Source organism: Xenopus tropicalis, chromosome 10 (assembly GCF_000004195.4).
Source record: "Xenopus tropicalis strain Nigerian chromosome 10, UCB_Xtro_10.0, whole genome shotgun sequence".
NCBI lineage: Eukaryota > Metazoa > Chordata > Amphibia > Anura > Pipidae > Xenopus > Xenopus tropicalis.
Window position 1 is genome coordinate 14,889,642 of NC_030686.2, and position 111,136 is coordinate 15,000,777.

A 111,136-nucleotide genomic window follows, 5' to 3' on the forward strand; every position below is an offset into this window, starting at 1 on the left:
TACCCCAAGCTAGTTCTTTTTAGTAAGAAGACAAGCGCTGGGCCGGGGGTTGGCGTTAAGCAACTATAGTCTCTCTGTTCGCACTTCCAAGTGATTTCAGGTTTCCTTGCCCTTTAATGAGCCCTGGGATGACTGAATTAATGGCTTTCTCCTTTCCCTTTCACTTGTCGCTGTTGTTTTATGCCTCAGGGGTGTTTTAGCACAATGTGGATTTCACCTTAAAGGAACAGTAACACCAAAAAATGAAAGAGCTTTCAAGTAATACAAATATAATGCACTGTTGCCCTGCACTGGTAAAACTGGTGTGTTTGCTACAGTAACACTACTATAATTTATATAATAAGCTGCTGTGTAGCCATGGGGGCAGCCATTCAAGCTGGAAAAAAGGAGAAAAGGCACAGGTTACATAGCAGATAACAGATAAGTTCTATAGAATACAATAGTGTTTTATCTGTTATCTGCTATGTGCCTGTGCCTTTTCTCCTTTGAATGGCTGCCACCATGGCTACATAGCAGCTTATTTATATAAATTATAGTAGACTTTCTGAAGTAAACACACAACTTTTACCAGTGCAGGGCAGCAGCACATTATATTTTAGTTACTTTTATACACTTTCATTTTTTGGTGTTACTGTTCCTTTAATCTACCCTGTACAATATGTCTAATGGATAGATAATTCAGGATAATCTGTGTGTCTCCTTGGAGTGCCTCCCCTTTGCTTTCTGCTCTTTCTTTTGTTCTTTTATACTCACAAACCCACCATTTATATTGGCAGAATATAAAAAAATATGTATGACATTTATTTTTAATGGATAAATAAAAAAGCTTGGCCAACTAATAACCACGTAATTTAAACATGTATATTTCTATCTTAATAAGCTATTTTTCTTGTGTTTTTGTATGTGGGAGTGTGCTGATAAGAGTGGTGTCCCCTTTTCCTTCTATTTCTTGTTGTATTTTTTCTTTTAATCTTCTCTCTCTTTTAGCTTGCCTCACCCACCCCCTGCTATCCCTCTCCCCCTTCCTCTCCTCTCTTTTTCCTGTAACTCTAGCTGTCTCGCAGGCTGAGGTAAGAATGAGGGCGCTTTCTGCAGAGAGGCCCCTGTGACTTCAGAAGGTAATTGAAACCATAGGGCTGGGTGGCTTATGCAGGAGGGGGTGGGATAGGAGAGGTGCCTCGGCTTCAAAAATCAAAGATTGAAACTGATGGTCTTGAACCTTGGAATTGTGAGCTCTACGGTAAGGTAAAGGACAGGGAGTAAAGGTGGTTTCACCTGTCTCAGATCTCTTGGGAGAAAGTGCGTGTACAATCCACCTGTGGTCAACATACCAATGCTGCTGAAAGGAAAGCTAGATTCCTTAAGAAGAAAAGCAAAACAAAACAGAGGATGTTTCTGATGAAGTAGAAGTCAGGATTGCCGGAGGCTGCATTGTGAAACTTGTGGGTAGTTACATAGTTACATACGGTTGAAAAAAGACCAGAGTCCATCAAGTTCAACCCTTCCAAGTAAACCCAGCAAACATTACCTATACTGACCTATCTATACACTCACAGACATAAACTATATATACAGTCACTAATACTAACTGTAGATATTAGTATCACAATAGCCTTGGATATTCTGATTGTTCAAGAACTCATCCAGGCCCCATCTCTAGGAAGGGCCCAACCTCACTGCCCTCACCGTGAGGAACCCCCTACGCTGCTTCAACTGTTCCGTTCCTCTAATCTAAAGGGGGGGCCTCTGGTGCGTTGATCGTTTTTATGGGAAAAAAGAACACCCCCATCTGCCTATAATCCCCTCTAATGTACTTGTACAGAGTAATCATGTCCCCTCGCAAGTGCCTCTTTTCCAGAGAAAACAACCCCAACCCTGACAGTCTAACCTCATAGTTTAACCCTTCCATCCCCTTTACCAGTTTAGTTGCAGTCTCTGCACTCTCTCCAGCTCATTAATATCCTTCTTAAGGACTGGAGCCCAAAACTGCCCCCCATACTCAGGGTGAGGCCTTACCAGGGACCTATAAAGGGGCAAAATTATGTTCTCATCCCTTGAGTCAATGCCCTTTTTTATATAAGACAGCACTTTATTTGCTTTAGTAGCCACAGAATGACACTGCCTGGAATTAGACAACTTGTTCCTACAAAACCCCCCAGATCCTTCTCCATTAAGGATACCCCCAACAAACTACCATTCAGTAGATAGCTTGTGTTTATATTATTTCTACCAAAGTGCATAACTTTGCACTTGTCCACATTGAACCTCATTTTCCAGTTTTCTGCCCAGTTTTCCAATTTTGTCAAATCGCTTTGTAAAGTGGCAGCATCCTGCATGGAACTTATAGTTTTGCACAATTTAGTGCAATAAATGCTACTATAGGCACCATCTCTCCCTACTATACCTGCTATCCCACAGCCCCAGTCCCTTCCCAGAGGCTATTATCCCCCCACTGCTACTATAGGCACCATCTCTCCCTCCTATACCTGCTATCCCACAGCCCCAGTCCCTTCCCAGAGGCTATTATCCCCCCACTGCTACTATAGGCACCATCTCTCCCTACTATACCTGCTATCCCACAGCCACAGTCCCTTCCCAGAGGCTATTATCCCCCCACTGCTACTATAGGCACCATCTCTCCCTACTATACCTGCTATCCCACAGCCCCAGTCCCTTCCCAGAGGCTATTATCCCACTGCTACTATAGGCACCATCTCTCCCTACTATACCTGCTATCCAACAGCCCCAGTCCCTTCCCAGAGGCTATTATCCCACTGCTACTATAGGCACCATCTCTCCCTACTATACCTGCTATCCCACAGCCCCAGTCCCTTCCCAGAGGCTATTATCCCCCCACTGCTACTATAGGCACCATCTCTCCCTACTATACCTGCTATCCCACAGCCCCAGTCCCTTCCCAGAGGCTATTATCCCCCCACTGCTACTATAGGCACCATCTCTCCCTACTATACCTGCTATCCCACAGCCCCAGTGCCTTCCCAGAGGCTATTATCCCACTGCTACTATAGGCACCATCTCTCCCTACTATACCTGCTATCCCACAGCCCCAGTCCCTTCCCAGAGGCTATTATCCCACTGCTACTATAGGCACCATCTCTCCCTACTATACCTGCTATCCCACAGCCCCAGTCCATTCCCAGAGGCTATTATCCCCCCACTGCTACTATAGGCACCATCTCTCCCTACTATACCTGCTATCCCACAGCCTCAGTCCCTTCCCAGAGGCTATTATCCCACTGCTACTATAGGCACCATCTCTCCCTACTATACCTGCTATCCCACAGCCACAGTCCCTTCCCAGAGGCTATTATCCCACTGCTACTAGGAGATAGCTCATTTAATTAAGTAAATAGATCCCAATATAAAGACTTGATGTTACTCTGTCATAGGTATCTCATATAAATAGTTAAAATAAGGTATTAATGTGGTAATAAAGCCAGTTAATTTGTTTTAATTCATTGGCAGTCAGTGGAGGTTACATTTTATATACACACCATCCCTTTCCAGAAACTATTAATCACATTGCTACTATAGTCTCTGCTGTACTGTATGACCTATCAAAAGGTGAGCTTGTGGCGTTACTAAGCTACCCCTTTCTCTCTCTTTCTAACTACAACTGCTGCTTTGCACGGCCCGGGGCTAGTCTTGAACACTAAGTGGATCCATCTGGTCCCCATAAGCGCAGGCCTCGCTATTTTTCCCTAACAATGATGGATATCTCTATAATTTCATCAGATAAAGAAGTCAGTGATTATAGATATGGTGACTGCTGCAAAGGGGCAATTTACTTTGAAACTTAGTGGTGGAACTTGGTGCTTATTTTAAGCTAATACTGCAGCGTCAGTGGACTGTAAGATGGAGGGACATGGATAGTCAAAATGAAACATAGAAACATATTGGGCAGGGGTTTTCAAACATTTATGGTAAATTTCACCTCTGCACTCCAACAATTGTTGATGTCCTCCTCCTCATAACAAGGTTACAGATTCATATTATCATTGTCATAACCATCACCCTGCTATAATATTAAAGGGGAAATAAAAATTCTTCTCAAATATCACCTTTAGGGTCGCTGAATAGTACCCACTAGTCACTACTTGTTGCACCTCTGGACTGGGTAGCTCCACAGGCTTGGAACACATGGTCACACCTTGTGTCTCAACCCTTTCTCCTTGTAGATTGTAAGCTCTTTTGGGCAGGGCCCTCTTCACCTCTTGTATCAGTTATTGATTGCTTTATATGTTACTCTGTATGTCCAATGTATGAAACCCACTTATTGTACAGCGCTGCGGAATATGTTGGTGCTTTATAAATACATAGTAACATAGTAACATAGTAAGTTGGGTTGAAAAAAGACATATGTCCATCACGTTCAACCATAATGCCTATATATAACCTGCCTAACTGCTAGTTGATCCAGAGGAAGGCAAAAACCCCATCTGAAGCCTCTCTAATTTGCCACAGAGGGGAAAAAATTCCTTCCTGACTCCAAGATGGCAATCGGACCAGTCCCTGGATCAACTAATAAATGTTAATAATAATAATAATGGTATACTGTATATATTAGAGGGATATGAGATCAGGTAATGTCTCAGCTAAAAAGTGGATGAATTTATTCTGTAGTTATTGGCTACTGTCATCTTTATTTATTCAGGCTGCCAAGCTTATGACATTCTTGACAATTGCAGCGGATTTTAAAGGGGAACATAACCCAAACACAACTTTTTGAAAAGTAAATAAATTCAAGCAACTTTTCAATATACCTCAATTAAAAACATGACGCTTTTTCATTATTTTTATGTAATAATATGTTTTGGAACAGTTTCCTAAGCCTGGCCCGCTGTTCCCCTGCTGATCTGGCTGACGACTTTGACACTCAAATAAAATGCAACAGTAATTGACTGTCCCTAGCCTGCACCCTCCAAATCACGTAATTCCCTGCATACGTGATGTCAGTAAGGAAAGGGACATCACAGTGCAATGCATTGTGGGATCCACATGCTGTCTGTAAGCTGTGGAGAAGTTTTTTTTCAATTTGTAACATCAATGTTTTAGTCCCTCCTCCCCTGACAGGAATTTTTTTAAAATAATGCAGAAGGAGAAGAAGCTGTTTTGCAGCTGGATTTCAGCATATAAAAATGGTATGTATTGATACTTTTTGAAGGAACAGATTACAGTGATTGGTATATTAAGGGTTTCTGTGTTGTGTGGGGCTCCATAACAATTTTGGTTTGAAAGCCAGAGTTCCCCTTTAAACAAGGGTTTGAAAATGGAACAGGGGGATTAGAGAGTCCTGCTTGAAAGAGCTTACAATGTAAATGGTTGGAACAATTGATGCAACGGGTTGTTGTGGTTATTTTTTATGGTATGTTGACTTCTGATAATCCAGGGGGGTATATAAAGAAGGCTTCTTAAACAGTGTTTAAACAGGTGTATCTAAAGGGACCATTTGAAGGTTTGGAGGAAAGGGGAGAGGTCATGGCAAGGAATTCCAGAGACAGGCAGAAGCTCTAAGGTCAGAAGCAAAGCTTAGGGAACATAAAGGAGTATATTTTGAGCATAGAACTGAAATGTAGGGTAGGATTTCATTGTTACGGTCCTTGGATATTAGTCTTTGAGGTATGAATTCAATATAAGACAAAATTGGGAGCCATTACGGGGATTAGCACAAGGGAACAACTGGAACAGTGAGATGGATGAGTCTTTGGCTAGCATTTAGAATTGACTAATGTTGGTTGAATGAAATGTCTGTAATAGGTGTGTTGCAACATTAACTCTTTGCTGCTTTCAAATGGGGGTCACTGACCCCTGAACTAAAAAACGATTGTTTTGCGAAGCTACAGTTTAATTGTTATTGTTACTTTTTATTACTTATTTTTCTATTCAGGCCCTCTACTATTCATAGATCAGTCTTTTATTCAGACCACAACCTGGTTGCTAAGATAATTTGGATCCTAGCAACCAAATAGCTGCTGAAACTCCAAGCTGGAGAACTGCTGGAAAAAAAAACTAAAATAATTTAAAAAAAAAAACAGAAATAATAAAAAATTCAGACCAATTGCAAATTGTCTCAGAAGATTACTCTCTACATCATACTAAAGGTTAACTCAAGGATGGACAACCCCTTTAAAGGAGAAGGAAAGGCTAAGAAAGAGTTAATCTCAAGCTGCAGGCATACCTTCAGTTGTCTCAATAGTGCCCTTAAGTCTCCCCATATTTCAATCATTCAGAAGATCAGAAGCCAAACAGGAAGAAGAAACGCTGAGCTGGGTAAAGAAGACTCCCAGAATGCCTCACTCCTGCACAGACACTACGACCAGCTACCGATTAAGCGCATGCACATCGAACATACCCTGTGAGCGCGCTTTCCATCTCACAAGCAGGAACAGCTCTGGCACAGTAGATCGTGCTCGCGTCTAGGGGAAGGGAGAAGGTTCGCGCATGCGCGTTTCCTTACGTGGCACCATGTTGGATATCCAACATGGCGGCCGCAATAGAACAACTACAGCGATTTTGAAAATCAAGAAGTGCAGGCAATATCCTTGTAGATTGTAAGCTCTTTTGGGTAGGGCCCTCTTCACCTCTTGTATCGGTTATTGATTGCTTTATATGTTACTCTGTATGTCCAATGTATGTAACCCACTTATTGTACAGCGCTGCGGGATATGTTGGCGCTTTATAAATAAATGTTAATAATAATAATATACTGGCTTTCCAGGTAAAAAAAGGTAGCGATCAGCTACAGGGACATGAGGCCTTTCCAGTTATGGGGTCGCTTTATTAACCCTTTCCTTCTCCTTTAAAGTGTGGTATTAATAAGGCCATGGTGTTTTTAGCCAAAGCAGTAGTCTTCTCAATTGATATTTAGTCCTTTCCTTGTCTTGTCGATCGGGCGGGATGAAACATTTTTCTCAGTCACTGTTGAAGGCGCCTAAGCAAAATCTGCATTAAGGGCTGAATTGTCAGGTGGAGGTATATTCCCTATTGTTTCTACTTTAATATCTGACGATTTAGCTCTGGACATCAGTGGAGGAAACGAACAATCTATCCTGTGACCAATGGTGGCAAGAAACATAGTAATTGTAAGGTGTATGGCCACCTTAAGGTGCATTCTATGAGAATCTCAGTTTCTGCAAAGGCCCCTCCAATGTAGGCCCCGTAAAAAAAAATTAAGAGTATCACTGTGGGAAATATGAGTGATAGAAACAATGATGACAGAATAAAGTTAATTACAGCTAATTAGCCCAATAGTGGGTACCCCCAGGTACTCGAGATTAATTGTTTTCTGAAAAAACTGACCCTAGTGTCTGTGAATGGGATAGGGACCTTATATTGTAAACTCCACTGGAGCAGGGACTGATGGGAATTATGTATAATATCTGTAAGTGTGATGGATTGTGTTGTCTCTATATAAATAAAGGATGATAATAATAATTATAGTCAGCATTATGATTGATGTCAAGGTATGTTGCACAGGGTTATTAGTAATAGTAGACACAGAAAATCTTGATTGGCAGGGGCATAGAAACGGTGTAAATTGTACATAGTTATGCCATGGGTGACAGTGCAGATGGTTATGGGCCTGAAACAGTGGTTCCCAAAATATGGGCTGCCCCCCCCCCCACTTGGAGCAGTGGTAAGAGGGATCAGATAGAAGTTCACTTAGGGTCAGGCTAAATACACAGGGGGGGATATCAGGTCCAGACGTATTCAAAATAGTCCTGGCATTTCAAGCAAAGGGCCAAACAGCCCCACACAGGCCCAATAAACAGTGACTGTCTCTGGCATCTTACAAAATGACTCAATGGATTGAATTCATTTAGACACCAATTAGAAGTTCTAGAAGCACGGCCCTACCCTTGTGGCGCTTTATAAATAAAGTTATACATACATACATACAAGCTTCAGAATGTTATGCATTCTTAATCTCCCACAAAAAAGTAATAATACAACTTATTATACAGCTATACAATTATGTGGCAAACAAAATACCCCCCTGTGCTGCTAAGTATCATTCCCAAGTATATTTACTCCAGGTACCCCCACTCTCTGCAGCTTCTCTTTCTCTCTCTGTTTTTCTCTCTCTTCAATCTCTCTTCTCTATCCTTCCTACCCTTCTTCAGTCACCCTTCCCCCCTGTCTGCCCTCACCTCCTCTCTCTCTCAGGGGAGGCTCTGCCTGCTGAGTTTGGAATTACAAACATTTCAAATACAAACAGAGGATCTTATTTACCGACCAGTACAAGGACCCATTGCAAGGACACTCCGATGGCTGGACAGTGGCCTCTTAAGTGGTGGATGAAAGCTGCAGCAAAGTTACATACAAACACTAATATACCCAACCTGTTGAATAATACACTTAAGTTCAGATCAATTAAAAGAGTAATGGTAGGGATTAACTCGATCAATAGTGGCGGTGCTCAAATAGGTAAGAGGCTGCTGATGTAAAGAGTCCTCCAGCCCAAAGGTCTTATACTGCTTTTTGCTTGGAGCCACCCAAAGCAAAAGGAATCCTGGACAGAAACCCAAATTGTCAACCTGATGTGCGTGATTATGAAAATTGGAAAAGCATGAAACAGAGCAGTAGTAGTAATATAAGTAGTAGATAATAAGTTAATAAGATAGTAATAAAGGGGGAACCCTATTAAATAAAAGTAGGATTCATATGGAGAGCTATGCAAAACCATAATAACAAAATGGACACCGGGGTTCAGCCACTAACATTATACAAAGAGCAAAAGAATTGTTCTCTTGCCCATGTTTCTTCCCCATAGTGCAACATTCTTTCCCAGGCTTCCAGTGTAGCTGCTGTAAAGTTTGTGTCCACTGCTATGCAGTGAGTTTGGCCACAAAATTGGCACCCATTTGATAAGGTTGGTGTCCATGTGGGTGTGCCCAAGTGGCAGCCTCACCAATGCCATAGGGGTCATTTAGAATGTCAGCTCTTGCGAGCAGGGCCCTCCCCTAGTGTCTCCGATCCTCATCCAATGTAACTGCAAACCATTTTTGTCAATTGTTTATTTGTACATGTTAACTGTTATGTCTTTTGTACCCCTCTATTCTGTAAAGTGCTGAATAAATTGATGGCGCTATATAAATAATAATAATAATAATTTAGTTACCCCATCACAGTTGCAGCCCCTTGCACTTGGTATAGTTGCACTCAGCACAACTTCCTTCCTATTCTGAGTTGAGCCCATTGGCACAGGAGAACCCTGGAGCTACTGGCACCTCTGAACCAGGCAGTAGCTTCAGGGTGCCCACATCAGCTTGCATCAATAGGCACTAAGAAGATGCAACAGATTTTGTGTTCAGATTCGATGCACTTTAGGCCAAGGGCACACGGTGCAGATTGCCCGCTTTCCTCTACAAACCTCAGATCCACTCTCGTGCTCCTTCCTGTAGTGCCATTGACAGGCATGACCTATATGGAACGCAAAACTATTTTCACACTAACATCCACTCAGTGTAGCATACCAACACTATGCTTGTCAATGAAGCTACAGGAGGAGCACATGAAAGTAGACAAATGCATGCGGAGCAAAGTGGACAGTCCGCTTCATGTACCCCAGGTCTATGGTGTGGTAAATCTGAACAAATCCTAGGACTCATTACTGATAATTAAAGCACTCGTGTCACAGTCCCTTATCTAGTATTTCCCCCTGTCTTGTGCTAATGAATTGCCTACCGCTGTGTGTTATTAAATTCATGCTGTTCCGGATTCTACCACTTCTCATTTTTGTGGTGGGGTTGAAAAATGGGGTCATAGGATCTTGATAGAGTTTGACCCTCCCTGACCTGTGCAGACAGGAGGGGACACACAGACCAACCTTTTGCCACATCCATCATGTTTGTCAGACAAACAGCAAGCCAGCTGCTCTGGGCCATCAAGTCATCTGTCCAAGGGTCAAAGCAGCAAAGGGTTAATATCCACACTTCCTCTCATTTCATTGTGTCCCACATACTTACAAGTAATAGGAAGGGGCTGTATGGATCAATAGCTGGAGTTATACAAACCAACAGAAAGAGTTCTATGGTGGGGTTTATCAGTTGACCAGAGAAGTTATAATGAGGGCTTTACTGAGTAATAAGTAGAGTTGGATAGAGAGGATATACAGTATGGGTCAGTAGGGGGTATTATAGGGAAAGCTTGAAGCAAAAGGAGAAATCATAAAACAGAATGATAAGTATTAAGCAGTTCATATTAAGAGTTCCATTGTTTAATGTACTAATATGTTGTTCAGTTTATAGGGGGTCAGTGGAGTTTGCCCAAAGTTTAACCCCTTCCCACCTACCTGGCCCTGCTCTGCACTGTCATTGCTTTATATGGAAGTTACGTATATTTTTGCACAAGTTACGTAAACTGCATACGTTTAGGAGCCCAATGATATTGCTGTGGGGCCCAATAGTTGTTCATAAAAATAGCAAAAAAAATGAATATGCTAATAAGTCAGTATTTTAATAATATTAACAGCTGATGTTACTCTATAATAAGCAGTTCATATTAATAGGTACAGTAAATAATGTGTGTGCTAATACGTCAGTGAGTTCATTGGGGCAGTGGAATTTGCCTTAAAGGAACAGTAACACTAAAAAATAAAAATGTTTTAAAATAATTAAAATATAATGTACTGTTGCCCTGCACTGGTAAAAGTTGTGTGTTTGCTTCAGAAAGACTACTGTAGTTAATAGAAATAGCTGTTGTGTAGCCATGGGGGCAGCCATTTAAATTGAAAAAAGGAGAAAAGACACAGGTTACATAAGAAGATAACAGATAACTGTGTAGAATACAATGGGAATCTGCTGCTTATCTGTTATCTGCTTAGTAACCTGTGCCTTTTCTCCTTTTTTCAATTTAAATGGCTGCCCCCATGGCTACACAGCAGGGTATTTATATAACTGCAGTAGTGTTTATGAAGCAAACACACAACTTTTACCAGTGCAGGGCAATAGTACATAATATTTTAATTATTTTTATACACTTTAATTTTTTGGTGTTACTGTTCCTTTAAGTTTTTTAATTCATTGGGGGTCAGTGGAGTTTTTCCCTGCAAAGCTTTTCTGCATTGTCTTTTGCAAACTTAAGTTTCTAGGCAAGTTACGTAGTTTTATGAGTAGTTCTTGCAGAAGTTATGTAAATTGCTTACGTTTTGGAGTAACTTTATGTGCAACATGTGCAATTTTTGATGTGACCGGGCCCCCCTTTATAGAAGAAGATTTAACAAGGCCTGGCACAAGCGTACCTCCTCTCCTCCCTGATGCTGCCCTGCTTATATGGAGCAATAGGAGGAGTTATAGGGAGGGTTATATGGAGCAAATGGAGGAGTTATAGGGAAGGTTATATGGAGCAATAGGAGGAGTTATAGGGAGGGGTATATGGAGCAATAGGAGGAGTTATAAGGAGGGTTATATGGAGCAATAAGCGGAATTATAGGGAGGGGTATATGGAGCAATAGGAGGAGTTATAGGGAGGGTTATATGGAGCAAATGGAGGAGTTATAGGGAGGGTTATATGGAGCAATAGGAGGAGTTATAGGTAGGGTTATATGGAGCAATAGGAGGAGTTATAGGGAGGGGTATATGGACCAATGGGAGGAGTTATAGGGAGGGTTATATGGAGCAATAGGAGTTATAGGGAGGGTTATATGGAGCAATAGGAGGGGTTATAGGGAGGGTTATATGGAGCAATAGGAGGAGTTATAGAGAGGGTATATGGAGCAATAGAAGGAGTTATAGGGAGGGTTATATGGAGCAATAAGTGGAATTATAGGGAGGGTTATATGGAGCAATATGAGGAGTTATAGAGAGGGTATATGGAGCAATAGAAGGAGTTATAGGGAGGGTTATATGGAGCAATAGGAGGAGTTATAGAGAGGGTATATGGAGCAATAGAAGGAGTTATAGGGAGGGTTATATGGAGCAATAAGTGGAATTATAGGGAGGGTTATATGGAGCAATAGGAGGAGTTATAGGGAGGGTTATATGGAGCAATAGGAGGAGTTATAGAGAGGGTATATGGAGCAATAGGAGGAGTTATAGAGAGGGTATATGGAGCAATAGAAGGAGTTATAGGGAGGGTTATATGGAGCAATAGGAGGAGTTATAGGGAGGGTTATATGGAGCAATAGGAGGAGTTATAGAGAGGGTATATGGAGCAATAGAAGGAGTTATAGGGAGGGTTATATGGAGCAATAGAAGGAGTTATAGGGAAGGTTATATGGAGCAATAAGTGGAGTTATAGGGAGGGTTATATGGAGCAATAGAAGGAGTTATAGGGAGGTTTATATGGAGCAATAGGAGGAGTTATAGGGAGGGTTATATGGAAGTATATGAGGCGTTATAGGCAGGGTTATATGAAGCAATAGGCGGTATTATAGGGAGGGTTATATGGAGCAATAGGAGGAGTTATAGGGAGGGTTATATGGAGCAATAGGAGGAGTTATAGGGAGGGTTATATGGAGCAATACAAGGTATTATGGGGGGGGATTATAAAGAGCAATAGGAAGACTTATAGGGAGGGTTATATGAAGCAATAGGCTTTATTATAGGGAGGGATATATGGAGCAATAGGAGTTATAGGGACCCAGTGGAACACCTTTCCCCCTACCAAAGTTTTAAGTTTGAAAACATTAATATTTTTTATGTTTTGGGAACTATTGTCTGGAATCACAATGCCACAGAAAATGTTAAAGGTCTGAAGACATTCAAGTGTCATTCGCACACCCCTGCGGCCACCTGTTTTTCTCTTGTCTTGTGGCTGATGAATTGTCCCCGACTGTGTGTTACTAGGTTCACGCTGTCCCAAATTCACTGCTTCTCAACGCCGTGACGGGGTTAAAAGCCTGGGTCAAAGAACCCTGATAGATTTTCACCTTTTTCAACCCATATAGACAGTGCTAGTCTTTCTCATATCCATCATGCTTGCTAGATACACACAGATCCATCTGCTTCAAACAATTCTAATAATTATCCCACTAACAATACTTTATCATTTAGATTTGTAATATAGGCAGGGTCGGACTGGGTCCGATCCCCACAGGGTGCTCCACCAATCGTCCGGTCTCCCTCCCCTGATGCGCTGCAGGTAACTTTCATTTATTCGTGCTCGAGGGAGCAAAACCCCCGGTGGGCCCTGTACCCCCCAGTCCAACCTTAAATATAGGGTAATAATGGGAATAACACAGATCAAACTCATTTTACAGTGCCTGTCTATTAAATATGTTCAGCTAGTATGAAAATGAAAGCAAAACCTGATTGGTTGCCATTAGCAACTACACTTGTACAGTTAAGTACCTATGTTCATAAATTGACCCTTTTATCTGTAAATGCAGGCCTAACTCATGGTTTTACTCATAGCTCCTTATGATAAATGTGAAGTTATTAAAGTGATGCACTGATATAAAGCACAATACACTTGCCATGACAGTGTTACTTCCCATCAATATGATAAATCTGGCCATGGGTGTAGCTTGACCTTCCCGGCAGGGGACTGGGGCTGTCTGCATGTCGGACAAGACCCCTGCCAGGCTTGCCCATTGAAAGCTATGCAATTCAGCATGCTAAGGAAGTGCAGAGAATGGCTGTGCTAATCCTTCCCACTGAGAGAGAAGGATTAGGGGCCAGGGAGAGACAGAGAGGGGAGAAAGAGCTGGGAAACAGAAAAGGGAGTGTTGGTGAAGGAATCAGCCAAGGAACATAATTCTTTATTCTTACGTATTTGCAGAGTTGTATGTAAGGTACCTGCTTTGTCCAACCAATCAACAGTAACAGAGACAACTAAAGGTAGCCATACACGTTCAAATTTTTGTCTTTTTCCAACAAACGCTTGGATATCGTTCATACATTTAAATGCAATGATCTAACATTCAGAATGAAATTGTAGGATAAAGCCCTAAAAGTAACAAATTGGAGGATGTTCTGAACATGAAAAAGTTGGCTGATCCCCCATGGTACGAAAATTATCAGGATGATAATTCTGAGCCCACACACAGTCCGAAAATCAGACAAAACTAGGTTTTGTACGATTTTATTGGCTTGTGTGTGGCCAGCTTAACTCCTGTTGAGATGTGAGTTGCATCTGCCGCAATGGTGGCCAACACATCAAAATGGATGTAATTGCACTTGCATTTGCGTGCAAATCATGTGCAAGTTGCATCTAGCATTTTTTAGCATTTCAAAGCAACACCTCCTGCTCAGTTTTTTCCAATAAACATACAAGATGGCAGAGGCATCGCAGGTGTTCCTAATACACAGATATCAGCGTACAGACCCCTTAGCCATAGCTATTACACAGGTATCAATATATACAGTACCTTGCTAATCCTGATACACCACATAAATACATAGGTACATGTCAAAATATTTAATATATTCTTCTGCTATTCGGGGCTTATGGAATTTAGTATAATACCTTTGTTTTTCCATTTTCCTTCCTGTACATTGACTCCTAATACACAGCTTTTCCCAGGAGGCCTTGCATCCATGAGATTTGGCTACCCCCATAATGCCTATCTGTGAGGGCAACTCTGAGCTAATCCCCCTGGCCCCTGCATTCTACCACAGTGACAGATGTCACTAGGATCCAAGGTAGAAGGAACAATCACATCCCTTTTATGTCACTAAGTGCCCCATCTATGGGTGACAGAGGCCAAGGGGAAAGCACAGTGTTCCCTCATGCTGGGCACTGAGATCTGCATGCCGGGTCCAGACCTAGAAAAAAGACCTCATTAACTTGCAATTACTGATTCATAATACATAATAGGGCCCCCCATTCTCACACTGCCAAAAAATTACAATGAAAAAGGGTTGCCAGCCCTCTTCTTTCAGAGAAAACCTTCCCCCTCCTCTACTTCCCCAGAAGGATTTGGGATTAGCCCCCTGGCAGCTTGATAATATACAGCCGATTATAGCTGGGCTCATAGGGAAGGATATTATGGAGGGGAATCCATTATGAGTCGTGTTTTTATAAAAACATTAAGAAGAGCTGGAAACCTTTAGTTATCTATTACAAATGCATTCTGTGGAACTGCATACTAAGTTATATCACAGACTAATGCAAAATGATGCTGGGGTCCTGGCCATTGCACCAATTAAATTGCGGCAGGAATTCTGGGTAAGATATCTCATTTTTATGGAAAACCCAATAAGGTTAAGTTAATTCACTGGGTGTATAAAAATGATCTAGCAGAGGTACCGGATAACAGGAGAAGAGTAGGAAGATGATAAATATGAAGCAACGGATACATTTATAAAGGTAGTATTATACAAGAAAATGTATAGGGGGGGGGGTTATAAGAAGCAATTATATGGGTTTAATTTAGAGTAATACGTTTTTGGGAAGGTTTTGCAACAGAAGGTGTTATAGTTAGGAAGAGATTTATTGAGGCTTGTATGGAGCAATAATAGGAATTATACAACCCAAGTGGTTGCATATGGATAAGCACAATATAAATATTACATTGCAGATCCACCCAGACCACACCCAGTACAACAAGCAATCCAATCCCACATCTTCTTGTAGATTCCTCCTCCTTATAGTGACTGTCCCATGAAATTATGATAGCTCTGGTAATGTACATAATGAAGAGAAATTAAAAGCAAAAACAGCAATATCAGCATCCTTAAGCACTTACAATAGGCTATAATACTCCTGCTTTTTTCCGGAATATCTTTAGTCTCTGACCCCCCCCAGGGCGGCCCAGACGATTTTCACTATTAAGGGGGGTCGGGCCATGCTACAGCTTTCTGACTAGTTAGGGCCCCCTTTATCTACGGGCCCTGTCAATTGCAATTCAATTGGTCGCGCTCCGTGCGCACGTGTGACATCAGTACTCATGGGGTGCAGCCTTATAAAAGGCCCTGTCTCCGGTCACACGGAGACAGAAATGAAAAGGCATCATCCAGGAAGGATCTTGACAGAGCAGGCCGAAGCCGTAGCTGCCAGAGAAGCAGAAGACAACGTCGGAGAATCAGAAAAAGCTGCCGGAGGAGAAAAAGAAGCTGCCGGGGGGCACTGGCCACCAATGGGAAGGGGTCCCTGGGCACCAATGTGTGAGGGGGGCCCTGGGTACCAATGTGTAAGAGGGGGCCCTGGGCACCAATGTGTGAGGGGGCCCTGGGCAGGGGTGGCAAAGCACTTTACCCATGCCAAAGCTCCAAATTGGAGGCATGGGGGCAAATGGGGGAAAGCCTTCCTCAAGTTTCATTTACTGTTTTAGTGATCATGTCTGTATGTCCTTTGTACTGATGGGAGGGGCCATCTGGGGGGGCAGAAGCCCTGGGGGAGGAGAGGAGTGGGAGGGGGCCCCAGAAATCTATGTTGCGAGGGGCCCCCTGATTTCTGTTGACGGTCCTGCTCTCCCCCCAAGTAAAGCCTCTGGGACGAAGTTCTTGGTTTGGTTGAGCAAAAATTATGATATTAATGGACCACAGCAACATGCCAGGGCCCTTTTTTCCAGGCTGAGCTCTGTGGGCCTGCTGATTGAATTATTTTTGTTACTATTCCATTAGTAATCACCTAGGCTAAACCAACCCAGGCAGCCATATTTGATTCTACATAAGATCAAAATTGTCCAGGCCAGCCAGTCCCAGTGCGGATATCTGATTAATGTAGTCCAGGGAAAGAGCTATAGATACGATTCAGCACTTATATGAACCTTAGGAAGCCTGTATTTAAATGATCTTCATTGGTTCCTTTATACAGGAGTCATTTTTGCTTCTATAAACTATATTCCTTGTATTACTGTACATGGTTTACATTCCAGTGCCAAGGAAGATAAATGCTCTCTTTGACATTTCTCATCGTTACATTCTTCTTTGCTACATAATTTGGAAGGCCCAGACTATCGTGACTTGGTTGGAAAGCTCTACTGGTATAAGATAAAAGTTCAGTAACACGGACTGAGCTTTCATAAACATCCTGTTTATACAACACCCGCATTTCCCTTAGTGGTGTGTGAAACTTTCCCTTTGGGATGATGACAGTACAGCATGTCTAAAAGCAAATTTAATACATGGAAGCATGCATAGAAATTGACAAAAGAAATCACCAAGTTGCTCATGAACTAATCACTCTTACCAGCTCTGTGTCTTCTGCTCAGCCCGCAATGAATCCAAAATCAAAGTACAGGTATCGGACCCCTTATCTGGAAACCCATTATCCAGAAAGTTCCGAATTACGGAAAGGCCATCTCCCATAGACTCTATTTTAATCAAATAATTCATATTTTTAAAAATGATTTCTTTTTTCTCTGTAATAATAAAACAGTACCTGTACTTGATCCCAACTAAGATATAATTACCCCTTATTGGGGGCAGAACAGCCCTATTGGGTTTATTTCATGGTTAAATGATTCCCTTTTCTCTGTAATAATAAAACAGTACCTGTACTTGATCCCAACTAAGATATAATTACCCCTTATTGGGGGCAGAACAGCCCTATTGGGTTTATTTCATGGTTAAATGATTCCCTTTTCTCTGTAATAATAAAACAGTACCTGTACTTGATCCCAACTAAGATATAATTACCCCTTATTGGGGCAGAACAGTCCTATTGGGTTTTTTTCATGGTTAAATGATTCCCTTTTCTCTGTAATAATAAAACAGTACCTGTACTTGATCCCAACTAAGATATAATTACCCCTTATTGGGGGCAGAACAGCCCTATTGGGTTTATTTCATGGTTAAATGATTCCCTTTTCTCTGTAATAATAAAACAGTACCTGTACTTGATCCCAACTAAGATATAATTACCCCTTATTGGGGCAGAACAGCCCTATTGGGTTTATTTAATAGTTAAATAATTCCCTTTTCTCTGTAATAATAAAACAGTACCTGTACTTGATCCCAACTAAGATATAATTACCCCTTATTGGGGGCAGAACAATCCTGTTGGGTTTATTTAATGCTTAAATGATTTATTTTTAGTAGACTTAAGGCAGGAGATCTGAATTATAGAATTACCTTATCTGGAAAACCCCAGGTCCCGAGCATTCTGGATAATGGGTCCCATACCTGTATCTGGCTGAACCTAATGCAAATCCTTAAAATCACATTACTTTTGGTTACGTGAACATAAAAGTATTTATTTGGTGCATCCCTACTTTTTATGCAACTAAAACTTGCCTCCAAGCCAGGAATGAAAAGATAATCCCCTGCTTTGAGGCCACTGGGAGCAACATCCAAGGGGTAAGTGAGCAACATGGTGCCCCCGAGCCACTGGTTGGGGATCACTGCTCTAAAGTATGAATATATGAAGGTCCAAGGTGGCTTATAGCTTAATGAACCATTTTGGTAGAGCAACTGGTGTAACACTTTTCATGAAACTGTATATTAGTAAGTGGCCTACTAGCCCTCCTTTACATTCTAAGACCCATCAGTGGCCATCAGTGCTTCCTCTAAAGCTGGGTAGAACCCAATAAAAGATACTGTAGTGCAGATCTGTGGTTCCTAAAGGCAAACTGCACTGTATTACCCCTAAGGTTACCCTAAGGGGCACATTTACTAATCCACGAATCCGAATCACGAATGGGAAAAAATCGGATTGGAAACGAAAATTTCTGAAGATCGCAAATATCACAAAAATGCTTACGAAAAAATCGTATTAGTCACGATAATATCGTATTGGCGATCCGAAAGTCACAAAATTTTCGTACCAAACAATTGTAAACAGCGGTAAAACCTTTCCGATTTTCTCGTCCAAACGTCCGAAAAAGTCGTGTGGCGTACGATATAGTCGTGCGGACGCCCGAAAAAAAACGGCAAAAATACGCTCGGAGCGTTTGCATGAACGCTCGAGCATTCGTGCTTTTGTAAATGTGCCCCTAAGTGTGGACCTTGTATCCAGTGATGTTTCTGACATGAATGAGGTATGATAATAAGTATGAACCTTAGGTGGCATTCCTACCAGGGCGGCAAGCAGCCACCATCACTAGCTTGGCTTTCTCAGTTCATTAGAGTGCAACTCTTTGCACTTGGAAATGCTCTCTTCTACACCTAACACCTTTAAGTTAACTTTAAGTATGTTTAGGGATTATTCTATGCTACTTTTCAATTGGTCTTTATTTTTTATTTTTTTATAGTTTTTTTTAATTTTTGCCTTCTTCTTCTGCCTCTTTTCGGTTTTCAAATGGGGTCACTGACCCAGCAGTAAAAAAAACTATTGCTCTGTGAGGCTAACATGTTATTGTTACTGTAACGTGTTATTACTTACCTTTCTATTCAGGCCCTCTCCTATTCATATTCCAGTCTCTCAATCAAATCAATCCTGGTTGCTAGGGCAATTTGAACCCTAGCAACCAGATAGCTGCTGAAATTCCAGACTGGAGAGCTTCTACTTAAAGTGCTAAATAATTTAAAAAACAAAGATAATACAAATTGATGACCAAATGCATATCGTGTCAGAATTTCCCTCTCTACACCAATGAATTATAATTTTATATCATAGGAATTAGGATAATCTTTATTGCTTTATGTAAAATGGCATGTGTAAACATGTGTAAAGCAATAGTAGCATGGAAACACAGAGCTCAAAGTGCCTGAAAGGGCCCCATAAGCCATTGCGTTAAACATATCTGTGCCTTCATTGTTTTATCTTTGAAAGTGTGATCTTTTGTGATATTAAATATATAATAATATATAATGTATATTATCTATTATGTAAAAATGTATTGTTGAATCAGTTTTTCCTGTGCAGACGACATTAACAAACACTTCTGTAGAAAAATAAAGGTTTTCTGTAACCTCTTTCTCGATTTTCTTCTTCGATGTTTCTTGATCTGAGTGAGTGCTGCTAGCACACGCACTGTTAGCATACTTTGCAGCTCATTTTCTCCCCCTAGTGGTCAAACAAAAAACCAACAACATTTACAAAGAATCCCAATGTCTCAGTAGGATTTATGTTGCTGATTTGGTTATCGGTTAGTCTTTACAATACTACTAGCCTTTACAATACTATAGTAAGTCATGTTATCTCATGTAAGTGGCAGTGATATTTGTTGTGTCCATGGAATATAGAGTAACACACAGACAAGTAGCTGCTGGAGTAATTTCTGTTAAAACTGCGGTAGGTTATTTTGAATGTTATGTAGGCTAAACACAGATTAACATAGTATATGCTATATATGTACGTCCCCAAAAAGTAAATATATGCAGGAAATACGGTTGTAGAGAATAATGAGGTTTTAAAATGCACTGTCTTTAAATAATGAAGCAATGCCATTTTCAATAGCAGTTGACTAATGAAAAGCTATCAGTGTCCTGCTTTATCTGCCACCTAGTGGCTGTTGTTTATATAAAGGCGAAGACACACAGGCTTACTAGTCGCCGCAACTTTTAAAACCTTGGTCGCAGAGACTAATCGCAGATATTTACTGTCATAGATTAATATGTGCGTCGCCGCCCTTAGGGTAAAGATACACGGAGCTACTAGTAGCAGCTACTTGTCACGGACAAGTCTGATCATTTACTGATAATTGTCTCTATGTGTGTTTTAGCAGAGGCAATTCTCAGTATTTGCTATGGGAGAGTATTTTATGGCATTTAATAGCCATAACATGTAGCTGTAGTAGCTCTGTGTGTCTGTGCCCTTATTCACATGCTTTTAATTGAATATACAGAAATTATATAACTGATATTAAATTGTTTAGTAAGGTAAAAAGGGCACTACTCTGTATGAAAAAATCATTGGAATATCATCAGCCGATCTGGTCTCTTTCCCGTAAGCAAGCAAGCAAGGAGCATCCCAACTTCCAGGTAATCCTTAGTGAGTAGTACCAGGAATTTCACAGCCTGTACTGCCAAAAATTGTCATTCCAGAAAATCAGGTGCTGTACTAAGGGTGGAATACCAACGGCTGTATCTAATGTAAAATTACTGGGGACTCCCAAATTGTAAGAACCCACCAGAAGCAAAATGATAACCTCCTGCTTGGTTAAGGCTAATGCCAGACGAGGGGTAGGGTGGATATTTTCGGCAAGTGGAAAGTGTTTGCCGATGATGCAGTCCTCAGTCCAACGGCACATTTAGGTGGGCATATCGGTAGAAGATCCACTCGTTTGGTGACCCGCCATTCGAGCAAATCTTACTGTGTATCACCAGAACTAATAATAATAATAGTTCTTTCCCGGGCTTAATAGGCCCCCTTGTTTCACCCTATCTTTATGCCATTGCTCTGAACAGCTGGCATCTGTGTTTTGATGGCTTTGTGCCAGTGCCACTATTCAGCCAAGGGGGGTAGGGCTTCCATTGTTTGGGTTTTGAACTGAGGTGGCACAGAACTGCATACTGGTTGTGAGATTTTCCAATTTTCTGGGGCCAACACATATTATGCATTCTACAATTTGTCACCTTCACATATAGTTATGGTTCAGCTTGTGTAGTCCCCCTGTTGCCTCATAAACTGGAGTTAATAAATGTGTCCAAATGCATGCTGTTTAAGTGAACAGCCTGCCGTGGTCCTGCATCCTTTGATATAGCATAATTATAAGATACCCCCCTGTCATGCAAGCCCATACATGACCTGGTCCTGCAACCTGATCCAGACCTGCTTACCTGCATTTGTACCATAGAGGCTGTTACCCAAAGTGGCCTGTAGGGGGTTTCTCTGCATTTAATTCACATCTCCCTACCACTATGTAACGTAGAAGTGATCTCACACATGGAAGTGGCCCTGCTGTAAAGGTATATATTTATGTGTTTTTTTTACTCCCTAAGCAGGGTGCCAGTGGATCGTCCACGCGTTTCAGTAATCAGGGCTTTTTAATGGGTACACGACCTGTTGCAGGACTCTATCCTCAAAGATCCCTCAAGTCTGCCCAAGGTTTTACTTCATCAGGAGTTAGGGGGTTAAATAGGGAGGCAAGCTGCACTGCCATAGGGTATAATAAGATGAAATAGCAATAGCAGCAGTAAAATAAAGGGGGGCTGTCTCAGGCTGCCTTTCCAGCTGCTGTTGCTAGTTATACAGGTGTAGGATCCCTTATTGAGAAAACCCCAGGTCCAAATCTTTCTGCATAACCAGATCTATACCTGTACATATATAAGCACTTGCCTCTTAAGGTGGGCAGATTTAGGCAGCCAATTTGAGTCCTTTAGACCAATTCGGCAGCTTATCTGCCTGTGTATGGGGCCCCCCTCCCTGAACCATATATGTCTGAAATTAGCAAGGTGTTGATCAAGCAAGTTTGATTTTCCTGCTGGATCAGGGACCACATCGGCTCATTGATGTGGTCCTCAGTCTAATGGCTCCTATATCCGTCATTATAATTTGATCCTTTGTCCCTAGGGCCAAAGGATCGAATTATCCAGGTATCATCCACTTTAGGTAGTCATATTGGGAGAAGAACTGCTTGCTTGGCGACATTGCCAAATGAGAAGATCTTCACCATTACCCAGACTAATTACAGCTGCAGAAGCCCTGTAGTGCTCTGAAATTGACTGTACTACCTAGCGCAGTGTATTGAGAAGGTCCTTCTGCTCTCTATGGGAGGTTCGACAGAATGTTTGCATACAATAAACCACCCCCAAGTTAATTACAACAGTCTGTCTAGAATGCCAACTGCAGGTCCCTAAAGGCCCATGGTACGCCTGTGTTTTTATTGTTGCAGTTCTATTAAGGTCAAGATGCTGGCTTTCCCCACAGCTTCGTCTTATCCATGGGAATGGGGGCTGGGGTCAGAATCTTTGAGACATGAAACACTAATTTGTATATTCTGAAAAAAATCACCATTAGTCATCCAGTGTTTTAATAAACAAAACGCAGGTGGAGAGAAGAGGGCTGTACAACACATGTGACTGTGCCCTAGGTCTCACACTTTGGGGCTGGATAACCTAGGGGAGGCCTGGAGCAGCAGTTGGAGGTATCAAACTGAAAGCCAGATAGAGTAAGTTTTGGTGACTAAAGCTAGCCATAAACAAACCGATGATATCGTACAAAACCAATGTTGCATGAAAGTTCGAAAAATTGCTACGTGTATGGCCACCTTTACTCTCCTAGACTCTCCTACACCTGAAAGCCCAGCTTGAAGGTCAAATACAGTGAGATTTGGGGTGACAACGTAATTTTTGCTCTAGATATACTTGAGACTGTGGCTGAATCCCCTTGTTGTGAGCTTTGGGGGGCCCTGACCAAAGGTTAGACCTCCACATGGAGTGGTGGAACCACTGAGGGGTGCCAAAATGTTAGGCACCCCCAGTGATTGTATTCACTTACCTTATATTATACCAAATAAAGCCTCCTGTAAGCTGTGTATAGAGGCTGCCTAATAGCCAATCACAGCCCTTATTTGGCACCTCCATGAACTTTTATGGTGCTTGTGTTGCTCTCCAAGTCTTTTTACATTTGACTGTGGCTCAAAAGTAAGAAAGGTTGGGGACTCTGAGGTAAGTAATTTTGGCAACCCCAATTTTGGCAATTTTTAGGCAGTGAGAATAAATATGGGTATGTATGATAGAAAAATGGTTTCTGCCACTGGAGGTTTACCAGAGCCCAATTAGAGGAAACATTCCTCTTCAGTGATGAAGACCCAGTGCAGGCAGCCATGCTGAGGCACATACAATTAATAAGTGAGTACACCAGCTTGCTTATTATGTGCATTCATGTGACGCAAGATGTGGGGGGGGACGCTGAATGTCACACACATGCACAAAATGAACAATCTGAGGCACTCACACAATATGCGTAAGTGTGTGCCCCAACTTGGCTGACCCCACTGGTACCTCCCTCCCCCAGCTAATGGTATAGTACTCTCAAGGGGCGTATTTGTCTGAAGTTAGGGATACAATTTTTTTGTGGTAGGTGCCCTTTAATTGCTGTCTAACTGGCGGCCCACAGGCCACATCCGGCCCTTCTGTGGCCCCCCATCTGTCTGGCTGTTGTGACTGCTTACCTTTGTGTAACATTTAAATGGTATTAGTACTGAGGTTAACTGGCCCCATTATTCACACCTCAGATTTAAGCTCTTTTTCAGTCATGTACTAACTCAATTTTGAACATGACCCAAAGGCCCAGATCCAATCCCCCCAGGGTGCTTCCGCGATTCACTGTCTCCCTCCCTCGAAGTGCCACAGGTAAGTTTCTTTTAGGAACGCTCGGGGGAGGGGGTCGGAGGGTGTTGGGGGCCTCTGGGGGGGGGGTGAAGGCGGCAGGGATCATTGGGGGGTGCAGGGGCCCCTGAGGCAGAAGCCCCGGTGGGCCCTACACCACCCAGTGTGACCCTGGCCAAAGGTTAAGAATCATTGCTCTTATCTCAAATTATATGGCAATTATTTACCAAATATACCATCATAACCAGGATTAAGGGCTCTGGCACACGGGGAGATTAGTCGCCCGCGACAAAACTCCCTGTTCGCGGGCGACTAATCTCCCCGAGTTGCCTTCCCCTGCCATCCCACCGGCGAAAATGTAAGTCGCCGGTGGGATGGCACACGTGGCGGCGCGATTTTGCGCATATCGCCTTGCGAGGTTTTTTGGCGATGTGCGCAAAATCGCCAGAGCCCTAAGCAGTGGTTCCTTCCATCAAACTTGGGCACTAAGACAATCTGTGAAAAACAAAGTTTTAAAAGAATACTGACATGGGAAAACATGTTTTTTCAAAACGCATCAGTTAATAGAGCTTCTCCAGCAGAATCCTGTATTGAAATCCATTTTGCAAAAACACAGATTTTTTTTATATTTAATTGTAAAATTTCACATGGGGCTAGCCATATTCTTCATTTCCCAGCCATGTGACCTGTGCTCTGATAAACTTCAGTCACACTTTACTGCTGCGCTGCAAGTTGGAGTTGGTTCAAGAACAACATATTAAATGGTGAATTACTTGCTATGTAAACAGTGTAATTTATAAATAAAAGGTAGCCAGTACAGACAAATAGTTCCTCAGAAACAGGAGAGACACAAGCCTGAATTTAATTTATAAACAGTAAATCTTGAAACCCATTGAGTTACAGAGGTAGTGACTCTGTCAGACAAAGGGCGGGGCCTGAAGGGATGAGGGCGGAGTCAGCTTTGCTCCTTCTCTCACGGTGTTGTTTTTAGCTCACAGCTCTTTGCGTGCCCTCGTCTGTCAGGCGTGGTTACTGCGTGCGCGTCCCCGGACGGTGGGAGGAGACTGCATGAACGCGCGGCTCACCCCCACAGACGCAGTAAGATGGCCGCTGATAGATTCTCCAGATTTAACGAGGACCGGGATTTCCAGGTACCGGGGGCCCGGAGGGGAAGCAGCACTTGCGCCTACAGCGGAGATTAGTGTGAGGGGGGAATCCGGCGAGGGGCTCGCTTCCCTGTGCGACTTGTTTACAGTCGTATCGATTAGTGTCACCTTCCAAAACGATTTACTGCCTGTCACAGTCACTCTATTCCCGGCCCCGGCGTCATTCCGCTTCTCTCTTGTTACCTTGGTTGAACTCGTACCCGGGCACTTTGCCCCTCCCCTTATGCTTATTTTTCTGCTATTTAGGCCTAGTTCCACAGGCACCAATCACAGTCCTCCTTTAGGGCAGGGCAGAAATGGTATTTGCCTTGGGCCCTCCTAATCTCAGGGGTCCCTGCAACTGTGTGTGTAACAATTGTTGGATATTGTTATTATATACACAGTAGGGGAATGCAGCCTGCTGCCCTCCAGTTATGCTTGCACTGCAGCTCGGCCATACACACTCAGCTGCACATTCCTTTTGTTGGGCCACCACCATATTATAGATATGATTCTCCATTCCCACCAGTCTCACTGGAGTTTACAGTCAGTCTCCCCTGCAGATTTAGGGCTCTGGCACACGGGGAGATTAGTCGCCCGCTACAAAACTCCCTGTTCGCGGGCGACTAATCTCCCCGAGTTGCCTTCCCATGCCATCCCACCGGCGAAAATGTAAGTCGCGATTTCGCGCAAATTGCGCCGCCGAGTGTGCCATCCCTCCGGTGGGATGTCGCCGGTGGGATGCCAGGGGAAGGCAACTCGGGGAGATTAGTCACCCGTGACAAATCTCCCGTGTCTCGGGCGACTTATCTCCCCGGATTGCCATCCCACCGGCGATGTCGCCGGTGGGATGGCAGGGGAAGGCAACTCGGGGAGATTAGTCACCCGTGACAAATCTCCCGTGTCTCGGGCGACTAATCTCCCCGGATTGCCATCCCACCGGCGAAAATGTAAATCGCCGGTGGGATGGCATACGCGGCGGCGCGATTTCAGTGAGATCGCGCAAGTTTCCTCTCGAGGCAACTTGCGCGATCTCACTGAAATCACGCCGCCGCGTGTGCCATCCCATCGGCGACTTACACTTTCGCCGGTGGGATGGCAGGTGATGGCAACTCGGGGAGATTAGTCGCCTGAGACACGGGAGATTTGTCGCGGGCGACTAATCTCCCCGTGTGCCAGAGCCCTTAGAGTGAAGGCACACAGAGCTACTAGTAGCAGCTACTTGTTATGGCTGCTAAAAAAGACAATGCTGATCATTTACTGATAATTTTCTCTATATGTGTTTTAGCAGAGTGGAATTCTCACTATTGTCTATGGCAGGGGATTTTCTGGAGTAGCTGCTACTAGTAGCCTGGTGTGTTTTCACTATTAAAGAACACACTTCACTCAGGAAGAGAACTGGATAACATGTTGCCTTTTGAAGATAAGCATTTTAATAAAATGCACATTGCTAAAAATGTACTGTTGTTTACATGTTGTTTGTTGGCATTATAAGATATGTAGGTGACTGATGTATTTATATTTTTGCTGGATATATGAGGTTGCAATTCACGTGATTTTGCACACCTGACGAAGAGACAGAGCCCCTAGTGTGTGTAGTTTTGACAGTAAATAAAAGCAATAGGGTGACGCTGGCTTTTCTCACATAACTCTTAACGGACAGTGACCAGCAGGGACTTGGTTGTCTGTTTTGTATGTAATTTGGTCTAGTAGTTGGGGGGGGGGGGGGGGGGGGGGTTAGGAATGTCTTTGTGAGTACCCCCTCTTCCATATCTCTGGCTGTCTAAAATTAAGGGCTCTGGCACACGGGGGAGATTAGTCGCCCGCGATAAAACTCCCTGTTCGCGGGCGACTAATCTCCCTGAGTTGCCTACCCCTGCCATCCCACCGGCGAACATGTAAGTCGCCGGCGGGATGGCAGACGCGGCGCGATTTCGCGCAAATCGCCGAAAAAGACTCGCGAGTCTTACATGTTCGCCGGTGGGATGGCAGGGGTAGGCAACTCGGGGAGATTAGTCGCCCACAAACAGGGAGTTAATCGCGGGCGACTAATCTCCCCCGTGTGCCAGAGCCCTAAGAGAAACAGTTTCTGGAATTTGTACCTTTCGCCCTTAAAAATAAATATTTTTGGTGCTGGATATTTACCAGATTAGGCTTCTTGTGTGGTTGGCTGCATCTGTGTAACCCAAATATTTGGCCTTTTAGGATCTTTCTTGACAGGTGGGATTTATTCTATGTATTATATATGAAGGAACCAGATCCTGAGCCAGTAAGGCAGAGCTTTCAGATTAAATACACAGGCTGAAGATCTGCTTCCTGGAAAGGTTGAACTAGCATCCGATACCTGCTCGTGTATAGGCACCTTTACTCATGGAACGGGTAAATAGGATGGATGCACATAATGCAGTGTAGTGGCACTCTTGAGTTAAAGGACATATAAACCCCACACACACAAATTTAATCAGTGAACAGCCTCTTTGAAATCTTTCAATACCTGCCACTCTGGTTGTGCAGAGGTTAATAGTAAAGCTTCAACATCCCCTTAATCACTTAGGTTTCCTTCTCCCCCTGTAACCCACTCGCCCCCCCCCCTCGGGAATTTGCTTTGACTTCTGGCTTGTGGGCATGCTCAGTTGTTCTAAACTCAGATTACTTAACACACCCCCCCCAGTCTAGCAGCCAGTAAAGAGATGGCATTGCTGGTTCCCATAGAAACTCAGCTCTAGCTGCCTGTGTAAGTCTGTGTTCTTGATGAAATGTATGCTGAATAAGGGTCTGTGTGTGTGTGTGTATGCTGTTTGTGGATTTAAATGTATCTGATTATGTATCAGAGGAAAAATGGCCACCTGGTGAAAGCTGCTATTTGCTTTAGGAAAATGTGATGGTGCTGGCAAATGGCTGGGATATATCCAGTACAAATGATGCCATTTGGTGGGGGAGACATGCCCAATGTCTATATGTAGGCAAATGTAGTCTTTACATGTCCTTTAATGTAGGCATCTATAACCTTCCACCCAAAAGCTATGGTAGGTCAGACCATATTGGAGGATGTCAGGCTGGTTATCTCTGTTCTAGTTAGGTCCAACAGTTCATCACCATGATCTACTGGAGTTCATGAGTACACTGAGTATGGGGCTTGAGTGGACATGGAGGTCAACACCATTTTCTAAATGGTTTACAAAGCTGGGGCAGTGTTTGGGGAACCATGGACTTTCTTGCTTTTATTGTATATGACATAGGCCATAATTTACAATCATTCTAGCCATAGATGGGCAGAAGTGTATACCACTTATTTTAGCCTGTATTTGAACCTTTTTTTCTTGTTTGTGGTTGGGGGCCTAGAGCCCTACTGTAGTAGTAGGAGTGTTGGTGTTTTGATTGCTATTGAGGCTCCCTGAGAATACGACTGATTTTAAAACCTCATTATGGAATTAATTACTTTACGGCAATAGCTTATAATTTCTGCTTAGCTGGCTGAGTGTCATTACTTCAAGTCAGTAGGGTCAGTCAGTAGGGTATTTACTGGTTCCTTTTTAGCCAGTCAATGTGCTGTAAGGTGTAAGTAATAATATGTTAATGTGGCTTGGAGTGGTACAGTGGTGCTTGCTTTAGCATAACCATTTTCATAGGTCCCTACAGAACGTAATAGGTGTATAGGAGTGTTCCAATGCCCCAATCAAATATATTTCTGTTTTTTTATACTTTTTCCTTACGTTAAAAGAAGGCTTTAATGTAAGAATTAAAAGTCAATGGCATCCCTTTAAACCTTTTTGGTGGTAACCCTTGGTGCAGCAGTGAGAAATAGGTACCTCTGTCTAGCCGCCCCCCCTGCCACTCATTGACCTTATATCAGCAGTTCTCCACCTGTGGGTCGCGCCACCTTTGGGAGTCAAACGACCCTTTCACAGGGGTCGCCTAAGACCATCGGAAAACACATATCCGATGGTCTTAGGAATAATTTTTTGGTTGGGGGCCAGCACAACATGAGGAACTGTATTAAACAGTCACGGCATTAGGAAGGTTGGGAACTACTGCCCTATATGGTTGTGTTTATATGGTTGTGTCTTTGCTGGTGAGAGGATCATTTTTATAGAACCTTTCTCCTGTACAACTCATAGTGTATAACAGTTGTGCAAGTAACTTCTCATCAGCAGGTTTGGCACATTCCACTTTTCAAGGCATGTTTATAAAGGATGTCTAACTGCATTCCTTTTTATTTATTGCTATGTTCTGTTTGTCTTTTCTCTTCTCGCTCCCCTCCCCTTCCTTGTTTATTCCCATTTTTCTACTGTTCATCTCTTCTATTAACAGAGCTGTTCTGTGTGATGGCTCTGCTGCAGAATCCACCTGCTACATTGTAGCTGGCACTGTCTGCACTACTATCGGGTCCTGGGATCGTTCCAATGTACAGGCCAAATGAAAAGGATTTTTTATTTGTTCATCCCAAGTGCCTAATATCATGAAATACAATAGCTGCATTCATATCAGCTTCTTTGTTTTGTTTAATATTCTTATAGGAAGCTATGGTGGTTTCCTCTAGTTTCTAGTGATACTGATTGTAGCCAGTGAAAATCATATCTTATATATCGCTGCAGATAGTTATTTTAATGCTAAAGGATAAAGTGTCCCCATTCTTTAGAAAAACATTTGCATATCAGCTATATTTATGGTAACATTTGGTGCTGCGCAGAACATTCCTTGGAGCTCTACACAGTTTCATGCAGTGCTTTAATTGACTCGTGTGGATCTGTACCCAGTCCTGTAAAGGATATTCCAGAGCTTTAGCTCTTATATTTATTTATGATTTACTTGCATTCGGTAATGAATGCATGGGTACAGAGCAATAAGGACAATGGGACCAAATGCATGCTGCTCCTAGAAACATAGTTCATATTCCCCACCACAATACAGGGAGCAACTAAACTGAAGAAAAGTGATTGGACGGTGAACAACACCTTTAACCTATTTTTTCAGGGAACCCAAACTACGCAAGTCATTTTTTTTTTCTTCATTTCCCAGCTATGTGACTTGTGCTCTGATAAACTTCAGTCACACTTTACCGCTGTGCTGCAAGTTGAAGTGATATCACTTCACTCCCAGCAGCCAATCAGCAGAACAATGGGAAGGGAGCAAGATAGCAGCTCCCAGTAGGTATCGGAATAGCACTCAATAGTAAGAAATCCAAGTCTGGACTCCTCCAGTTACATGGGAGTAGGAGAAACAATAGGTTACCTGAAAGCAGTTCTAATGTGTAGCGCTGGCTCCTTCTGAAAGCTCAGACTTAAGGCCCCCATACATGGGCCGATAATAGCTGCCGATATCGGTCCCTTGGACCGACTCGGCAGCTTATCTGCTCGCGTAGGGGCAGAAACGAGCGGACTGGCTGACCGATATCTGGCCTGAAATTGGCCAGGTATCGATCGGCCAGGTTAAAAGATTCAGTCGGATCCCTGAACCGACTGATACATTGCCGCCTACATAATCCGGTCCTTTGGCCCCAGGGCCAAACGATCGGATTATTTTTTTTTTTTAACTTCAAGCTCCCTGATATCGCCCACCCTTAGGTGGGGATATCGGGGGAAGATCCGCTCGCTTGGCGATCTCGCCAAGCGAGCGGATCTTACCGTGTATGGGGACCTTTAGGCACAATGCAGTGAGATGGCACCTACACACCAATATTACAGCTAAAAAATTACATTTGTTGCTTTAAGAATACAATTTTAAATGGTAGAGTGAATTATTTGCTATGTAAACAGTATAATTTAGAAGTAAAATATACCATAGAAATCATGACAGTATCCCCTAAGGATCGAGTATCTGGTGTTTATTTTTGCCATGGTGGTAAATACTTGGATTTGGTTTGGCTGAGCAAGTAGGATTCTGCAGAATTTAAATGCTGCAAAAAGTTCTCGGATTCATCCAAATCCTGAACCACATTCTGTATATGGGTCATGCCAAGCTGATGTAGTTGGCTTATTTAGGGCAGTAGCACATGGGGAGGTTTGGAGTGTTTGTTGTTCCATAGCTGGAAGAAATAACTCTTAGGGCTGTGACAGACAGGGAGATTAGTTGCCACACGACAAACCTCCCTTGTCGCGGGCAACTAATCTCCTCGAAATGCCATCCCACCGGCTAGAATGTAGAAAAATAAGTTTCTTCTCAATGCGACTAGTCCCCCGTTTGTCACAGCCCTTAAAATCATCTCTATGCATGAAACTGAAATGGGTTCTTTCTTGTAACTTATAAAGGATACTTTTTATTCAAAGTAAGTGTGTGATTGTATATCATTTATATACCTGATTTATATAGTATCCTCTAATTCAATTTACAGTTAGGGCTCTGGCAACCTGTGCCTTTTCTTCTTTTTTAGCTTTGATTGGCTTCCCCCGGGGCTACACAGCGGGGTATTTATATAAACTATAGTAGGGTTTCTGTAGCAAACACCCCAGCTGTACCAGTGCAGGAATGGCTGCCCCCGGGGCTACACAGCGGGGTATTTATATAAACTATAGTAGGGTTTCTGTAGCAAACACCCCAGCTGTACCAGAGCAGGAACGGCTGCCCCCGGGGCTACACAGCGGGGTATTTATATAAACTATAGTAGGGTTTCTGTAGCAAACACCCCAGCTGTACCAGTGCAGGAACGGCTGCCCCCGGGGCTACACAGCGGGGTATTTATATAAACTATAGTAGGGTTTCTGTAGCAAACACCCCAGCTGTACCAGTGCAGGAATGGCTGCCCCCGGGGCTACACAGCGGGGTATTTATATAAACTATAGTAGGGTTTCTGTAGCAAACACCCCAGCTGTACCAGCGCAGGAATGGCTGCCCCCGGGGCTACACAGCGGGGTATTTATATAAACTATAGTAGGGTTTCTGTAGCAAACACCCCAGCTGTACCAGTGTAGTAATGGCTGCCCCCGGGGCTACACAGCGGGGTATTTATATAAAATATAGTAGGGTTTCTGTAGCAAACACCCCAGCTGTACCAGCGCAGGAATGGCTGCCCCCAGGGCTACACAGCGGGGTATTTATATAAACTATAGTAGGGTTTCTGTAGCAAACACCCCAGCTGTACCAGTGCAGGAATGGCTGCCCCCGGGGCTACACAGCGGGGTATTTATATAAACTATAGTAGGGTTTCTGTAGCAAACACCCCAGCTGTACCAGAGCAGGAACGGCTGCCCCCGGGGCTACACAGCGGGGTATTTATATAAACTATAGTAGGGTTTCTGTAGCAAACACCCCAGCTGTACCAGTGCAGGAATGGCTGCCCCCGGGGCTACACAGCGGGGTATTTATATAAACTATAGTAGGGTTTCTGTAGCAAACACCCCAGCTGTACCAGTGCAGGAATGGCTGCCCCCGGGGCTACACAGCGGGGTATTTATATAAACTATAGTAGGGTTTCTGTAGCAAACACCCCAGCTGTACCAGTGTAGGAATGGCTGCCCCCGGGGCTACACAGCGGGGTATTTATATAAAATATAGTAGGGTTTCTGTAGCAAACACCCCAGCTGTACCAGCGCAGGAATGGCTGCCCCCAGGGCTACACAGCGGGGTATTTATATAAACTATAGTAGGGTTTCTGTAGCAAACACCCCAGCTGTACCAGTGCAGGAATGGCTGCCCCCGGGGCTACACAGCGGGGTATTTATATAAACTATAGTAGAGTTACTGTAGCAAACACCCCAGCTGTACCAGGGCAGGAATGGCTGCCCCCGGGGCTACACAGCGGGGTATTTATATAAACTATAGTAGGGTTTCTGTAGCAAACACCCCAGCTGTACCAGTGCAGGAATGGCTGCCCCCGGGGCTACACAGCAGGGTATTTATATAAACTATAGTTTCTGTAGCAAACACATCCGTTTTACCAGGCCAACAGTAAATTATGTTTTAATTACTTTAACACACTAATTTTTTGTTGTTGCTGTTCCTTTAATTACTGCATTAATTGTCTATTAACTATTGGCAAAACCATAGTTTGAATGTAAAACTGGGATGGAACAAAGTTAAGTTAAAAAAAAAAAAATACTTGTCAATTACTTGTCAAAATAGTTTGTCAATTTATAAAATATTGATCCTTTATGCAAACTGTGTTGTCACGTAATACCGGGCCACCTGGCTTACGCTCGTTTCCTGGAAGAGTGGCTAGTTTCCCATATGTTTAATTTGGGAGCAGTTCCCTTGCTCGGTGGTGCCGTCGTCACTTCTATTTGGGGAACGTGCAGCGAGCTGTCAGCTGTTCTCAGCATCACTTTCCCAAGTAATTGCTCAGTGCCTTGGCTCTCCTGTGTTTAGCGGCTCCACAGGATGTTTGTGTTCAGCCTCAAATGGAGCAATTTTTTGCCTCTTGTTCCGATTGTATGCAGGCGGCCACAATGTACTGATCTCTATGTGCCGAATCTTAGATTAGGTTCAGAATGGAAGAAGTTGTGTGAGAACAGCTGCTCGCCTTACAGCTCCATCTGGCCCTGTTCCTTAAACTCGCTCTGTATGTGTCTAAATTCAGGATTTAAAGGTATTATAATGTCAAGCAATGCTCTTATTTTATTTTTGAGGATGCATCTGCTAGACAATTTTTCTTGCCAAAAATTACAGACCAAAGTGCTCTGAATTGCTCTTCATTGTCATCTATAACATTAACTTAAATTCACTTAAATTATTTTGTTGTAAAGTGTAATGAAAGTCAACTTTGGACTAATAAACTGGGGGTCATTTATCAACACTGGGCACATTTGCCCATAAGCAGTAACCTATGGCAACCAATCATATTGTTGCATTCATTGTTTTATCTGCAGCTAGCTGAGAAAAGCTGTGGGTTACTGCCATGGACAAATTTGCCCGGTGTTGATAAATGAGTCTTGCTATGTTGTGTTCTACTGGTTTTGATCACAAACTTCAGTGGGCTCCAGATAAGTAACTGAAGGGGTGTATTTATGATGTTGTGCAAAACAAATTTTCACGAAAAAAGGATTAAAAGGCTGTGTAAAAGAAATGCCCAATGTATCAAGGCGTGTTTTGTTTTATGCCGTCCCAATGACATCATTATTTCTGTCAGAAGTCTGTGTAAGAAAGAAATGCATTAAGAAATAAAAATCACACCTTTTCTCACATGATGGAGTCTTGCAATATGTGACAAATTTTGTTTCAATTTTTTACTCTGCATAATAATTCTGCCCCTAATTCTCAGTAACTGTAGGCTGCTCTATGAAGCCCCATAAAACTCCTTGCAAGGGCATAAATTTACCCCTAGTTGTCACTCTGTTGATTGAGTTCAAGGTGAAGGGAAAACATATTCAATGAATCAGGCTTGTCTGTTTTTACTGCTTTTTTTCTTTCTTTTTTTTTTTATCAGTTATTATTTCATGCAAACCATCCAATTGAAAGTACTTTTGCCACCTAGATGCACAGTCTAATGGAATGTATGACCATTTTAGAAGTTTACATTTACTTTGCACATAGTGCCTCCCTGTGTGTAAGCCTGAGGGTCTCAGGAACACATTATTATGCAAACCTTTTAGCTGTTCCAAGGGCATAGAAGAAGAAGACAGTATGTTTTTCAATGTATTAAAATTACATTTGCATAGCTATAGGCACTGTTCTCACCAAGGCTAGGAAATTCCCCATGTTATTGGCTGTTAATAATGGAACATTGTGTCTCTCAGTGACACACAGTGATCATTGTGCTGCATTGAGAAAGACATGGTTGGAATGCACAAATAACCCAGTTTAGAAAACCGACATCTGTTTCTATATTCCTCAGCACTGCTCTCCCATTCTGACTGGTGACCTAGGATGTGACAGTTAATGGGATGTGCATTTAACTGTAGTTTAGTGTAAACCATAGCAATTCATTGGAGGATTGTGTGCCCTTCTCTGTATATCAGACTCAAACAAAACTGAGAGAAAAAAGGACTCCCATTACAGGGAAAGAAAGAGGTGTTAATAAAGGTAAAACAAAACAGTGATCCTTTCGTGCTTCTTACTAGAAATTCATTGGAAAAACGTGGATTTTGTAAAAGAACCAAACACATTTTAAACCCAAGTTCTATATCTTTGTTCTTGTGGTTTGTTTTTTTTGCTGGTGGGGTAACATAATTTTTGCACAGTTATGAAGACGGCAACAACGATTCTTTCCCCATTGTGGTGCTGCCACATGTTGGCCCCAGAAGTAGTGCAGAGCCAAAACTAAGGGTGCAAGGCACCCTCATTCCACATGGTAGGTGCTCCATACAGTGTGTTCTGGAGGCTTGCACAAGTCCAATTTTTTAGACCTACACCCAACCTGCCACTGCCTTACCTACAAGCCAACGTGCTAACCACCATTTCACTGGAAGTTTTGTTGTCAATAACTCAAAGGGACATCATCAGCATTGGGAAAGGTGAAAAAAAAATTGGAGGAAAAGAAATGTTTAAAAAAATAAAACCTGGTTATGTTGGGTTCCACACCTATACCTGCATCTGCAAGGCTTACCCACTTTTCTGCAGGTAACGCTTTCCAGCAAATATCTTTACAAATGTACATTGTTCACAACACAGCACACCGAAGAACTGTCTCTGTCAGCCTAAAGCATAGCCATCCTGGCACCAGGGACTTGACAGAAGACAGCGTTTCCGGAAAGCATTATTTTTATCCTTGCATCACATTTGTAATTGGCCCCAAGTGTGTTACCATCTCCCAAAGCTGCAGACATTCTACTGCTCTAATGGAACGTTCTCTATTGAAAGGGCCACTAAACAGTTACTGAGAATTAGTGTACAGGTATAAAGATGCTACTTATGACTGCTCTGCCCTTATTTTATTAGAGAAAAGGAGAAAATGTAGGGGATGTTTGCTACCCAGGGCCAAAGCTATCATGAGATGAAAACTTCTGCACAAGATAGAAACTGCCCATCTGAGTATGGATTTAGGGGGCCTTCTGTATTTTGGAGGAGGAAGCATGTATTCACATAAGCTGTCTTACTCGAAGAATTCTATGCTTTCACTTAGTAAAGGTGGCCATACATCTTACAATTACGATCTTTCCTGCAATATCGGTCGTCTCGTCGATCCATCATACACACACCGAATATTTTACAAAACCTTTTATCTGTGCGTGTATACCAATCTGCCAGTCTGTTGTGTAAAGAGCCATACATCAGGCTGAAGCAATGAGATGCTGTGGCTTAACTTTACATAATGGCTGACGCATGAAATGTTTAAACCTGCTTAGTCGGGGTGGGGGTCTTTTCTTGGCAAGAAACACTACACAATTAGACTTTGAAAGGGGTTGTAAACCAAGTTATAACATTTTGCATAATCAAATTTAATACGTAATTCTTTGCAGTGTCAATATAAATCAATGTCAAAATAAATGAATTAGAAATGTAATTACTATTGAGATCAGTATCTGTCTGAAGTTAGCCCACCTCCACCCAAGCCATCTGTCATATAGATATAGAATATAAGACTTTTGTAGGAATACGAATTGGTTTCATACTTTGTTATTGATATAAAGCAGAGACAAGACAAGTGAACTCACAGTTATGATGAAATTAGGTTGCATGTCTTGGGTGCAGTGCCATCCGCAAATAGATACTACAGATCCCAGTGGGATCCCTGCTCTGCAGCAAGCTCATAAATCATTCCAGCTACTTCCAAACTCTCTTATCTGCTCAAATATGCTTGTAGAATTCTTCTGGCTCTGGAAAAAAAAATACCCTGTAATTTGCAGGTAAATGGGCAATATAAATCTGCATCTTCAAAAATAATATTAAAAGCAGAACTGGTATAGGACCTGTTATCCAGAATGCTCGGGACCAAGGGTATTCCAGATAAGGGGTCTTTCTGTAATTTGGATCTCCATACCTTAAGCCTACTAAAAAATCAAAACATTAATTAAGCCCAACAGGATTATTTTGCACCCAATAAGGATTAATTATATCTTCGTTGATCAAGTACAATGTACTGTTTTATTACTACAGAGAAAAAGAAAATTAAATTAATTTTCTAATTATTTGAATAAAATGGAGTCTGTGGGAGACAGGCTTTCCGTTATTCGGAGCTTTCTTGATACTGGGTTTCCGGATAAGGGATCCCATACCTGTAGTAAGTCTGCAAAATTCGATTCTATTTTTTTTTATTTTTTATTATAATAGTTTAGATGTCCCTGCAAACATTGGTACACCATTGAACGCAGATACACGCACATTATGATAAAGTGGAGACGTATACAGATTTACAGGATTAGTAATACAATCCCAGAAGAGTTGCAAAAATATCAGGCAATAAAAATCAAAGACTGGTACCCAAATACCATAAGGTTATTTCCCCAAAATGTCAGTCATGGGGACAATTCACTAGCACAGGTATGGGATCCGTTATCCTGAAAGGTCTGTACAGGAAGGCCATCTCTCGTAAGGTGGCCATACACATACCAATTATGATCTTTCCTGCAGCCATTGGTCGCAGGAAAGGTTGTTCGTTCCCTCCACCTGATTCTACCTCCACCTGACGATTCAGCCCTAAACACAGATTTTGTGCTCGCTACAGGTACCCCGGGCTGGTGCTGTTTTCTCCTAACAGGGGCACCAGCCCGGGGTACAAGGTAGGCGATTTAAGTCACTTGGGGGTGCCTAACATTTTGGCACCCCCAAGTGACTTTGCCTTTCCTTCTCCTTTAATGATATATGGGGGCACACACGGACTATTGATCATCCTGGGTGTGAACTCCTGATTTGCATGGCCAAGTTGTTCCTTAGTAAGTAAGGGGATGATCAAAAAGTTTCTACTGTGGCTAAATTATATTTGTTATTGTATATGCCAGCTGACATGTGGCATGGGTAAATTTAGTGCTTTTCCACCTGCTGAAAACCACAGGCCGTACTTTCCTTGTGGCATAGCCCTTGGGTCTCGGAACTATCTGTAACCAAAGATGTTCTCTCCTTAGATACTAGAGCATTAATATTTATCATATTGGCATAGAGAGGGCATTTGCACCTGATTAAGTCACATCTTGTTGGCCTTCATGCATCAGACTAATAATAATGCAGTAGTTCATTGCTGCAGTAGTGTGTGTGTATGTGTATATGTATATATATATATATATATATATATATATGTATATATATATAATTAGTATTACCATTTATTTATTATCATTTATTTATAAAGCGCCAAAATATTCCGCAGCGCTGTACAATAAGTTTCATACATTGGACATAGAGTAACATAAATTAATCAATAACCGATACAAGAGGTGAAGAGGGCCCTGCTCAAAAGAGCTTACAATCTACAAATATCATATACACTATTATCTGAAGAAAGTATTTATCTTAGTGTCTAAATTTGAGAAGATTGCAGTTTGGGTAATGGAGTGCTAATGTTGGATGGTTTTGTTGTGAAAGCCATGTTGACTTGTCATTAGTCCACTGGAGGCTTAGATTTCCTGACAAAAGCTTCCATCTTGTTTTCTTTTATTTACATGAACATCGTTGTTGTTGTTATTATTATTAACACATATAATACATATTCCGCAGTACTCTATAGTACAAGAGTGTGTACTTTGCAAGAGGGCCCTGCTCACTGTGAATATAGAAGAATCTCACTTTCATCACTGTAATAAGTAGAATTTTTATTCATCTTGCTCTTAATGTGCTTCCCTTTCAGGGTAACCATTTTGACCAGTATGAAGATGGACACCTGGAGATTGAACAAGCATCCCTGGACAAGCCCATTGAATCGGTAAGATTATGCATTTTGGGACAGTATTTTATATTTTTGTATAACTCTTTAATTTGGCCCCAAACTGGTTAGTGTTAGAAGCCATAGGAGCCCACCCCAGATAGTCAGTGATGGTTTTTGTATGGTGTGCAGACTGGTTAAGGGTAGTGTATCCTGGTATAATAAGTTTGGTGGAGGGGTTAGATATTTATTAGCTCTCATTGAGTCTTGGTGGTTCTGTGTAAGAGTTTGGAGATCCACCTTCCTTACTTGGTGAAATAAGTGAAATGCACATTGACCTTTAGCTGTGGCACACACCACATCTCTAACGGGAGGTTCATTGAAAGTTTTGGATATTCCTTCTCAATATAGTTTTATATAAAGGCTTTTCAACAGTCTGAGACTAAAAAGATGCTATGAAAATCAAATTTTATCACCCCAGGAATTGCATTGTAGTTGGTAAGTGTGGGTTTCAACCATGCCAACATTACGGGCCTCTTTGGGAGAAAGAAATCAGGAGCAGATAAGATAGGAATTCCCAGAACTCTGTTTGGACCACTAAAGAGCAATGTGCAACACTCAGGAAAGAGTAGGTCTGTGTTGTGTTTGTGTGTGTGTCCATGTGTAGATGGTATACAGAACTTTACACAACTTTGGCCCTATCTGGCCTTTCTCTTCCACAGCAGTTGATCCCAATATTAGCTAAGCTGCTCATGACCTGGTTTGTATTGCACGCTCTGCCTTTTTTTATTTTTTAATTTCCTTGTTTTATATCTTTTTTTTTTCTATATATATATATTTATACATACATTTTCCTCCTTTTTTTAAATTCTAACCCTTTGTCTAGTTAGAGGAGCCTGTAATACCATGTATTGCTGGCACCTCTGGCAGAGAAGGGGATTAATATTCTAGGACTGTCCTGTTTCCCCCACCCTATTACTTTTTGTTCTGGTCCAGTGAGCACTGAGTATATTTCTGTGTGGTATATATAGTATATTCCCCCTTGCTATGTGCTGGCATGTTGCTAGCTAATTTTTGCTCAAGGTAATGCTGCAGAGGAACAACACCACAGCCCGCAGCTGCTTTATAATAGCCATCTATCAGTGGCTGGGCCATGAATTATAGTTTTACTTTTAAAACTGGAGATTCATCACAGAAACAGGCTATAGATACAGATCCCAAGATCTCTTGGTTCTTGAGAGAAATGCAGATTCATAAAACTTTATTGCCCAAAGACAGGTGGTCAGTATTATAGTGTTATAATAGGAAACAATGTGCTGCAAAGCTGAACCTTCATTCACTGCTCTACTTCTCAACCATTATCCAAATAGACTTTGGCATTATGAATGGCCAATGTCAGAGGCAACATCTTGAAGGGAAATGGCTCTTTGTTTGGAATTTAGAGATTCTTGCAAAGCAATCTTGCCATGCTCTACCCTTACATTCACACAGACTTTGCATGCTATATTGTAGGCTTATTGATACTGCATGGACCTGGAGAAATATATATCTATACCCATGGCTTACTAAAGCAGGCATACCAATAGCACGCTAGGGTTCTATTGCATCTAGAAATTAGGCATGCACCGAATCCACTTTTTTGGGATCCGGCCGAACCCTGGATCCTTTGTGAAAGATTCGGCCGAGTACCAAATCTGAATCCTAATTTGTGTGTACAAATTAGGCCAGAGAGAGACTAAAGAGAACTGTGCACTTTGCATGCAGTGAAAAATGTTCAACTTCTGTGTTTGGTTCAGTCAGGCTTGTGGATTCGGCAGAGAATCCTGCTGAAAAAGGCTGGATCTTGACTGGATCCCGAACCAAATTCTGGATTTGGTGCATCCCTGCTAGTAATGCTAGGTTACGCCTTTCCCTTTGCTCATTTTAATGTGAGTTAGTCACATTGCCTCAGCAATCTGTATAAAAGGTCCCTGCAGTGGATAAATGCAGACTTCAGGGGTGGTAGCCGGCCTCTGCAGCAATACCTGTGGGGAAGAGCAGGGTGTTAGGCTATGGCCACCCCTCTCCATGAGTCTGCAGATCCCAGCCATAGGTTTGTTATGTAAGTTGTTAAATGGAACCAGTTTGAAGGGGGAGTTAATTAAAAGACTGTTCCACCCTAGGGAGCCACTTGTCCATCTGCCTGTTCTCTATTGCTGAATTAAAACAATAAAAGTCATGGGGCACTAACACTAAAATACAATTGTTCTTATCTGAAAGAGCACAATGTAACATGGATGTATATATGCAGAAGCATTCCTATCTATAGAAAAAAACCCTTGCACTAGTCAAATGAAAAAACACGATAAATATTTTTGTTTTCTCTGCTAAAACATCTTATCGAGATTCAGCTACTAGAGCCCCCTGACTACATGTTGGTGTTTGTTTGCCTTTATATTCTAAACATGTTTAGTCTCTGTTATCAGCAGGTTAGGTATTATAACACTGTTTCATGTGACAGGAAAGGCTGTAGGTAAGCAGGCTACCAATTTACTTGTGTAAAATAGGGAAGCCTAATATAATTTCATGGGCATGTTTGGAAGGGGGACTCTTTTGGTTGGCAGAAGGGGCACAATTAGTTCCTAGTCAGCTTATTTTACTTGTAGTTCATGATGTTGCTAATAGAAGCAATTTTTAGAAAAGGATTTCTGTCTCTACTGAGTGCATTGAATGTCCCCACATCAGGGACCTCCACATTTGCTATCTCCCTTTATGGGCTAAAACAATTAAATAATAATAAAAAATAATAAAAATAAGAATAAAAATATTCTTTAAAGGAGATTAAGTTCAGAAGTGAAATGTAAACTTGTTCAGAATGCTCCTGAGCCCATTTCCAATGTAAATTTTCATTTTCAAGTGGGTTCTGAGAAATTAGCTTGCTAATAACAGGCTTTTGGCTGAGCAGCTCTATCCGAAAGTCAGAAATCTTTACTGACTCTTCACTGCCTCTATAGTAAGATAACCATAGGGTTGCTGACACTATGGCTTTCAGAGAGAGCTGCTGAGCTGAAACCCTGGTATTAGCTGTTTAAAACTGCTAATATCTGAGATACATCTAAAAATAGAAAATGAATACACATTGCAGAAGTGCTCAAAGCAGTTAATTTACATCACTGTAGTTTTAGGTTCAAATTCCCTTTTAAATCAAAGCTGTTCTGCTGGATGTTTACAGACCAGTTGGCCTTTAGTCCGCTTAAGGCAGTGATCCCCAACCAGTGGCTCAGGGGCAACATGCTGCCCACCAACCCCTTGGATGTTGCTCTCAGTGCCCCCAAACTAGGTAGTTATTTTTGAATTCCTGATTGGAGGCAAGTTTTGGTTGAATAAAAACAAATAAAGCCTCCTATAAGCTGATAGTGTGCATAGAGGCTATCTAATAGCCAATCCTAGCCCCTATTAGGCACCTCCATGAACTTTTATGGTGCTTGTGTTGCTCTCCAAGTCTTTTTAAATTTGACTCTGGCTCACGAGTAAGAAAGGTTGGGGATCCCTGGCTTAAGGGCTCCATATGCTTCTTGCACGAAACCATTATTATATATTCTGGTCTTTTAGCCTTTGTAATGACAATCAACCCACTACAAGTGAATACAAGCACTGCCTGTTGGGATACTGTCATTATACCTAAACATTTTCTTGTTTGCTTGGTGTATACAAGCCTTGGTAAAAAAAAGTTATTTAAATTATGAAAGCGCACTTACTAAACCTATATAAAGGCTATTCTTAACAGCTATTGCCTAGTACAGACATTTCATGAGACTGGGTTGCCTTGTAAAGTTTGCCCAGCCTAGGTTAGTCACTTTTTATGGCTGCACTGTGAGTATTTTCTCCTAATCCTTTTTCAAGTTTAGCAAAAATTAGATTCATACATAATCCCTATTAAGCTTTATGGCTGCCCAGTGCACCATTGCAGTTCTTTAAACACTTTTTTTTATGTAACATGAGTGTAATGTGTAAAGCTGGCCATACACGTGGCGATCCGACGATGTTTCGTACGACCATCGGTCGCACGAAACATCGACAGATCCGCCACACACCATTCAGGGCTGAATCGGCAGGTAAGGAGGTAGAAACAATAGGATTTCTACCTCCTTCTGCCGATTCAGCTCTGAAGGGAGAATTTTGGTCAGGCGCCTTCTATGGCGCCCGATCAAAATTTTCTAACTTGGCCGATCAGCAAGCCGACCGATTTCAGCAGCTTCCTGCGATATCGGTCGGCTCGCTGACATGCCATACACGCACCGATTATCGTACGAAACGAGGTTTCGTACGATAATATCGGTGCGTGTATGGCCACCTTAAGGCTTGTGCTTAATCTACTTTCTACCGATTGTTTTAATCACAAAAATGTTAATGTTTAAGCTAAACAGGGCAAAGGGAAACCAAAGCTACTCAATGTTTGGTCCTTGCAAGGCAGTTATATTTCCAGTGCAAAGATAAACCTATGTATATAATTGTCAACCTCAAAAGCACCAAACATGGCATAGCTTCAGCCCAAGCCCTATTCCTTTTACGTTTATCAAAGGGTACACTGCCCATTTAATAGAGCTGATGCAGAATGTGGCAAAATAAATGAAACTATAGTAGTTCAAAAATAAATCTTTCTAGTGCCTTAAAATAGGGAGATCAACTTAAGACACATTGCTTTTAGTTTCAGGGGTCCCTAAGGCAGTAAAAGATGTGGGCATAGCTTTTGACATTAAACATAAGGAAAACTGCACCTAAATTGAAAGTTAAATAAAATAATGCAAACCAACTGCAAGTTTGCTTTATTATACTCTTTTAAAATATATCAACATTTCCAAAGGAGAACTTCCCCTTTAAAGAGGAAAATAAAATACGTATTGAAATGTAAAAAGTGGCATTTAATTATTATGATTAATAGCTCTTCCCTTTCTAGTGATAGGCTTAGTGTCCCTGATTTGGCCTAAGGCTATAGAGGAATATCTTCCACGTTCCGTACTGGTTTGTATGAATAGATACTATTATTCATTATGCCAAGGAGGCAACTAAATCTGGTGCTCAAGAAGAATAAATATCCATCAGACGCTTTCAAATAAGAGCAACATATTTTAACCTTATTGTCCCTTATAACAGAGAAACTATCCAATGAAAAACATTGTTTTTGAAGTACAGTTAGGATACATATTAAAAGTACCTAGTTAAGTTGATTTTTTTTTTTTTTTGTTTTGGGAAGGCAGTGGAAAGAAGTCTCCCTTTGTCTGGGCCCTTCAGAAAACTAACCCTCCCCAAAGGAATTATTATGTGCTCAGCAGAAAAGGGGGAAGGGATCAGCATTTTGTAGCTGAATTCAGCTGGTGGGATCTGTGGACTCTCAGACTGTCGTACCCCACACGGGCCACACTCATGCTTCTTCCGCTACCAGTCGTTTCTGGCAGTTGTGCGAAGTAGGTGTGGAGCCAGTCCTTGGAGAGAGGGAATTCTACTGGTGCTGGTCGGCATAGCCTAGTTGTGCTGCTTCCTCTCTGCTCCGGCCTTGGTGGTGTCAACTTGTAGTGAGCTGCAGGATTTGGTTTTCAGGAGCTGGGGGAATCTCTCTGCCCTGCAATTTGCATGAGAATCCCACAGTGAGCATCCAGTTCTTGTTACAGAGCACGGTCAGCAGAACTTAACACCCACTCAAGAGCTGAGGGGAAGGGATAGCCGTAGTGTCTGCATTTCACGTTTTCAAGAGCAAATTCTCATTTCATCCACACAAAGCAGTTACCGCACTCCACCTGCCAGATCTAGATCTTCTACTTTCCTGGTCATTTTGGGTTTGCCCCTACTGCAGTACCTGCTATTTACCTTATTCACTTAGATTTGCAGTCCATTTTGTAACTTACCTGCAATCTTTGCAATTAGCATTTGTTTTCTTATATTTAGTGTTAAAGGAAAAGTTACACCAAAACATAAAACCGCTTTAAAGTAATAAAAATATAATGCACTGTTGCCCTGCACTGGTAAAATTGGTATGTTTGCTACAGTAACCCTACTATAATTTATATAATAAGCTGCTGTGTAGCCCTGGGGGCAGCCATTCAAGCTGGAATAAAGGAGAAACGGCACAGGTTACATAGCAGATAACAGATTAGTTCTGTAGAATACAATAGTGTTTTATCTGTTATCTGCTATGTGCCTGTGCCTTTTCTCCTTTGAATGGCTGCCCCCATGGCTACACAGCAGCTTATTTATATAAATTATAGTAGACTTTCTGAAGTAAACACACAACTTTTACCAGTGCAGGGCAGCAGCACATTATATTTTAGTTACTTTTATACACTTTCATTTTTTGGTGTTACTGTTCCTTTAAATGGTTTTAGTGCCAGTATCCTGCCCAGCAGGCCCCCTTCTGTTACTGTTAAGATTGCCGTACTCAGACCCCAGCATTTTTGCTGTAGAAAAGAACCAACTTGCTTGTATTTTTCACTAAGCTCATTCACAAAAACACACTTAGTACTTTTTCCTCTGTCCCTCACTGTTTTTGCCTTTATTTAGACCCCAAATATATGGCATGTATATGCTGGGTAATTTAGAAAGAGAGTTCTTAATTTTCCACCTATATCTGCACTAGAAGCCCCCGTTTCCCTCTCAATGTCTTTTTTGCACCACCATCTCTTTTTATTGTGCATAATACCCCTGTCCCTTGGTCATAAATAGTATACTGATATTATAGCATAAGCCTCAGTGCTGAGTCAACAGAAAAATGTGCCCTAGGCAAGCCCCCTAGTGTCATCCAGCCCTGCTCCTCATCTCTTACTCTGTCCTGCTGCACTCGCAACACACACAAGAAATACCTGCCCATCATCTTGCGCGGAAGGTAAAGACAATTCAGAACTAAGGCTAGGCAGGTATAAGGGAACGCTTGGCACATATTCTTTCTATTATGCTGAGTTCCAGTGTTTGGAACTTGGAATGACTGACCCATTAGCATCTTCATAATGACCCACAGCCAGGGGGCACTGCTGCCATCAGGTGGCAGTGCCCTGCAAGTTTCCCTGACACGGCAAAAAGCCGCTCCTGGTGACTTAGAACTACTGTGCTCTCTGCGCTAGCAATGTGGCCCCCCTCTGACGTGGAAAAGCTAAAAGTGAGGGGGACAGCATCAACTTAGCATTGCATTACAATGCACCCTTTACTACTTTTCCCATTATACATACATACATATGCAGTAACCAGTGGATAAAAGGGAGGACTAATGAATGTCAATACATGATGATTGGGAAATCTGTCTTACCAAACTGTGCTCTTGACTGGCTATGTAAGTGAAGCTGACATCTGACCAGTGCTTCCACTGCTCTCAACCCACCAACCATAACACCTTTTCATTCTTTTTCAATACTTTTTTTCCTACTTACTCATATTTTAAACCCAGACCTCTGTCAAACCTCTACTGCACCATCCAGCCCTCTTGTATATCTATTTTTTATTTTTTTTTTATTTTGTCTGTTCTCCTTTATCATCTCCCTGCTTTCACCTCTCTATGAAAGCCTTAACTTGCAAGCAGTGGCTTGATGACAATGCAAAAAAAAAAAAAAAAAAGACAAAAGACAAATCTGTGTTTCTTACTGTGTTACATTTAATTGTTCCTTTGACAGCCCTGTTTTTAAAGCCAGGTTCGTATTTCCACTCCACTTGTATTATCTTTTGGAAACTAGCAATGCTTCCCCCATTTTGTCTGTCTTTTTAACCTCTTTTGTAGAACACTCATAGCAACCTTTCCCCTTCTTTATCCAGCAGAGTGCCTCCTCTCCTGTAATCTGCATTGGATTTGCAATCTTGCATGCACAAGCCTCTTGTTTAAGTCCAGATTTTAGTGGAATTTAGTCTTTGGACCCAGCCAAAAGTATTGTTAGTTCATTTTTCTGGCTTCCTCCATAGTAGTAAAGCCCATGAGCAATCAGCCAAAAAAAAGTCTGATCTGGTAATAATAAAAGATGGGAAAAGTTCTTAAATAGGTTGCATCTAAAGTGACTCTAGCAAAAAGATGTTGCAAGTGTTGTTATATAATATACACATATGTAAGTACTTAACAGGGGTTTGTGCAGTCGGCCCCAGAAGGCGGTATTAAAAGAAGGACACTTTCTTTAATTTCTGCAGTATATCTATATAAGCTGGACTTGTAGCCACTTGTGGCGAGACCTCCACTTAGTAAAGTAGTACTTTGTTTTGTAGTCCTACAGAATATTTTGTATCTGTAGCTTTGTTTGCTGCCATTGTTTAGATATAACCTCTAGTGCCACGGGCCACATCAGGCAGCCCCGGTTTTAATGCTTCCGAAATCAAAGCAGCCGGTGTTGTGTTGGAGAAACTGGTACATGTGGCACTTAAGAGTCATAGCTAAGTTGGCCATACATATACTGGTGCACTGCTTATAGAATGGTGCAACGGCTGAGCTACGGCTCCTCTTTACCCCCTGCTGCTCCAGTCATTTCTGTCTATCGAAGAGAAGGCCATGTTGTGTATGGGCACTTCCATGGTATGTTGTTGGGCTTACCACATAAGTGGTAAGTTTATGTAAGGCCCCTGTTTGGCTGTACACATAGCAAACTGGCTCCTACTACCGAGAAAGGTGCTACAGGCAGCCACTTCAGCTTTAAGATTTAGAGCTGGGGATGGCTGGTGTGGTGGCAGCAGCACTGGAAGCTATACTAAGCGATAACAGAAAAAAATGAAAATATCTATATAGCAAACTTGCTTCATTATGAGAAGCAATTTCTTCTTTAATTTAACATCTTCAGAGTCACTTAATTGCATATTTTTTCCTAATCAGAAATACTGTAGACACAGTCACCCTAATAATCCAATGTAATCTGAGTTTATCTCTAAATTACGTTCACAGCATTTACAGTGCATTCCTTAATTCAACCCCTAGGACATGCTTATGCAAATTTTGTGTTACAACCAGGGATTTAATTGGGGTTTTTAACATTTGATTTACACAAGATACTTGACTCAAAGAAATAAATGCAATACAAGTATTTACCCTCATGATTTAATCCACTAGATTTGGCTCCTACAACCACTGCCAAAGCCTCAGGTCTTGGCTCTTCATCTTGCTCTCTACAGATGCAATCAAGTCTTATTTGTAAATCATTTTAAAAACAATGTAGTTTTTCCTTTCTTCCCCTTTTGGCATTATTGACTTTATTTTGTAGATCAGTGGTATAAAATCCCAATTAAATCCATGTTAAAGGAACAGTAACACCAAAAAATGAAAGTGTATAAAAATAATTACGATATTATGTACTGTTGCCCTGTGCTGGTACAGCTGGTGTGTTTGCCTCAGAAAGACTACTATAGTTTATATAAACAAAGCTGCTGTGTAGCCATGGGGGCAGCCATTCAAAGGAGAAAAGGCACAGGCACATAGTAGATAACGGATAAAGCCCCATTATATTCTACAGAGCTTATCTGTTATCTGCTATGTAACCTGTGCCTTTTCTCCTTTTTTCCAGCTTGAATGGCTGCCGCCGTGGCTAAACAGCAGCTTATTTATATTAGCTATAGCACTGTTACTCTAGCAAATACACAACTTTTCCTGTGCAGGGTAACAGTACATTATATTTTAAATACTTTAATACACTTTCATTTTTGGCGTTACTGTTCCTTTAAATACAGGTGTACACGGCTGTAGAAGGTCACGGGTTGCTGCTGAGGGGCCGGTTCCTTTTCAATAGAAAACATGTAAAAGCCTTATCAATATATATTCTGTCATACAACTGCAATCCATGTTACATTATAATTATGTAACAGGCAGACCTGTAAGGCACACACAGTGACACTGAGGTCCTGAAGGTTTAGGGGAACAGCTTGGGCCTTTGTTCTGCTATTACATAAAGCAGTGTGTGCCTCTTTGCCCTATCTTTCCCTTTTTAAAAAAAGAAAAATATGGATTTAACATCCTAGTTTATTGGCCCTGCACTTCTGTACTCTGCAGTGTATCCTTGTATTTAGTATTGCAGAACAAGACTCTCTTGTATGTCCTTTGCTGTTCCACCCCGCAGTATGAGTCACCCCTCTGCCTTCCCTCCGCCTCTCTATTGTTTTGTATTCCTCCAGTGCCTTTTGGTACCTCCTCTACATATAGGCTAGAATAAGCCCTCCCTCTGCAGTCTGCACAACAAGCCTTGGTGCTGCCAAAAAGTCATTATCTGAGTGGTTACAAGGTAAAGAGCTAGGGGCTGGAAATGTATAAAGAAAGTAAATACCAAAAAGGCCATTACAATATTGAAAACCATGAAATTGCTATTATTGTATAAAGAAATATTCCATATTACGTGGAGATAAGACATTCTGCTGGGACCCTTATATCCTCTGCACCTCTTTTCTGTTTTGCTTTGTCCCTGCATTTAAACATCCTGTGGCTGTTATCTCTGTCCTAGCCTGTGTTATCCTTTGCATTAGAGGCTATGCAATAAATCATCACTCAAACCCATAGCCCCATTCTACAGACGTTGTATTTCTCTCCCTCTCTCTCATGATTACTTTTGTTCTGAAACACTAACACCAATGGTTTCCTTCGAAAATAACATTTCGCTGCATGCTTTTAGTTCTGTATAAGTCAAAAAACAACGTAAATCAAGAAAGGCAGTCGGAAGCCAATCAGTATCTGCCTTGGCCTTGCTCCTATTTTGGGCTTCTGGTTCCACCACAATTGGTCCTATATAAATGAAACAAAATGACCTTGGATTGAAGTGTGCCAGCCCATGCAGAACTAAAGAGAATGAAATGGCAGCTGTGGGAACGAATGGGTTTTGCACTGATAGTCTTCGACAACTATTACAAGGAATAATTAATTTAATGCATAGAGCTGACTAGTGAGTAACAGGGGAGGGCAACCTCCTTATTTATTCTATGAAAGCAGGACTACTGGATCATGCTTGTCTCGGCAGCTGCAGCTTCTTAAGGTGCTTTTAAATACAGATGCTTTAGACACATCAAGACAAATCCCCGCCAGCAGCTCTCTTTGGTCCTCAGTGGGACGGCACCATATTTATGGTTTAGGTGACGGATAGATGTTTGCTTTTAGTTTTACTCTCTTGTTTCCCAGTTTACCTTTGAAACCGTAAACACATGTTTCTGCACATCGCTTTACTACTAGTTGGTAAAACAATACTTGCACGCTTTCTAAGAAAATAAACTAATCAAAGTTCCATCTCCTGTGTTCAGTCTGTATTTCAGGGAGCACAGTTTTATGTCACTGTACACTAGTATCTCTTCTTTTTTTTCTTTATTATTATTATTATAGCAGCAATCTTTTTGTTTTCCCTTTTTTTGCATGAATGTCAACTTTCACAAAATTCAAACACTGGTGTATAATTTATGGCAAGGAAGAGGGGCGGGGGGGGAAGATTTTTATTACCGGAATATTTTCGTTTTTTTTTTCCCCTTCTTTAATCCTCATCTGATAGGATAACATTGGACACAGACTACTACAGAAGCATGGCTGGAAACTTGGTCAAGGACTTGGCAAAACTATGCAGGGTAAGTGCTGCATTTAATACATTCTCTGTCTCTTCTGATATGTCTGTGATGTTGGTGCAGTATCCATACTCCAATACCCTTACCCTTTGGTCCTCTAACCCCTCTCTTACTTTGCCCCTGCACAAACCAGAGAAGATCACATGAATCCAAGCAGACCGTGCATTACCGTTCTTCTTGCTGCATAAAATGTTCTGGGCTAGTATTAGCCCTTGCGCATATCATTGGTCAGTGAGACTATGGGTGGGCTCACCTATTATAGAACTGTGCTTAGAGCAGGCATGACACAGAATGTGTGTGTACACAAACAAAATGTGATTAACATCATTAATAAATGTAGGCCAATCTAGAATGTAAGAGGACCCTACTTGTTCCATACATACAAAAGCACAAGAATGTTGATCTTCTAAACTAGATGGTTCATTCTAGGTGCACCTCACTGGGCACAAACATCTACTGCAATTTAGTTTTATAGTGTGTCAAGAACCAATAAATTCTGGCATTCAGCTTGTTCACCATTTTTTTTTTGTTGCCAAAGTGCATTTTAGCCGTAGGCTTTGTGCAATGTGTCATTAAGTGGAGGTGGAAGCACATGATTTTATAATACAGGTATCGGACCCCTTATCCGGAAACCCATTATCCAGAAAGTTCCAAATTACGGAAAGGCTGTCTCCCATACACTCTATTTTAATGAAATAATTCACATTTTTAAAAATGGTTTCCTTTTTCTCTGTAATAATAAAACAGTACCTGTACTTGATCCCAACTAAGATATAATTACCCCTTATTGGGGGCAGAACAGCCCTATTGGGTTTATTTCATGGTTAAATGATTCCCCTTTTCTCTGTAATAATAAAACAGTACCTGTACTTGATCCCAACTAAGATATAATTACCCCTTATTGGGGGCAGAACAGCCCTATTGGGTTTATTTCATGGTTAAATAATTCCTTTTTCTCTGTAATAATAAAACAGTATCTTGTACTTGATCCCAACTAAGATTTAATTAATCCTTATTGCAACCAAAACAATCCTATTGGGTTTTTTTTAATGTTTAAATTATTTTTTTTTTTTTAGTAAACTTAAGGTAGGAGATCCAAATTACAGAAAGACCCCTTATCCGGAATACCCCAGGTCCCGAGCATTCTGGATAGTGGGTCCCATATCTGTACTATGTTTTAGGCTCTCTCATACCAATGTTTTCTACCTTGTTGATTTCTCTTAGAACTTGTTGTGCCACCTCACCTGAATAGAATATTTATAGCATATTGGTAATCTATCCCTTGCCATGTGATATTCTGAGATCTTTTCCTGTGTCCCCACCCTTGGTTTGCTACCTTATACCTTTTGAGCATCAGTATAAACAGGTGCAAGGTAAATATGGCTCAAGGCTTCTTAGGCCAATCATTTGATACCATGCCTCGATACCCGAGTACTCGCTGCTGTAATTAATTGAAAGGCTTTAATTAACGTGGGAGGTAGATCCTATTCCATAATGGTGCCATTATCAGTCCCATTGTGTCCACTAGCAACGAATAGAGTTGACTCTTTGAATATATGGCAGTGTTTCTTTGAAGTGAAGATATGCTGAATCCAGTATTGGCTTCAGGGGTTTGAGCGAATTCCAAAACTATTTGTTTCTGTAGTAGCGATGAGTGAATTTGTTTTTGCCAGGTTTCACCCATAGATTCCAATGGCTGTAAAAAAAAAAAAGGCAAAAAAGTTGTCGCCCATTGACTTCAATGCATTTGCAAATTTTCGCCGTTTCACAAACTTTTTGGCAAAGCGAAATGGGACAGATTGGCCCATCACTAGTAACAGGATTCAGATTCAGTTCTATTCACTTCTATTCTTGTGATTATTTTTACACTTCTGGATCCATCGTCATAGTTGAAATAACATATTTCAGCATACAAATTATTTTTGTCAGGCTTTCTTTTTGTTTTTTTTGTTTTATTTATTTTTGTATATTTCTTTTCTCAGACTTATATAAATCCTGGTCTTTCAATGCTTGGCAGTAGTTTACAGCACTAATATTTGATTCGTTGAGAGAATAACATATAAAATCTTGGGTACAGGCCTAGCAGACTGGCTCTAGACTGTTTATACATTTTTAAGGTACAGGTAAAGGACCCGTTGTCCGAAAACCCGGTATCCAGAAAGTTCCGAATTACAGGAAGGCCATCTCCCATAGACTCCATTTTAAAATAATAATCCTTATTTTTAGAAATGATTTCCTTTTTCTCTGTAATAATAAAACTGTACCTTGTACTTAATCCTATCTAAGATCTAATCATTCCTTATTGGTTGCAAAACAATCCTATTGGATTTAATTAATGTTTAAATGATTTTTTTAGTAGTCTTAATGTAGCAGACCCAAACTATGGAAAAATCCCTTATCCGGAAGACCCCAGGTCCCAAGCATTCTGGATTACAGATCCCGTACCTGTACAAGCCATTTGGGGCCTATGGAAAATGAGTTTTGTAAATATATTCCTGATTTTGTAAATGTTTTCCTGATAAAGGGGTCTTTCAGTAATTTAGATCTCCATACCTTGTCTATAAAGCATTAATTGTTTTGCTTCCAATAAAAAATAATTATATCTTAGTTGGCATCACGCATGAGGTACTGTTTTATTATTACAGAGAAGAAGGGAATCATTTTTAAAAATGAGAATTATTTTCTTATAATGGAGTCTATGGAAGATGGGCTTTTTGTAATTCAGAACTTTCTGGATAACAGATTTCCAGATAACTGATCCCATGCCTGTAGTGTTTCTATGCCTGCTGAGAACTCCTGTGAGTTTATATTGTAAGTACATTGGACCTGTTAACCAGAATGCTGGGGATCTGGGGTTTTCCAGATAAGAGTTCTTTCCATAATTTGGATCCCCATGCTTTGTCTACTAAACAGTCATTTAAAAATCAAATAAACCCAATAGAATTGTTGCCTCCAATAAGGATTAATTATATCTTAGTTGGGATCATGTACAAGATACCATTTTGTTGTTACGGAGAAAAGGGAAAATATTTCTACATGTAAATTATTTTATTAAAACGGTGTCTATGGTAGATGGCCTTCCTGTAATTCAGAGCTTTCTGGATAAAGGATCCTATACTTGTACTGATATAGTTGTACGGAACAATTTTTGGCATGTGTATGCTGCTTGGATGATCCCAACCCATATATATGTACAATGGGCAGGTTTGGAAATGTTGGCAAGTGCATGGTGCATCAGCACGTGAGTAATAACCTAAACAATAATGGACTGTTGCCATAAAGTGTATGGATACTAGTTTAGTATTTGCCACTCTGAAAGCAAAAAGGATTTGTCCATGTATTGGCCACCTTAATGGGTGAGAAATAATGCAATACAATGTGTATAACGCTACAGAGCACTGTGCAACATGGGACATTGCTTAGCATTTCTGTCCCATAGTGCTGACTGTCTAGGATACTGTAATATATACGTATTTATTTTTTTGCCCCAATTGGATAAGTTGGGTGCTATTTTTGATCAGGTTGCAATATTTGGCGCCAATGGCACCATTCCATGTAGGATGGCTAATTCCAAACCTACCCCCAGGCCCTATACATTTTTTTTTTTTTTTTTACCTTAAAGGAACAGTAACACTAAAAAATGAAAGAGCTTTAAAGTAATAAAAATATAATGCACTGTTGCCCTGCACTGGTAAAACTGGTGTGTTTGATACAGTAACACTACTATAATTTATATAATAAGCTGCTGTGTAGCCATTGGGGCAGCCATTCAAGCTGGAAAAAAGGAGAAAAAAGGCACAGGTTACATAGCAGATAACAAATAAGCTCTGTAGAATACAATAGTGTTTTATCTGTTATCTGCTATGTGCCTGTGCCTTTTCTCCTTTGAATGGCTGCCTCCATGGCTACATAGCAGCTTATTTATATAAATTATAGCAGACTTTCTGAAGTAAACACACAACTTTTACCAGTGCAGGGCAGCAGCACATTATATTTTAGTTACTTTTATACACTTTCATTTTTTGGTGTTACTGTTCCTTTAAGTACTTACAGCCACACTAGTGGATCAGTTACTGGGATAAGTAAATCCTATAGCACCACATGTACTTCTGTGAGGATATCAAATAAACATGCTCTGATATATAGGTTTTGTGAAGAGATTAAAAAGCCAGGTAAGGGAAAACCATCTGTTACATTTAGCAAACAGATCGTCTAAACATTTTTTCCACATGGAATAATATCATCTACATCACTCCACATCTGTACTTGCCGAAATTTTTCTTACCTGCCCTGATTGGGGTTTAAGCTCAGAAAACTCCCTATCCTCCACCCCTTACCCTGAAGACGCCTGCTATTCGTGCTAGCCACCTTCCACCCTCCACCACGTGATTGCTACCTAACCAACCATGTTTCTTTTTTACAGCATAATGCCCCGGGACTTGTTGTGGTGATGGTAAACTTAGCCGTGGTAATTTACATTTTCTGTTCAGACTGACTACCTTTTGTCATCAGTGCACAATGTTAGGCTTCCTTCTCTCTCTTTCTGTTCTGTCGTAGCGTTCATATATTGCTTGGAACGTCCTTTCTTCCTCTATCTTTCTCCATGCACACGTGTCTGATCCTCGTCCATTAAATGGAACTTGTCAAGGGGGCGGTTTTTATTTTTATTTTGTGTTTTCATAAAAATGCAGCCTGCCCGTCCCAATCCTGGCCTGTCCTCTTCCTCCCAATTTCCTTCCAGTCTTAAGTCCCTGAAAATAAAATGTTAAATGAATCAACTGAAATTCTAACAAAGTCATACCGTGATTTATCCGTGTTTGCTTTAAGCAGTGAATACTAGAATTTTTGCTGTAACTGGTTAATAATAGGAGGCCAAAAGCTGCTTCCAGTTAAGTGGGAAAAGGACAGAAGGTTTTGGAAAGCAGGCTTGCAAATGAGACAAGTTAACAAATTGTAGATTAATAAAGGTTTAAAATCACGCATGTCTGATTGCTAAGAAAAATTGAAATGTCAGTAGTGTAAAGGCGTCACCTCTTTAGAGAATTCCGTCGGTGCTAATGTCAAGCATTAGTGGCCTGGAATTCATTTCATAGACACTTTTGTGCCAGTAAAAATGCCTTCTAACCTCTTCTCTAACTAAAACAAATATTTGGGGTATCCTTGGCCAGATGAGAGCAAAGCCTGCTACTTCCATCTAAAAATGGTAGCACCACAACCATCTTTAGAGCCAGTTTACCCATTCAGTCCTTTTCCTCTCTGATGCTTATTGTATTATGCCATTGGGCTCATAATCCGAGACTTCACATGTTTTTTGCCCATGTGATCAGTTGCTGGCTACAACCCCAATCCAAAGACCCTTGGTGATCATGTTAAATCTTGGCTAATAGTAGACAGCATTAATATTACTTGCTTTCACATTTGCAGTTGAAATGTAAAAAATATCTGCTGTTTTACACTATTCATGTCCAATAATAGGTCTTTGAACTTTCCCACCTTGGGTGAGACTGACATTTCTGGGTTTTTTTGGGTTACTTTTATTTTCTACTTCTAATAAACCATCAAGCTATTGAAAAAATCCCAAAAAATCCCAGTTACTGGGTGATCTGTAGAACAGTTTATGGCACTGATCTGTACAGTCTCAAAGAAAGCATCAGCTGTTAAGGTGGCCATACATGGTAAGATCTACTTGTTTGGCGAGTGTATCTTTCCCAATATGCTGGGCGATATTGACACAATTCGATTGTTTGGCCCTAGGGCCAATATCGTCCTCGAGGGAAAATGAAGCCTGTCTGACATCTGGCTGTTTTTTGGCCAGATATTGGTCAAGGAGGCCCATTGGGCCTTTCACAACAGGTCTTCATAAAACCCATTATCGCCAATTCTTTGGAGGACAAATGATTGGATCAGTGCATTGGTGGACAATGTGGGTACAGATCGGCATGTTTGGCAACCTCACCAAATGAGCAGATCTGACAGTGTAGGCCCAGCTTATGGCTGATTTCTAACGAAAATAAAGTTTGCTACATTCAGTTCAGCTGCTTAATGCTTGTTGCTGGGCGAAATAAAGTTGCCAATTTAAAGGGATTCTGTCATTTTTATGGTGTAGTTTTTATCACTAAATTACACTGTGTACATTACAAATAATTAATTCTGCCATTTAAAATTTTATTCTTCAACCAAAAATGAATTTTTTTGTTGTGATATTGGTGTGCAGGCGCCAAGTCAATGCATTGTGCTTGGTTCTGAGCTTTCAGAAGGAGCCAGCGCTACACATTAGAACTGCTTTCAGATAAGCCATTGTTTCTCCTACTCCCATGTAACTGGAGGAGTCATGAATTGGGTGAGCCGGACTTGGATTTTTACTATTGAGTGCTGTTATCATATCTACCACTAGGTGGGGCACAGTTGCATTTTTAGCAATACTGGTGTCAGGATGGTGTTACTTTGCTACTTTCCCATTGTTCTGCTTATTGGCTGCTGGGAGGAAAAGGGGAGAAGGGTTAAGTTTATCAGAACACAAGTCACATAGCTGAGGGCACCTGGAAACTAAAAACAACACATCACATTTCAAAATCAAATATAAAAAAAACTTTTGATAGAATTCAATGCAATGTTCTACTGAAGGAGTGCTATTAACTGATGTGTGCCTGTGGCAGAATCCCTTTAAGATATATGCATTAATCCATATAATGCAATAACTGGGTCATCTTGCCTCTGGAGTGTGGTCTTCATTTAAATTTGTCTGATCTGAAAGCTGTGAATTTGGCCACATATATAAGCCAATGTAAGTCAGCTTAAATATGAATAATAGATATTATAAAACACATTTTTAAGTAATGGTAGAACTTGGCTCTCACTCTCTGCAAATGTGAAAGAAAGCAGTATACATGTATAATATCGTAAAGTTTCTTTGTAGCTACAAAGTTGAACTGGTGCTTTGCCCATATGTACGGAAGTGAGCCCAATGGTATAATGCCCAGGAGTGTCTCTGGCACATGTAGGCGGCTGGAGAAAACTCCATTTGTTAACCATCTGTCTTTTTACTTAAGGTAATCAACTGAGACAGGTAAGTGACCCCTGGGCTTACATCCACTCAGCGCCAGTGGAGATGTAATATACAAAAAGGTATCTGCTCCAATCCAAAGAATCGGCTGCCAGTGCCATAGTGAATTGCTTATCTGCTCTGTGCCAATTTATTCTCTCCTTCCCATTCCTGTACTTTCCTTCCATCTCCTGCTTTTGGCTGGTTCTGAGTGGATTTTGGATACTCCTTGAAGCAAGAAAACAATACAAAAAAAAATTCAATCTGCTGCTAGTTTGATTTAGTTAAGTCAATTTATTTTCTCCTTTTGGTTTTTGCATCTTGCCTTTTTCCCAGCTTACTGACCATGCATTGACCATGTCACCGTAGTTCCTGGGAGCAGGAATTCTGTGCAACTCTTGGCAGTAAGTCCTGCCGGTTTGGGCTCTTCATATAGCTACTTACAGTATAATGACAGTGTTTGGGTTTTATATATTCTTGTGGCAATTTAAGCTTCATGGCCTTGAATTATAGATAAATCCGAAGTATGTCAATGGGTAATTAATAAATGTGATATTTTATTACATTGGGTTGCCAGGAAGGGAATTCCCAGCCACTGAAGCACCTATGGGTTGGGCAGATGGTCCATGAAAGATGTAAGCTGTGAGAAAGGCTCGAGTTTGGTCCACTGTAGCTTTCTGGTCTCTGCACTTCAAGGCAAGATTTTCTAACCACCCAAACCCATTGTGTAGATATTTAGTATAATCAGACCAGTAAATAATGCCTGATTCTGTTCATCTTTTATAGGCAGGACAGACCCTATCCCTATTGTTGTCAAATATGATGTCATGGGAATGGGACGCATGGAGATGGAGGTAAGATGAATTCTGTTTTATGATCTTCATTGCTTAAAGTGTCTTGTAAGTTAAAGGTAAAGGCATCTTGCATGATAAATGATAACTTGTGGCACGGCTCATTACTGGTGGCTTCCATTCACGTGAATGACAGGTGGTACAATGAAGAATTGAGCAATTTTCCATAGGCTGTTGGCGCTACCCTGTGTCCGATGGGCCTAATGCTACTATGAAGAGAGAGCCATATTGGGGGCAGCCATTCGAAAGAAGAAAAGGCACAGGTTACATAGCAGATAACTAATAAAACACCATTGTATGCTACAGAGTTCTGTTATCTGTTGTGTAACCTGTACACCTGGGGGCAGCCATTCCAGGTTTAATGGCTGCCCCCGTGGCTACACAACAGGGTATTTATATAAACTATAGTAGTGTTCCTGAAGCAAACACCCCAGCTGTACCAGTGCAGGAATGGCTGCCCCCGGGGCTACACAGCAGGGTATTTATATAAACTATAGTAGGGTTTCTGTAGCAAACACCCACCCCAATTGTAACAGTGCAGGAATGGCTGCCCCCGGGGCTACACAACAGGGTATTTATATAAACTATAGTAGGGTTTCTGTAGCAAACACCCCAGCTGTACCAGTGCAGGAATGGCTGCCCCCGGGGCTACACAGCAGGGTATTTATATAAACTATAGTAGGGTTTCTGTAGCAAACACCCCAGCTGTACCAGTGCAGGAATGGCTGCCCCCGGGGCTACACAGCGGGGTATTTATATAAACTATAGTAGGGTTTCTGTAGCAAACACCCCAGCTGTACCAGTGCAGGAATTGCTGCCCCCGGGGCTACACAGCAGGGTATTTATATAAACTATAGTAGGGTTTCTGTAGCAAACACCCCAGCTGTACCGGTGCAGGAATGGCTGCCCCCGGGGCTACACAGCGGGGTATTTATATAAACTATAGTAGGGTTTCTGTAGCAAACACCCCAGCTGTACCAGTGCAGGAACGGCTGCCCCCGGGGCTACACAGCAGGGCATTTATATAAACTATAGTAGTGTTCCTGAAGCAAACATCAGTTTTACCAGTGCATGGCAACATTATATTTTATATACTTTTAAAACATCTAAATAGTAGTAGTAATAATAGCCTTTCTACCAAATAGGATAAACTTTATCCTAAAGAGAAACTGCTCTTCCCACAGACCACTAGCTGGAAAGCCCTGGTGCAAGGAAGTGGCCCTCATAGATTTTTTTATAACCCCCTGTATGCTTAGGATTTCCATAGACCTATGTGTCATTCCCCCAGAAATGTGCATGGCAGATAATTGGCCAATGCATAGAAAATGGACTGCTCTTTTTGTGAAAGCAACATTGAGCATACAGCTTTAAAACAGTTGGGCTATAAACTATGATAGTACAACATGAGTGAGTGGCCTGGCTAAGTACAGGTAACTTCCTATACAGGTCTCGTATGTGACAGATTCACATTTATGAGCACTAATAAAGTTGTTCGTTTTTTTTTTTGTATTCAAGTTAAAGTTGTTTTTCATAATTTCTTGTGTAGCCAGAGGGTACTTGACTTTTTTTTTCTTCAAAAGCTGGACTATGCAGAAGATGCCACAGAGCGTCGCAGAGTTTTGGAAGTGGAAAAAGAAGATACAGAAGAATTAAGACAGAAATACAAGGTACTTTATATTGTAAACTGCAAAACAAAGTGTGTCCTTAAAGGAGAAGGAACAGCATTTTGGCATTTTACTGCCAATAGATAAGCCACATTAGTGCAAGCAAGAATGCTATATTTATTCAGCAGAAAGCTTTACCATACCTGAGTAATCAGCCCTAGAAGCTCCCTCCGTTTAAGATTGCAGCTGCCATTTTAGCTTGTGTGCTGCTGCTCTAGCCGTTGGTAGCTCAGATCACACATTCTGACGGGAGGGGGAGCAAAAAAAGAGAGAGGGAGAGAGCTGTGCAGACTCATGCCCCAAGCCTGAAAGAGCCCTAAAGAAAAGGAAGTCTGATACCTAAGAACATGTTTACACAAAAGAAGACAAGAAACCCTGTGTTTCTTTTGAAGTGTCTTTTGCAGTGTTTCTGTGAGTGCTTATGGCTGTATTTACATAGACCTTGCTGATGAAGCTAACTTAGTTTTTACCTTTACTTCTCCTTTAAGAGAGGGAAAGCATGCATTTATAGCATGTCCTTGCTAAAGTACCGTATATACTCGAGTATAAGCCGATCCGAATATAAGCCGAGGTACCTAATTTTACCTAATAAAACTGGAAAAAACTTATTGACTCGAGTATAAGCCTAGGGTGAGAGATGCAACCGCTACAGCTAAGTTTCAGTAATCAAACAAATAACAGATAAATAGATAACTTTAGGGAAAGAAAAAGGCTACAGCAGCAGACAAAAGAATGTTTGGGAAGGCTAAGGAAGCTGCCATACTAATTATCAAGTACTTGGACCCCAGTGTACAAGTCCCACCACAGTACTACAATAGTAGTTACAAGGGCAAAATAATTCTTGATGCTGGACTTAGTACAAATGTAATTTTTGTAAAAAATCTGGCTCGTGCAGATGTAACGCGCTCATTGCGTGCACCCACCCTCTCTCCCTCCACTTGTGTCTGTTCATACCTCCTTCCCTCCACTTGTGTCTGTTCATACCTCCTTCCCTCCACTTGTGTCTGTTCATACCTCCTTCCCTCCACTTGTGTCTGTTCATACCTCCCTCCCTCCACTTGTGTCCGTTCATACCTCCCTCCACTTGTGTCCGTTCATACATCCCTCCTTCCACTTGTGTCCGTTCATACCTCCCTCCTTCCACTTGTGTCCGTTCATACCTCCCTCCCTCCACTTGTGTCCGTTCATACCTCCCTCCCTCCACTTGTGTCCGTTCATACCTCCCTCCCTCCACTTGTGTCCGTTCATACCTCCCTCCCTCCACTTGTGTCCGTTCATACCTCCCTCCCTCCACTTGTGTCCGTTCATACCTCCCTCCCTCCACTTGTGTCCGTTCATACCTCCCTCCCTCCACTTGTGTCCGTTCATACCTCCCTCCCTCCACTTGTGTCCGTTCATACCTCCCTCCCTCCACTTGTGTCCGTTCATACCTCCCTCCCTCCACTTGTGTCCGTTCATACCTCCCTCCCTCCACTTGTGTCCGTTCATACCTCCCTCCCTCCACTTGTGTCCGTTCATACCTCCCTCCCTCCACTTGTGTCCGTTCATACCTCCCTCCCTCCACTTGTGTCCGTTCATACCTCCCTCCCTCCACTTGTGTCCGTTCATACCTCCCTCCCTCCACTTGTGTCCGTTCATACCTCCCTCCCTCCACTTGTGTCCGTTCATACCTCCCTCCCTCCACTTGTGTCCGTTCATACCTTCCTCCCTCCACTTGTGTCCGTTCATACCTTCCTCCCTCCACTTGTGTCCGTTCATACCTTCCTCCCTCCACTTGTGTCCGTTCATACCTCCCTCCCTCCACTTGTGTCTGTTCATACCTCCCTCCCTCCACATGTGTCCGTGCATACCTGGCCTTACGCGCACTCTTGCTGACTCTGGCTGAACGCGCTCGTCGTGCACACCTCTCCCCGAAGCCGGTCGTGAGTAATTGCGTGCGCAATACAGTATTGATGTGTTAGATCAGCTAACAGATTCCCACCCCTGTAAAGATTTCCACTGGGGATCAGAACATTCAGGACGGTCAATAGAAAGTTATTGAGGGGGTCACAGAGAGCACAGATACATCCTTCAATTATTTTCTACTAGATGTGCTCATATATAGAGGACGACTCAGGGCCATGGAATGCCAATAGAGGATAAAAAATTACATATTATCAAGTGCCTTGCTGCCTTAAAGGTCATTCCATGGGTGCACATAAAAAGTAATATGTCACTTGAACTGTATTTGCTTCCTCCGCTGACCCTCCACCCCAGGCTCATCACAATGCTCACACGCACACACCTCTCCCCGTAGCCCCACATACCTTTGAATGACCTCCCTCCCTCCACCCCTCCACATATGTCCGTGCATACCTGGCCTAGCGCACACTCCTGCTGACTCTGGATGAGCGCGCGTCTCACTCAACTCTCCTGCTGACTCGTGATGAACACGCGTCACACACAACCTCCGCTGCTGACTCTGGATGAGCGCACGTCGCACTCAACTCTCCTGCAGATTCTGCATGAGCGCGGGTCGCACGTAACCCTCCCCAAAGCCGGATGTGAAGTGCGTGCGTGCGAACAGACGCGAGTGTGTCCACGGAGAAGGGGGTTCGTTCGTTCAGCCAGGCAGCCAGAGTGCGCATAAGGCCAGGTATGCACAGACTCGACTCATATACTCGAGTATAAGCCGAGGCTTACTTTTTCAGCACATTTTTAGTGCTGAAAAACTCGGCTTATACTCGAGTATATACGGTAGATGTTTGTACAGTACAAGCTGCCAGTTCGGCCCCTTCAGACCAAATAGGGTCCTCTGACAGGATGAGAACAGCATCAGCTCATTGCTTTGGTCCTCCCTTGTTTGGTCCAAATGATTGGATCAGCCAATCAAAGAAATACATCTCACCTTCTGTGTGCTAAGTGGGTGAGAGCCATGTTAGGGAGGATAGATAATTAAGATAATAATCAAGATTTATCCTACTGATACATTCACAAGCAAGTCTCTACTAATCCTGGATCACACACTTAACACTAATAACTAGGGGAAGATAAATGGAAGGTAAAACCAAGCTTAACCGTTCTGTATATTTATGCTTTCTTTCTGCAAATTGGTATATTTTAACCAAGTGATGTACTTTTTGTAGGATTTTGTGGACAAAGAGAAGGCTATAGCAAAAGCCCTGGAGGAGCTGCGGGCAAACTTCTACTGTGAGCTCTGTGACAAGCAGTACCAGAAACACCAGGAGTTTGACAATCACATCAACTCCTATGACCATGCACACAAACAGGTGGGAAGCCTCTCCAGACCCGCTTTCACTTACAACCCAGAATGTGTGGGAGAATGAGGCCAAAGGATGTTTTCAGTGTCAGTGGTCGAATACATTTTTTCCCAGAGGCAGCCAGCGCTAGATCATTTATGCATGAGCTGTCTATATAGATACATATATGGACAGATAATTCATGTGCCAAAGTTAACCCTAATAAGCCAGCAAACCCCTTCTATGCTAAAGGTAGATTGGAGTGCTACCTATTTGCAGTACCACTTCTCATCTGATTTTACTGTAGCGCTTTAGGCAGTAATGCAACTTTGCTTCCAGTTTATCCAGTCCAACTTACAGGGTACAATCATGTGTATAATGTATTCCTCTTTATATGAATTAGCAGCAGCTGAGCAGAGGGTGGGCCTTGTTTATACAGAACTCATTGCTATAGAAACAGAACGAGTGAGGTAAAAGATGGTAAAAACAATGACCTAATGAAGTTTTATGATTGAAGAATACATTTTCAGCAGAAATTTAATTTAGTTATACACAGTGCTATATGCTTCAGCTTGGAGCCAAGAACCGAAAAAGGATAGCTAGATTGCAGAAATGGCATATTAGGTGAATTTTCAGTTACAGTACTGTTGTGCTTGTGTGTATTTTTTTAAGGATATTGTGGGGATGCCAAGCTACATCTAATTTATTGTGATTTTATATGGAATGGGATCATTAAAGTATTCTTTTATAGTAATAGTGAAATGTCCAGTGTGCTCCACCGCCTACAGTGATTGAAGGAATACTTTTGCACACACACTGGTGTGGCATTGTACAGTCAAGAGCAGTGAGATCTTCCCCTTTCTGGTTTTATAGAAACGTTTTACACATAGCCCAGATATCAGACTGGAACTTCAGACAAACAGACCATAAGCAGTGTCATGGGAAAGTCTGGCTATTAGTAATGGCAGAGTAAAAGCAAGGTTAGAGAGCACTTCAGGAAACAGGAGATACACCAGGGACTGCAATGAATATGGCACAGGGAAACCTGTACTAAGAGCCATTACAAACACAGAAAAGGCACTGGGAAAGCAGTGGCGAGTCGAATAGGCACCGGCTGCTCACACATATAAAACCACAAGAAAGCAGAAAGACCGTATATTTTGGTGCATGACGAGATGAGGGGTATCATGCATTGTAATAGAAGAGAATGTTAAAGAAGTAAGTGCTGTGGAAATAATGTGTGATCCTTGCTGTGCTGTATGCACAGGGACTCCTGAGACTTAACGAGGTTATCTTATTTATTTTTACTCCAGAGGCTTAAGGACTTGAAGCAGAGAGAATTTGCCCGGAATGTATCCTCTCGCTCCCGGAAGGATGAGCGCAAGCAGGAGAAGGCTTTACGTCGGTTGCTGGAGCTAGCAGAACAGCGGAAACAAGCAGAAAGGTCAGTTTAGATATCTTTAATCCATGTGTGTTACTGAAAAGTAGGTGCACTATACACAGTAGTCTGATTCTTTTCACACAAAGCATCCCAAATCTTGTTTACATCTCTGGGTTTTTATTTTTATGCTTCTGTATTTATTATTATACTTTGTATTTATCTATTATCTTATTAACACCCTGTTTGTATTAATGTATTAAGGTATTCTACTGTACAGCACTGCGTACATAAGTAGCGCTTTATAAATAAAGATATACATACATTGTGTAGGTCATTTTTGTTAAGCATTACTACTTATATTAATGTACATACCCGCTGCTGTGTGATTGATTGGCATTTGCTGTTTCAGAGAACTCCACCAGATTGTACTTAAAGGGCAGCCATCACCCGAAAATTGCTTCCCCGCAGTCCGGTTGGGGGAAGCAATATTTAAAAAAAAATCCCCTCCAGCGATAGGCTGTCCGCTCCAGGATGAAGCTCCCATTACAGGCGGCCATTTTATTAGCGCGCATGTGCATAATGAGTGAGACTCCCTGCATGTTCTGCTAGGGGAAGGAATTTTTGAGTGATAGGTGCCCTTTTATTATCCAACTGGTGCTGTATGAATCTGTACCTTTGTTAGAGAATAATGCGTGAAAAATTAATTCATCCCCATAAGTACAGAGGGTGCATTGGGTGGATTTTGTGTATAATACACAGCACATCCATATACCTTTGGCCACTTTTAGACCCTTCATTGATTGGGTTTTAATAATATTAGCCCTATAACTGATAGTGTTGAGTTGAACTTTTTGCTTCCTGATTATATTAATTTTAAACCTTTCTTTTTTTTTTTTTTTGTCCTTGCAGCAGTGTTCCAGGTAGTGGTCCCATGTTTAAAGCCACCACTGTTGCTGTGGGTGACGAAGGAGATGAAGATGATGATACAGCTGTTGGTTTCAGTCCAGTGGCTCAAGACAGTCCTAAATCTACACACGAAGACAGGGTGCCTCAAGAATCTCCTGCAACCCAATCTGTTGCCCCAGCTGTCAGCTTTGGATTTAAAAGTCCAGCAAGCATAGCTTCTCAACAGAAAGTGGGCTTTTCTTTTTCTTTTGCTAAAAAGACACCACTGAAGTTAGAATCTTCAGCTGCAGTATTCAAAGATCTTGGGGAGGAGATAGGACTAGCAGAGGAGGAGAAAGAGGAGGAGAAAGCACCACTTGACTTTTTGGGAACTCTCAAGGTTGGTGAGGTGGTAAACAGCAAAGTAATTGATGACAAAGCAGAGGAAGAAGAAACTCAAGTTGATAGCGGTGCATCCCTTGAAAGCACTTTATCAAAACTGAAGAAGATGAAACATGAGGAAAGAGGAGGGCAGGCCGGGGAGCCGGAGTATTATCACTACATGCCCCCTGCACACTGTAAAGTAAAACCAAACTTCCAGTTCCTGCTCTTCATGAGAGCCACAGAACAAACCCAGGCCGAGAATGTGCCACCAAAGGAGGAAAAGAAACCCGCTGCCCCAAACAAGGCCAAAGCTGGGAAATCCCCAGAGAATAAGACGGAAATGTCTTCAGTTGCCGAGGGAAAGGCAGCAGGAGCATCATCACAGCAGGAAACCAGTGCTACCAGTACTAAAGCAGAAAATAAAGAAACTGCAGCTGATCAGGCAAAGGTTAGCCTTACACCAAGTGAGGAGCCTGCTAAGGAGTCAGAGGTGCCGAAGAAGGAACAGCCAGAGAGGCCTAAAAATCCAACCGGTCCTTTTTTTCCAGTCCTGAGCAAGGATGAAAGTACTGTCCTGCAGTGGCCCTCTGAGCTCCTGATTTTCACCCAGACGGATCCACCCATCTCTTATAGTTGCAATCCTTTATACTTTGACTTTAAGCTGTCCCGAAACAAAGATGGCAAGGGCAAGGGAGCTGAGAAATCAAAGGATAGTCCAGAGACAAACAAAGATACTCAGTCTGTTAATGTGCAAAATAAAGTCCCCAGTTGTCCTGCTGAAGTTAAAAAGGAAGTCAACCCCGCAGTGCATACATGCAGGACTCAGTTAAAACCTACCTCTTCTGTCACAGGGGAAAGCAAACCTGACCACACTCAAGATGAAAGCAAAGAGGATGCTACTGGGAAGTCCCACAAGCACAAGAAAAAAAAGAAACACAAGAAGAGTAGCAAGCGCAAACGTAAACATAGGGAAGCAGAGGACGGAGTAGAGCCAAAATCCAAGAAAAAAAAGAAACACAAGCACAAAAAGTCAAAAAATGCTTCCAAAACCACAGTAAAGTTGGAAGAGGCCGAGGTAGTAATATCTCCAGCAGGGATGAGTTGCACTAGAGAAACTGCTCCAAAGAAAACACTAGATGATAAAATAGCTGTGGGAACTGCTAGCAGCACTAAACCAGAGTCTGCGGTTTCCTCTAAAGACCCAGAGAATAAAAAGACCAAAACAGAACATAAACAGACGCCCCTTCTTACCTTACCACTTGCTTCATCCTCTTCCTCCCATCGGCATGCACCCAGTAAGACCAGGAGTCGGCAAAGCAGTGGAGATTACGATAGCGAAGATGATGCCTCTTCAAACAGGAAAAAATCCACGTCCCGTTACAGTGATGAAGACGATTCAACCAGTGACCATTCGAGAAGCCGATCAAGATCAGCAAAAAGAGGTCGCTCTTACTCCTCCAGCTCTGGAGGGTCCACAGACAGAAGCAGATATAGTCGTAACCGAAGTTACTCTGACAGTGATTACACTGACTACAGCAGTGGTTCAAGACACCGATCCAAGCGTTCACCAGGCTCAGACTCTGACTCTGCAGCCTCAAAGAGACATTCCACTAGGCGAAAGTACTCTTCATCTGATTACAGCAGGAGTAGATCAAGGAGTCGAAGCCGCTCGAGGGGAAGTAGGGGCAGAGGCAGAGGAAGGTCAAGTAGTAGCAGTCGAAGTCGCAGCAAAAGGAGAAGCCGTAGTTTAACCGGTCATAGCTGGAAACGGAGCCGAAGCTACAGCAGAGATCGAAGCACTAGTGCTCGCAGCCACTCTGGAAAAGGATCACATGGAAGAGATAGTGTTGATAGCCGTAGAGGCGGCAGGAGGGATTTCAATCGATCCAAAATATATAGGTCACAGTCCCCTCGTTACAGCCGATCAGGGAGCAGAAGAGAAGATAATCGAGGGACTGAATCAAGAGGAGCCAGCAGTTCCACATTTCCTCGCAGAAGTACTGAAAAAGAAGTGGGGAGAGGCTCGCTAACAGCCAAGCAGTTATTAGAAAAAATTCAGTCGCGGCGAATGGAGAAAAATTTATCCACTGGAGATGAAGGCAGCTCTGGTAGCAGTAAGCTTGGGGCTAAAGTAAAAGACCCACCTCAGGGATATTTTGGCCCCAAATTACCTCCTGCCATTGGCCCTAAACCTCAGACGTTACCCCTAATTGGAAAACTGCCAGCTACTCAAAAAGTTGGGGCACCTCGCAAAGTAGAGAATGATACAGGAGATTTGCCAGAGACTGTAGAAGGAGAGCAGGATCAAGAGGGGAAGTCTGTAAAAGTGGAGAACCCCACTGTACCTGATCCTGTTGCAAGTAGCACAGAGCACTTGAACCCTGAAGAAACCGTTTGTTTCAATCCTCCTCCACCAAGTTTTGTAGAGGGCACAGCACCGCATCCGCTAGGCAATGGAAATCCACCATTTCCACCACTTCATGGAAGGTTAATGCCCCCACCTCCTGAGTCAGAGTTCTTTCACCCACCCGCTTTTCCACCCCTAGCAGTAGATTCTGGTTCAGGGCGTGCTGAAGGGGAAGATGATAACGAAGAAGAGGATGAAGAAGAGGATGAGGGGTCATTGGCCCCACTGGAGAGCCAGCCAATCACTTTTACTCCTGAGGAGATGGAGAAGTACAGCAAGCTACAGCAGGCAGCTCAGCAGCATATTCAACAGCAACTTTTGGCCAAACAAGTTAAGAATTTCCCAGCTGGTGTTGTTACACCAACTTTACAGCCTGCTACCCAGGCTCTGCAGCCTATTCACATACAGCAAGCACCCCCTACAGCATCTGCCGCCTCCATTACCACTGTCCAGCATGCTATATTACAGCATGCCGCCGCTGCTGCAGCTATTGGCATTCCGCCCCACCCTCAACCCTTAGCCCAAGTACACCATATCCCTCAGCCACACCTTGCTCCAATTTCCCTTTCCCATCTAACTCACTCCCTCATTCCTGCTCATCCAGCTGCCTTTCTTGCCAGTCATCCCATACACATCATCCCTGCTTCTGCTCTTCACCCTGCTGGTCCACTCACCCTTCACCATGTTCCCCATGCTGCCCTTTATCCAACTTTGCTTGCGCCTCGGCCTGCAACTGCTGCTGCTGCCACTGCTTTGCATCTCCACCCTCTACTTCACCCCATTTTCTCAGGCCAAGACCTGCAACACCCACCAAGCCATGGGACATGAGTGGAGCTTGAAATGTATACCTTTCCTAATTGTTACAAACCCACTGGACATCACTAGGGTTTCTGCCTTGGCACAACTGGTAACATCCACAAATGAAGATGACCGCTGGCCCTTTCCATAGTCACTCCACTTTCCAGCTGGGGACAGTGTAGGGCTCATTCTGTGGATTGTCACCTTTCTTACATTATTTCAGATTACCTGTGCTCCTCTTTAAGGACGACCTTGATAATTAGGTTTAACCAGGTATTTGGAAATAAACCCACCAGTATGTGGCAGACTTTTATTTACCCCCCCCCCCCCCCCAAATCATGCAACAGAGTTTGTTAAACCATTGCAACAGTGCACCGAGCCATGTATATGCCTCCCCCATGTCGTTGCAGTAGAATGATGTCAACTGAACTTACAAAGCTGAGGACGTACTGGTGGGAGAAGCCACCCCTTATTACAATGTTTAATAAGGCATCTGCACTCTGTATAAAATATTTTTTTGTTTCTTGCTGTAGTTGTACAATAATCTACTTCCGAAGGGCAAACATGTAGAGCTGCTGTGGCATGTATATTTTATCTTTTTTTGTTTTTTTCTATGTATGATAAAAATGTACAAAGAATAATAAAACCTTTGAGGATTGCAGAGTAAAACCTAATATTGTAAGAGACTAATAAAAAGAGCAGTTGGTTTGTCTAAAAGCCTGTGTCAATTTGTGATGCAGCTTTGTCAGGTAAAGACAATAATAGTGGCACAATAGGGGTGCTATTGTTAAAGTAAACCTTTAAAGGAGAAGGAAAGGTTAAAACTAATTAAGCTTTATCAGAAAGGTCTATGTAAATACAGAAACGCAGCACTGACTTCTCTGTCAAAAGATTTCTTGTGTCTGTAATTCATGTGCCAGAGTCACGCAGCTCTCTGCTCTCTCCTGCTCCCTCCTCCCTCAAGAATGCTAAGTACTCACTCCCCCCCCCCCTTAGGAATGTGGATCTGAGCCAATCAGCAGGAAGCTACCTTATAGCCTTACTAACTGGGCATGTACACCGGTCTTGGTCTCAGTGCAGGAGTGAGGCATTATGGGAACTTTCTTTACAGAGCTCAGTGGGGGGTTTTTTTCCTGTGAGGCTTCTGATCATCGAAACGGGAGAAATATGGGGAGACTTAAGGGCACTATTGAGAGAACTGAAGGTATGCCTGCAGCTTGAGATTAAGTCTTTACTAGCCTTTACTTCACCTTTAAAATAAGTTGATGTCAAACTCAGCACTTGCAATTTACATTTATTTCTTTTTTTTTTTTTTTCATGTTATTAAAGGAAAACTTTACTCCTGGTCTCCCTAAAAATATATTGCATAAAACAGCTCATATGTAAAACCCTGCTTTATCCAAATGAACCGTTTTCATAAAAATATACCTTTTTTTTAGTAGTATGTGCTACTGGGTAATCCTAAATAGAAAATTGCCATTTTAAGTACTTAGGGCTCATAGGATTCACGGAGCACACATACATGTTCGGCCCCATCAGCCAATGAATGGACAGAGTTCTGTTTTACTCCCACGCTACTTCCTGTTACAGTTGGATTTTTTTTGGTATACAGATTATTTTGGTTTTCTAATGCATGACTAACTAGAGAGTTTTGGAGGGGTGATAAAGGTTGTTTTTGACAAGGTATAACTCTATACACAAAGTAGGGCACATGAAGCCATCCCTGTGTATAACCAGCTTTATTAACCCTTTCACTGCCAGCCATTTTGGTCAAAGTGGAACTTGTATTGCCAGATGACAGAAATGATAGATCATAAGGGGGGTATGTTCCCATTGGGGCCCCTACATGCCACATACTTAGGTAAACCTATACATATTGGGTATCAAACTGTTCAGGCTGCAGGCCAATCTGTGATTTACCACACTGGTCCAGCTCACTTATGGCTTGTTTCTTGAGTCGCTCACTTGTTAAACATATCGAGCTATGAAAATGTACGTGGCTTTACAAATGACTGTCCTCTTGTATGAGCAGTTGATAAATTCCAAAGTGCAAATTTTCAGGCTGTTTGTGTCAGGCACAAACTCCCTGCTATTTATATCTGGGCATTAACCACACAACACTATCGCTGCCAAGCAGAGGAATGATCTTGCTGTCCGGGATGAGGGGCTCCCAACCACAGAACAGGAAGGGGAATTTGTATGTCCCATGTTACAGAATGTGCAATTGAAGCAGCAATCCCTTATATTGCAGATGTCCGGTACAAAACCCAGAAAAAACAGCTCCAGTGTAAAACAACTATTTTTTGGCAAGTTATTCTGCTGCTGTAAAATATGGGGTGCTAAATAAATATAAATATACTAAGCTCCAGACCTGATATGGCAAAAGCATGTTTAGGAAGAAAAACTTCAAGTGCCACCCAATCAATGGACTTGTCGAATGGATGGTGCCCGATGTCTCCTCTCTCTCCAGGCTGCTGTGTTGGAATAGAACTAAAGGATCGAAGGACAAAACTTTTAATGCCACAGATTTTACACTTAACTATCATACAAAGCAACAAAAAAATTTGCGAAGGATTTACACACATTGCTAAGATCATAGGTGTGCAGATGAGATATTCCCATTCCCAAGGGGTTTGTTGAAAATAACATGACGACAGTGGTTTGTTCCGGGACAGGATTTGTGGTACATTCTAGAACTTGTCTTATGGCCAATTGCCTGTCAGCCCTACTCTCAAACCTCTTGATCAGCAAGAACGTGGCAATTTAAGCCTTTAGCTTAACTACCCCAATAACAATGTAGCTAGTGGCAAAACTAACATATATGTGTAACAATACTTCTCCCTCTACTCTATCCTACTTTTGCTATGCACCATTTTCAGAAGATGCAATAGACCCAACCAGTTGGGGATTTCAGGCTCATACAAGGTGGTTGAACAACTAAGCTCCTTGCTGTAACTCTTGTGAAACAAGGACATTCCGGGGGCCATATTGCAGATGGTAATGCCAATGACCACCAGTCGTTTTTGAAAATGAGAGAGCTGTATGAGTAGAAATACATAAAAGACCCCAAATCATTACAAATGGATGATGTCTGGCACAGCATGGCCGGCACTAAAACCCTGTGTAAAGGTGAAGCCTTTGTGATCCAGCAGAATGTTGAAGGGTTTATGGTCTCTGTTATACAGAGATGAAAGGAGTTGCATAGAAGAAGACAAGGGTTGCTGATGTGTAGAGCTTGTGTGTGGCCCCTGCTGTAGAGAGAAATTCATATTGACTAATGGATAATCATCTCTCCTGAATTTAACACTGAAATAATAGTTAGCTCCATAAAAATTATCATATAGTACATTACCTTTATTAAGAATGATTCCTAGGGAGCCAGCTGGGTTGCCAAAGGGGGCGGTTGGCTTGGCCCGAAACAGCTTGGTTGAACTTGGTTAGAGCCCACGGATAACGGCACTTGTGCAATTTAGTACATATTTTGATAGCTGAGCTGTAAAAGTCCTCATTGCTTTTTGTATACATGGGAAGTCATTTACTGTCATTTGTTTGTGTGGGAGCTGCCATGAGCCTAATGTGCAGGTTCTCTCTTCCCTTCAGTGTATAGTTCATATACAATAAATACAGAATAGCCCACCCATTAAACTCCAGCACAATTGGTTTGGAATCTACCCCCATTGTGTGATTTGTACCTACCTAGGAATTATTTAGACTTTTACCATAAGGTCAGTGATATCCCACTACAATGTATTCTGTGCAGAAAAAGTTGCTGTGAAACGCCCATAGACTCCAATGCAATGTTTTGCTGTTTTGCGATCGGTTGTTTAGTTGGTTGGATAACGATAAAATCTGTGCATGTATTGTGTATCGGACAATATCCTTGGGGACCTACAATGCATTTCCAGAAAGGCACTTTCATACAGTTGGGGTCTGCCAACTTTTTCATGTTCAGAACATTCTACAATTTCATTCTAAATGTGTTGTCGATTGTTGCATATAAACGTACGACTGATATCTGAACATTTGTAGGAAGAAGACTAACATCTGAACATGTATGGCCGGCTTAAGGTACACATAAAAGGGTGGTATTGGGAGGAACATTGATGTGTTACAACATGCAAAGGCTCGGTACTCACCTCCTCATCAGGTAAGGTGGTAGCTACTGGTTCACTTGCCTTCTGCACCCAAGGCGGTGTAGTTGTCAAATTGTATATAATGAAGGTGAGTGCAAGTAGGTGCAAGCACAGCGTGTATGACAATTTTATAGATCAGAAATGAGCCCAAGAAAACTTAGATGACAAACCCCTGGTCTGTCCTTAGAGTGAAGGTGCTGGAGGACCTTGAAGAACTTATTTCTGACCCAGCACATAAGCCACAGTAGAACAGTGATCAAGTGCCAATCAGTTCTACAGTTTATTTTTCAAAGACTTACCCAGAAGTGTCAGACCTAGCCACTATCATGACAGAGTCTAATACTGGGCTGGTTTAACCCAAGGGGCAGTTGTATAGAATTAATTTGTGACCACCCCTCCTGCCTTACATTTTCTTGAATTCCGAGCAAAGCTTTTTTGGCTGCTTCTGCCTTTTTTCAGTGGTTCCTTGGAACAAACCTTCTTGGTTTCTATTTCCTGCTGCCTCCTACAGCCCTGCACTTACACGATAAAAAGAAGTGTACTTTCTAGTCTCATACAAGGAGACCAGGATAGCGACAGGTCTGTGGTAGTGAATGTAGGGGTGAAAGCAGGTTATATAAACAAAGGGAGAGTAGAGAGGTGCTTGGCTCTGGGGAAGAGAGAAGAGCATTGTATGTTTAGGTAGAAAGCGAAAGATTAAAACACAGGGATATTGTTTGATTATTTGATCATATAAAGATTAGACTAGGGAGTGATGTCATGTGCTATTCATTCTCTCCATGTTGCTGACACCATTCTGTAGAACAATGGGTATAGTTAGAGGAGATTATGAGAATGGTTGATGGTAGAGTTCCAAAAATTTGGTGATGAGTTGATGACTAAACATATAAGGAAACTGGAGCATCTCTGAGACCTAAAGGAAGTGAGCTGTGCATGTGGTAGGCAGTGGGTGGGTACATACGGGAAAAGGGGGCAAAGAACTGTTGAAAAGGAGCAGATAACTACCCTAGAAACAATTGTGCTTCTGGTAAGGACATAGAGAGAGGTGGTATGGGGAGCCCAACAACACATAAACAGAGGGGAACCCACTAACTCAGTATATTTTGTGTTTGGGGCAGGGGGTAGGGTGAAATAGAAGCTGAACATTGATAGAGAGTGGCAGATTCCTGCAGAAGAGATATAGGGATGTTTATCTTTTGCTTCCAGGAGGTTTAGACAATGGTGCCATGGCTGCTTCTCCTTCTTCTACCCACCTCGGTCCACAATCTGAATCTGGATAAGAATCCCCAAATCCTGTCTGGACCCCCTGGTAGCTACTTTGGGTTTTCCATGGACTTCTACACTACTGCTGACCACGGGTAAGTACAATAACACTGCAATGGGGATCTTTTCACATCCACCTTCACTTAGGGCTGTGACACACGGGGAGATTAGTCACATTGTGACAAATCTCCGTTGTCGCGGGCAACTAATCTCCCTGCAGTGCCATCCCACCGGCTAGAATGTAAATCGCCAGTGGGATGGCATATGCGGCGCCGCAATTTGCTGAAGTCGCCGAAGTTTCCTCTCGACTTCGGCAAATCGCGGCTGGACATGTCAATGGAATGACATAGTGATATACATGATCAAATTCATCAAGAATTGTGGCTTCCCATGGAATCTACATTTTTAGGTTAATTATGCCAAGCAAAACACCAGATATGACCAGATATCAGAAAGCAAAATTGTGCACCAGACAACTAACTATTTAGTTTAGCTATTTAGTATTTCTATGTTTACTTTACCTTTATTTTTCTGTAAATGCTCAGTCAAAAAAGGTTGGACTCCTTACTATTCCTGTGGCCAGATTATCATGAAGATGAGGCCAAGTCATGGGCGTGCCACACTTTTACTAGAGAAATCATACCAAAAATCCACAACTGGCAAGTAATAACTTGTCCTTAATTCTTTAGTTTTGTTTCCATAAGGGTAGTTAGAAAATAAGGCTGTACAGGTATTGAATACAGTATATGGGCTAAGCACCTCTGCAATTTAACACTCTTTTTGGTTACCAGCATCAACACAAAGGTTCTAAGGTTATCTATAAAAAGGCCTACTCAGGGACCCCTGCAGCCCTTGCCAGGTTATGAGATAAAGAGAGATCCCTGTGTTTCTGTGGGTAAAGAGATATATTTATTGTTGTTAATGATGAATTTCTCCCTTTGCTGAAGGATGAGCATTGTGGTGGGAGCTCCAAGAATGCAGACATCCCAGATAAACGTCACAGTGGGTGGTGGTGTCTTCCTATGTCCATGGAAGCCCAAGGGCAGTAGCTGCACCAACATAGAATTTGATGGGACAGGTAACATTAAGCACTAATGGGAGTTGGATCACTTATATCTGGATTGTGGGTGGGAAGTTATTGAGGGTAAGATTATTTAAATGAAATGGGAAACTGGGAAATGTTCAAGCTTATTCCTTTAAGGACCTGTTTCATTTCCATCCAATCTGCCCATACTTTGCATCTGTCCCTCTCCATGCTTTCATATCTGTTTCCCTCTCTTTCCTTTGTTATGGTAAGCTTTGATGCCAACGTTTGTGCCCAATAAATTGCACCTTCTCTGTTGTTTATTTGATGGTTTCATACTTTACTTAAGGTGATCGGAGTGTTCTGTTTGCTGGATACACAATGAAGGTCTTCAAGTCCAACCAATGGTTTGGGGCGACAGTCAGAACCTGGGACAAAGCTATTGTGGTAATGTTTTGACTACCAGCTTTGTTTGTGCATTCCCATACCCTTAGGGCTGTGACAGACGGGGAGATTAGTCAACATGCGACAAACCTCCCTTGTCGCGGGCGACTATCTCCCCGAAATGCCATCCCACCGGTGAGAATGTAAATTGCTGGTGGGATGGCATATGTGGCGCCAAAATCGCCAAAGTTTCCTCTCAAGGCAACTTCGGCGATTTCAGAAAATCGATTTACATTCTCACCGGTGGGATGGCATTTCGGGGAGATTAGTCGCCTGCGACAAGGAAGATTTGTTGCGTGGTGACTATTGTCCCTGTCTGTCACAGCCCTTATGTATGCCATCATCAGCTTCTCAGCATTGTCATTAGGGATACACAGAGAGCTTTCACCCACAATAGAGCCCATTTTTTAAACCATCACAGGGGTATAGTCATAGAATTTGTTCCAGTTATATATGAGCCCCCTACAGTTAGTCTCTTAAGCTAAAAATGTTCTTACAGGGGAACAAAACCTTTGATAAAACCCTATGTCTCAGGTCTGGGCTGGGCTTCAAAATAGGCCCTCTCCTTTCAAGTACACAGAGGCCCAAACAGCCCCCCACCAGCCCAATAGATAGTGGCTGTCTATTGCATCTTACAGCAGCCCCTCTGGCATTTGCCAGTACAGATTGTCAGTTCGGCCCTGCTAGGCCCCCTCCAGAGGCCACCACCCCCTTCCCAAAACCACATAATTAGTGACCCCCAAAACAACATTGTTCACCAGATCATTAGAAGCTGCGTAGTGCAACAGGGCTAGTGGGCAACAACTCACACCACTTAATGACCTCTTCTGGTTTTTAATGTTGTGATTTTGTGAATTTATAATAAAACAGGATTTGTTTAGTTTATATTTTATCTATATAATATGTATATTTGACTACTGATACATGGTTTTATTTATCACTGTGAGTTTTCAAGGGGAATTAGGTTTTTTGCCCTGTAATGTAAATATATTGGGGAGTTGCTCTGTAAAAATGTTACAGAATAAGGGGCCCAAACAGTATATATACTAAAGGAAGGGTGTAAAGTCTGTATGGCACACCTCCTCTGATGGGGCACCCATGCTTCAGGTGGGAGTGGCTAGCTGGGGAGGGGAGGGTGCAAATTACTGTGCCATATGGTGTTTTATATGGATTGATTAAGTGTTAATTATTCTGTGATTCTTGCACCAATACATGTTTGATCTGCACACAAATGCCCACCAACCCCGCTGAGGCAATCGGGACAATATTGGGGTTCCCTAGTGGAGTGGTTCGGCCAGAGGAGGGAGGCATCGTGGGGGAACCTAATGCTTTAACAAGGGGTTTGTTCTGATTTAGAGCTCATTCTATCTCGAATGTAATATTAGATTAGCGTGTAGCTCCAGAGGAAACAAAAAGCAATGAAGCTGTCTCTGGTCTCAGAGGAGGCAATAAAAATAATAAACTTCCTGTAACTGGAGCTGCTGAAATTTCTCTCTTTATAATCGCCTGCGTACATGTCCTGCCATAACTACATGACCCCTGGCAAGACTGTTTTATTGAGGAAAATTTCAAAATGTTTCTTTTACAGTTTCCATAGAAATTATCATCTCTCCCCTTAAGCACTTCTTCTCCACTGTAAACAATCGCTGCTCGTTGTCCTGGCTTTATAACTCAGCTCCTCCATAATACGTTCCACTGGGTTCAGCCGGGGCTCTTTTAAAGGGGCAGTACACCTTTTACTGTCTACATCTTCCAGGCTTTCACATAGGGGGTCACTTACCCTGGCAGCCAAAAACATTTGCTCTTTGAGGCTACAATTGTATTCTTATTGTTACTTTTTATTCATTATCTTTCTATTTAGTCCCTCTTCTATTCATATTCCAGTGTCACATTCACACCACTGCCTGGTTTCTAAGGTCAACAAGACCCTAGCAACTGAAATTCCGAATTGGAGAGCTGCTAAAAGAAAAAAAGCCAAATAACTAAAATTACAAAATTTAAAAAATGAAAAACAATTGCAAATTGTCTTGAATATGAATGTCATACTAAAAGTCAATTTCAAGTTCCATTGGGTTTAGTTGTGGCTCTTTTAGGATCCATTGGGTTAAATCTCTCGATATAATGCAAATGTTGCCTTTGCTAATACATTGGCCCCTATACCTGTTTAAATACAGGATAATATGTTATTGTCTCTAATTGCTAAGTAGATCAACCGGCACCTCTTGGTTCTTTTCCATCAAGGATTTACTTTACTTAAACCCATTTAGGGCATTGTGTTTGTTTTATTTTAATATCTTCTGCTAATCTAATGCACAAAACATCCCACAGAGAGAACCCAATGGTTTATTCTACTTTATTCTGATTAGAGGGCAAACCCAATTATTTGGCCAGGCATCAGTCCGGAATGTCACTGCATTGTGAAACTCCAAGTAGACTGTAAAGTTTCCAGGGACTTTGACAGATGTAAACCCAATATTCCATTCCATCCAAGATCCATGCCCTCTTCTGCCATCTGGAATAACATTTCTGCCCATAAAGGGCACATTGCACCATATAAATCTGCTTCTCTCTCCACTTAAGTCTCCTTTATTTATCACTCAGGCATGTGCGCCCTTTCAGCAATGGAATGTCATCAGAGAGGGCAATGAGTCTGGCACAACTCCCACTGGGGCATGCTACATAACTAACAACCTGCAGGACATCTATGAATTTGCCCCCTGCAGGGAGAGCAAAACGGTTCATAATTATGGTATGCATCATCATTTTGGTCCAGATATACTGCTAGACCTGTTGTACAGTCTCACTCATAAAGACAAATGTCCAGCACAGCAGGGAGCAGAGCAGATGAGACCACTATCTGGGTGTTTAACCAAAGAGCAATAATACATGGTACAGCCCTCACATTCATATAGTTTTAAGCAAAGCTCCTTGAGCCTCCTGATTGGCCATTGTACTAACTAGAACTTTGCATTCTATAGTTATTTGCAAATAGCTGTACATCAGTCACTAAGTTATATAAACTAAAAGTAAGTGTGCCAGGTACAATTTACATAGTGACACCACAGCTACAAACCAAAATGTTGTTCCACGTCTCCAAACATCTTTGTCTACATTACACCTTATTATACACAGAGATTTGGGGTATAGTGATTCCATGTTCAGGGCAGGTACAAGGATACTCACATGCCAAGAAACTGACCCATTCTCATGTTCTCTGCAGTGGCTGACAAAAGATTTTGTGAGCTGGGATTCAGCGCTGAGATAAATAAGGTAAATGCACAAGTTGCTATTCCAGTACATGGGAGAACCTCTCTTATATTACAGAGTTAGGAGGGATTCTCTCTGTTACCCAGAGCTTGGAGAGCAGGCAGCTTATTGGCTCATATATGGGGCTTTCGGACAGCCTGCCCAGTTTATATCTGCTCAATAAGTTAACTGATATCTATTAGGCAGATTAGCAAATGATGTTAGACCTTTGGTGCATTGAGTTCCTCTCCAAATGGGTGTCCATAGGCCCCACAGTATGATCCATCCATTAGCTTGCAGGCCAAATGATCAGGACCAAAAGCCTATTGGGTGAGGGAAGCCTGAACATCAGTTAGTGAGAGACTTGGGAAAATGCCTATTTTCTCTTCTAGATATTACTGGAAGACCAACATGTAAGTTAGGCAGAGATTTGGGATGAAGGCTTCTTTAGATATTCAGAGAAAGTATCGTTTTCATATCTTAAACTTAAATTGAGTGAAGAGGAGCATTGGACAAATTCCGGGTTTTGAGGGCACAGAGGCTGGGAACGTTTTTTTACTATAGCAATAGCAGATTATGTGATGCATGGAAGCAGCTCTCCACCATTTACCCAGGGAGACTGGCTATATTAGAGGGATTTCTCATTATATTTTCTCCCCGTGCAGGATGGGACCCTGTTAGCTGGAGCACCTTGGGGTTATTATCTAGGTGAGCTTGCCTGTGCTTTCATGTTTCTTTCCCTATCTAGGTCCTCCTTAAATGTTCTCTGCATCTCTCTATCTAGTTCTCTATCTGTCCATCTATCTGTTTTTTCATTTATGATTCTCTCTACATCTATCTATCTATCTATCTATCAATAGGTCTGGCATGGTGCCGAGAGACTGGCGGATTGCTTATGTGGTGCCGTTATTTAAAAAGGGATCCCGTTCTCAGCCTGAAAACTATAGGCCTGTTAGTCTGACATCAGTAGTAGGAAAGCTTTTGGAAGGGGTAATAAGGGATAGGGTACTTGAATACATTGCAGTTCACAATACTATAAGTTTGTGCCAGCATGGTTTTATGCGCAACAGATCTTGCCAGACTAATTTAATCGCCTTTTATGAGGAGGTGAGCAGGAACCTTGATGCTGGAATGGCAGTTGATGTCATCTACTTGGACTTTGCTAAAGCGTTTGATACAGTACCTCACAGAAGGTTAATGATCAAATTAAGGAATATTGGCCTAGAACATAATATTTGTAATTGGATAGAGAACTGGCTGAAGGATAGAGTACAAAGAGTGGTGGTAAATGGAACATTTTCTAATTGGACCAGTGTGGTTAGTGGAGTACCGCAGGGGTCAGTCCTTGGTCCTTTGCTTTTTAACTTGTTTATTAATGACCTGGAGGTGGGCATAGACAGTACTGTTTCTATCTTTGCTGATGACACAAAATTGTGCAAAAATATAAGTTCCATGCAGGATGCTGCCGCTTTGCAGAGAGATTTGACAAAATTAGATAACTGGGCAGCAAACTGGGAAATGAGGTTCAATGTTGATAAGTGCAAAGTTATGCACTTTGGTAGAAATAATATAAACGCAAACTATCTACTGAATGGTAGTGTGTTGGGGGTTTCCTTAATGGAGAAGGATCTGGGGGTTTTTGTTGATAACAAGTTGTCTAATTCCAGGCAGTGTCATTCTGTGGCTACTAAAGCAAATAAAGTGCTGTCTTGTATAAAAAAGGGCATTGACTCAAGGGATGAGAACATAATTTTGCCCCTTTATAGGTCCCTGGTAAGGCCTCACCTTGAGTATGCGGTGCAGTTTTGGGCTCCAGTCCTTAAAGGAGAAGGAAAGGCAAAGTCACTTGGGGGTGCCAAAATGTTAAGCACCCCCAAGTGACTTTAACCGCTTACCTTGTACCCCGGGCTGGTGCCCCTGTTCGGAGAAAATAGCACCAGCCCGGGGTACCTGGAGCGCAGCACTTCCTCCTTCCGCCTTCAGCTTCCTAAACTGCCGGTGGCCGGGCATGCACAGTAGAGCGAAAAAGCCGACTTAAATGTTTAAGTTCGGCTTTTCACTCTACTGCGCATGCGCGCGCAGCGAAGCCGGAAGGAGGAAGTGCCGACAGCTACCCCGGGCTGGTGCTGTTTTCTCCTTACAGCGGCACCAGCCCGGGGGAAAAGGTAGGCGGTTAAAGTCACTTGGGGGTGCCTAACATTTTGGCACCCCCAAGTGACTTTACCTTTCTTTTTCCTTTAAGAAGGATATTAATGAGCTGGAGAGAGTGCAGAGACTGCAACTAAACTGGTAAAGGGGATGGAAGGGTTAAACTATGAGGTTAGACTGTCGAGGTTGGGGTTGTTTTCTCTGGAAAAGAGGCGCTTGCGAGGGGACATGATTACTCTGTACAAGTACATTAGAGGGGATTATAGGCAGATGGGGGGGGTTCTTTTTTCCCATAAAAACAATCAACGCACCAGAGGCCCCCCCTTTAGATTAGAGGAACGGAGCTTCCATTTGAAGCAGCGTAGGGGGTTCCTCACGGTGAGGGCAGTGAGGTTGGGGAATGCCCTTCCTAGTGATGGGGTAATGGCAGATTCTGTTAATGCCTATAAGAGGGGCCTGGATGAGTTCTTGATCAATCAGAATATCCAAGGCTATTGTGATACTAATATCTACAGTTAGTACTAGTGTTTGTATTTATAGTTTATGTATGTGAGTGTATAGATTGGTAGGTGTGGGTTAGGTGTGCTGGGTTTACTTGGATGGGTTGAACTTGATGGACACTGGTCTTTTTTCAACCCTATGTAACTATGTAACTATCTCTATTCACATTTTTCTTTCCGTTATGCCGCAATGAAAATTTCGTGAAAAGTACTTGTGTCAATGACTCCTTAAAATGTACAAGTATTATGAGAAATGATGCATCCCATCTACATGTATAGAACCTGTTATGCAGAATGCTAAGGACCTTGGGCTTTCCAGATAAGGGGTCTTAAAAAAATAATTTAAACATAAAACAAACCCAATAGGGCTGTTCTGCCCCCCAATAAGGGGTAATTATATCTTAGTTGGGATCAAGTACAGGTACTGTTTTATTATTTCAGAGAAAAGGGAATCATTTAACCATGAAATAAACCCAATAGGGCTGTTGTGCCCCCAATAAGGGGTAATTATATCTTAGTTGGGATCAAGTACAGGCACTGTTTTATTATTACAGAGAAAAGGGAATCATTTAACCATGAAATAAACCCAATAGGGCTGTTCTGCCCCCAATAAGGGGTAATTATATCTTAGTTGGGATCAAGTACACGGTACTGTTTTATTATTACAGAGAAAAGGGAATCATTTAACCATGAAATAAACCCAATAGGGCTGTTCGGCCCCCAATAAGGGATAATTATATCTTAGTTGGGATCAAGTACAGGTACTGTTTTATTATTACAGAGAAAAGGGAATCATTTAACCATGAAATAAACCCAATAGGGCTGTTCTGCCCCCAATAAGGGGTAATTATATCTTAGTTGGGATCAAGTACAGGTACTGTTTTATTATTACAGAGAAAAGGGAATCATTTAACCATGAAATAAACCCAATAGGGCTGTTCTGCCCCCAATAAGGGGTAATTATATCTTAGTTGGGATCAAGTACACGGTACTGTTTTATTATTACAGAGAAAAGGGAATCATTTAACCATGAAATAAACCCAATAGGGCTGTTCTGCCCCCAATAAGGGGTAATTATATCTTAGTTGGGATCAAGTACAGGTACTGTTTTATTATTACAGAGAAAAGGGAATCATTTAACCATGAAATAAACCCAATAGGGCTGTTCTGCCCCAATAAGGGGTAATTATATCTTAGTTGGGATCAAGTACAGGTACTGTTTTATTATTACAGAGAAAAGGGAATCATTTAACCATGAAATAAACCCAATAGGGCTGTTGTGCCCCCAATAAGGGGTAATTATATCTTAGTTGGGATCAAGTACAGGCACTGTTTTATTATTACAGAGAAAAGGGAATCATTTAACCATGAAATAAACCCAATAGGGCTGTTCTGCCCCCAATAAGGGGTAATTATATCTTAGTTGGGATCAAGTACACGGTACTGTTTTATTATTACAGAGAAAAGGGAATCATTTAACCATTAAATAAACCCAATAGGGCTGTTGTGCCCCCAATAAGGGGTAATTATATCTTAGTTGGGATCAAGTACAGGTACTGTTTTATTATTACAGAGAAAAGGGAATCATTTAACCATGAAATAAACCCAATAGGGCTGTTCTGCCCCAATAAGGGGTAATTATATCTTAGTTGGGATCAAGTACAGGTACTGTTTTATTATTACAGAGAAAAGGGAATCATTTAACCATGAAATAAACCCAATAGGGCTGTTGTGCCCCCAATAAGGGGTAATTATATCTTAGTTGGGATCAAGTACAGGTACTGTTTTATTATTACAGAGAAAAGGGAATCATTTAACCATGAAATAAACCCAATAGGGCTGTTGTGCCCCCAATAAGGGGTAATTATATCTTAGTTGGGATCAAGTACAGGCACTGTTTTATTATTACAGAGAAAAGGGAATCATTTAACCATGAAATAAACCCAATAGGGCTGTTCTGCCCCCAATAAGGGGTAATTATATCTTAGTTGGGATCAAGTACACGGTACTGTTTTATTATTACAGAGAAAAGGGAATCATTTAACCATTAAATAAACCCAATAGGGCTGTTGTGCCCCCAATAAGGGGTAATTATATCTTAGTTGGGATCAAGTACAGGTACTGTTTTATTATTACAGAGAAAAGGGAATCATTTAACCATGAAATAAACCCAATAGGGCTGTTCTGCCCCAATAAGGGGTAATTATATCTTAGTTGGGATCAAGTACAGGTACTGTTTTATTATTACAGAGAAAAGGGAATCATTTAACCATGAAATAAACCCAATAGGGCTGTTCTGCCCCAATAAGGGGTAATTATATCTTAGTTGGGATCAAGTACAGGTACTGTTTTATTATTAGGTAGGGAGATGGTCTTCCCATAATACCCGTATTCAAATAAAAAGATACAATGGAGGACTTGTCCTGCAGCCTTATTTGAATAGTCATGTACCTGCACACAGTCAAGTCTTTAATGACATCTAATGTCTTTATGTTTTACAATAGGGGCGACCCTATTCCATATATATTTACCTCATTACAACCCTCACCTTATCAAACCATTATAATCATGCTGCCTTTTTTCTTTCTCTTCCTTACAAATCTCTAGGCCTGTACGTCACAGCAGGACTCCCCAATATTCTGGCAAGGCACCCCTCATCCGCCCCCATGCAGTCGTACCACAGCCAACAGATCTCCCCGGTTATTGGATCCTCCTATGATTCATACAAAGGTGTCTGCGGGGCTATTAGTGGAACAGTTAGTCCTTCTTCAGCATGGCCGTGATGTTGCCTCTCAGAAGCTTGCATTATTACACATAGTAGTAACACAATACCAAAAAGCATTTTCTCTGTTTTTCTATATATAATGAACAAGAACTAATAATATACTTCAAATATATTCTTATAATGTCAGTAGACTCAGTGATGTCATCAGATATGTTTGTATATTGATGTCACATGACCTGCTGAGACTTGTGTAATATAAGAAGTAATGTACTTACTGTCTCAAACGATATAGATATTCAGCTTTGGTCTTGTACTTCAATACAGGTCATGAGGTGACTCCTAATATCCTTACATTGTTCAACAGGGGGTACTTTTTTTTTTTTTTTTAAATACTTTTTTTGTGATTCATGTGACAGAAATGATATCACTGAGCACCAATTATAACTGATGACATCACTAAGCACTGTTTATAAGGATATATTTACAGGCTATATGGGAACCTGTTTTCTTTAAATGATTCAGATATTCATGTGGTACAGTGGTCTAACACAGAGGGGGCAGTTCTTCTTGTGAGCATAGTGTAGCAGTTACATCTCATAAACTTGCCTTGCACTTTAATAATGTTATATTTTTCACTGTCTAGGTTTCTCAGTGGCCTATGGGGAGTTTACAGGCGATAACACCCCAGGTATGAAGCCAAATATGCAGGAACCATGGGTTGTACTGACGTTGGCCATGAATGTCAGGGGGGCATCATGGTAGCAGTAGTCCTGAGAGATGTAAAGATTCCAAGCCCAGAAGGATTAGTGCCCTAATGAGTGTGTCTAGTGGAATTTGTCTGTCGTTGAACGAATGGGGGTGACCAAGATCCAGGGGATCAGCAGGGAGTGCCACTGTTTAGGAACAGTCTTCAGGAACCAAGGTTCCACTGTGTGGAGGGCAGAATTAGGAGATTTGATGTTACTGTTTCTAATTTGTTTCATCCTTTACAGAGATTATTCTCGGCAGCCCAAAATACCAAGATAAAGGAATTGTGAGTATATAAAGCACACCGTTATGCCAAGTTCCTATGTCTATCTGATCATAGGCTTACTTAGTATCTGCCCATGATCCTCCTGTTATGTTATATGGCAAGACACTAGAGGGAGTGTGGCCTAGTAGTCCTGGGGCATAACGTAACATATTACAAATGTAGCCAACAGTTGTGTTGTAGATGTCATTCTTCATAACCTGTACACATATATTTCCTTAAAATCAATCATCTTAGATGCTGAATAGATCACAGGAGAGACTGATTGGTCTAATATTCTGTGGGTCAGACCTATGCACGGCCACAGACATATTCCCAATGAGTGGGCTCCTGAACCAATGAGAGAGTTGATGGTGGTTGGTTTGTGTGGTTGAGGGAATTTCTATAAACAGGGAAATTAACTAGGTGCAAATACTGAACAATGATAAAATACATGTATTTAACCATGAGTATATGCAAAGGCCAATGTCTGTATCTATTACAGGTTGAAATTTACACAGTTTCTAATCCATGGAAAAATCTTATCAGCTTTATAGGAAAACAGGTAAATACTCATGTGTATGGGGGGTACATGGGACAGAGGAATATTTAGGTCTGTGCACAGAGGAACACATGGGGCATCTAATCACTGGGTCTGTTTCCATAGGAACATAAGGGACAGGAACATTACTAAATCTGCTCCCATAGGAGCACAAGGGACAGGAAAATCACTGCTCCCCTAGGAGAACATGGGGCTCAAGACTTGCCATTTAATAAAACTGCACTTTCTGCTCTATAGATTGCCTCCTACTTTGGCCACTCTGTTGCTGCTACTGATGTTAATAACGATGGGTAAGTTTGGTTTAACTTGGATGAATATCCTCCATAAACAGACTCACATCCAAATACCAGAGCTTTCTTATGGTTGGGTTACAGTGGGGCACCTGCTATCCCACAGCCCCAGTCCCTTCCCAGAGGCTATTATCCCCCCACTGCTACTATAGGCACCATCTCTCCCTACTATACCTGCTATCCCACAGCCCCAGTCCCTTCCCAGAGGCTATTATCCCCCCACTGCTACTATAGGCACCATCTCTCCCTACTATACCTGCTATCCCACAGCCCCAGTCCCTTCCCAGAGGCTATTATCCCCCCACTGCTACTATAGGCACCATCTCTCCCTACTATACCTGCTATCCCACAGCCACAGTCCCTTCCCAGAGGCTATTATCCCCCCACTGCTACTATAGGCACCATCTCTCCCTACTATACCTGCTATCCCACAGCCACAGTCCCTTCCCAGAGGCTATTATCCCCCCACTGCTACTATAGGCACCATCTCTCCCTACTATACCTGCTATCCCACAGCCCCAGTCCCTTCCCAGAGGCTATTATCCCACTGCTACTATAGGCACCATCTCTCCCTACTATACCTGCTATCCCACAGCCCAAGTCCCTTCCCAGAGGCTATTATCCCCCACTGCTACTATAGGCACCATCTCTCCCTACTATACCTACTATCCCACAGTCACAATCCCTTCCCAGAGGCTATTATCCCCCCACTGCTACTATAGGCACCATCTCTCCCTACTATACCTGCTATCCCACAGCCCCAGTCCCTTCCCAGAGGCTATTATCCCCACTGCTACTATAGGCACCATCTCTCCCTACTATACCTGCTATCCCACAGCCCCAGTCCCTTCCCAGAGGCTATTATCCCCCCACTGCTACTATAGGCACCATCTCTCCCTACTATACCTGCTATCCCACAGCCCCAGTCCCTTCCCAGAGGCTATTATCCCCACTGCTACTATAGGCACCATCTCTCCCTACTATACCTGCTATCCCACAGCCACAGTCCCTTCCCAGAGGCTATTATCCCCCCACTGCTACTATAGGCACCATCTCTCCCTACTATACCTGCTATCCCACAGCCCCAGTCCCTTCCCAGAGGCTATTATCCCCCCACTGCTACTATAGGCACCATCTCTCCCTACTATACCTGCTATCCCACAGCCCCAGTCCCTTCCCAGAGGCTATTATCCCCCCACTGCTACTATAGGCACCATCTCTCCCTACTATACCTGCTATCCCACAGCTACAATCCCTTCCCAGAGGCTATTATCCCACTGCTACTATAGGCACCATCTCTCCCTACTATACCTGCTATCCCACAGCCCCAGTCCCTTCCCAGAGGCTATTATCCCCCCACTGCTACTATAGGCACCATCTCTCCCTACTATACCTGCTATCCCACAGCCACAGTCCCTTCCCAGAGGCTATTATCCCCCACTGCTACTATAGGCACCATCTCTCCCTACTATACCTGCTATCCCACAGCCACAGTCCCTTCCCAGAGGCTATTATCCCCCACTGCTACTATAGGCACCATCTCTCCCTGGGATCACTGCCTTAAACCCAGTGCAGCAGTTGAGAGGCCACAATGAATGTGAGCAATGAATGCAAAAAAATAAAGTAATAGATTGAGGGAAAAGTGAGTCTGCTAATATTATGACAAAGGTAAATAAACTTCCTTAAGTTAAAATATTAATATTTGAGGAACTATGGTCTAAAAAAACAAGGAAGACAACACTAAAGTAAAACTGTTCTGATGATGGCATTGCTTTAAGGTGTAAAAAATAAGAGGAGTCGACCATCTAATAAACTTTAAATAAATTGTAGTCGGTGATGTTTGCACCAATTTGCATGGCATGGGGGTTATGCCTTGCGGTACGGGAATGCTTTGCCTTTCTGTATTGCTTCTCTCCAGCCCAATGCTATCTGGTTGCCAAGGTCACCAACTGTGTTGATGTTTGCAGGAAGGATGATGTTCTGGTGGGGGCTCCACTTTTCATGGTACGGAGGACTGGCGGGAAGCTGCAGGAGTTCGGACAAGTTTACGTGTACCTGCAGAGGAATAACAGAAGATTCAGCTTTAACCACCCGGTCCTTACTGGGTCCCGAGTTTATGGTCGCTTTGGATCTTCCATTGCTCCTCTAGGGGACATTGATCAAGATGGGTTCAATGGTGAGAACTTCCTTTCAGAAAAGAGCTCTTGTTTGATGCTGCTTCTCTGGGTAGTGTAGGGACAGATTCATATGGGCCTCCTGCCTCAGGACCCCAAGCAGCTTCCACTGCCTTTTGACTTGGAAGTCCAAAGAAATGGGCCATGAGCTCCCAGTCACTATATTAAACCATCATGGGAAGTAGTCATAACCTTACAGGGTCAATAGGTATTGCTATCAGGTATCCAGGTTACAGGAACCAGGACTTCCTTTAGAAAATGAAGGGAAATATTACTAGTGGGGAGGGGGGGGGGGTTCCAAGCCATTTGGGGATTTATGTGCTTAGAATATAGCAGGATAGATATTACCATAGGTTCCAGATGTGAGAAATTCAGGTTGACCACTGTTATGTTAGTTGTCCTTAATAGAGAAATAAAGGGAAAGGAAAGGAGTAACTTTTCTCCCTTAATGCCAATTTAAAACATGGAGGGTTGGTGCTGCAGGTAGCCTGGCAATAAGTGAGAGCTAGCCTTACCTGACCTTGTCACCCAGCCGGTATTTGACTGGCCTAGCTGGAAAATTAAATTTGCCAGTAAATTTGTAAAGGCAGCAACCCTACCTATCGATCCCTCCCTTCCCTGACCCGCCCCATGGCAATCACCCCCTTTTAAGTGGAGACCGCCTTTGCCCCACCCACTTCCCCACCCTGTGATGTAATCAACCCACCCCCAAGTGACATCACTGGCCGCCCCCAACCCGAAGGCCAGTATAAATGGCGAACCCTACCTGACCTGTGATAGGTATCCTTGCAGTGAGACATATGAGGTTTGGTACAATAGTGTTCAATTGGCCAGCGGAGGCAATTAGAGGCAGACCATACTGTATTGACACTGAACATGTGATCAGATTACTTATTCCTTCCAGGTCTCTGTTGCCCTGCACTTTGCACATTGCACCTTATTCAGCAAGTGTAACCAGCAATTTGGTGTAAACCACAAGTACAGAGGAACATGTACTGATACAAGTACCTTTGTGGTGATCATTTAGATCAGGGATCCCCAACCTTTCTTACTCGTGAGCCACAGTCAAATGTAAAAAGACTTGGAGAGCAACACAAGCACCATAAAAGTTCATGGAGGAACCAAATAAGGGCTAAGATTGGCTATTAGGCAGTCTCTATGCACCCTATCAGCTTGCAGGGGCTTTATTTGGTAGGAAATCTTGTTTTTATTCAACCAAAACTTGCCCCCAAGTCAGGAATTCAAATATAACTCCCTGGTTTGGGGGCACTGAGAGCAACATCCAAGGGGTTGGGGAGCAACATGTTGCCCCTGAGCCACTGGTTGGGGATCACTGATTTAGATAAAAATGTTCTTTTGCTCTACACTTGTCTAAGCTATAATAAAAAATGTCCAAAAAATAAATTAAAAAAAGCAAATAATTTGTGATCAAAATAATTAGTGTCTCCCTCCATCCTAGATGTGGCTGTGGGCGCTCCATTCGGGGGAGAATCTGGGGGAGGCTGTGTGTATATTTATCGAGGATCCACAGCTGGTCTGTTCCCCCAACCTTCACAAATATTGGAAAGTCCTCTACCTCCTCCAACCCAGTTTGGCTTTGCACTAAGAGGAGGGACGGATATCGACAACAACGGATACCCAGGTACAACACAACATTAACAGAGACAATCCCTTGTAATTCCTCCATCTCCTGTCTCACAGCTCAATGTATCTCTTGTAGATCTGCTGGTTGGTGCATTTGAAGCAGACAAAGTCTTTATATTCAGGTGAGACTTGTATAAGCATCTGTCACTCATGTCCATGTCTATGATTCCTGGAACGCAAAAAGCCAACCCCCAGTACCAAGTTAATTCATTACAATGGCAACTTGTAAGAGCTTGATTAGACGAGTGAGCTCACATATGTGCGGGATACCTGGTAAATAATCACAAGATTAGTATAATCAGTAAACTTGAGCTCTTCGTATACTTCCAACCTCATTTCCTTACCTTGTCAAATAGCTTTCCCCTTTTTTGTATTTCCGAATTTCTCAATTTTATCTTCTGTGTCCTTCTCTTTCCTTGATATCCACCTCTCCAATCCCAGGGCCCAGCCTGTTGTTGTTCTCCAGGCCTCATTGTTCTTTCACCCAGAAGCTCTGAACCCAGATGTAAAACTCTGCAACCTTCCTCAGAATGGCGCCGCTGTCAGCTGGTGAGAGGGAGGCAATAATCTCTTACAGTTCTGTGTGTGGTTGGCATTTCCTGGTGGTTGTACTGTGTATTGCTATGCAAGTTCTACAGGTCAGTGTGCAGCATTCTTCAGTTCTGGAGATGCTAAGATGAGCAATCACTCACATGGAGACATGATCATAAATAAATACAGTAGAGAAAACAGGTCTTAGTACAAGTAGATCCAGGGACTGGTCCGATTGCCATCTTGGAGTCAGGAAGGAATTTTTTCCCCTCTGGGGCAAATTAGAGAGGCTTCAGATGGGGTTTTTTGCCTTCCTCTGGATCAACTAGTAGTTAGGCAGGTTATATATAGGCATTATGGTTGAACGTCATGGACATATGTCTTTTTTCAACCCAACTTACTATGTTACTATGTAATAAAAGCATTAGCACAGAACAGCATCTAAAGGTAATGGCACACAGGGCAATTTCTAGTATTTGGTCCCCACTGAATGATGTGCTCAGTTTCATAATGGGCTCACAACTGATTAAATAAAGGCTATGGTGCTTATATTGGTTTGCCATATTGTTTACAGAGGGAAATTGTTCACGAGCAGCAAAACATTGTCACCTATTTATGACTAATGGGGAGAACCAATGTCCATTGACTGTTATTGTTCCATTAGTTAACAAGGCTTTCTCTTCTGTAGTTTCACAGTCCGTGTCTGTGCTCGAGCGTCAGGCCGTAGCCTTCCGAAGAAAATCAGTAAGACTATATCAGCTGTATACCTTTTCTGCCACCCTTTGTCCTCTCTCTTAAACACCCCCTGAATCAAAATGTTCCTGTAACACTGTCTCCACAGCAGTGCCTACATGGTCATTTTTTTTGCTTAGTGCTGCCGCCCTGTTCCCAGGGCAGTGATGTCTTTTTCAGTTTAGGCCCCACTTGAAGGTGCCTCAAAGCCAGTGATCCCCAACCAGTGGCTCAGGAGCAACATGTTGCTTCCAGTGGCCTCAAACAGGTGCTCATTTTGAAATTTTGGTTGCATAAAAAGCAGGTGTGCTTCCAACCAGAGCCTCTTGTAGGCTGCCAGTCCAATTATACCAAATAGCCAATTATAGCCCTTAGTTGGCACCCCCAGGGATTTTTTCGTGCTGGTGTTACTCCCCAACTAATTTTGCAGTGAAATGTGGCTCACAAGTAAAAAGGTTTGGGGTCCCCTGCACTAAGTAAATGAAATGATATAGAAGAATATGGGTGTCTCAGTCATTCCAACATAGGATCAGGGATGTAGGACAGTGAATACATATTCAACCCAAATCTCATCCTAACTGCCTCCAAGCTGAGCTTTCAGGTGTAGTTTAGAAAGCAATGGCAGTTCTTCCCAAATCTAACCTTCACTGGCCTGCAGGATGAGTCCTACTCTGATATTGCCCCGAGAACCAATATTTTCAACGAAAAGTGTCATTTGGTGAAAAAAAGTAAATGTGGCACTGAGCCTGGCAGCATGGGAGACCATTGTGTCACAGAATGGCTTATTTCCCTATACTTTTAGTTTTCCTTCTTACCTATCTTTGGTTATGCATTTTCTTCATTTATATCAAACCTGGGCGAGGAGTTCTTATCTCTCACTTCTCTAAGTCACTATCCATTGTTCTCATTGTTACTTTGCTTACAGTTTATCTGTACCAATGCCAGCTTCTGCTCTTCCTCATCCTCCATACTCAACATTGTTGCTGCTCCATCTCTGTTACTCCCCCAAGGTCTCTCAGCTGACCTCCAACTGGATCGTCTAAAGACCAGATTTGCCCGAAGAACTTTCTTCTTGGATTCCTCCCAGCCGAGTAAAACCATAGACATGGAACTTCATAGCAACTCAGCTCAGCTCTGCCATAACCTCACAGCCTACTTGCGGGTACCTCACATTCCTTTAATAGCTAGTTAGCAAGGATTAGACCTCATATAGGTCATTATTATGACAATATACATCACCCCTTCTCTATGATTATCATGTCAGTCAAGATTAGGGACTATCCTTTCAATAGAAGAAAATAGACTGGATTAAACCAACAATTGTCAACCGCCATCTTTATTGTAGGGAGAATCTGAGTTCAAGGATAAACTAAGTCCTATAGCCATGAGTGTAAACTTCAGTCTGACGAGAGCACAGTCCATGGACACAGTTCAGCCCACCCTGCATGGGACCACCTTCCTACAGGAGCAGGTGAGATACATGAACACATAAATTATTTAGGACAGTCTTTTATATGTGTACGCTACATTTAAATGGAAAAAGTGTTGGGGAGCAACACAAGCATGAAAAAAGATCTGGGGGTACCAAATAAGAGCTGTGATTGGCTGTTTGGTAGCCCCTGTATAGACTGGCAGCCTACAGGAGGCTCTGTTTGGCAGTACACATGTTTTTATGCAACCAAAACTTGCCACTGGTTGGGGATCACTGATTTAGGTCATCTTAAAGCAGTGTTCCCCAACCAGTGGCTCGTGAGCAACATGTTGTTCACCAACCCATTGGATGTTGCTCCCAGTGGCCTCAAAGCAGGTGCTCATTTTTTAATTTCTGGTAAGGAGGCAAGTTTTGGTTGCATAATAACCAAGGATAATGTCAAACAGAGCCTTCTGTAGGCTGCTAATCCATGTAGGGGCTATTAAGTAGCCAATTATAGCTCTTATAATTATATATTATAGCTCTTTTCCATGCTTGTGTTGCTCCCCAACTCTTTTTCCATTTAAGTGTGGCTCGTGGGTATAAAAGGTTGGGGATCCCTGTCTTAAAGTAAATACATTGAGGGTAATGTAATAAAAAGCTCAAGGTTTGCTCCACTTCTGATAACACATAGCAACCAACTGAACATTTGCATTGACTAATAAATGCTGCCTGACTATGAATTACTAGAAATTAAATAAACTTTGCACCTGTTATTACTTTACCCCCTTAATATCTGCTGCTACTAATAATCAGGTACATAACTGGTAGAGGAATGTTGATAAATATTACATATGCAGAATAGTTTTCCTTTACTTTTCTTCTTGTTTCAGACTAATATACTATTGGACTGCGGTGATGACAATGTTTGTATACCAAACCTGCATCTAACTGCCAACTGGTAAGCAATCAATCTATCATGTCTACTATTCCTAAGTGCCAGTCTAACAAAGTTATGATTTCCCTTCCAAGGTCTGCCGATCCTCTAGTTATTGGGGTAGATAACCTGGTACACATCGAATTTATTGCCACCAATTCTGGAGAAGGAGCCTATGAGGCGGAGCTCTACGTCTGGCTGCCACCAGGGGCACATTATATGCAAGTCTTGGGGGAGGCAGAGGTGCGTGAAGATGTGGGGAAGGGATGGCATATTAGGGCCTGGGGTAGAAAAACTAGACATACAGTAAAATAAAATAGTGTGTATTTTAAAACATAAAACAAGCTTGGTGGAAAGGCATGATAAAGGGTAACTATAGCCCAAATATGGCTCATGATGAAGATATTTTTTGTCTGTACTATATATATCTGGAGCCTTGCTATTTTTCAAGCATTATAGTATATATTAAATATATACAGAAAACTCATAAACTCCTGTTGCTTTGGACTTAATTCTTCTAGACAGTGATTATAAATACAGGGATGGGATCTGTTATCCAGAAAAAAAGCTCAGAATTACAGAAAGGTAATCTCCCCACAGAATCTATTTTAATTAAATAATACTAATATTTAAAAATGATTTCCTTTTTCTATGATATAATAAAACAGTACCTTGTACTGGATCCCAACTAAGATATAATTACCCCTTATTGGGGGCAGAACAGCCCTATTGGGTTTATTTAATGGTTAAATAATTCCCTTTTCTCTGTAATAATAAAACAGTACCTGTACTTGATCCCAACTAAGATATAATTACCCCTTATTGGGGGCAGAACAGCCCTATTGGGTTTATTTAATGGTTAAATGATTCCCTTTTCTCTGTAATAATAAAACAGTACCCGTACTTGATCCCAACTAAGATATAATTACCCCTTATTGGGGGCAGAACAGCCCTATTGGGTTTATTTAATGGTTAAATGATTCCCTTTTCTCTGTAATAATAAAACAGTACCTGTACTTGATCCCGACTAAGATATAATTACCCCTTATTGGGGCAGAACAGCCCTATTGGGTTTATTTCATGGTTAAATGATTCCCTTTTCTCTGTAATAATAAAACAGTACCTGTACTTGATCCCAACTAAGATATAGTTACCCCTTATTGGGGGCAGAACAGCCCTATTGGGTTTATTTCATGGTTAAATGATTCCCTTTTCTCTGTAATAATAAAACAGTACCTGTACTTGATCCCAACTAAGATATAATTATCCCTTATTGGGGGCAGAACAGCCCTATTGGGTTTATTTAATGGTTAAATGATTCCCTTTTCTCTGTAATAATAAAACAGTACCTGTACTTGATCCCAACTAAGATATAATTACCCCTTATTGGGGCAGAACAGCCCTATTGGGTTTATTTCATGGTTAAATGATTCCCTTTTCTCTGTAATAATAAAACAGTACCTGTACTTGATCCCAACTAAGATATAATACTTCTTTATTTGAGGCAGCACAACCCTTTTTGGTTTAATTAATATATAAATTATGTTATAGCAGACTTAAAGGTATGAAGATCCAAATAACGGAAAGACCCCTCACATGGAAAGGTCCCAAGCATTCTGGATAACAGATTCCATACCTGTACTTAACAAAATCATGATTGTGTCCCTTCAAGACAAAACATGCTCTGGGTCTATTATCCATTACAACTTATCTTTACTTACAGATGTTTCCTAGTAAATGTTTCCTGCTTATGGTTGCAATGAGCTATTAGATTTGGAGCAAGTTTTGCACCTTATTAATAGTGGTTTGTTATGAGATTAGAGCAAAATGGGAGCAAGATATAAGACAGAAGGTACAAAAAGAGACAAGAGGTACAGATCATGGTGCAGACTGATGCAATTCTGATAATAGTGATTTACATTTTGGATGCTTTCTATAGGAGAAGATTCTGTGTTCCCCCAAAAAGGGGAATGAATCGGAAGTTGTGGTGTGTGAGTTGGGGAACCCAATGAAAAATAAAGCAGAGGTTTGTACTCATAATGAAACATTTTTACCCAACTTTCCTTTGTAATTGCACACATACCATTTTTGATTTACACCAGAGTCATCAATATGGATTCAAAAGTTTCACCCACAAGATGAATAAGGTGCCAGTTGTGACAGTGTCAGTGTGAAAGTTCCTAAGAGTTCACTAGTTCAGTTGTGTGCCAGTCAGCTGGTGCAAGTAGGATGGTTTATAGACTAGATACCGTACATACTTGAGTGTAAGCCGATCCGAATATAAGCCGAGGTACCTAATTTTACCTAAGAAAACTGGAAAAACGTATTGACTCGAGTATAAGCCTAGGGTGGGAAATGCAGCCGCTACTGCTAAGTTTCAATAATTAAAATAAAAACCAGTAAAATTAAATTAAATGAGTGGGGTATGTTTTTAAATATTTAAACAGTAAACTAGCTCTAGTCGAGAAGAGGGTCAACAAAAACAATATGGTATCAACGATGATACCATAAGAGTACTACCCCCCTTAGCTCAATCAGCAACCAAGCTAAAACACAAAGAGTTAAAATCCTTCAAAACTATATATAGTTTATATAGAATATAAATTGCAATGTCTAGTGCTGAATGGGACAGGAATAGATAGATGAAGATGAATTTGGGAGCGGGCCAGGGCACTGGAGGATCTGGTTGCAGGAGGCCTAATTTGCACACAAAGGAGAGAGGGTGCTAGTCTGGAGGGACCCATGGCACCCAACTCGAGTATAAGCCGAGGGTGACTTTTTCCAGCACATTTTGGGTGCTGAAAAACTAGGCTTATACTCGAGTATATACAGTATATGAAGGGAACCCTGGCGTTAGCACTCTCTCAAATCAGGCAGGACGTACAGGGCCCCTTAGTACTGTGTAAAGACTGAGCGCATATAGCTACAGGCACTTTCCTCAATGTCAGTTTGAAGGCTGCAATTCTGTTCCTGTTGCACTTAGCACTGAGCCTTGGCATTGTTAATGAGCCCTTACATCTCTGAGAATTGTCTAATGTCAGTGTATATTCTTTCCTGTCTCTTTAGACGCCCCGAGAAATAATAATATACATTTTCTCTTCCTCTCTGTCTGTCCCCTCTCACCCTCCATTACCGCCTTCCTATAACATCTCTTTAACTTAATGGTTTCTAACCTTCCTATTAATGTAGATTCATGCAGACCTACAGCTCAGCTTCAGTAACCTGGAGGATTCTGGGAGCACCGTCACCTTCCAGATGCAGATAAAGAGGTGAGGATACAGGCAATTACATCATTGTCATAATGATCTTTAAATATTCTATTAATTAGTACATAAACCATTATAAATAGTATCTGGCCTCTGACCGTGTATACATAACTGTATTATTTGCCTCTTCTTTAATGTCTCAGCCGCAACACTGTTAATTCGACGAGCTCAGTCTTTTTGGTGGAGATGGCAGTGAAGGTGACGGCATTCTTAGAACTTCGAGGGTGAGTGACCATCTGATTACGGCTGGGGACTGAACACCATGTAACCAGCTGACGTAGTTAAGATCAAGTAACAGTAACTCTGTTTATTTCTGGTGAAGCCACTTCTACAACTCTACCTCAAACCAGCTATTATTAGCCTTTACAATGACTTTCTAGTTACAACATTCTCTTGAATTGCCTTCCACTTCAGAGATGATTCACAGTGAAGTCCATCCTATCTAGAAGATATTTCCCTGGCTGTTCCATCAGGCACTCTCTCAATGGCAGCCATACATGCAGAGATATTATTACATGACTGATAAATGATCATAAGACCAGTTCTTTAGTATGAAGAATGATCATGGAAAAATGATGGGTGTGCAAGCTGGCCATGCATGTAAAAATGCCAGTTGGGAACCAGTTAGGAACATCATCCATTTCCACTATTGTTTTCTCATTATTAGATATTATTATTTGTTTGCTCTAAGACGACTGGCCAGTTTTCAACTCACTAAAACACATCTTGCCATATAAGCATACTTTCTTTCTCCTTAAGATGCGCTGCCATTCAGCCTTGTGTTTCACCTATTCCTCAAGCTCTCTAGAATATTAGCTTTTGTATACACAACCGTATTGTCTAGTTCTCTCAGCTTATATTGTTTTTCCATTGGTTGTTTTCCCATCGTTTGCACATTTGTGCAGTATATAAAAAATGTAGTTCTTAATACAAAGAATAGTGGGGGCTCTATTATGCACAGATGGCATTGGAGCCCAAATGTAGCAGACTGGTCAGTATGAGGGTGGGCACCCACAACATTGCTTTGTTCTCCATCCCTCAGGAGTTCTCACCCTGCCGAGGTTGTTCTTCCATTACCCAACTGGGAACCAAGGGAGGAATCAACAAAGGCCCAAGACTATGGGGAGGAGGTGACACATGTCTACGAGGTACTGCCTGCTAAGCTTAACAATAATTGCAGCCACATTAGGATAATAAAACCTGTGGCATATCTGTAAGAGCTACACTAGAGATACCATTCCTGCACCTTACAACCCATTGGTTTAATTAGCAGTTCAGTTTTACTGAAAGTTTTAAAACCATATGGTTTTGCCTGATGATCTGCAACTGTTAGGAATTGGAACTAATCTAATTCTACATGTTGTATACCTCTGCCATAGTGCTCAGGTATAAGTCAGTATTTCTCAGTATTGCTGCACCACTAGTGCCTTCACTGGTGATACCAATTAAGTCAGTAAGGAATGGAAAGGTCTTGAAGATTTAGAAGCCATAGCGTGACACAGAAGTGGGTATATGTATATATAGAGTATGTTTACAGGACAGGGAGGGTGGGGATGGAGGTAAAGGTGATACTAAAGAGTTTTGTTTGGGGGAAGACTAAGGCTAAGGAATAGAAAGAAAGGAGGGAGTTTGTATGAAATGCATGTATGTGGGAAGGTAACAAGCTTCTGAGGTGGGAGGTAGTAACATTTATTCAAAAAGGTGAAACTTGCCATGATCAGTGGTTATAAATGGGTAAATATGACAGAGACTGAACTAGAAAGGCAAAGAACTGAATGATGGGAAGGAAGGATTGTGCCTTGTTGCAGTAAGTGTGTCCTGGTGGAGGAGATCATGTAGGTCCAGAAGAAGAGAATCATTATGGAATCCTGGTTAATGCAGTTTAAAGAATGGGTAGTTGTGTGTTGCACTAAGGAGTCAATGAGGTTCTCCTCAGGTAACACCCTTATTGTGAAGCCATCCTTCATCTGATGAACCACATTCTGTTCTAGTAGACTATAAGTTGGGGCATAACCTATGTTAGAGTTGCCACCTGGCCAGTATTTAAGGGCTGACATATTCAGTATTATAAATTAACTAACATTGTATTTGCCGGTAAATTTGTAATACCCAATAAATCCCCCCTTTTCTTATCTTCTCTGCACTGATCAGCCTTTATACTCACAAGCCAACCTCTGCCCTGCTCAGGCTGGCATTATAGAAATAAACAGGTGGCGACCCCAAATGTATATGGGGTTCAGAGCAGAGGTGAATTAAATGAAAGATGTGGGTCATGGAGGTGCCAGTGAGAAAGAGAGAAATTAGAAGAATGAGGGTGAGAGGGCAATATTAGACTAGAAAGGGAAGTTTGAGAACAAACTTCATGTTGGGTTGAAAAACATGAAGTCACTGAATGGGCTCCGCCCACTTTCTCTGACCATGGACCACAGTTATACAGTAAAAGCCACTGTGCAAAGTTTGGGGACCCTGGTTTTAATAGTGTCTGAATGGCAGCAACTTAAATTTCCCCACTGAAAGTCAACGACATCTGATTGGCGGTTGGTGGCTCCACTCCCTTTTTCTAACCTGCAGTTACCCAGTGACTAACTCTGCGAAGTTTAGGGACCCTAGGATTAATAGTTAAAGAACGGCAGCAATTACACCAATAAAAGTCAATAGGTGAATTGTGATTGGTGGTTCCGCCCACTTTTTCTAACCTTGAGTGGAAGTCACCCAGTGACAAACAGTGGGCACCCTGGCATAAATAGTGTGAGAATGACAGCATTTTAAATTTAAACCAATAAAATTTAATGGATGAAATCTGATTGGCTGTTAGTGGCCCAACCTACTTTTCCTATTTTTGCGACTGCAGTCCCCCAGTGACCAACTTTGCAAATTTTGGGGACTCAGGCATTCATTGTGAGGCTGACAGCATTTTACACTTCACCATCAAAAGTAAATAGGTGAAATGTTATTGGCTGTTGGTGGCTCCGCCCACTTTTTTTTCTAACTTTGAATGGCAAATACCCAGTGACTAACTCTGGAAACTTTAACAACCCTGGAATTAATATTTAAATAATGGCATCAGTTTAAATATAAACCAAGGAAATCTAATGGGTGGAAATGGATTGGCTGTTGGTGGCTCCTCCCACTTGTTTGGGAACCCTGACATAAATAGTGTGAGCAAAGCAACATTTTAAATATAAACCAAAAAAATTCAATAGGTAAAGTCTGATTGGCTGTTGGTGGCTCCACCCACTTTTTAAAACCTAAAAATGCAGTTCCCTAGTGACCCTGGTGTTAATACTGTGAGAATGGCAGCAGGTTGAATTTCCCATTGAAAATCAATAGGTAAAATCTGATTGGCTGTTGTTGGCTGCACCCACTTTTTCTAACTCTGAACTGCAGTTACCTGGTGACTAGCTCTGCAAAGTTTGGAGACCTTAGTATTAATATTAAAAGAATGGCCGCAGTTTAAATTTAAACATATTAAGTCTATAGGTGAAATCTAATTGGTTGTTGTTGGCCCCACCCACTTTTCTAAACTTGGAACATAGTCACCTAGTGACAAACTGTGCAAAGTTTGGGGACCCTGACATTAAACATGTGAGAATGGCAGCAGTTAAAATTTTCCCACTGAAAACAATGAAAGAAATGTGATTGGCTTTTAGCGGCCCCGCCCACTTTTTCTAACCTTGGGTACAAAGTCACGCAGTGACTGACTATGCAAAGTTTGTGAACTCTGGCGTCAAACCAATAAAATTCAATAGGTGAAATCTGATTGGCTGTTGGTGGCCCCGCCCACCTTAAATGCGTAGTCACCCAGTGACTGACCAACTGTGAAAAGTTTGGGGACCCTGGTGTTATTTCTGTGAGAATGGCAGCAGGTTGAATTTCCCCATTGAAAGTCAATAGGTAAACTCTGATTGGCTGTTGGTGGCTCCGCCCACTTTTTCTTACCTTTAATGCATAGTCACCCAGTGACTGACTGTGCAAAGTTTGGAAAATCTAGCATCAAACCAATAAAAATCAATAGGTGAAATCTAATTGGTTGTTGGTGGCTCCGCCCACTTTTCAAAACTAAAATTGCAGTCCCCTAGTGACCAACTGTGAAAAGTTTGGGGACCCTGGTGTTAATTCTGTGAGAATGGCAGCAGATTGAATTTCCCCATTGAAAGTCAATAGGTAAACTCTGATTGGCTGTTAGTGGCTCCGCCCACTTTTTCTTACCTTGAACCACAGTTACCTGGTGCCTAACTCTGCAAAGTTTGGGACCCCGGGGTTATTACTGTGAGACTGGCAGCAGGTTGGATTTCTGCCAAGTCAATAGGTAAAATCTGATTGGCTGTTCACAGCTCCGCCCACTTTTGGGCATCCAACAATCATCATATTTTCATTCAGGCTGATCCCCATGACTATGTGATTCAAGTTTGGGGGGTGTAGCCTCAAAGCTGTAAGATTGGCAGCAGTTTCAATTTCCCCATAAAAGTCAATGGGTACAATATGATTGGCTATTGTTGGCCCCTCCCACTTTGTGGGGGGTTTTTTTAAAAAAAAAAACCTGGATCCATAGTCACCCAGTGACTGACTGTGCAAAGTTTGGAAAATCTGGCATCAAACCAATAAAAATCAATAGGTGAAATTTGATTGGCTGTGGGTGGCTCCGCCCACTTTTCAAAACTTAAACTGCAGTCCCCTAGTGACCAAGTGTAAAAAGTTTGGGGCCCCCGCTGTTATTACTGTGAGAATGGCAGCAGGTTGGATTTCCGCCAAATCAATAGGTAAAATCTGATTGGCGGTTTACAGCTCCGCCCACTTTTGGGCATCCAATAATCATCCTATTTTCATTCAGGCTGAGCCCATGACTATGTGATTCAAGTTTGGGGAGTGTAGCCTCAAAGCTGTAAGACTGGCAGCAGTTTCTATTTCCCCATTAAAGTCAATGATTAAAATTTGATTGGCTGTTGTTGGCCCCTCCCACTTTGGGGTCATCCAACAAATGTTGCTGCTTCATTCGGGGTGACCCCATGATTGTGTTATTCAAGTTTGGGGGGTGCAGCTTCAAAGCTGTAAGTGTAGCAGCAGTTTGAAAATCTTCCCTGTCAAAGTCAATGGGAAAATTGGGGGGTTCGGAGCGGTGCCACAAAAAGACGGGGGGCTGGATCGCTTAGAAAAGCACAAGCAACCTGCTCCGCTATAGGGCGAAGAAGTGTGGGGAGTTTGGGTGTTGTACCCCTAAAACTGTAGGAGGAGTAGCGTTTAGAAAATGGGGGGCGCTAAGAAGAAGAAGAAGAAGAAGAAGAAGCGGAAGAATAAGCTAAAGTCGAAGAACAGTATGTTGGGGTTTTCAACCCAACATAATAAGGAGAATAATAGGTTGTTTTTTGGAAGAAGAGTTGATGTGTATTTGGGAAATCAGGACTAAAATGTTTTTTGTGCATTGGTTACAAATGATGTGTCTCATCATCACATTTTCTGCTCTGCTCTTTCTTCCAAGCTACACAATGCTGGCCCAGGCTCAGTCCATGTCCAGCTGGTTCTACAGAGCCCAGAAACCTATCAAGGTGACTACTTCCTGTACCCTCTGCGTTTGGAGGCCGATGACAGAATGACCTGTGGAAACCAATCAATGCTCAACCCTTTACAGGTGAGAAGAATTTCATATACTACATGTTACAGAGAAAGTTCAACCGGTGCACAACAGGCCCTGTCCCAGTCGAGCCTAATATCTAATTGGATATCAAGCAGTCAGCATTACGTCATCCTATATCTCTCTGTATATCTGCTTTACTATTTAGCTGTCATTTTCTATCTTCATACACAATTATCTGCTCCACATTTACTGGGGTGTTTTTTAACCTCATTCAGATTCTTTCTGGACTGTACTGCCAGAGTAGCAGAGGATCTACTATTGGGACCAGGCCTCAATCTAGGAAGATTCCCATTATCCCTTTCTTATTTTCATCAAAAGCCTATATATACTCTACACCATCTGGCACTGTCTCTACCTAATTGTTGTGAGGGTGGGCCCTGGATGTCAGGACTTTGCTGGGCCCTAGGACGCCCAGTCTGGCGCTGATTACTCTAACATCTCCTTTATTATTTTTCCCCTTACCTATCCCACTGTTTGCCCGCTGCTTTCTCCTAACCTTACATTTTAAATGTTTTACTCAGTTGGACATTCTCACGCCTACTGAAGAACCTGCCAACTACAGCAGCAGGAGTGGGGACCACAGGCTGGAAAAAAGAGAGCTCAGGAGATGGGATACTGATGAGGGTATGGAGGGTGGAATGAACAGCACAAAGAAAGGAGAAAAGACTCCTCGCAATCATACAGTACTACTGGTAAGATACTCAGACCATCTTTTAAGGACAAGGGCTACCACAGCAAATTGGAGTGGTGAAGGGATGATGAGGGGAGGGGGTGCCAAGACAGAATTCAGGAAATAGAAGTGATTCTTTAATTATTGTCTATTTGATTTTTTCACTAGGGACACTAAAGGTCCCCATACACTATAAGATCCGCTCGCTTGGCGATGTCGCCAAGCGAGCGGATCTTCACCCGATATCCCCACCTACGGGTGGGCGATATCGGGTAGCAAGTGGCTTGAAAAAAAAATAATCCGATCGTTTGGCCCTGGGGCCAAATGATCGGCTTACATTTGCGGCCATGGGGCAGTCGGTTCGGGGACCGCTATAACGAGCCAATGCGGTCCCCGATCCGACCGGATTTTCTAACCTAATTTCAGGCCAGATATCGGTCGGCCAGGCCGCTCTGTTCTGCCCGTACACGGGCCGATTAGCTGCCGAATCGGTCCATGGGACCGATATTGGCAGCTATAGTTGGCCCGTGTATGGGGACCTTAAGTTTGCCCAGGAGAAGTAAACATGGCCATACAGGGTCAGATTTCAGCTGCCGATTCAGGACCTTCGACAGGCCTACCCGACCAATTTCTGGCCTAAGATTGGCCAGATCTTGTTCGTTGTTTGATTTTCCTGGATCGGCTCGTTGAGGTGATCCTCGGTTCCATCAGCCCATATACCCAGATAGCTGACTGCCAGCTTCCTTATTACCTTTCACTGCCCTCCCATTGTCTTATAATTCCATTAAGCTGGCCATACATTTAAAGATCCACTTGTTCGGTGAAATTGTCCTGACTCCTCTGTGGGGCTCCAGGTAGAGCTGGGCGGTATGACCAAAAATTTATATCACGGTATTTTTCAAAATTATATCGGTGTCATGGTATTTGGCGGTATTTTTTTTTTCCATGCATGATTAGGTGTTAACCCCATTTCCTAATAAGGAAGGATCGGCAACAGAAAGTCGGAAGGTAAATCAGGCAGGCTAAGTTTCCCAGGCAAGGCCGCAGACAACATAGCACAGGAGGAGGCGTTTGATAGCTTTAAATACCCCCCACGCATGCGCAGAACTGGCGGCATCAGCGTGTCACGAACGTGCACGCTTTGACATGTACGTGCGCTTTGACGCAAGGAGGCGCGCGAGACCGGCCCGCACGGGTGAGTACCCTGACACCCCGGTATTGCGGTATCTGAAAAATGAATATAGTTTTTAAAAAAAACACAGATATTCAGTTTTAAACGGTATATCGCCCAGCCCTAGCTCCAGGGACCCATTGGACAAGACCTGTGTCAACATGTGATGACCGCATGGCATGTTGATGTAGTCCTTGTCCAGTGGGTCCCTGGAGGCCCACAGAGAATTTTCATATAGGACACGGTACAGCCAGCTTTAGAGGGAGCTTGAGGTAGTGTGTCTAAAACTGTGGTTTAGGGAGTTGGTACATTGGGGACATTTGGGTTCACGTCCTACCCCCTCATTACAGAACTGTAGCAGTTTTCTATGTTGGAAAGTGGAATGTTCTATACAAAATCTGGAGAGAGGGGAGAGAGCAACAGTGAAACTTCACTCGATACTTTGGGTGCCCAGCTTTCTAAAGGTAAGGCAATGTAACCATTATCTGCCTAAGCAATACAGGGCTATGGCTTTTACTCCAGGCTGGAGTCTATGCACCATTTTCCTCTTTGTCTCCTCATACAGAGGCAACAACAGCAGTTCATCCTCCTTTCTCAAGGTTCCTTCCGGGTAACCTCCGTCCCTTATAAGATCCAGCCTGCGATTCTGTTGGCCGGGAAAGCCACAGTAAGCTTTTAGTTCTTGTCTTTTTACCTGTAAACTCCTTCTGCTTTTCCTCTCCTTTTACACATTGCCTTCAGTGTTTTTAAGGAATCTGCGTTTATTTCAAATGTCAAAACTTTCACTATTATGTAACAAATTCCCCCACAGCAAAAAGTTCACAAATCACCCTGGGTTGTGCGGGAAGTTCACAAAAATCTCCCAAATTCCTCCATAGCAGTTAGTGTCCTTCCCATCAGCCAAGTGGAACTGCAGTCTCTTAGTTTACATCCCATATCTCTTTAACATATTGAATAGTTTTGTCAGATGCCTCCCCCAGTTTATGCCTGTAGTCTGTCAGTACAAATGGGGATACCAAATAACCAATCACAGTCCTTACTGGGCACACCCAAGGAACCTTTTTCTTGCTTGTGTTGCTCTCCAAATTTTTTTAATATTTAGAGGTGGCTCACTGGTAAAAACAGATTGGGGACCTCTAATGTATAATAATGAAATTGAATCTATTCTATTTATCAGCTCCAGTGTCTCCTCCATCATGCCTCCTCAGCCCCTTGCTTGTACTAACCTTCTGCATCTCCCTTTGTGTTTTTATTTCTATTTTATTCCTTCTGACAGACACATCTCCGAGGCCTCTTCTTTCTCATTAGCACCAGTGTTGATTTCCCACCCCTTTCTTCTCTCCCAGGCAAACACCACTGTTTTGTGGGCGAGTCCCGATGGCCAGAAGGAGATCCCACTTTGGTGGATAATTGTGGGGGCCCTGGGAGGACTATTTCTCTTGGCGCTTTTTGTATTTGTCATGTGGAAGGTGAGTACAGCAGAAACACTATAGATGCTATATCATAGTGCCCTTCGCAAAAGTCCCTAATCTTTCTAATGTGTTTAGTGTTTAATGTACTAACTGTAACATTCTTCTTTATCATAGCTTGGATTTTTCCACCGGACCAGACCTCCCTCTGATGACCAGGAGGATTTAACTAGTGACTAATGGCTTTTACCCTATGAAAATACCTTCATAATCTACAACACTGATCCTTCCTACATTGGCTGTCAATGCACTGTTTATACATAGGGATATCCCACCTGTGGCCCAGCTGTTCTTAGGTTTTAGTTTCCTCCATCCTCCAATATCCTAGATTTACAGTTTAGGATTTGGGGTGGTGGTCCCCCAGCTGAAGGGAAGTGGGAGCCCAGTGCTGAGTTCTATAACAGAAGTAGTTTGTATAATGGCTAAGTACATTAATATGCTCAGGCTGTACATCTGCAGTCACTCTCTAGTCTTTCCAGTAGTCTGGCTTCTCCAGCTTTTGCTAAACTGTTGGGGAAGGAAGTAGATATGCTTTCTAAGGAAAAAAAGGCCTCAGTTTGGACATCCCACTTCTCATCTGGCGCTAGACCCTCCACATATAATTTGCCAGCAGCGAAATCCATTTCAACATTAAATGACCTTTCAATTCTTGTTAATTTAAGAGATTATTAAATAAACTTTAGAACAATTCATTGATTTTATTAATGCAGCAATCTTTTTAGTTGTATTTATGTGTGTTCTCTGTGTCTCAGTACTCTATCTGTAAACCTGTTCCTGAGCTAAAATGGCAGGCACATGAATTACAGGAGACAAAGGGTGTTATGTCTTTGTGTTGGGATAACCTCTGAAACCAACAAAATAGATTATTTTCCTGCCCTATTTAAATGATCATTTTTATACCATTAGTCCAAGTTGGTAGATTGCAGTTTTTTAGGTACCGTATATACTCGAGTATAAGCCGATCCGAATATAAGCCCAGGTACCTAATTTTACCTAAGAAAACTGGAAAAACTTATTGACTCGAGTATAAGCCTAGGGTGGGAAATGCAGCGGCTACTGCTAAGTTTTAATAATCAAAATAAATACCAATACAATTACATTAATTGAGGCATTGGTGGGGTATATGTTTTTCAATATTTATTTCAAAGATAAACAGTAAACTAGCTCTGTAAGTGGAGAAGAGGATCAACAAAAACAATATGAGTACTATCCCACGCTCATTGCACATTGGCAAACTGGCAGCAGACCCGGTCCCGGAGGAGATGTAAGGGGAAATAAGTATTGCTAGTGGGAGCCTAGGCCAGGGCACTGGAGGGTCTGGTTGCAGGAGGCCTAATTTGCACACAAAGGACAGAGGGTGCTAGTCTGGAGGGACCCATGGCACCCAACTAGAGTATAAGCCAAGGGTGAGTTTTTCAGCACATTTTGGGTGCTGAAAAACTAGGCTTATACTCGAGTATATACAGAAACTTACATGAAACAAGGACAATTCTAGTGCTCCAAAGTTAAAGTATAAATTTTTTATGTTAACTTGAGGAGTTTGGTGCTACTCAACATGGAGTTAGATGAAGTCTTTATTTGATAGAAACAAAATTTGTAGAATTTCTTGACCTGCATGGTCCATGGCTCTCCTGGTGGTACTTTGCTCTAAATCATGGTTCCATCCAGCATCATTGGACTTCTGCTGTTGGTCTTCAACAAAAAGTGGAGAATGAGTGAGGTATTCAGCTACAAGCTGTGTCGTTTGAGACCAATCTATATGGTATTTGAGAAGAACATGATGGCTCACAGCTCTGAGAGATTCTTAGAGATGTTCAGTCCATTCTATAATTTTGTGTGATACTTTGACAAATTATTGGACAAGTTTAACTGATGATGCTGTGCTTACATTGGACTTTCTGTCAGCGTAGGTGACAAGATTGGGACAATTCAACCATCTGTCCTCTGAAACAAAAATCATCATGGGCCAGTAAGGTCATAGGTTTCTGAGTGCTTGTGTTGACAGGTATAATTTGCCAACACATCGTGAGCTATCTTGGATTGTGAAACAGTGTTCAGGAGAACATGTATCTACACAGGTTACGCTAAACTTCAAGGACAATTCTCCATCCTGATACTCCTGAACATCTCTGCTGCTTTGGATGCAATGGATCCTCTGTGACACTCTATGGTCCCTTGGCATACAGGGTACAGCACATTCCTGGACCTGGTCATCTGGTCTCATTAATTCAACAAATCAGTTCTTTAGTACCATCTTTATACTAATGACTCCCCTACCTCATTAACCATCGCTAGAGTGTTTTGGTGATTCAGTTACCTGCAGTTCAGGTGGCAGACAGGTAATTGCAGAGGTGGGTGCGGTTACAGGTTGGTGGGCCAGCGGGTTACATAATAAGCATTTCTGCCTTTGGCTTACCCTTGGCTAGGGTCGTTTCCAGTTCTGTGATGACACCAGTGCTGGTTTTATGCCAGTAAAGGGGCAGAGTGCTCCATGGTGAATAGAGCTGCTGAGGGTTGTGGGAAGGTAATACAATCATTAGGTAATGGGACCTGAGAAAATATAGCCTTGTGGGGCAATTATTTATAATAAAATATAAATAAACCTGCATTCTGAGTACAAACATGGTGTATTGTACTTTGCGCTGCATTTGTGAATAAGCCCTTGTATCCCACAGTCTGCAATAATTAAAAACAATAATTAGAAAAGGTTTCCGTGAGCTGTGTCCTTGCCCCTTTTTATGGTTATAGACCTCTTTGATGACCTAACATTATTCCTTATAATAAACACGTTGCATTACATTATTCACATTATTAGAAATATTCAATGTTTGTATCATTGTTTGTAGCAATCACTGGTACTGAAAGCGTAGCCATTGTAGGGGTACAGGGGATATTTGAGAGACTCCAGTGGAAAAGAAGGCGTTGGCGTAATGGATCGTGTGGGTGGTGGATTAAGGTGTAGCCATGTTTGTCATGGGGGGGGGGGTTATTTTCATTGAGACCCCATGCTACTAGTTGGCAGGGTCCACCACCCAGGTGACTTGTGGGTCAACAGGGTCAGACTGGGCCAGCGGGGAAAAAAAAACAGTGAGCTCTGACCCTCATGGGCCCTGTGGCCCCAACCAACCCAGTCTGTTCCCCCTGCCAACTGTGGGTGTCAGAGCACCTTCCCCCCAACGTGGCTGCAAGGAAGAAGTGAGGTATGTGGTGGGGGGGGGATTGACGCTCGAGGAGGACGTCAGGTTGCCCCAGCCAGCCGTGTCCCCTACCCCCCCAGGGCCCCTGGGGTGGGAGCCCCGGTGGGCCCTGCACCCCCCAGTCCAACCCTGGTGATGGTGATCCCAATTGAAAGCAGAAGCCCACTAACTGACCTGTACAGAAGCCTGCCGGGCTGATTTCTGCTACATTGTTTCAAGTGACAGAACCAGCAGTGCACCAAGGGACCCTCAAATTCAGCTTTCATATATCATTACAAATACCTTTAAAACAACTGAAAATATTTAATGAGCGTACATTGGAAAGTCGTTAGGCAACATCTTATTTTGGGCTTTATATCCCCTTTCAAGTGGTTGTTCATATTAAATTGAATTTTAAGTATGATGTAGAGCAGGGGTCCTCAAACTATGGCCCACGGGCCGGATACAGCCCCCCAAGGTCATTTATCCGACCCCCACTGTGTCCTTACCCCTGGCTACTACCTGTCCAGGGTAATTTGTGTTGGTGTGACGCGGTGATGTGACGCACTGGGGCAGAGGACCACACTAAGGCAGACAGGTAGTAGCCAGGGGTGAGGACACAGCGGAGGCGGGGGGGCGTAGTTTGAGGACAAACGCAAGTCCGGCCCCCCAACAGTCTGAGGGACCGTGAGCTGGCCCCCTGTATAAAACGTTTGCAGACCCCTGATGTAAAGAGTGCTATCCTGAAACAATTTGCAATTGGTCTTCGATTTTATTATTTGCAGTTTTTTAATTATTTAGCTTTATGTTCAACCATCCTCAGTTTGGAATTTTAGCAGCTATATGGTTGCTAGGGTTTAAATTGCTCTAGCAACCAGGCAGTGGTTTGAATGAGAAACTGGAATATGAATGTGTTTCATGTTCCCGTCCCCCAGAAACTATCCCTCCAAACTGGTGGCTATGGGCAGTCCCTGTTTGGTATCATTGGGAAGCATGGGGCCCCCTCATAACCAATATATGATTTATGAGGATGTGAATGGATGCCTTTTTATATTTTTCTCATAGCTGCACCCCCTGCAGTTCTAAGGTCCACAATTCCCTTTCTTTTATCAACAGATCAAAGAAACCAATTGCCCCAACTTCCCCGCCTACTGGTCTGGCTCCGAATTGCCTTCTAACCCGATACATTTGTCTCCTTTCCACAGGCGCTTGTTGCATATTTAGTTAAGGGTCTCTGTGTGAGCCTGAGCCCTGATGTTGGTAGTGTTTAACCCTTTACAATGCCAGGGCAATACTGCCCGGGCATGACAGTCTCTAATTGCTAAGTAGATCAACCAGGACCTCTTGGTTCTTCTCCATTAAGGATTTACTTTACTTAAACCCATTTAGGGCATTGTGTTTGTTTTATTTTAATATCTTCTGCTAATCTAATGCACAAAACGTCCCACAGAGAGAACCCAATGGTTTGTTTCACTTTATTCTGATTAGAGAGCAAACTCCACTATTACTCCACTAGAGGCAACCTTTCTATCCCATAACAGTAGCACAGCCTGACCCCTGCTGGCCACATTGCAGTATTACTCCGCTAGAGGCAACCTTTCTATCCCATAACAGTAGCACAGCCTGACCCCTGCTGGCCACACTGCAGTATTATTATTATTATTACTCCTAATTATTATTTCTATTTTATTCCTTCTGACAGACACATCTCATTAGGACCAGTGTTGATTTCCACCCCTTTCTTCTCTCTCAGGCAAACACCACTTTTTTGTGGTTGAGTCCCGATAGCCAGAAGAAGATCCCACTTTGGTGATGCAGTGATGTGACGCGCTGGGGCCGAGGACCACACTAAGGCAGACAGGTAGTAGCCAGGGGAGGACACAGGGGAGGCGGGGGGGGCGTAGTTTGAGGACTTACGCTAGTCTGGCCCCCCAA

The 111,136-nt window shown here is 42.2% G+C and overlaps 2 protein-coding genes across 6 annotated transcripts; both read left to right on the forward strand.

The window, feature by feature from the left end:
• The first annotated feature begins 25,076 nt into the window (after positions 1-25,076).
• On the forward strand, positions 25,077-69,761 carry gpatch8 (G-patch domain containing 8). Of its 4 annotated transcripts, XM_004918643.2 has the most exons (10): positions 25,186-25,213; positions 38,859-38,933; positions 39,596-39,633; positions 46,508-46,525; positions 50,324-50,396; positions 58,222-58,289; positions 59,867-59,953; positions 63,076-63,219; positions 64,503-64,633; positions 65,480-69,761. In XM_004918643.2, the coding sequence occupies exons 5-10, from the start codon at positions 50,390-50,392 to the stop codon at positions 69,072-69,074; spliced, it is 4,032 nt and encodes a 1,343-aa protein (XP_004918700.2). In that variant the 5' UTR covers positions 25,186-25,213; positions 38,859-38,933; positions 39,596-39,633; positions 46,508-46,525; positions 50,324-50,389; the 3' UTR covers positions 69,075-69,761. The 4 variants fall into 4 exon arrangements, with proteins under 4 accessions (XP_004918698.2, XP_004918699.2, XP_004918700.2 ...); XM_004918642.3 differs by lacking the exon at positions 39,596-39,633 and having other exon boundaries at positions 25,143-25,213; XM_004918641.4 differs by lacking the exons at positions 39,596-39,633; positions 46,508-46,525 and having other exon boundaries at positions 25,077-25,213.
• A 3,447-nt stretch (positions 69,762-73,208) lies between these two features.
• Positions 73,209-106,726, forward strand: itga2b.2 (integrin, alpha 2b (platelet glycoprotein IIb of IIb/IIIa complex, antigen CD41), gene 2). 2 transcript variants are annotated; one of them, XM_031894717.1, is made up of 31 exons: positions 73,209-74,204; positions 74,384-74,535; positions 75,388-75,518; positions 75,814-75,911; positions 78,510-78,657; positions 79,129-79,178; positions 79,820-79,862; positions 84,410-84,532; positions 85,171-85,215; positions 85,520-85,560; positions 86,042-86,101; positions 86,336-86,388; positions 88,356-88,564; positions 90,022-90,204; positions 90,283-90,328; positions 90,648-90,755; positions 91,426-91,481; positions 92,480-92,631; positions 92,815-92,940; positions 93,774-93,841; positions 93,913-94,060; positions 95,757-95,843; positions 97,007-97,086; positions 97,227-97,307; positions 98,126-98,231; positions 102,560-102,709; positions 103,237-103,407; positions 104,907-105,020; positions 105,122-105,223; positions 105,903-106,025; positions 106,143-106,726. In XM_031894717.1, exons 2-31 carry the CDS (start codon positions 74,396-74,398, stop codon positions 106,203-106,205), a joined length of 3,105 nt encoding a protein of 1,034 aa, XP_031750577.1. In that variant the 5' UTR covers positions 73,209-74,204; positions 74,384-74,395; the 3' UTR covers positions 106,206-106,726. The 2 variants fall into 2 exon arrangements, with proteins under 2 accessions (XP_031750577.1, XP_031750578.1); XM_031894718.1 differs by lacking the exons at positions 73,209-74,204; positions 92,815-92,940 and having other exon boundaries at positions 74,211-74,535.
• The last annotated feature ends 4,410 nt before the right edge of the window (positions 106,727-111,136 follow it).

What these genes read in the sequence shown, in the direction of transcription:
- itga2b.2 (XM_031894717.1), top strand. Translation starts at nt 74,396, where the DNA reads ATGGTGCCATGGCTGCTTCTCCTTCTTCTACCCACCTCGGTCCACAAT. An exon ending in CTCCTATGATTCATACAAAG is followed by an intron (nt 84,533 to 85,170) that starts GTGTCTGCGGGG and finishes TTCACTGTCTAG; the next exon opens with GTTTCTCAGTGGCCTATGGG. An exon ending in TACAGGCGATAACACCCCAG is followed by an intron (nt 85,216 to 85,519) that starts GTATGAAGCCAA and finishes CATCCTTTACAG; the next exon opens with AGATTATTCTCGGCAGCCCA.
- gpatch8 (XM_004918641.4), top strand. Translation starts at nt 25,166, where the DNA reads ATGGCCGCTGATAGATTCTCCAGATTTAACGAGGACCGGGATTTCCAG. An exon ending in ACGAGGACCGGGATTTCCAG is followed by an intron (nt 25,214 to 38,858) that starts GTACCGGGGGCC and finishes CTTCCCTTTCAG; the next exon opens with GGTAACCATTTTGACCAGTA. An exon ending in CAGCGGAAACAAGCAGAAAG is followed by an intron (nt 64,634 to 65,479) that starts GTCAGTTTAGAT and finishes TTGTCCTTGCAG; the next exon opens with CAGTGTTCCAGGTAGTGGTC.